This window comes from Rhinolophus hipposideros (genome assembly GCF_964194185.1).
Source record: "Rhinolophus hipposideros genome assembly, chromosome: 20".
Taxonomy (NCBI): Eukaryota; Metazoa; Chordata; class Mammalia; order Chiroptera; family Rhinolophidae; genus Rhinolophus; species Rhinolophus hipposideros.
The window spans coordinates 28222641-28366819 of NC_138066.1; the positions used below are offsets into that span (position 1 = coordinate 28222641).

General features: G+C 43.2%; 1 protein-coding gene across 6 annotated transcripts; it reads right to left on the reverse strand.

The window, feature by feature from the left end:
- Positions 1-14946: 14946 nt before the first annotated feature.
- HLF (HLF transcription factor, PAR bZIP family member) lies at positions 14947-77115 on the reverse strand. Of its 6 annotated transcripts, XM_081027853.1 has the most exons (5): positions 76487-76591; positions 75192-75300; positions 74055-74387; positions 24277-24497; positions 14947-19429 (listed from the first exon to the last, which is right to left on the reverse strand). In XM_081027853.1, the coding sequence occupies exons 3-5, from the start codon at positions 74245-74247 to the stop codon at positions 19211-19213; spliced, it is 633 nt and encodes a 210-aa protein (XP_080883979.1). In that variant the 5' UTR covers positions 74248-74387; positions 75192-75300; positions 76487-76591; the 3' UTR covers positions 14947-19210. The 6 variants fall into 6 exon arrangements, with proteins under 6 accessions (XP_080883979.1, XP_080883978.1, XP_080883977.1 ...); XM_081027852.1 differs by lacking the exon at positions 75192-75300 and having other exon boundaries at positions 14947-19426; positions 76487-77115; XM_081027851.1 differs by lacking the exon at positions 75192-75300 and having other exon boundaries at positions 76487-76999.
- Positions 77116-144179: the final 67064 nt, after the last annotated feature.

Sequence of the window (144179 nt, forward strand, 5' to 3'; positions counted from 1 at the left end):
TTTGGCAGTGTTCTCATTGCTTTTATGGATGAGTGGATTTTTCAGAAGCCTCAACGCTGCCATTGTGGGAATTGGAGTCCTGGGTCGCAGAGGGAGAGAATCCAATATTCATTCCCTGTTCCCTAGGAGAGGGGGCCATGAGAATAATATGGGACAAAAAAGCCCAGCTAAGCTGACAGAAAGTCAGAGCTGGAACCTCAGACACAGTCTCCAGGGCAAGAGTCACCCTTCTGTGAACCGGGCCAGCTGTGTGGGCACCGGGGACGACAGCCCTGTTAGCACACTGCTGACATGTTTTCTGCCTATCTCGGGAATGGCTGAAGATGGAGTAGGGCACATCCGTGATTCCAGCTGTGAGGAGGCAGGAGCTACAGAGCAACACCGCCTTTGAGAGTTTGCACAGTACAGTGGAAATAAAGGCTCGGGGCGGCTCAACAGACTGGTCAAATCTCCTGGCAAGTTATTGAATACTTCGAGTTCCTCACTTATAAAATAAAGATAATGATATCTCTCTTGGAGGACGGGCATGAAAGAAAGAGATGTGCATTAAGCACTGAACACACATGGGACCCAATAAACTGTACTTTGGGGAACGTCACTGTGTGTCCGTTTCTCCCTCAGAGCAATTTTCCACCTTGACTGGCAGATGGCGTCAGTGAGCAGCGCGGCCCTTTCCAAAGGCTTTTCTTTCCACCCTTGGAGCACTAGGTAATTATCTCCTCTGTCAATGCTCAGGCTGGCATTTAAATCCAGTACTGCACACGCACTTTGTGGTTTTGATCCATCTGCTCCATGAAGAACTGTGAAACTCAGAAATACCTACTTCTGGCCAGACACCCATTTCTCCAACAGGATCTGTCAGTTGATAAGCCTTTGTGATGTACCAGGCACTTGGGCCCTCAAAGGAAGGCAAACATTTAATTAGGAATTTTTTTTTCTATGCTTATACGTTAGAGAAACTGGGAAGTGTGCAGAGATTCAAAGTTCAGACCGCGTGGGTAAAGGATTGGATCCTTCTGAACCTCCCTTTCTTCCTCTGCAAAATGGTTGCAGTAATAGTAGCTGCTTTATAAGATCGTTGGAGGAAACATGGCTGTAGGACACTCAGCATAAAACCAGGTACCTAGTAAGCTCCGGCTAAGTAGAAGCAATTACGATCCTCAGGGGCATGAGCTTTGAAGTCAGAAAGACATAGATTTGACTCCTAGGTCAAACGCTGCCTGACCTTGATTAAGTCATGGAAACTCTGAGCTCCCTTTGCCTTGAAAGTTCCAAGATGATTATGAAAATTACAGAGGTGTTTACATAATACCTTTTACTTTTTATTTGTATCATGACTCACTTCAGATAGGATTGGCGTTTACCCACTCACAACAACAATGAGTCCGATGACTTTCTTTTTAAAGCAGGTCATAAAATCAGGGTGAAGGAAAAGCGAGGATGGGGGGCGGAAATGAGGCAAAATAAGAGCTACAGTTAGGACCTTAGGTGATCACATCACAAGAGTCTGTGTAATTGCTAGTGATCGGTCATACATTTGGCTTCGAGCTTCTTAGCATCCAAGGCAATGAAGAAGGGAAATGTGTTAGTGAAATGATTCGGAGTGCCAGTGAAAATGCAGAGGAGTTCTGAAGAAGAAACCCAGCTGTTCCTAGATCTGAGACTGTATGCAGCACATGCTGAATCCACAATAGATGATAAATGTCAGTGTCCTCGTCTCCAAGCACAGAGGAGAGTCTAGGAGTAAATGCAACATGAAGAGGTAAGTTCTGAGCTGAATAAAAGTGGGTAGGCATGTACCAGGTGGCTGGGGGGCTGGAGCAGGGAAGGAGTCCGTCCAGAGGGAGAGCGTGTGACCGTGTCTGGGTCAGACCCACCCATGGGCAGCATGGCAGCTTTAAAGCCAGGGCCTGATGTCGTTTGCATGGAGTGGAGATGAAGCTCCTCTCTGTCCAAAAGGCACAGGGACGTGTAGTATGAGGAGAGGAAGGAGAGGTGGCTTGGGGACTTTGTCCACACATCTGCTTTGGTTTAGAGTCTTCTTCCTCCTGCACATCTGGTGTTTAATGACGATCCTCAGAGGGAAGTGAGTTGTCTTTTTTTGAGTGTGTTTTCTTTTGTTCTGTTTTCCTGAGGACTCAACCCTACGGCTCTTGAAGGAAGACAATGGCCAGAATGGATGGCTACAGGGAATGTTACTTTTTTCTCCAGGTCTTCTCAGCCATCACAGCCAGTGCTGGAGGAGTTTTTGACATCACGGATTGAGGAAGTGTGCGTAGGATGGAAAGACCCAATCGGTAGCATTGTTCAGGCACTGTGTTCTCATTCCTTTCTTTTCTCACACCACTGGACTCTCTGACCTTTCTCCTTCTTCATTTTTCCAACACATTCTCTCTCTCTCTCTCTCTCTCTCTCTCTCTCTCTCTCTCTCTCTCTCTCTTTCTCTCTCTCTCTTTCTCTCTCTCTTTTTCCCTCCACCCCCACCCCCATCCCCTTGGGACTTTGTCCTAAATACACTTATGTGCAAAGATAGCACTTTGTTGGCTTTGCTGCTTCGAGGTGTATGTGCCCAGGAGGTTGAAAACGAGCTAATTGGGGATTACAATTAGGTGTGGATTCCTGAACGCACACTTGGATTCTTGCTTTGCTCTGGTAACAATTGAGTCCTCACTTCTTTTCAGGCCTTAAATACCTTCTGGGCTGTTTGATCACTGCAGCCCAGCGTAGGAGCAATAGCTATCATCTCTGCAACCATCTGTTTTCTACGATTGCTGTCCAGGACCAGTTCTTGGTATGGTTCTGATCGTTATCCTTGCACCCTCTGTGTGACGTTTGTGACAGGGTCCACATTTCAGCCAGTTCTGTCCAGGCCTGGTGGCAGGGGCACAGGATGGGAGCATCAGCACATCAGGGTTCCCCGAGTGATTGCCACAGACAAATTTGGTGGTTTGGGATAAGTCACTTCTGTTTTCTGGTCCTTGATTTTCCCATCTGTAAAAAAAAAAGAAAAAGAAAAAAGAAAGAAATTGTATTTTAAAAATAATTTTTTATATGTGCATTTTTCTACGGAAAGCATCCGTGGCTGTCTCATTATTGTCTTCAAAGGGTTTGTGACCAACAAAGGTTAAGACTCCCTGGACTTGCTGAGTTATGAATTCTTGTACTCCACCTTAGAGCAATTCTGTTTTTGTTCTTGGAACGTCATACATCAGCTGTTCAAGTAAGTTCTTACTGCCTGCCTCCTGTGTATCAGGTCCTTTGATGTGGTCCAAGGATGTACAAGTAAATAAGACAGTTTCCAAGGAGACCCCTCTCCCCTGGGGGAGACAGCCCCACAAACAAAGGATGATGATAAGATGTCTGAAGTATAATGATGGAGATATACACAGGGCATTTGAGGAACAGGGAACGCCTGCAATTGTTGCCAACTTTTGCTCCTCACCTCCAGAGGGGACATGAACTGGGTGGGGGGGGGGGAGGGGGAGGCTTTTAAGGGCTCTCTTTCAGGTTTGCAAAGTGGAGGACATGTTCCCATCCAGTAATTCTGAAGGCCGCAGGCTCCCACTGACCCTGTCCCTCCCAACACCCGCCACACAGAGCCTCTCTCTTTGTGCTGCCAGCAAGCATGGTGATCTTAAGTGGAAATGGGCCTCTTTCTTTCTGGATGTAACCCTACTGTGTGTTCCTCAGACCTCTTCGTTCTGCACAGGAAGCCTCATACCCTGCGGGAGCCCCAGGATCCCACCAGCCCCTCTTCTCCTGCCCTTACTGGGCTCTCTTGCACCCCTTTCATGCCCAGCACTCCAGGAGCATGACCCTTAGAAATGTTGATGAATGCGTTACCACACGGGCATGTTATTCTTGCTCAGGTGTAGACCTGAGCAGGGACCAGTGATCTCCTGGCTCTGCAAGAAACCCTATGAAATGGGAGATCTATTTTTAAATAAAAGAAGTACAGGGATATTTATAGTAGCACATGGCAAGCCTGAGGGGCAGATGCTGCAGGAGGCCTGGGTTCCAGGCCCCATTCCCTTACTTACCAGCTGGATCCAAGCCTTTCCACCTTGTTGGTACCCCTAGTGCCAGCTACCATCACCTCTGCCCTCATCCATTCCACTTAACTTTCACATATGCCTCATTATAATTCATTCTCCATATGGCAGCCCAAGGGATCTTTTAAAAATGTAAATCAGAACATGCCACTTCTCTCCTAAAACTTTCCATATATTTTCATTTGTAATAAAATCCAAACTCCTCACCAAGTCCTGTAATACCTTCTGTGATCCGGCATCTGCCTACTCTCTAGGTCTACCCTGGACCCCTCTCCTCCTCAATAAGCTCACTGACCTTCTGTCTCTGTATTGCAGTAATGTCAGTGCTGCCTCAGGGCCTTTGCACTTGCTGTGTGTGTGTCTGTGTGTGTGTGTGTAGTCTTCCTGGAAGATCTCATCTAAAGTTTTCCCACCCTACCCTCATCACAGCCTTTTTACTCTGCTTTCTTTTACTCTCCTCTGGTGTTTATTAGTTTATTATAATCTGAAATTACCTTGTTTGTTTGTTGTCATCTCCGCTGCCGCACTAATGAGGCTTGTCTGTCCCGTTCACTGTTGTACTCCCTGCGTCTAGAATAGGGAATGATCCACAACAGATAATCAAATATTTGTTGACTGACTGAATGAGTAATGATGGTAGAGCCATGTCATATATTTCAGCCCGCAATCCCCGGCTACAAGTCTGATGACCCTTAGAAAACTCTCTGAGGTTACAATTAGAGCCACTTTATAGGCGAGGAAATGAAAAGTCAGATGAGTTCAATAATTTGCCTAAAATCAAAACTGTGGCCTGGAAGTGTGTCCCCTTTGAGATACCAATAAAGATTTGAGGGAGAGAGGCAAGGGAAAGAAGTTCTCTCCATTCCTCCAAATTTTAAATTCTGCAAAAAGTTACCCATCCACTGGAGAATGAAACAAGATGCTACCTACCTGGTCCAGCCCAAAGCAAAGTCTGTGGCTAGGACTCAGTCCAGTGGGTGATGGATAGACTCGTATTCTCATATGTAACCTTTCCGTGTCTGATTCATTCTGAGCGCACCCACTGCATTCATTATTCATTTATTTATACATCGATTCACCACGCATGTACTCTTAACAGCCAGGCGCTATCACAGGTACAAGGCAGCTCCAGGCAAGAACCCCTGATTTATGCCAACAGTCCATTCCTGGTCTCCCCTAGATGTGATGTGCATGGACCCTAATCCGGTCTGTTTGTCAAATTCTAATTCTTTTGACTAAATAATATAATGCGTGTCAAGTGCTCATTAGCCAGCGTTCTGGCATGGAGATGGCACGCCAGCAATGTTAGTGATGATGGTGATGGTGATGGTGATGGTGATGATGATGTTAGATCCTAGACCTTCTTTCTCAGCAAGGTTGCCTAGAAGGGGAGAAAGATTAACTATTAGTGCCCTTGACATTCTTCCCCCTTCCAGAGCCATCCTATTAAAATATTCAGCACATATGACTCCCATTGCCTTCTCCTAGGTCCACAGCCTGTACAAGCAACTGAAAGTAATAAGCATAATTTAAATGCTGTGTCTTTCCTAATTAAAATCTATCCAGAAGGGGATGGCAGAGTTACTTTAGTCCATGTGGTAGAGGAAGTTCCATTATATTAATTCAGGCTTCTAAACAGAGTCCAGGTGTGTGTGTGTGTGTGTGTGTGTGTGTGTGTGTGTGTGTGCATGTAATGTAAGTTTGGGGGGTGCCCCCAAAAATGCACAGTTGGCCCTGAACAGGTTGTAGGATATGAATTTTCAAAGGGAGCTGTTGATGGAGCCATTGAAAATTGCTTCCTGAGGTGCCTCAGGCTGGCGAATAACCCTGGAGTCTGCCTTGGCCCTTTTAGGTGGTTCCGAAGAAACCCACTGGAATGGCTTTTCCATGAGGGGATGCTGTCCCAGCCCCCTCCGCAGAGGCTCCACATGCTTGGCGGCTCTTTTTGGAAACACTGGTTGCCAGAGCAGCTGTGTCAGCCCGGCTTCCCCAGGAAAGATGGGAAAGCAAGCAGGGAGCCCTCTATTCACCCAGGGGCCTCTTTCCAGGGGACCACTCCCCAAGAAAACCACACAGGAAACCAAGTCCAGATAGAGAAAAGACAGTGGAAAAACAAGGAGGAAGGGAAGAGAAGGCAGGAAAACTAAGACGCACAAGTTGGTTTAAAAGGTTTCAGACACATTCTCTCTGAGGGTAGGTTTGGTTTTCAAGGGCCGGAGTTTGTCTCTGTGTGGGCGGACAGTTGGCTGAACTAGGAAGACAGTTTAGGACACGCTTTTCATTTTCAGAGGATCACCTGGCCCTGAGCCCTCACTGTAACTGCTAATATTTTTGAAACACATCTGACTGTATTTTCTCTTACTAATAAATCCGTTTCTTTCCCAGCAGCCTGTCAGCCACTGGGAAGGCGAAGAGGAAAGTCATGGAGTAGTGAGAAGGAAGATAGGATCTTAAGGGAACTTGACTCACACTCAGAAGGAAACAGGAGGAAAAGCATTTACAGGTCAGAGAAGGGGGCTCAGAAGAAAGAAGACAGGGCAAGTGGTGTGAGATGTGGGTGTTTCTGTTCCCCAAATCAAGGTCCATCCCAGGGTGGTTGGGGTGGGAGAGGACGAAAGATGTCTAACAGGGGTTTAGGAACACCCAGATAGGGAACTAGGGTAACTTACCCCTGGGAAATGCAAATGTTTTAGACAGCCGTTGAGGGGGCCAGTACATATCCAGGAAGGCTCCAGGGCATCAAGCGCTAAGGAAGGGGGCTGGAGGTCTGACTGGCAGAGACTTGCAGACTCCAGCCTGAGGTAGTGAACTCATTTGAGAGTTCCTGGGCCCCCAGGGCGGTACAGAGGCTAAAAGAAATGAAGGACCAAAATAGATCCAGGTGGTAGGGATTGGGGACTCACCTCTGGAGGCCAAGTTGGGGACCACACACAAACTCCAAAGGACGAAGTAGAATTTCCTTTCCAGGCAGATACCCAGGAACTAGAGCAAACTGTCAGCTCGTGGAAACAAGACGACCCCCACTCCCACAGGACTTGTGAGTTGCTCCTCTACACAGATACAATCTGGAGAAAGAGAAGAAGATGGAGAGATATCTTGGGCAAAACTGCCCTGGACAATTGTATTTTGAACTGATTGAATTCTTCACCCAAAAGAAATCAAGGTGAATGAAAGAGCCTGTTTTAAATTGGAAAAGAAGAAATTAAGTTTTCTGGGGACTCAAAATGAAATCAATTATGGACACCTTTAAGAGCTACATTTTTTTTTTCCCACAAAGTGAATTGCAGTGTAAAAATTTTGACCTCTATATTATAATGACCTGAGACATCTGCAAGTAGATTTAGAGCATATAAGTCATTTTTCTACACATTATCTCTTTCGAACGCCACATCAAAATAAAGTAGATGTTCTTGTTCCAACTTTACAGATGCAGACAGCAGAGGGCTAGGGATGGTCGGAGGACTTGTTCAAGTTCAATAATTTAGAAAAGGGCCTCTTCCAAGTCCATTTTAATACAAGCTGCTGAGTTTCAGTCTAACACAGTAGTTCTTATCTGGGCTATTTCTGGAGACAAGTTTAGTTGTCCCCACTGGGGGTGGTATGGGGGTGCTGCTGGCATCTGCTGGGTAGAGGCCAGGGATGTTGTTAAACGTTCTACAATGCATAGGAGGTCTGACAATGAAGTTCGCGAACTTGTTGCAATAATGTAGCTAGCCTTTTTTGATATCAGAGGGATTATTCATTATGATCTTGTACCAATTGGACAAACACTTAACCATGTTTACTATTTGGAAGTGCTGAAAAAGCTGCATGAAAAAGTTAGATAAAAACGACCTGAACTTTTCACCAACAATTCATGGCTCTTGCATCACGGCAATGCACCAGCTCACACGGCACTGTCTGTGAGGGAGTTTTTAGCCAGTAAACAAATAACTGTATTGGAACACCCTCCCTACTCACCTGGTCTGGCCCCCAACGACTACTTTCTTTACCTGAAGGTAAAGGAAATATTGAAAGGAAGACTTTTTGATGACATTCAGCACATCAAGGGTAATAATGACGACAGCTCTGATGACCAGTCCAGAAAAAAGTTCCAAAATTGCTTTGAAGGGTGGACTAGGTGCTGGTGTCAGTGCATAGCTTCCCAAGGGGAGTGCTTCAAAGGTGACCATAGTGATATTCAGCAATGAGGTGTGGAGCACTTTTTGTAGTTTGAGTTCATGAACTTAGTTGTCTGACTTCATAGGACAGCCTTTACAGCAAAGAATTATACAGCCCAATATGTTGTAGTAGTGCGGTGGAAAAACCTTTTGACAAATTATAGGAAATTCCTGCGGAGGAAATTATAGCTCTTCTTCCACACTTGTAAAAATAGACAAGGACCCAGAACCAAGCTGATTACAATTTAATAAGGAAGACAACCTTAATTTGGTCAACCTTAACTTGCCAAAGAGATAGCCTTATAAGAGCCTTGTTTCAAAAATGCTGTGGGGGATGAGTGAGTCCAAGGTCGTGCCCAAGGTGTGAGAGGAAACTGTGCTCACCTTGGGCAGCGGGGCACCCAGGGGCATACTCAGAGCGGATAGTTTTTAACCTCCTTTCCTCTGTACTACACAATTATTTTCATTGACAATCATAAATTAAAACAAATAGTTAACAGCCAGAAAGCCATGAAGTTTTTCTCCTATTGAACACTATATACAAAATCTTGTTAGTAACGAAAATTAAAGAGTGAAAAGGGGAAAAAATAATAGAGTAGTACTTTTTAATTACATTAATGTATTTTCTTTAAAAAAAAAAAAACAATGAACATTTGCATGTTGGTCTGTTGGGATAATAAGCAATAGTACAGATTCTATGTTCGTGCCTTAACTTCTGTAAATCTGCCAACGACCTTGTCCAGTTTGGTGTCCTTCGCCTATTTATGTTGTTGACAATGTAGCCAGACTTGTCAAGCTTTTTTCACTCATCGTTGATCGAAGAATTTGTTTCTTAATTTTAATTTTGTAATTTTCACGCAAAGCCACAGGTTTACAAATAGGAATTTTAATATCTACGGAGGGCAAGTTTGGCAGAGATGCATAAAATATTCCATTTCTCAATAAATTCCAGAAATTGCAATACTGCCCATGTCTGTTTCTCTTCAGGATCTATTGTAACTGCTTTCCAAAGTCTTCACTTGAAAACGTCTATTGAAATGCTTGCAGCAGAAAATCCATCGTATTTCTATTGCATTGGCAAAAACTTTATAAATTTATCTTCCTCTGCAAAAACAGAGAAAACGGCTGAATAACGGAGAACATTGATAATGCCATTTTGGAAATTCCTTCAGAGTGTGTTCCCATCTTGCCTAAACCCAGGGCTCATCCATCCTGCTGCCAGGCCCTTGGAATGTGTCTGTCCATGGGTGCTTCCTGGAGGAGGTGTCATTGTTGAGGGGAAGGATCTATGTGGGAAGGCAGGTTGCATTGCATCAGCCTTCCAAGATTAGGTCCTCTCTTTATTTTTTTAATCCTTGCAAAAAGAACATGAAAATACAAAAACACATTAAAGAATACAGACCACATTGTTAGGATTAGTTTCGGTTACCATCCAAAACGTGCCTCCAAGATGTTGACATCTTTGTGGAGGGCATACGTTGTAGACATATGTGTCTAAACCACACTGTGGGAAGTTAGCCATTACAGGGAGGAACAGATGGAGAGCTTGTGTTGGAAATGGGGTGAGGTTAGGAGGAGGGAGTGACTGCTTCCAAACAGCGGACTAGAGAAGATTTCATGGGAAAAGTAACATTTCAATGTGTCTTGAAGAATGGGTAGGATTGAGGTCCTTAAAGACTATGCTTACGCCTAGAAGACCATGGACTGGGGATGAGGCTCTTTCGGCCTCCGTTTCTCCATTCGCAAAACAAAAATCAGAGCAACTTTCCACTTTGGGTCCACATGGAAAATAGCAAAAGAGGAGATAGGGTGCTCTACGAAACAGCATGGTAGGGGGGTGCTGGAATTGTATTTAGCTGTGTGGGACATTCAGCGAATCATTTTCCTTCTCTAGACCACAGTGTTCTCATCTGAAAAATCAAAGGATTTTCCAGCTAAAATATCTTCACGGCGTCCTCTGATGCAAACGTTATTGTGGTATCCTAAAAGTGTCTTGGGGTGGGTTTCTGAGAATGGGAATTGGGCTTCCTGCTCTCACAGACGCTTCAGTGAATGCATATCAAGTCAACTGTGGTGTTTACAAGGTCAGAGTCTCATCCGCGTGCCTGGGGCCTTGAATCTCCATCGCCTATAGTCCTTCCTCTCTCCCCCTCCTCACCACCACCACATACAAGAGAGGAAAGAAGGAAGGGAGAAAGGGAGGGAGCGGGAGAGAAGCAGTGAGAGAGACACAGAGAGAGAGAGACCGAGAGAGAGAGATCAATGAGCATGACCATCTCAGTGCACAAATAGCTCAGATCCAAGCTTCCTACTGAGAACTGTGAGACCAAGGGGGAAGTCTCATCTCCTTTCTGCTTACCAACCCCCTCATCTCCTCGTTAAAATGACTTTTCCTCTATTTCTGAGATTCATCATCATTCAAAAGCAAGAAAGGCCCTTTGGTCTTTGAAGGGCACCTTTTCATGAAGCTTTTGTATGTATCTGCTTCTCTGTGTAGTTCTGGGGAGGTGGTGGTGGGGGGAGGGAAGAAGGGTGAAGGGGTTTGCAATGCTCCCCAGGTAGGAGGTGGCATGGGTTGGCGACAGGGAAGGGAATTTCCGGCTGTCTCAGGAACCTTGCCCAAGGACATTCATTTTCTGGTCTTCTAAGCTATGAATAGAAAAGTCAGGAAGAGGAGAAAAAGGGTATAGGTGGGGAAGATTCATTTTAGGAAAGGCAGTACTATCTTTGATGAAATCAGTTAGGCCCTGGCTTCTCCCTCACAAATCACAATCTTCGATCTCTGAGGTGGTGGGTAGAGAAGCACTTGGGTGCAGGCTGGGGAGTTGGCACCCTGTCAGAGGCATTTATTGCTTCAAATTTATTTAGAACTCATGAAGAATAGCTGAGGAAGTTGGGGTATGTCCACAGGGCATTGAGGAGACACAGGGGACGGCTGGGGTCAGCAAATATCCCTTAGGGAATGTAGGGCTGTCAAAAAGACTCCGCAGCACAGCCCCCACCTCTTCCTCCCTGAACTTGGACAAGGCTTGCCTCAGTTTCCTTATTTATTCTACCCTGAGCACCTCACAGGGTTGTTAAGAGGGCTCACATGAGAAACAGATGAGGAATGTTCAGCGGTGCCACAGCATTCAGACATGTCATGGAAGGGAATCATTTTTCTCCTGTGAGGGCATCCTCCTCATGTGAGAAGCTCATAAGGAGACCCACCGTTTTCTTTCCTTCCTTTCACCCTCTTCTCAAGTCCCAGGAGGCTGCCAAGAGAAAGGACAGAATTGACTACTGTCGTCGGACCTTGTGACTCATGCTGGAAGCCCATTATACCTACTCCCCAAGAAAACCGCACCATTCCCAGTTGGCTGGGGACTGCAGGTTCATGCCGAAGGTCATAGCTCCAACTCCTTACCTCCTGATACAGAGTTTTCAGTAGTGGCTTCAGAATTTCTAGATAGAAGTGGCATAGGGGCTACACTCTATTTGGGGAGTTGGAGTGCAGCTAGAAGACATTGAAGCCATGTTAGTAAAACAAACATTCCATCCAGAAGGAAAAGGAATGGGGTTTGGAAAGCTGCTGACACATTTCTTACCCTTGTCATCGATGGCATGAGCCTGTGCCTGGGTCTACAGGTGGTTAGCAGGCGCAGATATTTCACTGGGGAGACTGAGGCAGGCCTGAAGGCAGAAGCCATAGGAGGACCCAGAACTTTTCATCTCTGTGGGAACAGGGGCTTTTCTCACGCTGCAAGTGTCTGCTTTTCAGTACCATTCAGTACATTCTTAAAATAAAGGTCTCCAAAATCCCAGCATCAGAGGCAACGTAGTTGGCTTACAATTGATAATGCCTCATGAATTCTAGGTTTATAAAAATCAATCTCAGAAACACATTTGGCTCATGAAGTGCGTCATGCTCTCCCCCCGGTTACTCATCCATTAAGACTGATGTTGTCACCAAAACATAGCAGTGTTTCTTGAATCAAAGTATTTGCAGAATAAAAACGCATCCACTGAAATACACTACACATGGTCTGACTCTGGTAAAACAGCACTGGTGAAATCAGATCAAGTAATATTAATATTTATTAATAGTTACTATTATTTTAAGAAAATATTTGTTGAATTCCTCTTATACTCTGGGCATCGATTTAAGTGTTTTTAGATGCGTGTTCTTACTTAATTCTAATGACAACACTATAAGGAGAGTATTGTTGTGCTCATTTTACAGATAAAACCCAGGACGATTTGGTGATATTTCTCTGGTCACACAGATGGTGAATAATAGAGCTGGGATCCAAGTCTAGGTTTGCTTGTGCCAGGCTCTCCCTTCTCACCACACGAATTGCCTTTTGCTTTTGCTAAGCACCTAATTTATATAGGAAGCCATGGAGTGGAGTGGTTTAACACCAACTCTGGAATCAGGCTTTCTGCCTACGTTTAAATTCTGCTTCATTTCCATGTTTCTTCATCTGCAAAACAGGGATACTAATAGTATTTATTTCATAGCATTAAGAATTAAATGAGATATGGCAGGTACAGGGTTTAGGACTCAGTAACTGTTAGCTTTTCCTTTTATTTCCAGGCATTGTGCCAGGCTTTGCAGGATGAAAAGAAATCAGAGAGATGAGGCTTTGGACTTAAGTCCTCACTGACTCAAAGCCCAGAGAGGCAGAGGAAACACACTACCTTCTTCACTCAGGTCTTTTTCCTCCAAAATGTTCTTTTGATTTATTACCAAGAAGCCATCTTCCGACCACAAAGACAAAATTTCAATAATTCTCACCCAGTTCCTGACTAAAGATACCCAAAGAAGACTTCTCAGCCAATGATTCTCAATGAGAGAATTGAATTCATATGCTTTGAAGAAAGGAGCTTGATGGTTGGGCTCGTTTTTTGTTTTAAATATACTGTGTTTCCCTGAAAATAAGACCTAGCTGGCCCATCAGCTCTAATGCGTCTTTTGGAGCAAAAATTAATAAGACGACCCAGACTTATATATTATAGTAAATATATTACTTATATTATGGTAAAATAAGACCTGGTCTTATATTAATTTTTGCTCCAAAAGGCACATTAGAGCTGGTGGTCCGGCTAGGTCTTATTTTCGGGGAAACACGGTACACGGAAGAATCATCACACATGGACTGCCTGTGATGGGCTCTGGGGATTGATGGCTTGTGAGTGACTGGGTGTCTACAGTTTGGCTTCCTATCAGTTCCTGCCATCTTAAGAGTCCAAACTATCTCCAGGCAGCCATTTCCTTGAAGAGACTGGAAGACACCAAATATAAAATCAGTTGCCCAAAGTGGAGCTTAAGTTAGTCATTATACCTGTTCTGAGAGAGGAGAAAGGTGTTTGATGATGACAATGGAGCTGAAGCCTAGCTTGTAAGTGCTCAGTCTAAATTGGAAGGTGCCATCAAGTGGATGGATGCCCAGTGCTCTGTGTATGAAGCTGTGCCCTATGAGGGATGCCAGAGTGAGAAACCACCTCTGTGTTAGAGCATCGCTCATTCCCATACCACCCGCCACCTGCTCCTTCTTTGGAGAAGGACTGTGGGCTGTCGTCTTCGAAGGAACAAATGGTCTGGAATATTGAACTGGAAAAAGAGCTCCAGGCTCACATTCGCCTTCCTGGGCTCCCGTGATAGTTATTTATTGAGGGCCTGTGATGGGCCACAGCCTATGCATGGCCCATGGTCATTCGTCTTCCCCATATCCCTCAAAGGTGGAGATGATACCTTCATTTCACAGATAAGGAGATTTAGGTTTTTAAAAAAAAATGCTTAGTAGCTGCTCAAGGTCACGTACCTGCTACGTGACAGATTTGAATCATCGAGCTGCTCACCACAGAGCCCCCTTCTCTCATGCCAGAGATGCTGAGTTCCTTGGCTGGAGCTGGGGCCCATGAAGTGCCAGTGTTTCAAGCTCCCCAGGTGACTCTACTGGGCTGTCTGGGCTGGGAACCACCACACTACATCAGACTTCTTAGAAATCAGGGTTTTTGTTTATTCCATCTTGCATCACCGATTCCTTTAGGGGGTGGGGTGGGAAAGCTACGGGTTGCCTCTACAAAAAAATAAATATGGTTATACACAAAAATTGCATACAATGTCAAGTAATTATGGATATTTTGAAGCTTTTGTGTGGGCCTTCTCACCTCCCCCGCCCCCAAGGGTCATGAATTCAAATTAAGGCTGAGTCTATAAATCCTTGGCTCTAAATACTTGGCCACACATGGGAGTTAGCTGGGAGCCTTTAAACAATTCAGATTTCTGGGCCTGACCCCATATTGACTGATTCAGGATCACCGGATCCGTGGTCCTGTAATACGTTCCTGGATGATTCTTACACATCCACCCAGAAAACAGCCTTTGGACCGGTTTTGGGGAACCGCCACTCTAAATGATGCCCTTCAGTGGATCTGAATTCACTTCTGTCACTTCTACCTATGCAATGGTAGGTAAGCTACTTCACTTCCCAACTTTCGATTTTCTCTTTTGTAAAATGGGGCTATCAATTGTTCCCATCTCATAGGGTTGGTGTGGAATTACATAAAACATTCCATGGAAGTGTTTAGCACAGTGTCTGGCACATAAACATTCATCAAACATTTGTTTATGACTAATTATAGAGTATTATTTTATCATCTAGGTAATTAATCTCTGTAAGTGGTCTCTTGGTGATAGAACTGGGAACAGAATCTAATTTCTAGCAGACTGTCAACAAAAATACATGAAAGAAAGGAAAAAAATTCAAAGTTTATTAAACATTAAGAATAACAGACAAAGGTTTGCACTTAACAGCATAAACACCACCAATATCGTGGTACACAATTAAACTGACCTCATGTGAACTGGTACCTTTTAACAGAAGCAATCTTTGTGGTGTTGCCAAAAGGATAATGGGAGGTTATTGTTATGTTCGTTAAGGTGCTCCAAAATGAAAGATTTTATGTCTTGACTTAAGTATTTATACGCACACACACACACACACACACACACACACACACACACACACACACCCTTACATACATTTGGTCCTCTGCAAAATATACTGACATCAGTTGCCAAATCCAATTCATCAAGATCTAGGCTAAGGCTTTTTTCATTATTTTAAACGATGCTATTAATTGTAGAGAAAACCTGGAGGAGACCTTGGCCCCCACTGCGGGGGTCAAGGAGCCCTGAGCAGGAAGCTGGGGGGTGAGAGCAGGTGTCTAGCACACAGAATGCCTAGTGTCCAATCACCTGCAGCTTGCTGACCCCGGGTTAAATCCGGGCCTCCACACCCCACACACAAGCAAGTAAGCAGGCCAACAGGCCTGCTCCTGGGATCACTCTGATTAACTCTGATAAAGTTTGAATTTTCCTAAAAGGAACATTAAGGGGCAATTAGATAAACTACTGGGAAAAGCGAAGCAAAACTTTGTATTTTACAGAACGTCTGTTGTTAAACCTTGAGGCTGTGGGGAAAGGATGTACTTAAAATTCTTCCTGACTCTTCCAAAAGTAGACCTGAGACTTTCAATGTATATTTAGGATTATTTTGAGTTCCCTCACAAAGCCAGTGAGTTAAAAGGAAGCTGCGGGGTGTCTAATGCAGCTTCCTACCCACCTAAGGCCAGATGCCCATCTGCTGTCTCCTGGAAAACACGGGCCTTCTGCTTGAAGGGATGGTCTTGCAGATGTCTGTCTCATTTGCCGATAAAAGGCCCAGCACCATCTTGCCCAATGTGCGGTTTCAATGGCCAAAAGGTGGCAACTTTCTCAAGAGAAGGAAGTGATCACTTACAGCTCTCCCGTTCCCTACCCACCTTCTCAAAGTAGCATGAGCAGGAAGATATAGGCTGATCAATTTTTGCCTTTCTTTGCAAGTCTAGTCAAAAGAAATGATGATGTGACCTTGTCAGGAAGTCCGGGTCGCTCATTCCAAAATCGTGTCTAAATGATGTTGGCATGATATGATTTGGATTCATTTTTAATGGCCAAGTAATTAATCTCTGAAAGATGCTTCTGATGAAAAGGTGAAAAATGACAACAGGACTCTTATAATAGCTGCAGTCTGCAGAACTCAGTTGACCCTGGTTGATCCAAGTCATTTCAAGTCGGGCCATGGCCTTCCACTCCACGTAGCAGAACTGCCTTATTCACTAGTTAACTGCCCTGGACAGAGGGCTGCGGGACCAGGAGTGAGTGCTCATGTGTGTGTGGTGACAATGACCTACATATAAGGCACCTGTACAGACACCAAAGGTTTTCCATATTTAAAACGAGGTAGGTTCCTGAAACCTCTCCTGGCACACAGAAGATACGTTTATTATGATCTTTGTATTTCTTCTGCAGAGAACATTTGTGATGCTCATTTGATACAAACAACCTAATTCAAAGAATGACCACTGCTTAAATACATATATATATATTTTTAGCTACCATTTTATACTTCAATGAATTTGGATGGTCCAGGATACAACAATCCCTTCAACACTTCTCCACTTCAATATATCATTTGTCTCTGCTTTAGTGGATTCTGTCATTTAACAATTCTGCTGCAATTAGTTTCTTTACTGATACAAAGGCCAATTCCGTGTCCACTTGTGTCTCTGACTGAATATTGCTCATTCAGTTCTGCTGGAAATTGCCAAAGGTCCTGTCTGTTTATGAGATATTTACCTGAACAATGAACTTCAACTCCCTCTCCCACTGTAACCTGTAGCTTGGGACAAAATGGATACCTAGTAGGAATATCCTACTAGTTGGATCTCCTAAGACTATAACACTATGAAAGAATAACTGCTGATGGGTTGACAAAGGGACCACCAGGCTATTAAAGAACTGGGTACTCTGGAGGCAGGAAACTAGAAAGTCCCATTGATGAAAAGGTATTTTTATCTGGCACAAAATGTTTCTTTGCAATAAATGCAGAATCTTTTGACATTATGCAACTTAGTGAAACAAAATAACAATCTTTAAAGTCCAAACACCCATCAAATTATAAACCATACACATAGCACCGGTATTAATTGTATACTGCCTAAGATGCACGTGCCCACAGAGGAGAACAGAATTGTTTGGGGCGTTTGCAGTGATATTCCATTCCAGGAACTCACAATTTTGAAGTGAACATTTTTGTGGCAGATGCTTTTCCTAAAAAACACTGTATCATCCAATAAATATTTGACTAACATCCATTTTGTGCTTTTGGGTGATAACTGACTTCTTTCTGAGACCTAATAGGAAACAACAAAGCTCCTTATACATTTTAGAGCGGGATTCATCACAGCAAGCCTCGATACTGTCATAAAATTTTAAAGCAGAAAACATGCTGATGTGTCAGTGATGGGCTTAAAATATTAAAGACTTCAAAACCCCCAAGCACTTCTCTGTACAACATTGATGAATATATATCTTTGCTATATAATTTTAAAACATGGAATAGTTTTCCTTTTCTCTTTGCTATATATAATATATGTCTTCCAAAATACATTGTCAGTATTTATATCCAAAAAATACTGTACAAAAAAGAACTTCCTATAATTACGCTGTATAAACATTAAACACTTTAATAATCTCTCCTTTTGGTCTATAGTAAACATTTAAATGGATTGGATTAACCACAGTTTGTGACAACACCATCCCCTTTTGAGATACACCAGTGTCTTTTACATTCATTTTTTTTCAGAAGTCCACTTTATAAAAGCACATCCGTTCAAAAGCAAACAGAGAATAAGAAACATAAGCTCCAGAATCGTTAATTTATGAAGCATTCAAAAATGACACCACTAGGAAAACAGGTCTTACAAAACATCAACTCATTAAACTGAACTCACTGATTTTTAAAAACAGCAAGGTGTAATTCACAAAAATATATATATTACAAAAAACGGGGAAAACTGAATCTTAAGTAATTGAATTGCTTTGAATATCGAGAAGGATATGGAAAAAGTTAACTAGAAAAGTGGGGGGTGGGGTACGGGAGAGGGGGAAGAACAAAGCTAAACATGTCCATGTCAAAAGCTGTTCTAAGCTGCATTTTTTTTTTTTGGCTCACACACGAATAAATTAACCCCTCTTTCTTAGACCTAGCTTTTCCCTCTGCTTCCCTGTCCTGGGGATGTTCCGGGCATGCTCAAATGCATTACTGTAATTTTTGTGGGTTTTTTTTTTTTCCAAAGAGGGTGAAATTCTTAGGTAGGGAAAATATCCTACGTCCACTAGTAATACTCAGGCAGCATGCTCTAGCGTACAATAGGATTATTGCTTTAGGTACGACAGTGCAAAAACACACTCTGTGTTCTATAATAGTACTCTTACTTATCTGGGGTCAGTAGAATTAAAAGGAAACTTAGTAGATAGCGGTAGGTAAATATGGGATCTAATCAATCTAAACAGCACTTTAAATTTTAAAACGATTACCACCAGAACTGAAAATATGAGGAAAGCAACCTATAACTGAAGAGAGCTGCAAGTGTAGTGCTCAGTGACTTTGTGCACCGTATTAGCCTGGTAACTTACAGGTTAAACAGAAACAAAGAGCCTGTCGTTTGGAAAACTGAGACCTACTGTTTCACCAGGGCCTTTCTCCGGGAATCCGAGCAGAGGGTCCTGGAAGAGTAGGCGAGAGCGCACACGAAGCCACGCTGACCGGGCAGCAGTGGGGAAGGAGGGAGGGACAGGAAAACCCACGCGGGGGCTTCCCAGTCCAGTAAAAACGTGGCACCATTCTTTTGTGGAACTGAACGAGGATGAGAGGGCCGTCTGAAAATGGCAAGTGCAAAGGGGCGCGCGGGCACGCACACCAGGGACCACACACGTGCACGCACGAACACGGATGGGCGCGCACACAGACACACACACACACACACACACCCCGAAACGTGAGTCAGGTGTGTGGATGCCTCTGGGAAAGTGCTGATGTCAGGGAGGTTGGTTCGGGTGTGGTGCGGCTACGAGACAGGAAACCAGCTGTCCATCCAGTGCAAGGCCAGCCCCCCCCCAATGCCGTCCTACAGGGGTCCGTGCCTGGCCTCGTACTTGGCCAGTATGTTCTTGCACTTGCCCAGCTCCTTCCGCAAGTCAGCCACCTCCTGGCGGAGGGCCGAGTTCTCCTTCTCCAGGAAGGACGCCCGGATGGCGATCTGATTCTCCTTCAGCCGCCGGGCGTCGCGCGAGCGCTTGGCTGCCATGTTGTTCTTTCTGCGCCGGGCCCAGTACTTGTCATCCTGCTCATTAGTTACACAAGGAAAAAGAAACAAGGTATTAGATTTCAGCAGCGCGGAGTGTCAGCCAGGGCGCTGGCAGGCCTCAGGGTTGTGCCGAGGCACCGGCCCAGGTGGCTTAACGTGCGTCTCCTTACTTGGCAGTCCCTGCACATCGGAGAGAAGGGTCCGTGGGCCCTGGCTTCCTTCCTGGAGCAGGGACCAGCTTGTCACAACACGCCCCTGCGCTCTTTGCCCAGCAGAGTTATGTGCCCCAGGAGGAGAGATCAGAGGCTGAAGGAAAGCAAGGGTCTCACCGCACACCCTCAGTTATATTCCAAATCTTTCTCCTCTGTTTGCTGAACATTTTATTTGATGAACCTTTTTCTTCCATGAGCACTCAGATGCCTTTTGGTGTAAGTGGACACAATACTGCTGGAAGGCAACCTGGCCGTATCTATCCACTGTTTAAATGCACATACTATGGATCTAGCAACTCCACTTCTAGGATCTCATCCTACAGCAATCTTCATGTGTGTGCACACAATGTTTACTGCAGCATTGTTTGCAACAGGAAAAATAATGGGGGGGGGACTAATTATGGGTAGGGGATTTAATAACTACATTATGATGGAGAGAATATGTTGCAGCTGTTAAAAATAATGATCCAGCTGAACCGTGATAGGCCGTGATGGGGGTGGAAACAATGGCAGTCTGCAGATAAGCATGTATGGCCTCATCCCACTTTGGTTTAAAAATCCTAATATCATGCATTCATAGAAAGAGGCCCAGAAGGATTTATATCACGCTATTAAAAGTGGAGCCTTTATAAGGGGGATTAGAGGATGGAGGCTAAGGAAAGAGGTAGGATCTTTCACCTTTTATTTTATATCCTTCTTAGCCATTAGAATGTTATGCAATGGGCATGTAAATCTTGGTAATTAAAAACAGATTTAAAAAAAATAAATGTCCACCTGCCACTGATCACTATATACATATTGATGCCTAGCATTTAAATAATTTACTGTAATTCCCTGTTTAACTGTTCTCTAGGCCTTAATTAGACTAATGTTTAACTATGGTCAACGAGAAAGCAGTCGTTTCTTTCCCCCATCACTGCTCCGCCTTCCTAGGAAGACTAAGAAATACAAACCATCTAGACCTTCCTAACTGGTTTATGGTGCCACCTGGTAAATTTTGCCACCCCCCTTTTTATTTCAACAACTTGCAAATCCCTCGATCTTAACAAGCCTCATACCTGCAGTTACATGCCACCCAGAATGAGTGGGTGAGGCCAGTTCTTACCCTCCCACAGGATTCCAAGGGGTAGTTGGCACTGGAGGAAGTCACATGGGTTGGGGCCAAGGCTGCAAGCCAGGTCCAAGGTCAGTGGTTTGCCCCTGTACCTGCCCATTACCCTCGGCAGACATCTGCCCTGCACAAAGAAAGTGTGAGACAGAAAATGTGTGCAGGCACCTTCTGTCTGCCGTCCACAAGCTGGGATTGCTATCTTATTTATAAAGCACTTTCAGCTTTCTATACATTTCATAATAATATGTAACAAAGTGAAAAGAAATGGTCTTCATAATAGCTGGTACCAGAATTATTTTTAGAGAGGAGTAAGCCTGGGGCAAGTGTACAACGGCTGCTGGTAGGGTTTGTTGTTTGTGCTTCCAGAAGGGAGCAGGGTTGCTGGAGGAAGGGAAGAGAGGCTAGGCCAGATGGATGAGAGAAGCTGGGAGGAGCTGGGGGAGTGAAAGACTTCACAGGAGTGAGTGGGCCCAAAGGCATATGAACAACAGTGAAGGCGGCCTCTGGTTCTCATGAGAGTTGTTTATGTCGCCCCAATTTTACCCCCTTGGTAGTGTCAGTAAATCTGCCGTACTCATCAGTGTTCCTGGGAGTATGGTTTCCAAGATCATTCAAAAGAGGAGCTGACTTAGGGTGCATCAGAACCTGCACCCAGGAGACTAGGGGCCTGGAAGGTGAAGGAGTGCATGAGAACAAGCCCCTGGGAACCTGTAGAAGCTGCAGGTAGCAGGGGAATGGATGGGAGCTACCACCACAGGCCACGGACTTGGTGGTTTGTGACCAGGGAGTCAGCAGCTGGCCTCAGGGTAACAACAAACTTCTCTGTCTTTTAGAGCTCTTCTCACTTGTAAGGTGTTTTTCATTTCCCAGCCTCACCTGTCCTCAAATACAGATGAGTTAGGAAAGGTGTGGACTGGGGACCGACTGTTTCAGGTGAGAGAGGAGCTGGGAAGAGGAATGGAGCAAAAGACAGGAGGCAGGGAAGACGGAAAGACTGCCCTGGCTAGAAACACCAGCCTGCTGTCCTTTGTTATCACCAAATGGCTGGGGGGAGGGGAAAGCAGGATACTGAGTGGGGCTGATAAATTTGGCACTGTGTCCCCTTCTCCTCTACCTCCCAGGGGCAGATGCCATCTGGCTGCCCAGTTACCCTCACCCAGCAAGGATCCCCTCAGTCCAGTCCCATCATCTTCCCAAGGGTCTCATGTTTGAAGCCTCCTTCCCCCACCAGTCCTCTCCTGACAGGTCAACATTCCTTTCTCTCACCAGACTAGAAGTTCCCTGATGGTAGGAACAATGTCAGAACTGGCTCACTTTGGAAATCCCAGCTCCTGCTACACGGCCTGCCATACACTAGCGTTTGAAAAATATTTGTCAAGTGAATGATTGCACATGGAGAACTATTAAGACATCAAAGTCATTAAACTGATTCTTGGCTAGGAATCCAGTATGCCACCCCTTAATCCTGCCTGAGGTTACAAGTTAACACGAATGGAAGGCTCAAGGGAGGAAGTTCAGGCAATTGTGGGGAAGTGCATTTATGGGTGGGGGCCATTTCACGTAATTGGTTTGCTCATCCAGTACTGGGGCCACAAACAGCTCTCCCGCCCACCCAGCTCAGGCCCCTCTGCAGGAAGGAGAAATATGCTACAGCTCTGTTTCTGGCTTCACGCAAGTTCATGGTTGGTGGCCTGACACTTCAGACACGACTGAAGAAATCCAAGGACACATGGCAGGAGAATATTCCTGCCTGCTCCTCACCGGCCGTGTGAAAAGATCAGGCCAGACCATGACAATAGTAATACGCATAATTCCAGCACAGACGGATTTCTTCTGGCCTCTTTAGTGCCAAGGTTACCTGAGTTATTAAATAAGCTTGCTCTTTGTTTTGAACTTGTAAATTTGGAGACCCTGTGAAGGTCTGGCTAGAAGTCATCCTTTCAAGCTACCCTCCATTCAAAAGAAAATCCACACTGCACGAACTCCCAGGTTTAGTGTAAGAGATGAGCTCAGACCACACAGAACTGGATGGTGAAGAACACAAGTGAGGAAAACCGTCCAGTTGAAAGAAGATACCTAATTGCCCAGGACCTAATCCCATAGTGCCCCCTTCCCACCCCACCTTAGGCTGACCATCAATTCCCTGACTGGTTTGGACTTTCTGGTGTTTCACTATGCACTTTCCTCTTTTGATCCTCAGGGTGACAGCTACTGGTTTGTCCCCCAAGAGCCCCGGTGTAGCCCTTTGTCAGGGCCAACATGATGCAGAGACCCTTTTGTAAGCTAAAAGACTCGGGGACCAGGCTAGGCCTTGCTCTACCTAGCAGTGTTCACCTTAGTTCACCTTTCTTGCTTTTCCATTTCTTCAACTGCAAAATGATAACTTGGTCTAATGAGTCTCTGAGGTCCCTTTCAGCTCTGACACTTGACAATTCTGCATCACTCAAGATAATCACAGGTATGTAGATGACAGCAGTGATTTAAATCTGCCAGGTATGTTTTCCTCCAGTGTTCTTTCTAGATATGAAAAGCAGAGGTAACTGGTCTTAATCAGTTCTGGGACAATGTCCCAAACTCCCATTTTCCCAGCCTAGGAGTGACTTTCTGCCTGAACCATATTTAGGTTTGAGAAATACAAGTCAGAAATTTAAAAACGGCGAGTGATGCCTGGTTCCAGTGCCTTGAATGTATATAATCCTATCTCCATTATCCACATGATTGGAAAGAAGCATAAACACAGAAAATTCTAGGCAACAGCTAGTCACAAGTGGTTCTAATTCGGTATTGGTGGGCATGGCATCACTTTGGAAAGAATTTCCTTTCTAACGTATCATTAAACGTGTCAGAATAATTTTCTTTTAAGTTGTATCTGACTTCCTAAGGTAAATCCATTTTCCTTCATAAATAATGGGTCCCTTCAACATAACAGGGGACAAAAAGCAACCCGGAACTAACCTTTTGTTGAGATAGTCAAGTGATCATTGCTTGAGATACAGAGTGAACACTAAACATACATAACGAGTGTCAGGGAATCCACCAGCATCTTTGAAAAAAAAATCCCACTCTGGTCATTCAAGGTTGGCAATGGGGAGAGAGGTCTTGTTTCCAGCTGTTATTCCCTGAGGCCCTCAGGGAAATGGCAGCAATTAATTGTTAATAAATCCCCAAAGGGAAGGTAACCTTGGAACCCTATGAGGTCGAGATGCCCTTCCCAAGTAATTTTCTTTCTTTCCAACCTTGAAAGATTGGTTAGGTTTTTATTAGATTTTCGTGGGTTTCCCTGCAGATAGTAGGGTGTTTGCTTCCTTCCTGGGCTGCAAATCACTCCAACATTTTATTGCTTCTCCTTATTTCTGTGCATTATCAAGCTATGACAGGTGTGTTTCAGAAGACAGCCATAGAGGAAGCAACTTGCCTAGAATCACATGCCAAGGAATGGGATCAGAAATCATGAGTCCTTTGTTCACTAGCATGTGCCATCTTCCTGGGGTCACCCTTTTAATTTGCCTCTCGATCCTCCCACTCTCTATTTGCCCAAAGCCTGATTACCAGCTCCAATTTACCTTCAGATCATCAGGGATGAAGACTTTGCGAGCCTTCTTAATCATGGGCTGCGGCTTCAGTTCTTCCTCAGAGAACTTGCGTTTGCGAGGGTCAAACATTTCCTGACCAGGGATGCTGGAGAGGGCAAGGTCTGCCGGGTCTGGCTCATAACCCACCGGGACCTGGATGGTGTCAGGATCAATGGGACTCGGTGTATTGCGGTTTGCTGGCAACAGCTGACCTGGAACAACACAGGGGTTTTAATTCACGAACACCCTCGGGAGACCCAGTAGACACTACTTGATGATGGTCCAGGATGAGTGGCAAGAGTCTTCAAGTTGACTTAGGAGGTCTGACAATGAAGTTCGTGAACTTGTTGCAATGATGTTGCTAACCTTTTTTGATATCACAGGGATTATTCATTATGAATTTGTACCAACTGGACAGTTAACCAGGTTTACTATTTGGAAGTGCTGAAAAGGCTGTGTGAAAAAGTTAGACCGCCTGAACTTTTTGCCAACAACTCATGGCTCTTGCATCACGACAATGCACCCGCTCACACGGCACTGTCTCTGAGGGAGTCTTTAGCCAGTAAACAAATAACTGTATTGGAACACCCTCCCGACTCATCTGATCTGGCCCCCAATGACTTCTTTCTTTACCCGAAGATAAAGGAAATATTGAAAGGAAGACATCTGATGACATTCAGGACATCAAGCGTAATACGACAACTCTGATGGCCATTCCAGAAAAAGGAGTTCCCAAATAGCTTTGAAGGGTGGACTAGGCACTGGCATCGGTGCATAGCTTCCCAAGGGGAGGACTTCGAAGGTGACTGTAGTGACATTCAGCAATGAGGTATGGAGCCCTTTTGCTAGGATGAGTCCGTGAACTTCATTGGCAGAGCTCAGGTGTCTGACCCTAACGTTGTTTACCTTCTTCATCCACATCATGATCCTGAGAGCACAGCAGGCTGCGTACGACTGTGCTTGTGTCAGATCAGGCACTACAAGGACCCACATACATTGGTTCGCAGACTAAATTTACAACTTCCTGCATTCATCGTTTTCCACAACACATTCATGGAGCACCATCTATGTGTCAGGCACTCTGCAAGGTGCAATAGATAGAAATACATGGTTTTTACCTTGAAGGTGTTTTCCAGGTGAGTCAGGGAATCAGACCAATAACTAGCCACCGAGGAGATAGTGCAGGTGCTGGGATGGAAGTCAACCTGCTTCTAGAGTGTGGGGGAACAGTGCATAACACAGAGGCGGGCAGGGGACATTTCCTAGAGATGACACTTGGCGTGGCTGCATCTTGACACAAATGGTAATTAGCCAAAAAAAGGTAATGTTGGCACAAATGCAACACAGTGGGTTGCAGTTCTGAGGAACTACAAGTAGTCTTGGGTGGCTGTAGCATTGAATCCGAGCACACGACGGAGCGGGAGAGGTGCAAGTGCAAGAGGTGTGGTCAGTGGGGATATAAAAGGCCTGTAGCATCAGGAAGAATTCTACACGGAAGTTGTCATGCGGGGTCTCCTGCAGGGTCTCTGCTCCCACTCCCCACATAAGAAAGCAGCATATGGCGAGGCCAAAAAGGAACACCCACGGAGCCATAAGTAGGGGAGTCATATCACTATAGTCTCACTGGCGGCATCCACCTCTCTGCAATCCGCTCTTGCTAGCCCCCATTTTCTGCTAGCGTAGCCACGGCAGTTATATTAGTGGCCAATGGCTCACTGGTTACAGCTGACGGCCAACTAGCCACAGCTGATGGCCATCCAATCACAGTTGATGGCCATTTACTACCTGAGCCAGTACCTTTCCACGTGAGGCCGAGAGCCTGGAAACTGCTCTCTGGGGCTCTGTCCCCACAGAAATACTAAGCAGAGCTGAAGTTTTGAAAGAGGACCCAGGCACTGTGAGGAATGGCCAGAAGGGGGCACAACTGGACGTGGGAGGTCAGCTCCCAGGCTGGTGTGATGACCCATGTGTCCACGGAGATTGGCAGTGGGGACAGTGAGAAGGGGATAGGTTCAAGAAATATTTAAGGAATGAGAAAGGATATAATGGAGATGATCTAACTTCCAGTTGAGGGTTCTACAGGCTAAACCACTGAAATGCAAACATCCACAGAACAACAGGTTTACTGCGTTTGGTAATATATCTCACAGGTGAACATGAACTTAATAACAAATCACGATGTTTATGTGGAGAGCTCTTAACTTCCAGTTTCATCTGAATTTTACAATCAGTCTTTTCACACCCAGAGAATAAATGAGCGGATATGGCTTAGCTCTGTTTGGCCCACCTCCCCCTCTGCCAGGAGCTGGACAATGTGTGGATCCTGTAGGTTTCATTAAAACCTACCCCAGACTGAAGCGTGAAGCCACTGGCTCACATTTTAGCTAAACTGTGAAACTAGGCTCATCTGTTTTCTGGAAAGCCCTGGTGGGGAGCTTGCAAAATGAATGTTCTAGGTGACCTTTCAGGTCCCCTCTCTGCTTGGAGCTCTGTCTCTGGCTTGCCAAAGAGGAAGAGATGGGCCCCTGAGGCATTGGCAGAGGACAGACATGTCTCATTAGCCAAGCTGCAGCTCGGCTCCAGCTTCTGGACACTGCTGAGTTCTGTATTGGAGGGTGCCAAGCTAGATTTGATCTTATGCCTCTTGACATGGCCTCAGAAAATGAAACGTATCTGAGCCCAATGGGGATTTTATTTTCCCTTTAGAAACTTTCTTTGAATTTAATAACAAAGCTACCCAATGACCCATTGCTACAACCACTGCCGTCCACCTCACCTCCCCCAACACATACACTCACACAGACGTATGCAACCTTCTCCTACCCTCTGGAAGCATCTCAATATTTCCCAAATCTAATGGCTCTAAGTTACTTCAAGTTCCACAGTAATACTTCAGCATTCTGTTTATTATGCTGTATTAAAATGTTCTCCTTTATTGCTTTACAAATGTTAAGCTTTATACAATACACACACACACACACACACACACACACACCCTCTACCAGACCTCATGGTCTTTCATGTTTTATCTATTTTATCCCCAGCCCTCTCCTCACTGTGGTGTCTACTTCAGAATTCAGCTTTTATAAAGAATATTCCTCATTTAATGGTGGCCCTCTGGGACACTGGGCTCTGACATTTATTCATGGACATTCTAACAATAACACTTTTAGTACTTCATATTTAGGCAGAACCCTCCTTGGCATTCTTTCTCTCCAGCCCTTTCTTCCAGTGGAAGTAGGTCAGTCCTGCCTGAAGAGTGGAGAAAACCGAACTGGACTCCAGGTGAGGTCAATGGCTTCCCCAGTGTCAAAGAGCAAATGGCCAAGGACCTGAGAAACACAGCCAGGGCCCCGTTCTTCCCAAAACTACCCTCATGCCATCCTGTTTACCTACATTTCCTACTAAATTAACTCTGCTGGACTCATTTTTCCCCCTTTATCCCAAAATGTCAAGTGTCACTGAGTAATGGGGAGGACGATCTTTACTGTTTTGTCCTACCTCTTGTGGATTTACAAAATTTTAATGTAAGAATTTTCAATTTAAGAATGCATCATTACATACATCTTTTTAGTTACTAAAGATGCTCATTGCAAACTTTTAACAAACACGGAAATGTGTCAAGAAGTGATCCTCTCCCCTGCCCCATCTTGCTGCTCTCCCCAGAGGTGAGCAACCTTAACTGCCGTGTGAACCTTTCAAACCTTGGTTGTTACACATATGTAATTTAACTTCCCATATATCTTAAATAACTTTTTCAACATCCCATAGACAACTTCCCATGTTAGTAAAAATAGAACTACTTTGTTCTTTTTAAAGAGTGAGTAGTATTTACCTAATCATTCTCCAACGGATAGATTTTTAGGTATGTGAGTATTTTTGTAGAAGAGATCCCTAAAAGTAGGACTGTTCATGCAACATACATGTACATTTTATATTTCTAAAGGTACTGCTGAACTGTCATATTTACTTACACTTGCACCAGCATTAATGAGAATGCGTTTTCTCACAATTAAATGTTAATTTTTAAAATGTTGCCAATCTGATATACACAAATAGTACTACTGTTTTAATTGGCATTCCCTTGTCCCTAGTGAGACTGAACATCTCACATGTTTATTGGGTATTTATTTCTGTTCCTGTGTGCCACCCTCTTCATATCTTTTGCCTCCTTTTAAAATAGATTTTGTTGCTTATTCATTTCTAAGAACGCGTTAGAGACATCTATCTTATCTACAGGAAATATTTGCTTCATGCTGTTGTTTGTTTTTTAACTTATAAAAGTTTGCTCTATTGGCGAGCGCTTACATTGTAATGTAGTTGTATCTTGAAATCTTCTCATTATGGCTTCTAACTTTCATACCTTCTCTACCCCCAAAATATATTACATACACACACATGTATACATGCAGGTTTATATACATATGTATGTCCATATATATGTATATTACTCTATACTTTTCTCTAATACAACTGAAATTGACTCACATTTTTAGAATTTTGAGTCACCTAGAATTTATTTGTGTGTGCATATAAGCAAGGAATTTACCTAATGCTTTCCAAATGTCTGAACATAATCACAACAGTAAGGTTTGATATTTTTCCTTTTTAGAAAATTTTCTTTGGTTTTCTTATACTCTGCTAGATGCATTTCAGAATACATTTACTAAGTTGTATTTAAAATTATTATTGGGATTGTTGAATGAAGATTGCATGAAAGCCATAGGTTAATTTGGAGACAACTGATATCTTAAAAATATTGAATATACCCATAGCATACTCTCCATTTCTATTTTTTTTTTAAATTTCCCTCTTTTTTGCTAAATTTCCCTCTTAAATGTTTTTTTTTTTTTAATGTAGATGACTGTAGTGGCGCTTTCTTTTTTGTTGTTGTTGTTTTTTATTTTATTGGGGCAGGGGAACAGGACTTTATTGGGGAACAGTGTGGACTTCCAGGCCTTTTTTCCAAGTCAAGTTGTTGTCCTTTCAGTCTTAGTTGTGGAGGGCACAGCTCAGCTCCAGGTCCAGTTGCTGTTTTCTAGTTGCAGGGGGCACAGCCCACCATCCCTTGTGGGAGTTGAACTGGCAACCTTGTGGTTGAGAGGACGCATTCCTACCAACTGAGCCATCCGGGAGCTCAGCTGCAGCTCAGCTCAAGGTGCTGTGTTCAATCTTACTTGCAGGGGGCGCTGCCCACCATCCCTTGTGGGACTCGAGGAGTTGAACTGGCAACCTTGTGGTTGAGAGCCCACTGGCCCATGTGGGAATCGAACCAGCAGCCTTCAGAGTTAGGAGCATGGAGCTTTAACCGCCTGAGCCACGGGGCCGGCTCCCCCTCTCAAATGTTTTATACTAGTTGTCCCCAGTGTAAATTTCCTCTGTTATATTTCCTAATTGGTTGTATTGCTGGCATATAGGAAGCTACTGGTTTTAAAATGCTGAGTTTTTATCTAGCCACTTCACTCTCATTAGTTTTAACAGGTCTAACATTTCTAACTTCTCTTAGTTTTCTATGGAAATAATCTTACCTTCTGCCTCTAGGGACAGCTGTTGTTTCCTTTCAGTGTTTATAAATCCTACTTTTTAAAAAACTTCACTCCATTAGCTAGGCTTTGCAAAATAATGAGGAGTAAAAGGGGTGAGACTAGAAACCTCTGCTTGTCCCGGCCTTGAATGGATAAAGCTTTTAACACTTCATACCTTTAAGTATAAAGATTTGTTCTAGAATCCTAGTACATACAGTTTGACAAACTAAGGCAGTTTCAACCCTCCCAGCCCTATTGTACTGAATTCTTCTTTTCTTTTTTAATCAGAAATAAAGTATTAAATTTCCTCAAATGCCTTTTTAAAGACCGTTGAGATAATCATGTGATTTTCTCCTGTATCACTTAATCTAAGCTTGGTATTTCTCTAAGGCTTTCTTTAAAAGATCCGGGTTGGACACGTTCAGTACCATGATGCAGACTCTCAAATAAAGTTTACTGGCCTCTAAACACATCTTGACGAAAGCCACTTCCAGGAGGGCCAAGGAGGATTTCTGGAGGAAAGGGTGGAACAAAGGATTTAAATCTGGAAAGAGATTAGAAGTTACCTTCAAGTTGGCCTCCACTTTTGTCACAGGTTAGGCAAAACTAAATCTCCCAAACTAATATACTGTATAATTGAAGATAGGATGTTTCTTATCCTCATATATTTAATAAGAATTTAGCATCCCATGTTCAATTAGCTGATTAGCTAAACGTCATCAATGAATGAGAACAGCAGCAATCTGTGTCCTGTGTCCTTATCTCCTCTCACGTCCTTGGTGTATTTCATTTATGGCTGCATCGAGACTAATGCAGCACCTCCAACCTTTCTGATGTGCTCCTCAGGCAGTTAAATAAACACAGCATTAGATCTGCAGCAGTAATATCAGGACAGACACCGTTAGCTACCTGGTGAACATTATTCTCTATAAAGGAAGGCTGAGAAGAACAGAAGTGAACTGGTTTTGGCCAGAGAGTCTTAGAAGTGATGGGTGAAATTCCTTCTGATTCAAAAGTCGGTCCCAGATCTTTGTCCAAGACCTCTCTTTTCTCCTCAAAACCAGTTTGCTTGACATGACCTCCTGGATTCCAGATGGTCATAATTTGAGTTTGAAATGCACCATTTACCCTCTTTGCACCCACTGCTTTTAGAAGAAAACCTGTCTTCAGGGGCCACAGATGACTTCACTACAAAACACCCGTTTGTAAGAATCCTTTACGTTACAGGGAGTCGATTAACTTAGAAGATAGTAGGTACATTACAGGGTCAATAAAGAGTGCTCACCATGTGTACAGAGATTAAATAAAAATCTTACAAGTACATCCTAAAGATACATATGGGCTTTCTGGACTCTGAGGCTGATTAGCTAACTCTGTTCCTATGTCAGGAACCCATTATCCTGTCCAACAAACACTCTGCAAAGGCAGCATGGCCGACACTCTCATCCATACGGATCCTGTTCCAGGTGGCTTTGCAGTTCCAGACAGTCTATTTGCCCGCCCCTTGAATCTGGGCTGGCCTTGTGACTTGTATTGGCATGTGGCAGATATAAGTGTCTGCACTGAGGATGGGCCCACAGGGGTTTGGCACATTCCCGCTGCTTCTCCCTAGCACTTCTGTTGTCCTCACAAAGATGCTCAGTGTAGCCTACCAGTGGGCTGAAGGGCACGTGGACTGGCCCGTCTGGGTCAGCTTAAATCACCTGCTCCCGAGAAGTGTGAGCCCAGCCAAGATCAGCAGAGCCACTTGATGGACCCATAGCAACTTCAGATGAGTTAACAACAAACCCTTACTCATGTGTTTGTGATTGTTTGATAAACTTCACAGCAATGGATGACTGATCTGCAAGCTGAGCTACTGTGTATAAGGAGGGGCTCATGCAATAACTCACACCACTGGAAGATTTTTAAATGTACAGGGTAATCAATGGTTAAGCTGTGAAGTGCGTCAGACTTGGGTTTGAATTCTGATTCTGTCCCCTGTATTTTATGAACGTGGGTGTTTGTGAATAGAGGAGAAGAAAAAAATACCTCCCATTTCTTAATAAGGTGTGTTTTAGAGGAACAGGGACTGTCGGTGATTTCTTTTTTTTTTTTTTATCTACCTCTCTGAGTTTCAGTTTCTTCAGCTACAAATGGGACTACTAAGCCTGCCTCACAGGATTGCGTGAGAAAGGAATGAGATAATGTACGTAAAAATAAAGTGCTTAGCATAACACACAGTACTTGGAAAGTGCTCAATAAATGGTCTATAGATAGCCACAAACACAAAATACAGATACTAGGATCACAGACACTTAAAAAAAATGAACTAGACGATGCCCCTTTATCCAAGCCAGCAGATCCTTCCCGTGACCTACTGCCACGTCCTCCTCACTGCTTTCCCTCCTTCCATTTGTGTCCCTGCAATGCACTCTTCCCACAGTCACCAAAAGGGATTCTAAGCCTGCAAGCCTATGCAGGACACTCCCCCATATAAAACCCTCGAAAGGTTTACCGTTGCCATATATGATAATACTCAAGGCTCCTCTTACTCAAAAAGCCTTCTTTCTGCTCCTCACATACCCCACCCAGCACGACCCCACCCAGGCCTGTGTACTTTTTAGTCCCTCTACCTGAAACTGTCTTCCCCTGCTCTCCACCTGCCCGGTCGGTTTCATCACCCAGACACCAGCTCAAATGCCATCTCCTCTACTCCTCTGATTTTCCTCTACCCCAACTCCCTGCCTACCAGAACACCCCGTTTCATTTCTTTTACCATATTTATTTCCACCCAAAATTATCTTTCGTTTTTGTTGGATGTTTGTGGTCCACCTCCCTCCACTCACACGTAAGCTCCACGGGACAGGGAACTTGTCTGATTGGCTGTGGCCTCTCCAGCTTCTAGATGGAGCGTGAATGGAGGGGACGCTCAGTACAAACTATTGAGTAATCGGAAATAAACACTCCTAGATCCTAACAAGGACTGTTTGGGGGAACAGGGACTATTGTTCTTTTTATTTATCCTGTTTTGCAAATTGTATATAACGAGTATCTTTTACTTTCAAAATCAAAAGAAAAAAACATTATTTAAAAAAAATGGACATTGTTTCATTTTGCACATAATACTCTCAAGGGGCTCCGTTAAATGCGGCTGAGAGAAGACACAGAAAGGAAGAAGAGGAGAAAAAGGAGAGGAGAGAGAGAAATGGGGTGGAGGAAGAAAAGGAAGTAGAAGAGGGACTAAGAAACTAAAGAAGGCCTGAGATCCAAGACGGCGCATTAGGGAAATGCTAAGCCTACTGTTACCCGGGATCCCACCAAAATTACAAATAGGTTGTAGAACAATCAACCTCAAGATTCACCTGAACAGTAGTAGCCAAACAGAACTATAACTAAGGATGTAAAGAAGAGGCCACACTGAGACTGGTAGGAGGGGCGGAGATGCAAAACGGGCTGACTCCAAACCCACAGAGAGAGGTTGAATGCTGGGAGGGTCACCGTGGTGGCAGAGGTCCGCCCTGAAGATGCAGGGACCGCCAGACCCACGCTGGGCTCCCCAGCCCGGGGGTCCTGTCTAGGAAGAGGAGTTCCCATGGCATCTGACAGTGGAAATCAGTGAAGACTCTGTCTGCCCTCCCCCGTGGGGTGGACGGTGGCCAGAAACCCAGATGTCCTCTTGGAGAACCAACACATGGCCTTCCTTGCTGGCTGGCACTCACCTCGTCTCTAGGGGAAGGAGTGGCAGCTCGGGAGGCCCACGGATGTGTGGGAAAAGACTGAACTGAGTGCCTTTTGTACAAGAACTGGAGGGATCGGAGCCATTGTTGTCCTCGTGTGGAGCCTGCACATGTGCAGCTTGGGGGGGGGAGCATATTTTCAGGGTTGAACCCTCCCCCAAAGGGCCAAGTCTGGGACTGCATTGGTCTGCTGGAATCTGCATGTGCACATTGCCTTGTGATGCCCTGGGTTCCCGCCCTCTGCACAGCTGCTGCCACAGGCTGCAGATTCAAGTGGGCAGAGTGCTAGTGGTGGCCCAGGAAACATTTGCTGGAGGGCAGTAACTCAAGCCCTGTGCCGAAGCAGTGACGGGCAGTGGTGTGGCAGGCCTGAGACAGACGGTAGCTGGCTGTAGTGTTCTCGGGGCATTTTTGTGGGTTGGTCCTGGGCCCAGCACCAGTGCGGGAGCTGAGTCTGCACTGAATTTGTAGAAATCACCAACCACACCCCTTAGCTCCCTGGAACCCCTCCTCTCCCACCTAAAGCTGCATTGCCAGGGGCACTCTGGGCGCCTGGGCAGCTGGCCCTGCCCCCAGAAGGCATGGAAGAGGTTTTTTTTACAGCAGTGGACACTCTGCAACAGCCTGGGAAGACTGCGGTGGTGGATAGTGAACCAAAAACTGCACTGCAGTCCCTTGGGGGCAGCTCTCGAGACTCTGTGAGCCTGAGGTGGTGGCGGGCTGCAGTGTTCTCAGGGCACTGGGCATAGTGATCAGAGGCTGGGCACTGGCGTAAGAACTGAATCTACATTAACGTTGTAAAAACCGCAGGTCACCGTCTCATGAGTCCCTTGAACTCAACCCTGCTCAGCTAGTGCTGCGTCACACTAGTGCTGACTCAACACCGGGTCGACCAGCCTGGCAGGGGCACCTCAGGAGGCTCTTTCAATGGCTGGGCCTTATGGGCAGCTGGCGAGTTGCAATAGACCTAGGGGACCCTGGGCCTTCTGTCAAGCTGCCTCAGCTCCACTATGGGTGGCAGCCACCTCAGTTCACAGCAAAGCCACCCCTACATGTCTCTGGGTTCAGCACAGGCAGCAGCCAACCACATACAGCTTTGAGGTTCCTACCAGGGAGCTGCAGGTCGGTAACAGGCAAGGCTGAAACTGCCCTGTAAGGGAACCCCGCCCAAGAGACACCAGAAACAAACCACCCAGCGTCAGACCACACCAGAGCACTACCTGGTTAGCCCCACAGCGGCACATGCAAAGGGGGGGATCTCAACAGGCACAAGAGCCCGCAGGGGCAAAGCCTCCACTGAGGGGTCAGCCCCCACACAGCAGCTCATGCACTGTGCGCATAGCAAATGCTCACAGTCAGCCTGGGAATCAATCCCACCCACTGACATGCCAAAAGCAATCAAGGCTCAACTACAACAGGACACACACAACACACCAGGGACACTCCTGGAACACATGCACAGGAGATGGGAGACTGCACAATTTGACTACACAGGGCAACTACTACATAAGGCCACCCAGCAAAGACCAAGAGACACAGGAGATCTACCTAATATGAGGTCTGACAATTAAGTTCGTGAACTCATCCTAGAAAAAGTGCTCCATACGTCATTGCTGAATATCACTATGGTCACTTTCTAAGTACTCCCCCTGGGAAGCTATGCACCGATGCCAGTGCCTAGTCCACCCTTCAAAGCAATTTTGTAACTCTTTTTCTGGAATGTCCATCAGAGCTGTTGTCGTATATTACCCTTGATGTCCTGAATGTCATCAAAATGTCTTCCTTTCAATATTTCCTTTATCTTCAGGTAAAGAAAGAAGTAATTGGGGGCCAGATCAGGTGAATAAGGAGGATGTTCAATACAGTCATTTGTTTGCTGGCTAAAATCGCCCTCACAGACAGTGCTGTGTGAGCTGGTGCATTGTCGTGATGCAAGAGCCATGAATTGTTTGGAGAAAAGTTCAGGTCATCATGCAGACTTTTCATGCAGCCTTTTCAGAACGTGAAATAGTAAACTTGGTTAACTGTTTGTCTAGTTGGTACAAATTTATAATGAATAATCTCTCTAACATCAAAAAAAGGTTAGCAACATTGCTGCAAGAAGTTCGCGAACTTAATTGTCTGACCTGGTATACAGAAGCAAACACAGAGCAGCAGCTGGAATGAGGAAACGAATAAAAAATGTCCCAAATAAAAGAACAGGAGAAACCTCCAGAAATGGAACTAAATGAAATAGAGGCAACTAACCTATCAGAGACAGAGTTTAAAATGCTGATTATAAGAATGCTTAAGGAACTAGTGAGAATTTCAACAGAGATAGGAAGCATAAAGAAGGACATAGAAAGCATAAAAAAGAACCAGTCAGAAATAAACAATACAATAACTGAAACGAAGAATACACTATAAGGAATCACTAGCACATTAGATGAAAGAGAAGATCAAATCAGCGATTTAGAAAACCAGGTAGCAGAATACACCTAATCGGAACAACAGAAAGAAAATAGAATATAAAACAATGAAGACAGTTTAAGGGACCTGTGGGACAACATCAAGTGCAACAACATTTGCATCATAGGAGTACCAGAAGAAGAGACGGGACAAGGTGCTGAGAACTTATTTGAAGAAATAATGATGGAAAATTTCCCTAACATTGTGAAGGAAATAGATATACAAGTCCAGGAAGCACAGAGAGTCCCAAAAAGGATGAACCCAAGCAGGCCCACACAAAGACACATCATAGTAAAAAATGGCAAAGGTTAAAGACAAAGAGAGAATCGTAACAGCAGCTAGAGAAAGGCAACTAGTTACTTACAGGGAACGCCAATAAGACTGACAGCTGATTTTTCTACAAAAAACTTGGCAAGTCAGAAGGGAGTTGCAGGAAATATTCAATGTGATGAAAAATAAGGGCCTACAACCAACACTGCTGTACCCAGCCAGGCTATCATTTAAAATTGAAGGAGCGATAAAGAGCTTCCCAGATAAGCAAAAGCTGAAGGAATTCATTACCACCAAGCCAGTATTACAAGAAACGTTAAAAAGACTTCTTTAAGCAGAAGAAAGGAGAAAACAAACTAACTGAAGACCAAAATAACGAATAATAAAATGGCAATAACTATGTACCTATCAATAATCACTTTAAATGTACATGGATTAAATGCTCCAGTCAAAAGCCACAGGGTAGTTGAGTGGATAAGAAAACAAAATCCATGTATCTGCTGTCTACAAGAGACCCACCTCAGATTGAAAGACACACACAGACTGAAAGCAAAGGGATGGAAAAAGATATTTCATGCAAATGGAAATGAGAAAAAAAATCAGGAATACAATGCTTATATCAGACAAAATAGACTTTAAAACGAAGAGTATAATAAAAGATAAAGAAAGACATTACATAATAATAAAGGGATCAATCCAACAAGAGGACATAACCCTAGTAAACATCTATGCACCCAACACAGGAGCACCTAAATATATAAAACAAATATTGATAGACATAAAGGCAGAGATTGACAGTAACACAATCATAGTAGGGGACTTTAATACCCCACTGATACCAATGGACAGATCCTCAAGACAGAAAATCAATACTAAAAAGGCAGCCTTAAATGACACATGAGACCAGATTGATTTAATTGATATTTTTAGAGCATTTCACCCTAAAGTAGAAGAATATACATTCTTTTCAAGTGCATATAGAATATGTTCCAAGACAGGCCACATGCTAGGCCACAAAACAAGTCTCAATACATTTAAGACTAAAATTATATCAATCTTCTGAGAAAGAAATTATATGTCTTCAGAGAAGACAGAGAAGTGTTTTCTCTGACCACAGTGCTGTGAAATTAGAAATCAATTACAAGAAAAATCTGAAAACACACAAACATATGGAGACTGAATAACATGCTACTAAATAATGAAGGGGTCAACAATGAAATCAAGGAAGAAATCAAAAGATACGCTGAGACAAACGAAAATAAAAACACAACAACCCAAAATCTATGGGACACAGTGATAGCAGTCCTAAGAGGAATGCTCACAGCGATGCATGCCTACCTAAAGAAACAAGAAAAATCTCAAATCAACAGTCTATCTTTCTACCTAAGAGAACTGGAAAAAGAACAGCAAAATAAGCCCAAAGTAAGTACAAGGAAGGAAATAATAAAGATCAGAGCCCAAAAAGCAATATAAACGATAAATGAAACCAAGAGCTTTTTTTTAAAAAAGATAAAGAAAATTGACAAAGCTTTAACCAGATTCAGCAAGAAAAAAAGAGTCAGGACCCAAATAAATAAAATCAAAAATGAAAGAGAAGTGACCACAGACACAATAGAAATACAAAACAAAAATTTTTAAAAAATACTGTGAACAACTGTACGCCAGTAAATTAGACAATCTGGAAGAAAAAGATAAATTCCTAGAAGCATACAATCTTCCAAGGCTGAATCAAGAAAAAGCAGAAAATCTGAACAGACCAGTTACTACCAATGAAATTGAATCAGTAATTAACAAGCTCCCAACAAACAAAAGTCCTTGATCAGATGGCTTCACAGGTGAATTTTTCCAAACATTCAAAAAAGAATTAACAACTATTCTCCTCAAACTATTCCAAAAAATCCAGAAGGGAACTCTCCCAAGCTCTTTTTATGAGGCAACCATTACCCTGATCCCTAAACCAGACAAAGACATCACAAAAAAAGAAAACTATAGGTCAACATCTCTAATGAGCACAGATGCAAAAGTCCTCAACAAAATATTAGCAAACTGAATTCAGCACTACATTCAGAAGATCACACACCACGATCAAGTGGGATTCATTCCTGGGATGCAAGGCTGGCTCAACAACTACAAATAAATTAACGTGATACATCACATAAACAAAATGAAAAATAAAAATCATATGGTCATATCAATAGATGCAGAAAAAGCATTTGACAAAATCCAGCATCCATTTATGATACAAACTCTCAGCAAAGTGAGAATAGAGGGAACATATCTCAACATAATATATGGCCATATATGGCCATATAATAATAGGCCATATATCACAAACCCACAGCTAACATCATAATCAATGAGGAAAAGCTAAAAGCATTCCCCTTAAGATCAGAAACAAGACAAATGCCCACTTTCACCATATTTATTCAACATAGTTCTGAAAGTTCTAGCCACAGCAGACAAGAAAAAGAAATAAAAGCCATCCAAATTGGAAAGGAGGAAGTAAAATTGTCATAATTTGCAGATGACACGATACTGTATAGAGAACCCCAAAGATTCCACCAATAAGCTATCAGATCTGGTAAATGAATTTAGTAAAGTAGCAATTAATATTCAGAAACTGGTTGCATTTTTATATACCAATGACAAACTATCAGAAAGAGAAATTAAGAAAACAATCCCATTTACAATTGCATCAAAAAATAGAATACTTAAGAATAAATTTAACCAAGGAAGTAAAAGATCTGTACTCAGAAAATTATAAGACATTGAAGAGGGAAACTAAAGAAGATACAAATAAACAGAAATATATACTATATACTATGCTCATGGATAGAAAGAATTAATATAGTTAAAATGTCCATACTACCCAAAGCAATATAAATTCAACACAATCCCTATCAAAATACCAATGGCATTTTTTTTCACAAAACTACAATAATCCTAAAATTTATATGGAACTATAAGAGACCTTGAATAGCCACATCAATCCTGAGAAGAACAAAGTGGGAGGTATAATGCTACCTGATATCAAATTATAATACAAATCTACTGTAATCAAAACAGCATGGTACTGGCATAAAAACATACACCTAGATCAATGGCTCAGAATAGAGAGCCCAGAAATAAATCCATGCCTATCTGGTCATTTAATCTATGACAAAGGAAGCAAGAATTTCCATTGGGGTAAAGACAGTCTATTTAATAATTGTGCTGGGGGTGGCTGGTTAGCTCAGTTGGTTAGAGCATGGTGCTGATAACAAACACCAAGGTTGCTAATTTGATCCCCGCACGGGCCACTGTGAGCTGCGCCCTCCTTAAAAAAAAAAAAAAAAAGTGCTGGGCAAACTGGACAGATACATACAGAAAAAAAAAAAAAAAAAGATACTGGATCACCTTTTTACCCCATATAGAATAAACTCAAAATGGATTAAATACTTAAATGTAAGACCTGAAACCATAGAACTCCTAGAAAGAAAATATAGGAAGTAAATTAATAGACATTACCCTTAGTAATATTTTTACTGATATATCCCCTGGGGCAAGGGAAACAAAAGAAAAAAACATGGGACTACATGAAACTAAAAAAAATTTTCACAGCTAAGGAAACCATCAACAAAATGAAAAGATGGGCCGGCCTGGGGTGGCTTAGGTGGTTGGAATGCAGTGCTTGTAACACCGAGGTCGCTGGTTCGATTTCCACATGGGCCAGTGAGCTGCACTCTCTACAGCTAAGATTGTGAACAAGGGCTCTCCCTGGAGCTGGGATGACGTGAGCTGCTGGGTGCTGTCGTGAGTGTGAGTGGCCGGCAGCCTCAGCGAGAGCTGCCATGAGCTGCTGTGAGTAGCTGACCGATGACTGGAGACCGACTGCCTCAGCCGGTCGGAGCGCAAGGCTCATAATTCCATCATGGGCCAGGGAGCTGTGTCCTACACAACTAGACGGAGAAACAACGGCTTGAACCAGAGTGGGAAGGGGGAGGCAGAAGAAGGGGGGAAAAGATATCCTACTGAATGGGAGAAGATATTTGCTAATGACTTATGTGATAAGGGGTTAATATCTGAAATTTATATTAAAAAAAAAACCTCATACAACTCAACACCAAAAAAACAAACCCAATTAAAAAATAGGCAGAAGACATGAAGAGACATTTCTCCAAAGAGGGGATATACAGATTGCCAATAGACATATGAAAAGATGCTAAATATCACTAATCATTAGAGAAGTCAAAATAGAAACCACAATGAGATACCACCCCACTCCAGTCAGAATGGCTATCATCAATAAATCAACAAACAGCAAATGCTGGTGTGGAGGTGGAGAAAAGGGAACCCTTGTGCACTGTTGGGGGGATTGCAGATTGGTGCAGCCACTATGGAAATCAGTGTGGAGGTATCTGAAAAAATTAAAAATAGAACTACCTTATGACCGAACAATTCCACTCCAGAGTATTTATCCAAAGAAATCTAAGATACTACTTCTAAAAAAAATATATGTACCCCTATGCGCACTGCAGTGCTAATCACAATAGCCAAGATATGGAAACAACCGAAATGCCCATTAACAGGCGACTGGATAAAGAAACTGTGGTACATTTATACAATGGAGTATTACTTGGCCGTGAAAAAGAATGAAATCTTACCATTTGCAACAATATGGATGGACCTAAAGAATATTATGCTAAGTGAAATAAGTCAGACAGAGAAAGACAAATGACACATGATCTCACTTATATGTGGAATCTAAAGAACAGAATAAATGAACAAACAGAACCGTAATAGACACAGAGATACAGAGAAAAAAAACTGATGGCTGCTGGATTGGCAGGGGATTGGGGGATGGGGGAGAAGGTGAAGGGATTGGAAAGTGCAAATTGGTAGTCACAAGATAGTCACAGGGATATGAATATAATCAATAATGTTGTATAGATTATAGAGGGTGCCAACTGGACTTATTGGGGGATCACTTCATAGATTTGTGCAGATGCCCAACACTGCACTGTACACCTGAAGCTGATGCAAAATATGAATGTCAACTATAATTACATATATATGTGTATGTATATATGTATGTACATATATGGTCACAGGATGTAAAGTACAGCACAGGGAATGTAGTCAATGGTATTGTAACAGCTGTATATGACGTCAGATGGGTAGTAGACTGACTACTAATAGGGCGGTTATCTCTTTGTGAGGGGTGCAAATGTCTAATCATTATGTTGTTTCGTACACCTGAAACTAATAAAAAAAAACAACTGATGCTCAAAAAAAGAAAAAGAAGCTAAAGAAGGACAGCCAGGAATCTCCTCCCTCCTAAAGAGGCCGAGTCTCAGACTAGAAGCTCTTTAAAGATGCTGTGAGTGAGATGTCGTGTTGACAGCAGCCCTGGCCCTGTGGTCAGCACTGGCATTGTCAGATGCACATGTGCCCTTGGCACTGCCCGCCATTCAGGAGGACTGAGGTCATGGAGGAGGGGAGGGAGGGGAAATAAGGGAGAGAGGAAAAGGAAATGGGGTGGCTGGTTGCCCATAACTAACTACCTGGGGGTGCTTATCTATGACAAGAGGCTATTTCTGCCTCTTTGGGGGACCTTCTGCTGCCAGGAACACGTTGGTGTAGAGAGGAGGGACCTGCGGAATTCTCCCTTTCCTTTCTCTCCCGCCCCTTTGAGGGAAAAGAGACGTGGATAGAAAGAGCATGGGCTGTGGATTACGTGGACTTAAGACTGAACTCCACCCGGCTTTCTTCTCAGCGTTCTGGCTGCGTGACTTTATGGGGTGGTTTCACCTTTCTGACCTCCTCCATCAAATGAGGGACAGAGCATCCCCCTTGTACGTTGGGCGGATGTGTCGGTGGAATGGCGCACATTAGGCTCCTAGCCCAGGTCTCCATGCGGGGCTCTTGCTCGGGCGGCACCAAGCCCACTGCTTTCCCTTGGAGTGTCTGCATGACCCAGCACTTGGCTCTTACTGTCACAAGGCCTGCGAGTCGCTATTGCATCTACTAGCTGGGCAACCTGGGGCAAATTATTTGTCCTTTCCCAGTTTGTCTGAAACGACTTGTATTCCTTTATGTGGAAAAAGGAGAGTGCTAATGCGACCTGCATACAGCTATGGTGAGGACTAAATGAGGTCATACATCGGCAGGGCCTGGTGGACAGCAAGGGCCCCACGCAGTCATCCATCAATACCCACTAGAAGTGGTTGTTCAGTGGGCTGGGGAGACTTTACTTCATTCCCCCTCTCGGGAAAAGGTAACAGACAGAACCCCCTCCCAATGTTTACACATAATGAATTGAGCTGGCTTTATGCTTTACCCATGTTTCTGTTGACAGCCTATTACTGTGGAGAGAGTGGTTGGAAAAAAAGCTGCTTAGATCAAAGTGATCTCTACGGTGGACCTTTCATTATATTTGTTCTGCAAAAATGGACAGCACTCACTGGGTACCTTGTCTGAATCTGGCACAATGTGGGGGAGAGGGGAGAGAGAGGGAGCAGGAGTTAGAGGGAGAGTGAGAGGGAGGAAGAGGGAGAGAGAGGGAGGGAGAGAGGGAGGGAGGGAGAGGGAGCAAGAGGGAGGGAGAGGGAGGGAGACGAGGGAGTGAGAGGGAGAGGGAGAGGAAGGGAGAGAGAGGGAGACGGACGGAGAGGGAGGGAAAGTGAGGGAGAGAGAAAGAGAGGGAGGGAGAGGGAGGGAGAGAGAGGGAGAGGGAGAGGAAGGGAGAGAGACGGAGAGGAAGGGAGAGGGAGGGATAGAAAGGGAGAGGGAGGGAGAGGGAGGGAGATTGATGTGTTTTGGCCTTAAAGTCAGCATATGAGCCTTCTAAGACTGGGACATTTGAAAAGTATCAGGGTCATGACAGATTCCCAGCTGCTGGGTTCCAGAAGGACACTTCCTAACTTAATCTTTGGCTAAAGCTTTTCTTTCTCGTCCGTTCTTTCTCCTTCCTTCCCTCCTTCCCTCCTTCCCTCCTTCCCTCCTTCCCTCCTTCCCTCCTTCCCTCCTTCCTTCCTTCCTTCCTTCCTTCCTTCCTTCCTTCCTTCCTTCCTTCCTCATTGCTTCCTTCATTTCTTCTTTCTTCCATTCTTCTTGTCCTTCTTTAGTTTCTTAATTCCTCGTTCTCTCTCTTCCGTTTCTTCCTCCATCCCATTTTTCTCTCTCTGCTTGCCTCTTTCTCATCTTCTGCCTCATCTTCCTTTCTAGGTCTTTTCTCAGCAATATTTAATGAGAGTATTATGCACAAAAGTGAAGCAAAGTCCTTTTTTGTAAACAATGGTTCTTTTTTTTCCTAACATGTTCTGTTACGTGGGTATGAAGTTAGCTGCAAAGGACATTTCATGGAAGAGGCATGTTTTCTATCTATACCCTTAAATTACCAGTAAGCCAGTCGATGCTGGGTCTGGTGTGGGTAAAGAAAGGCAGTTGGAACTCTGTTCTGAGGCCCTGCTCCGGCCTTCGCCTTTGCCCTCTGCTTTGACCGGTCCTGTGAGACAGCACGGTTCATCTGAAAGTGCAGATGTGGACTCCTCATGGCTTTGCTCCTAACTAGCTCTGTGACCCAGGGCCTGTCACTCCACCACTCTGTCTTGTTTCGTTCTCGTCAAGTGGGGGAAATCAGGCTCACCTCATGGGGCTGGATGGGATGGGCAGTAGGTGGGAGGGACCACCGATGGGTGTGGGATTGGCACTTCCCTCTTGCCTGCTCCCCCAGCTCCCCCTGTCCTCTAGCTGCAGCCCAAGCAAAACCCGTGTGACCCCGTGTCCAGGACAAGCCCTTTGCCCTGGGATTGCACACTAGTACCCAAAATGGCCCAGACTTGACTCGGCAGCTCCTGACTTGGCAGGAGCTGGGACTGGATTAACAAGGCCTCTCATTCCTACGGTGTTTATCATCACGCTTCTTGCCAAGCGTGTCAGCAAGAAACCTACCTCCTTGAACTGACTGAGTGGTGAGACCAGAGGAGTTCACAAGCACAGACTGTTAGAGTCAGTTAAGTGTGGGTAGAACAGAAGTTCCAGCAGGCGGTCAGGGCACGTGCAGGCCCACTGGCCTTCTCACCACTGCCCCTGACACGCAGCACCCTCTCCCGCTATCCCCTGGGCTGCAAGCCTCTCCCCATCGCCATCTCTGCACCTTCGGCTGCAGAGAAGCAACGGACTGGCCAGAAAAGAAGTCACAGTGCCCAAGACTACGGCCGGCATGAGGTATATTTCAGATCTTGCAACACTGGTCCCCTGAGCTGGGTACAGAGAATCATGAGTGGGGAAAAAGAGGCACTGTCCTTCACACACACACACACACACACACACACACACACACACACACGTCTCTGCTCCCACTCCATCCCAAGGTGATGGAAAGACAGAGGGAGAGGAGCAGGCCTCCTGGTTTCCTCTGTGTGCAGGGAATTCATAGTGGGGTGAAGACCTGGAAAATGGAAGGTTATGTCCCACTCAACTGCCCAAAGCAAAGTCTTCAAATTGCTTTGTGCTTCGTCTGTTCTTCTGAAAGACTGGGGGCCTAATTCCTCCTGAGGCTGCCATGGTGACGGTGGGTGAAATAACAGATGGCCATTTCAAGCCTCCCTGACACTCCACATACTGGGTGACAAGCACTGAGGGACATTTGGAGAGGAAAAAGTGGAGACTAAAGTCCAGTGTGTGTTCGCCTCAGCCCCTCCTCAGAGCCCCCTATTACGTGCATGATGGTGACACAGTCACTGCCACAGAGGAGCAGCGACAGAGAGGCGTCTGCTTTCGTTCCACGCTGCATCTGGACCTAGGCCGACGATATGCTGTGCTTCTACCGCCTCACTCTGCCCTCCGACAACCCTGAGAAGTAGGTAGGGCCAATGGGCACCTTTTCCCGCTGGAGCAATTGAGCCACTATGCAATTGACCTGGGTACCCCTCGGATGGGGCTTCCTTCTTATCGAGCAGAGAAACAAGCTCCCCTCGTACCTCGAGTCTATTTTCAGAAGCTCTTTCCATTTTTAATGACAACGGCATCACTTGCATCAGCACCACACAGGCCCCTGGGGTCTCTTTAATTGTCTGACTTGGTGAAAATGTGCAGGCCTAGCCATTTGAAAGCTGCAGTTTTCAAAGTGCTGCTATGGCGAGTTATTAAACTGCCTATTCTCCTCTGGGCCATGTTCCTTTTTCTGCTTGGATTTAGAGGAGAGGGTAAAACAGGGGACTAGATAAGTGACACGCTCCCTCCCAATGTCCGTCGTGAACCCAGGACCCAACCGCAAACAAACAGCCCCCACTCTCCCTGAACAACACCCTTCCTCCTCTGCCCAACCTCCCAAACCAAGCCAAACAAACATAGGAAGAAAAACAGGATTGTTTTAAAGCCCGGGCTTCCGGATGAACATGAGTAGGATTCAGGTGTGTCAGTGGTTCTGCGGCTTCTCAAGGAGATCCACAAAAATCCTTCCCTGTGAGCGTCTCCAAGCTGCGCACCCGTAAGTAAACACGCTTTCCAAAGCCGACTTGCCTTGGCTCCTGGCGCGTGTTCTGTCATCCTCGCACGCAGTTCAGAGACTCAGTCCTCCCTGGCTCCGGATGCTGCTGCTGGTCACCGCCTCCAGTCTCGCTGTCCTCTCTGTGCCACTGTGTTTAAGCCAAACTCATCCTCCAACCTCCCAAGGACCATCAGCCTCTCCTCCAGGTCACCCCATGCCTGGGAATTATTTCTCTAGTCTGTCAGGCTTGAAGCATTAACAACACACCTCTCGTGCAGGAGGGAGAAATGAGCCATGGATCAGAATCCAAACACCCCATCAGCTATGGGAACCCTGGGGACATTCCCTGGAGTCAGTCTGACCACCAATTACATAATGGGATGAAAACCTGGGGTGGTAGCAAAGGCTCATGCTAGCTCTAGCAGTACATTTTTCTGCAAGTTCAGCGGACGTTTTCCGTTGTGGTTCAGATTCCTGCATAGGACAAGTGCAGGCCATTGCACGCAGGACTTGGACAATCGCAGTAGCTTTCTAACTGGTCTCTCTGCCCACCTACAATCCCGTCGGCCAACACAGCCACCAGATTACTCTGACTAGAACATCTCTACTGTGATCAAAGGTAGCCGATGGCTTACCATCGCCTCCTAGTCCAAACACTTTAGCAGTCAAGAACCTCCATTCTCACGCATGTTGCTCCCATCCTGTATTCTCCGCTCAAACCACGCTGGTCTTGTTTCCTGGACATTCTTACTTCACCTCCTCTCCACCTCTACCAGTCCTCCCATCCAACAAGGTCTGAGGCAAGCCATCTTCCTCCTGACTGTCCCCGTGTTGGTGACAACTGCTAACGTCCCTGGCATTTACTATCTCTAGCATACTGCACACAGCATATGCCCGCCTAGACCTTCTATCAGATTACTCGTCTCTTACAACCTTTAAGCAATTATTGAGTCTCAAACTGGACCAGAAGTCTTTTTCAGGCAAAGGTCTTACGCATGCCTCCCACAGAATATGGTTAACAAAAGTTATTAATTAAAACATTTATTTCCTTAGCATTTATGGAGTACATACTATCAACTAGGCTTTAAAAATATATAAAATAAAACCCAACTACTGGGAGCGTACAGCCTGGAGATGGAAACAGGTAAGCAACTGGATAACTAGAATACAGGAGCTAAGCGCTAAGAGGGAGCTTTGCCCAGAGATCCAAAGGATGGAATTCATAGGTTGATCACTAATCCAGATCCTCGGAGGGTGCTCAGGGTCACCAAGAAACGTTTCTCAGAGGAAATGGGCATCTTGGTGGATTCTTGAAATTGGCCAGGCAGGTCAAGGGGAAGTGGTAATCAAGGTAGAGAGAAGGCATGTGAAGGCATGCAGATGGGAGAGAATTCATGGACCAGTCAAGGAATTGAAAATAGTTGGCAGAGTTAAAGCTCAGGGAACAAGAAGAGGGGTTGTAAGAGTTGAAAGCAGACAAAGAGGGGCCTTAGACATTCAGATCTTATCATCAAGGGAATGATGATAAGGAAGCAACGGATGACACGGTACGGTGGTAACCAACCAAGCAGAGGAAGGAGCAGAGGGGAGACTGGAAATGGTGAGCGTTTACTCCCCATCGCTGGCAGAGGACTGGGTAGACTCAAGAGTTATTAAGGAGGTGGGTTCAGCATGAGTGTTGGCCAACTTGGTACGGGGGAAAGAGAAGGAGAGAGTAAGATAAACTTACAGGTTTCTATCTTGGACAGCTAGAAAAGAGGTAGGAAAATTCGCTAAAATAGGGACTACAGTGGAGTGAGCACATTTGGAGGAAAAGGCAGTGTCTGAGTATGAATCCATCGAGTCTGAGGTACCTCTGGACTCCAGATGAAGAGGCTGGAGTGTGTAGATCTCAGCTTTATACATGCATCTAGGCGTCAGAAGAGCAATGCTAACTAGGGCTACAGATTTAATAACCTTGAGATTCCCCCAGGAGAGAATACAGAGCAAGAAGAAACCCAGAGAAAAGGCCCTGGGAGACACTGACGTTTTAGGGAGAGGGAGAAGAACACTCCATGAAGGAACATTTCAGAGAGACCTGAATGGTAGGAGGCAAACTAGTTCTTGGACAAGCTGGTGACATAGGATTGACCAAAGAAATGGTTCTAATTATACTGTTAATCCCTCATGGGTAGTCACTGCGCTTCCTCATTAAGGAGCTGTATTATTACCTCCATTAAACAAATGAGAAACAATATGACGAGACAGATTAAGTAACTTGCTCAAAGTCAAATAGTTGGAAGAGGACACTCCAATTAGGGCTCACTCCAAAGCTCTAACTTTCTTCCTACTCGTCCACCGGCCCCCATACTTGTCCACCAACAAAACTAATGCCAACGGCCAGTGTCCAACAACTTCCTGCAAGCACCACTCACCTGGACCCCACACGTGGGGGGAGTCTGGGCTTCTTACATGCTTCTTGGGATGTCAGGTATATACATTCCATTCTCTGTGGGAGAATTTTGTGAGGGGTGTTTGCAAGGGCACCTTGATATATTGAGCAACCCAGCCTAATAGAGGTATTTTCCTCTTCTGTTTATTCCACCAATACCTGAGGTTCCCATGATATCATTTCCTTCCTTTCTTTTTTAATTCTTGGTTTGGCGAGTGTATGTTTTGGGGGGCATGGGCTACAGAGGTGGGGAGGACAGCGGGGTGAAATGCCTATAGAAAGACCCTCGGTCGCTTGCAATCCGAGATGTCTATACCATAAGCTGTGTGGATAACATCAAATAGGGACGTTCCTTATTATTATAGTTAATGATCATTCTGAACGGTTACTAAATAAGTGTTGCTAGGCAATTGGAGCTGCCTGGGAGGGTTTATACTAAGTCAGGGATATGGATCCTGGGGGGGAAAAAATCAACTTAATTCCATGAAGTCAGCTGGTAACTAAACAAAATAGATTTTGTGCCCCCAGTGTCTCATTTGGGGTGAGGTGAGCAAGACTGCAGCCTCGGCAGCCGCTGCTGGGTACTTGAGTTCCATGTAATTATTCATTTTACGAGGCTAGTTATTGCCCAACTGGCATATACCTCTGATGAGGTATCACGGGAAGAATCACATTATAAAGAAGTGACAGTTCGGTCATCAGTCATTTAGGCAGAGAGAAAGGAAAGGCTATAGAGCAACACACGTAGTGTACAGCAATCTATAACCTGAATTAATATTCAGTGAGCACCATCTGATTTTTACAGTCAGATACATGCAAGCCAAGGCTTGGGAAAAGGCCTAGATGGTAAATTTAAGTCCTGTATAGGTGAAAAATTGCCAAATAGCCACTGATTTAGACAAAGAATAAAAATGGAGAGGTTTCTTAAAGCTAGATCTTATGCCACCACATTGGTGGGGGGAAAGTGTATGTGGGGGACATGCAGGTAAATTTTCACACATATTTATAAGCCTGCAGTAAGTCACCCTACACTCACTCATACAGTTCCCTAACCTACACTAGAATAATATTCTAGACCAGACAATTTCTTAGAAATGTGTCGTTTTGGAAAAATTGAAATGTTCCAGCTTGCACTAAGATTAGCCAAGCTACACCCATCTGGCTCCTGCCTAAAGTCATATACGGAGAAATCTGCCTGGGACAAAAATCTGCTTTTCTATTTCCCAGGCACGAGGTGAGGTCTGTGTGCCTCTTGGGTAAACAGAAGCCAGACACGAAGTCCCTGTCAAACACTAGTGCAGGTTCTCAGCTTTGCAGCACGCTTTGTCCTTTGGCTTCTCAAGCCAGGGCCCACCAGGACACTGCATGAGAAGGGAAATCCCTCCACGGTCGCAACCTTGTTGGGGGACCAAGAATATCCCAACACCTCAGAAATCCTTTGCCATTCCAATGTATTCACCAATGCCCTGTCCCAATCAGCTCGGATTTCCTAACACAAAACTCCTTAACGGAAGGCAGTTCTTACTTAATCGGGGGAGCGAGTTCTTTGGTTGGTAAGGAGACCAACTGTAAAGATATGCCAGGCAAATGATAGCTGGGAGGGGGCAGGAGTCAGTTTCCTCAAAAGGGAAAAGAAAGATAATGTATTAGATGAAGACAAATGGTCTTCAGGTTGGTGGGGGGTTACGGGGATGAAGGCATCACCTGGCTTGCTGATGCCACGGAGTTAGGGACTCTGTACTTGGCAGCAGCTCGGTAGACAGAGACATAAATAAGAGGATGGCAAGGTAAGGCCTCAAAGTAAAGGATGAAAGAACTGAAGGTCGGTGAATTGTTTCTGAAACAGTCTGTGAAGGTCGACTACCAGAATAACTCCTTAAGACGGATAATTCTTAGAACAGGTTTTCTGGAGAAGAAATGCCCATTTTTTTCCTTTCTCTCTCAAACTGTTGAGGCTAAGTAAGCAAGGGAAAGGAGACACTTTTAATTCCCAAAGCTGGCAAGCTGTGTACCAGCCTGGGGACTTTTCATACTGAAATAAGAGAAAGCAGTATTGACTTTCAACATCCACAAACTCTACCGGCTTTTATGGAGTCTGAGGCCACACCAAGAGGAATTAAATAATTCTTAAATGCCTATAAAAAAGAAATGGATTATGACTCAGTAATTCCAGAAAAGTGAGAAAGGTACCAAACCATACCTACGTGTTCCCTCTCTGGCTCTTGTAGCTTTAACTGGCACCATTTTAATAAATACAGATTCATTCAATGTGTACGTCAGTCTAAATAAAGGTCTCCAGTTGAACAGGAACTGCAGAGGAAATGGGCGGTTCTATTTCTCCCAAAAGGGCACATGAAGGGAAGTCTTGCTGTTCGCATCTGAAAGGACTCGGCCAAAGCAACATCCTTCAGGAGTGCCATCTCCTAAGTTCAGCCCTCTTTCTCTGCACCCTGGTTAGGGACCTGTGGTGCTTGAAGACACAGGTGCTCCGCTCCCCTTCCATGTCAGTCAGAAGCTCTGAAAAATGGGATCCAGGCTCCGTATTTTTGTCTTGCTTTGTTTCTGCTTGGGTTTTTGTTTGTTTAATGAAAGAGGAAATAGCCTTCTGACACCCTTCTAGTGCGGGTGTGAACTATTACAATTCTTTTAGAGCCTATACACTTTGATCCAGCAATTCCATATCGAGGAATTTAAACTGTAGTTATGCCATACAAATATACAAAGAATGGCATCCAGGGATGGAAGACAAGGTAAAGGTAGTTGTTAATTAAATTATGGTGTATTCAAACAAGCTGGTAGATACATACGTACTAATATGGAAAGATATCCAAAAGATATGAAGTAACAAAGGCAAGTTGCATAATGCCGTGTGGAGTATATATTCATATATTTCCATATTCCCATACACACTACATATACTAGATGACCATTGTAAAATAAAAGTCAGAACTATACAGTTTTATAAATTTATTTACAAACGCAAAGAAACTGTCTGGAAGAGTATCCAAGAAACTGTTGATAGTGAAATCTGGGAGTGGAATATAGGAACACAAGCTGTACACTTGTACAATTCTGATTTTATTTTACAGTGATCATATTTTATGATTGTGATTAGTTTTAGATATTTTTTTTCAAAAAAAAAAAATCCACTGGTGATTCTCCCGTGAGGCCAAGGCTGAGCTTGTAAGGAAACCCACCACCCACACAGGAGGGGAGTCTTCACGTCATGCTATACCTGTAAGTTGCCAGAAGGTGGCATATCCGAGGAAATCACCCAGCTTTGCAGCCCAAATTTGTCACAAACAATTTTTCATTGTTTTGCTACTGTAAGGCCTATTTTACTTATGCCCAAAGCATTCTTTGCTGCTGACTCCATAAAGGAATTACATACATTCATTCCACATGCATTTTTTTTCATAGAAATCCATGGGTCATTCAATATGTTCAGATACAACACTGGGGAGATGTTTTCCTCCAAGGAGTTGGCAGTGCTTGCTCAGACCTTCCCCTCCTCCTTCCGCAGTTTCCCTGATGTCCTTGCTCAGGTTTCCTCATCTCCTTATCTCGTTCCAGAGTTAATTCCACAATGGCAGGTGGCTATCAGCCATGTGGGGCATTTGTCCTTTTGAATCTGTCCACACCTTTGGCCCAGAACAGGCCGTGTGACGAGTGCCATGAGTTTTCCTGCCCTCCCACTAACACTGATTTTCTGCATGTGGGTGTGTTGCCACAGCAACTGTCAAATCAAATCAACTATGCTGCCTCTAACCTCCCAACATCTTCTTTCAACATACCAGGCTCCAGACACATGCCTTAGCTGCCCCAGGCCCCACCGTGCAGGTAGGAGGGAGTTAGCCACTTTGTGGATTAACCACCATACACATTCTTTTTAGTCTCACTTTTTTTCCTATTGTTAAATTCCAGTCCCATGTCCCTTAACACTGTAATCTGAATTATTTCCTGTGCATATTTAATGGAAATGAATTCCTAATCAGTCAAGAAAAACTCAATGAGTCATTTAAAGGTATCCTTCCTATTGATAATTTTTGCTCATTCGTCAGACACAATTCACAGGACTTCTCTGATCTTCCCTCTACACCTCATTCAGAGCTGCCCATCCTTGCCTTACTGGTTCTGCCCTGTACATACCCTATAACACACCATTCGCAATGATTTGTCTATCTCTTTGTGATTTGTAAACTTCTCAAGTTCAAGGGATGACCTCTTCCTTATTTCTGAATTCCCAACACCTACGTAGTTCAGTGCCTGGTAAAGAGTTGGCTCTCAGTTAATGTCTGGTAAGAAAAGGGATAAATACACTCCAAAACAAATGTCTGCTTGCTTGTGGTTCCCCATTAATTTCTATTACGTTATTAAACAACAAGGATAACGATGAGATGGCTGGGTATCAGCCTTGAACGATCCAAGTTACACATATACAAATCCTTTCTAAAGGGAGACCACAGGAGGTCTGTTCCCTGAGTCTTTCATACCACCCTCTTTTTTTGTTCTTGTTTTCAGATCCAAGAAGTACATCGACAGGGAAGCTTCTCCATCTGGGGAGACGCAATGAAGCCCCGAAGAAGGAAGCCGTAACATTCCTTGAGTCCTCACCAGGCATCCTGACATCTGGTCCACACTCAAGGAAAAGAGGCCACATCTTCACATGGAGATCTATTTTTTGCATTCCGAACTGCTGATGCTTCACTCCTACAACTTGCCTCACACACAGGAAGGGGGAGGGAACTAATATTTACCAAGTGCCGGCTGCACGCCCTGGGCTGCTTCACATCCAGAACTCTCAAGAAGGTATTTTTCCCATGTTTTGAATCTGCAAGGAGCTCTCACCAAGCACATCTCTGCAAAGCACCTGGAGGTGAAAGCTGACTCGCCTCAATCATCCAACTGATGGCCGAATGCAGAGCTGAGGCCCAGCCTACTCATGTTATCACCGTGCTTCTTTAGTGGGGCTTCTCGGGATGGCTGACGAGGGAAATCTGTGCGTGAAAGGCCGAGATTCTCTTGGCTGTGTAGGTCTCCCTATGGCGCTGGGGCACATGGGCAAAGTGTGGGCATTTGGAGAATGAATTCTGTTGTCTTTGACTTACATGGACTGTGCTATGGGCTTAGCGCCGCGGCACTAAGACCCCTCTAGACTGTCCCTAAACCTTCCCGGACTGTGGTGTTTATTATTTCACGGTGTCTCACTTTGAAGATCATGTCGGAAGGCACTGTGGATTTGAGAGTCACACAAAACCACAGAATTCATTTTTAAATTAAATCCTTCGTGAGTTAAAAGAGTAAAGCCTGTGTTTTGAAAACCAGCCTCTCTGTCCTTTGAAAATCTGACTCCCCAGGAGCTGGCTGAGGATATCTTCGGGCCATAGGGCTCAGGCGCGCAATTTGGATCGGCCTGATTTTAGCTACTCACTGTTGTTCCCACACCTAGGTTCCCGGTACACACACATCACTGTGCTGAACCATCGGCTCCGGTGTCCTGAGGTTCCAGGTTCTACCACCTTCCCCAAGGCAGAGGGTACGGGCTCAGCCCACGGATTCTGGTGCCAGACTGCGAGGCTACTCGGTCCAGCCCGGGTGCCTCCTCACTGTTCTCCTCGGCATGTTACCCAGTTCTCTGGCCTCATTGGTAAAAGGACAATAACACTGGTACCCCCCTAGTACTATCACTAGTAGCCAGAAGTTGTTTTAGAGTTTGCATGAGATAATATATGCAAACGACTTAGCCTAGAGCCCAGAATATAGGAATCACTAAGGAAGGATTAGCTAGTATTATTGTGCCATTTCTTTTCCACCCATCCCATTTGATGGAAGCTCTGTATTCAGGAGGAAAGTGGGTTCACACTGTTGATTGCCCGCTTCTCAGGATTTTACCCGTGAGCAGAGAAAGTGCACAGTGGTAATCGGCCATTGCTCAGTCCACTGCCACACGGAACGGTCACTGCACTGGCACCCCCATCCCCCGCAGTCCTTGGGGTAAGCCAGTGTCATAGCACACTCCTGAGGTCTTCCGGTGGCACCACGCCCTTCTTTGAATGTCAGCTTTGTATATTTGTCTGTTTTCCTTTGGCATGGAGGAGAGATAATTCTGGAGCTGCGGCTCTAGGGTTAAGGACTACTCCTTTTACATTCCAAGGAAAACATCCAGAAAATTGGTGCCAAAGAGCTGCCTGCCCGCCTTCTGACAAAGTACAACCGAAGGGAATTCAACACTCTAATGAATGAGGCTGGCCTTGTTTTCTAACGAGACTAAAAACAGGCTAATTTATTAATACAATGGACGCAAGATGCTAGGAATTCAGACCTGAGAAAACAGACTTGGAAGTATTTCCGTTCAGCCTTATGAGTTAACTCATTTCTCTCTCTTAACAGATCTCCCAAGACCCCCAACGTGATCTATAATGTTTCAATTCATAGATGGATGGATAGATAAATTTATATAGGAATATATATGGTAAACATGTCAAATTGTTGATGGTGCGTGATAGAAAGAAGGGTGCTTCCTAGGTATTATTTTTTTAAAAATTTATTGGGGTGACAATGGTTAGTAAAATCACATAGATTTCAGGTGTACAATTCTGTATTACATCATCTATACATCCCATTGTGTGTTCACCACCCAGAGTCAGTTCTCCTTCCATCACCATACATTTGATCCCCTTTACCCTCATCTCCCTTCCCCCTTATTTTTGTTTTACACTTTAAATCTTCTCCAAATAATTTTTCAAATGTCTCCGTTATTTGAATATATTTCTGCACTGTTCTATCCAGAGACCTTTGCTCTCTCACCCTGGGAGAAGGGAATGTTCTTTTCCCCCAAAAGAATCCTTAATTAAGACACAGGAAACTGAACAGCAGCAGCACGTGTACGAGGGTCAAGCACCTTTGGGTGTTGCCACAAGGCTCACAGTGTATTCACTGGTGGGTACAGAGTGTGGAGGGGGCTTAGAATGAATGCTGCCCATGGAGTATTGAGGACATCACAAATCCAGGAAGCAGCCTGTTCAACTCTTGTCCTGCTGCTGTGGGGGCAGCGAGCAAAAGGGCAGCTTCCGCCAGCAGCACACGCCTCAGTGCTGGGCTGCAACGGCTCATGGGGTGGGCCCTGCAAGCCCCTCTCCTCTCTAGCAGGGCCGTGTCTGTGTTAGGCAACCACTGGCCAGTATGGGCCGAAGCGCCGTTCCACAAACCAATCCAATCCTACACTCAGGGAAGTCACACCCTAACATGCCACACAGACCAGCATCCTCCTGACTTTCACCAGAGAAAGAAAAGTTGGTGTTTCTTAAAAATCTACATACCTCTGCATTCCTCCTGTCCCCCGACCCAACATGGAACTTTTCTACTCTCTCAGTTAAAGTCCCGTTTAAGACTATGTTAGATGAGTTTTAAGAACTCTTCCGGGTGCTCTTGGAACATGCAGACTGCAGCTACTGACTTACAATCGTCTCTGTCATTGAGGCATGGAAAACCGGCGGGTGAATGTCAATATCTACCTGTATTTCTAAGCAACTAAATCTTGTCTGAAAACACTCTTCCTCCTTGACGATTAAGTAACACATCAGAAAACGGAAACATGTTCACCTAGAAGAGCAGCTCAGTGAAGCCTCAGAGGAGCCGTGGACCTGTCACCACATCAGCGGGGGGGTGTCTGCCCTTGGCCTCCTCTAAGGCCATCCTGCCCCCAAGGAGCTCATCCTATCTTCATGACCCTTCGCAAAGACTTGCCAGGTTGAACGAAGTTCTGCCAGCACCACTGAAGATATGAAAGTGGGCACAAGTACTCTTGTAAAACCATGTATAATGAAAGTAATGTCTTTGTTATTTCATTCACTCAACAAATGTCAGTACTGAGTACGAACTCTGGTGTGAAGCACGTGTGTGGCGCTGGATATTGAAACCTAGACTCTGCCTCTGAGAACCATCCAAGTCAAGTGCAGAGAGTCAACGGGCACCTACCATGAGGACACAGAAGTGCTCTGGGAGTCGGGAAGATGGGTTTCCCAGACCTTCACCAGTTTTGATGCAAGATGAAAAAACCCTGCGGGATTAAAGCACTCACACTGGCATGAGGATAGGCCAAACTCAGGTCCAACCACTTAACCTACTGTTTTCAAAGTAGGTCAGATAACAGTCAATTTGGAGTGACAACTGTCCTGTCATTAGAAGACACTGAGAAATGCAGTGTGCATTGCTTCAGTTAATTATGAACTGAAATTACATTCCCTGACCTCTTCCCCAAGTAAACGCAGGGGCACAAGCCTTGAGGTGTTGCCCTGCTGGCAAATGGCCACTAGCCAGGGCTTACACATTTACCATGGCGAAGACACCACATAGATAATCCACAATGGAGAGCTGATACCTGATGCTGACAATCATCTGCCAGAGCTTCTGTCCATCAAAAAAGAAAATGCGACTAAAATGTACTGATCTCGCTTATAAGGGGGAGGGGAAGAAAGTTTCAAATAAATTGCTGAACTTCAACCCTTTCTCAATACTTTCAAGAGACCTCTTTGAAATAGCAGGGCCACTTTCATCCCTCCAATAACCTTATGTAACCTCACCTGGAATGACTAATATGATTGCAACAGTATTAGTCTGTGAAGTAGCACTCCTTCCAGCTCCCCACTGAGCTTATGTCTCTACCAGCCATAGAAGAACTTGGCATTATTTTTAAAGCTAATTATCAGCAGGTTTTTGAGACAGGTGGAATGGGTTTCTGTCACCTTCCTTCTGTAGAGTAAGCAAAAGCTTCACCAGGTGACCAGCAGGAGACTGCATCCTGGTCCCTGAGGTTCTGGGCAAACTCTACAATGTGTGTGTGTCGAGGGCGGGGGCGGGGAGGGGGCGCTGTGAGGGAAGCCTTCCCATTGGTGGCATGTCCTAAGAAACAGCAGCCTGGCACATGCACGTTGCTGGAAATGTTTCTTTAAATCTTGATTAGTTGCTGCTTGGCTGGATGGTACTGACAGCAAAAGCAACTTTCCAAAGCAGTAAATACTGGATTCAGAATAAGGCTTGGCACTTGGAAAAATCCCCTCTGGAATTTATGCATGGGTATGATGGGGAAGGAAGAGTTTATTTTGTCGTTTGTTACAAGAGGGGCCTATTTCATTGAGAAAAGAGAAGTCAGTGTTATTCCAATAAATCTTTGTTTTCTAACCATTCTGACCTTTCCTAAGGAGGATTTAAAATTCCAAAAGTCAACTTTATTTCTAAACCCAAGTCAGGCTTCAGGCAGCCGCCTATAAGAACAGAGTATGAGGGGATGGTCAAAGAAGTAAATCATACCCTCTTTTTTCTCCCAATCCTCTTTTTGCAAATAGATACTTGTTTTACTGAAGGCAAAATGACCAGCTTAGTCCCTGAGTAAAGTGAGATGGAACTGGGAGGAGAGGTGGAGAAGGGAGGGTACTACGAAATTGTAAAAGAAATAAAAATAGACCAGTAAGGGAAAACTGAATGGAAGAGGTCCATTTGTTTATTTTAACAGTGTTTGCCATTCCAGGAGGCTTGCTGAAGTTCCTTCCTTCAATGGCTGGCCTTGGACCAACATTTGAAAAGTCTTAGATCTTTGGAAAGAAAGATTTGGACAACAAAGTTGTTTTATCTGGGAGGGTAACTAGTTGACTCAAGAGTTCCAGGACTTCGGTTTTGATGTTATTACCTTGGCCTAAGTTTCTCTTGTCCCAGGCGGTCCTGGCTATGTTTACTGATTTAGCAAGGGAAACGGGAGAACCTGAGAGGGAGGAGGCCGCCCTCCAGAGGAGGCTGCCACATTTTGCTGGATCGCCTTATTACCTGGGCACCGTGAAGACGACAGAGATGGGGAAAAGTCAAACATATTTGAAAGGTCCTATCTCAACACTCACAAGAGAGAAACAACACTTCTCTAACTTACTCCCCAAATAGACACCGCCGTGGATGTTCTGCCAAGGAGGGATGTGAAAGTGTGTTCCAAAGTGAAATGTAAGCTTGGCCCAGTGCCCAGCTCTCGGCTGTATTTTGCACAGAGAGCTGCAGGCTGGCGTACCGAAGGAGCACATTTTTCTCCACGTGACTGCGCGAGCCAGGCAGCCCAAGCAGATTTCTTTGTGTTAATAAAATGTGATCTCTAGACTGTACACACCAGCAGCCCTGGGAAAATGCGAGCCAGAGAGAAGGACCCAAGGAAACCCACGGCTCTGGCTGGAAAGGGACCTCATTTGCCTGCAACCTCAGCTGTATCGAGGCGAGTCATACCAGGCCTGGCAAATACAAAATGACAACAGAGTCGGAGATGAAAAGACATGTCAAGGGCTTGGGCGAATGCTGCCTAAAACATAAATATGATCCACGGAATCTCGTCAAATGTGATCCTGTACAAATGTTCGTTCTTCCATGGTATGCCGTAGACCGGAGTCCCTCACATATACTTTCTCCTCGAGAGCTGCAGTAAACCTGGGATCCAAGGTACAGTCTCTGCAAAAACTGAGATCACTCCAAATAAAGCAGGAGTTTGACTCCTAGGTTAACCTGTGTGTATTCCGGTCTGGTGTACAGAGTGGCAAGTATACATATTTGTACTCCCTCACCCCACAGGGGCCTGGCAAATGCAGTCAACTTTCTATGAACCCATGCAACCATGGGGAAGGACTCATAAGCAACCCTAACAATCACTGTGGGAAGGCCTGGACCATGAAGAGCTTGCTTTTCCCAGCAACTCCTGCGACTCTGCCACTGTGGCCTTGGCCTCAGGAGGGATCCATTGCTCAGTATCTCAAGCCTGTCAGTGTACATTTTTGGTGGTGGTGGTGGTGGGGGGGGGTGATTCCACAAGCTGGGGAGGAAAGGGGATTGGCCACTCCTGCTCATTGGGCCTCCTTTCAACATATTAAATCCCTAATTTCTGGGACTTTCGAATTCACTATGGTGTCCACCCAACTTGGTCTTCCAAATTCGGAGTGTGTTGGACTGAAAAGCGGCAGGGGCATAATCCTAGGACCCCAGGGAGCTTCCAAACCTCTCAGGGACTATTCTGGGGATTGCAGGATTTTATGGGCCAATGCGTTCCTCTGGTTGAAGGGAGTGGAAGGTCCTAGAAGACAGTGCTCCTTGGTTCCTGTCCAGCAGCCCAGCCCCCACGCTTCCTGGCCATAGGCAGGCGATCAGCCACAACCAGCTAATTATGGAGCAGCTGAGTTGAAGAACACTTCCTGGGCCCAGGTAAGCCCTCATCTTGATTAATCTGCAAACCGGTTAATCGGCCTCAGGATAATTGAAAGTTAATCTTATGCAGAGCTCAAGTGCAGTCATGGGAAACAGTAGGAAACCACAGTAGCAGAGGAAGTCAGGTCTATTATCAGTGAACTCTAGTTGATTCTTCACAACGTTTAACCCCGAAGCCCACATCACCCCACTGCCCCACACACTCCTTGTCACACAGTGACCTTGATGCCGAGGTCACACAGCAAGTGCTCAATAAATGCAATGACCATTATTCTATTGGTGAAGTTCATAGATTTAAAGTTAGGAGACAGAGATCTCTGAGACATTTGGCTCGCTATGGGAGGCATATAGGGGGAGCTGTGAAAAGCACTGCACTCCCCCTCCAGCGTTCTTTGCAGAAAGAAAAATGTGAAGAGCTCACACACACATCACCAGGAAAGCAGATCAACACCACAACAACATAAAGCACTTTCCAAAGGTGAAGAAAAATAAACTTCAGAATGTCGATTCTATTAGCATGGATGACGGAAGGTCATTCCCAATGCAAAGTAGACCGGTAAATTCTCCAGTGCCTTCTTAAAGAAGGTGGCAGCACTTCCACTTTAAATATCAAGCAGCACAGCAGAGTATGGAGTACTGGGGGCCCAGACTCCTGGCCCTTCCAAGGGCTGGGTTTCCAGATCTCCAGCCACAGACTGCCACATTCTGTGGTTGGTGGTTGGAGTTGTGAGGACCCAAGCCTGTGCTCCATGGGAATCTGATGGGAACTGTTGGAATTACAGCTTTTGTCCACCTTGCAATTTCTGTCCTGTGACCAGGGAGCAGAATCAATAGACTTCCCTTCCTCCATTCTCTCTGTTAAGCGAACCAGAATAAGCCTCACTCAGAGAGCAAAACAGTACATGCCAGGACACTGGAAGCAGCACTGCCCTGATTCCTTGATCTTCTGCCGAATGGAGGGACAAGAACGAAAGGATCTTCCCAACCTTCTCTTGTCAGGACAGGAAATACCTGGCACGAATACTGTCCCACCTAAGCTCACGGCACACATCCTAATTAATCACAGAACTCTTTTCACTGAGCCCCTAGATCAAGCCTCAGTCTTTCAAGATGACATTCCGGGCACCTAGGGCCAATTGAAGCCAGCTATCTGATGAAGCCTGCTGCCAAGAGAGGTCCTACAAACCTGAATTCAGCCACACAGAGGAGCAGCCAAAAGCACAGCTGGCCACTGCCCTTTTAGAAAAGTTGCCATCAAAACACTGAGCTGTAGGCCTTTTCTTCTTTTTTTAAAAAATTATTTTGTCTGGCTAAAACCACTGATAAAAAAAAATCCAACCCTTGGAGCAATGATTCCAGCCAGATAACTTGCTTTCAGGGTAACTCTGGAATGTTGAACACCAGACAGAAGCCAGTGGTTCCCCTTCAGAATGAAGGCCATTTTTAAAGAAATAACTAGCCTTGATGCTGTGGCATTGTTTTCCCCCAAAGGTGTCAAATGTCTTGCTTTGCAGATTTAGGTTTTAAACTCTGTTATCCTTCTTGAGTGGCAGAACACGAGTCTTAGCCCATCTACTTGCTTATGAGCAGTATCATGGCCCCAAGAGGCTTGATATATTTTTGCACCCAAATATGCACCAATGTTAGTCTTCCAGTTCATAGTAATCTTAGAACACAGAGTACGGAGCTAAAAAATAGCAGCCACGTTTTACAGGTAAGAAAACTGAGGCCTTGAGAGGTTCTGTGACGCGTCCAGAGACACACAACCCAGCGCTGGCAAACCACTCTGAAACCTAGAGCTCTTTGTAAATGGCCTACCTTGAAATTGTTTCTCCTGTTTTCCCCACTTGCCACCTAAAACCCAATGGAAAGAATAATACTAGCCCAATTTATACTTTGATTTGAATTTCATTTGGCAAATTTTCTAACTGGCTACCTTATTTTACATTGAGACATACTTATAAGTTAGAAGGCCATTGATTGTTCCCATCTTACAGAGGAAGAAGTTAAAACCCAGACAGGGTGATGCTTGCTTAAAGTCATACTTCTAATTAACAGCATAGCTGGGACTATAAATGAGACCTCTTGGTGCACCTAAGGAAGTGTCGTGGGGCTTGCAAAGACTCAGCACAGCAACTCAGCAATCTGGAAGGGAGACTCCAAAGATTGAAGACGCAGTACATTTTAGAAAAGGATCTTTAAATACAAGCTTTTCACTCTGAATGAAAACTTACTGAGTGACAACTCTGAGCAGCCACAGTCCCAGGTCCATTCACTGATTAGCTCATTTACTGTTCTTTAACCCTCATGACCATCCCATGAAATAGGCTGCCATTGTCCAGGTGAGGCTACGAGGGGCTCAGAATTTAAGTGACGTGCCCTAGGTATCGTGGCTTCTCAGGAGACCTCCACCTCCAAATCCAATTTGCTGTAGTGACCAAAGGGTCCGAGAGTCATGTGCTGATGCTGTCAGGACTGTTTCTCTGACTATCTTCATGAAAGCTTGTTATTTCGGCCTTGAAAATGATTTCATCCTGATCTCCATGGTTTCTAGCCACTGAGATATGCCCAGATGTATTTTAATCAGAATGGAAGGGCTGAGGAAGGAGCGAGAAAACATATTTTGGTGATGTATCCACAACATTCAATCCTCTTGGGGGCAGACTAAATTCTGGGAACCAGTACCATTTCTAATATGAGTCGATGTCCTAAAACCTGTTACATTAAGTGTTTAACACCATCCTGGCTTTAACACATAATGGGTATTGCTATGATTTCATATACATTTTAGCTGATTTAAACTTAGGAGCATTGTACCCAGTCTTTTATAAAACTCAGAGATATATGACTGGATGTAAACACGCTGAGGGAGCTTTAGCTTGAATCAATCGTCCCTCTCAAGATGAGAAACATCTTACCTCGTTTGATGCCGATGTGCTCTGTTATCCTTAAGACAGGACTGGTGGACCTTGAAAAGCTTATTCTGCCCCACCCATACTATAGTATACAGTGTACTATATGAAGACCCATGCCAAGAACTCCACATCGCTAATCTGGCTGAAAAACAAAGTCATATCAGGCTAATCCTAATTTGTAAATTAATCATCTTTTAAATAGTTGTCGCCTTTGTATGAAAACTATTTTCACACTTTTCTTCCAAATAATTTACTTTTGTTTTCTCAATTTCCTCATGTTTCCACTCCATTTCAACAGAAGCGTCCATTTTTCCTATCTGGAGACCTCCCTGCTGTGTTTCCATCTTGTAGGGAGAGTTCAGAAGAAAGTGTTTGAGAGAGTCACACTAGGGGATGAGGGCGGGGGCAGAAGGCTACTATTGGAGACCCACGGTCCTGTCTCTCCCCACTCAGCAACAACTAGGAGAAATGCCAGTTCTCCACCTGGTGCAAAGGTTTTTTCTTCACCATGAAGAAAAAAGAAGAAATTCCCATCACAAATCTGACAGCCTGTTGGAAAGTCTTGAGAGCACTAAAGGCAGCATATGTAAGTTTCATTTCACCTTTACCCACTCAAGGTCAGAGGATGGTGGGGCAGGGGGTGGAGATGAAAGACACTGCCCTGCCCCATGGAGCATGCATCTCTTAGTGGAGCTATCCAAGTGGGCAGGCCATTGCACTGTTACAGGACCACAAACGAGGTTTCGCGGTGGAGTATATCTTTTCATAGACATCAACACACAGGATGCCTTGTCATTCATTACCCTCTCTTCCTTACAATGACTCGGAAGGTGGGGAGCAGTCCTGGGCCGTCGCTGCTATAGCACAAGATGCGCTCCTACTTAAGGGTCCATGAGATGATGATGGAGGCAGAGGAAGAGAAGGAATAGTAATTGTAGAATACAAACAAAAGAGATGAAAGCTACCGTTCATATACTGAGCACGTTCTATATGCTTTACATGTATCATCCCATTGAACCCTCCAGGAATCCTTTGGAAGAGGTATGATCATCTCCACTTACAGAGGAGAAAATCAAGGCAGAAGAGCTACAGCCGGTAAATGGCAGAGCTGAGATCTAAGCTGAGGCCGGGAGTTTAACCACCACTGCATCATGCTGCCCATCCATGAGGAGAAGGGACGAATGAGAGGAGGTTGCTCTAACAGGTGATTAGTTCTTTAATAAAATTCCACAGAGAACCGCCATCTTTGGGGATTGGTCTATGACATCCTCTGTGATGGTAGGTAAATAAACAAAAATGCTCTTTTTTTTAATTCCATTTGATGATGTGAACATTTAAGTTTTAAAATGTAAATTTAGTGGTGTGGGACAAATGGGAGATAGGGCGGACAGAGATAAATTGCTACAATTTGGTGGAAATACTAACCCAAATTACTGAAATCAAATTACTGAAATGTCAAATGACAGAAATTCTCTTGCTAGTCACTAATATATACTGTGATCATGTTTATATACACCCAGTTAAGGTCTTTAAAGCCTATTTTGAACTCAGATGACTTACATATGCCTCCTAAATTGTTTGTATAATTAATGTGTTTGGTAACATCTTTCTTCATAAAGAAGACAAAGGTATTAATTCAATTGAATCAATTCAAGATCAAATGATCACAAAGTCTGAATCCATGCAATGTTAGTACTAGGCAAGCTTGCAGGTAAAAAAAAAAAAAAGAAAAGAAACAGACTATAAGTACACTGAAATGGCTTCTTTACACCTAGTTTTTGTGATACTGAAACTTCCTGTCATTCATCTTCACACTTCGAAGGAATCCAGTAACTAAATACCACTAAATGGCTTGTTATGGTTGTATAAATTTCACTTATAATGCTAAAAAAAAAAACCCACCACACACACAAAAAACTTACTTTTTTGACATGAATGTAAATATTTCAAAAATCATTCAGATGTTACTGGTCATTTGAAATATACATACTTTACACTCTACCAGGAAAAAAGATACCCACCTCCCCTGGGAAAGCATATTAATGTAAAGAAATTGAATCCAATGAAATGAATTCTATGAATTTCTTACAAAGTTACCTTTTCTTATTCTCAGAAAGTCTACCAAGGCTTTATTTCTACCTTTATGTTTTATATTATCTATTATTTCCTCTATAAATCTTTCAGTGGCCTTTGGTCTTTTAAAAGCAATATTATTTTGGCTGGATCTGAGATCTCCATCCTATTTTTTTTTTTTTTAAGTTTTCCCTACTAAAAGCCTCCATAATCTCCCTCAGCGATTCTAAGCCCACAGCATAATGAATCCATTCTAAGGTGAATTAAATCTTCCATTCAATCCGTAGGGCAGATGGAGTCTACCTGCTTGCCACTCTTCCTAGAACTCTTCATATCTGGGGTATTGAGATCTCCATTCTGGGTAATCTGATTACTGCGTATGTGGATGATCTTGTTCATCTGGTTTACAGCATGGATTCCCATTGGTCAGGGCCTGGTGGCATCCTTCCTCAGACAAACCTTTGCTTTTCCCATTCAATTCAATTCAAGAGGCATTTATTGTGCATGAGTGGACAGCCTCGCTTAACTCTTTCCATTAAGTGCAGAAGCACTTACAGAGCAGTGGTGAGACTTCCCTTCTCTGCAGGACTGTCCATGCCTGGGTCCCACAGCAAATACATCGGTGCACACTGTTACCCAGAAGTAATTAGAAAAGAAAGCATTGCTCTTCCCCATTGAAGGAGTTTCTGCCAAAGCACGCACTTCTGCTGATCCATTTATGCAATCCCACTTTCTAAGAGAACATTTTGTCACAGATGATTTAGTGTTGTGGCTCCCGCAAGCATCTTTCTGGAGCATGCACTCATTGTTTTTAGCAATCTAGGGTCTCTCAGGCAAGATTTGAGAGGGAAAGGGGTTTAATTAGCCACAGGCCATCTGATTGTAAGACCCCCAACTTCCAAAGCATTCGTCTAAAATCATTCACGAAAAAAACCTAAAAAACAAAAAAACCCCTCCTAGATTAAACTTCGAAAAACAAGTTTTAGGAACATTGTATGACAGTGGAACTGTGTAACTTTTAGGGACAGAAAATGAGACTGGATTCCCATTATGAGTTGGATGGGTAGGAAGTTCAGACAGTAACGGTATTTGTTAAAGTCAGAAAAGAAGGAAAACATTTTAGGAATTTTCACATTAAGTCATGGAGTGTATATCCACCAGAAGCCAATTTAACAGAAACAATACTGTATAGTTTTTCCCCAACATACACTCGATCCTGCCAACACTCTAATTGTCTACTATACATAGCTGGAGGTGAAATTGCACACACTGACTGTTATTTTTTTTATTTAAGTGAACCGGTTCGGGTTATGACAACTTCTCCAGCTCTCTGTATTCTTGGCTTGAGGTTAGAGCACATTTCAAGGGTACTTGAACAAGTCACTTCACGCATGTGCCATTCAGCAGCCCCTGTGCCCCCCCCACCAGCCTGTCTCCTTTCACAAAGTCCCCTTCCTCTAGCAGCCCTCCCCATACAACCCCTCCCCCCCATATCCACCATATCTAAGCACGATGAGCAATTAATCCAAATTTCGGGGAAGAAGGAAGCTACAAATACAAGGTCAGGACTCAAGAATGCAAAACTGTAATAATGATTCCTTTGTCTCTCAGGGGTAAAATTAATAAGCTGTTCAGAAACTTAGCTAAGTATTTTTAGCTTGATATTACTGCTGCAGGTAATCCTAATAAGCAAGTAGACAATTTGCATCACTGAGGCATTAACGTCTTCTCTTTCATCCTCTCTCTTACACACACCAAAAAAACCCCACAAAACATAAAAAAACAAAAACCCACACATTCATAGAAATTGGTTCAATATACTTGTTTGCAAACCTCGTAAGCTTTATAAAATAGAAGCATTTAAAAGTGATGAATGTTAATGGGTTGGGTTTATTAAAATCTATTTTTCTACTCCTATGAGACCAGACCTGCTTTTAGACCTTTAAATTCTGAACCATTCAAATCCCTCAAATTATTTCCCTGCCAAAGCGTGTTTCCCCCAATCACCAAAATTATGGGCTTTATAAGTGAAACCTAAACCCTGTGTTTTTGAATTACTTTCTCTAGATCATTAGAACATTGTGTTTTGAAAAGCTGTTTGATGTTCAAGGGAGAGTATTTATTTTCAAAACAATAATAATAAGGAAGTCCCGGTTTGCCAGAGGAAACTATTGTGAAGTATCTAAAAATGTTTCAGATCTAACCTTGAACCCAAGTGGAAATTTCCACATGCCACTTCCCTACTCAAAAACCTTCCATGGCTCCCCACTGCCTGCTGGATAAAGTTCAAGCTCTGTAGCTTGGCGTTGATGAAGCTGCCAGCCTGGCTGGCACCTACCTCTCCAGACTCATCTCCCGGACTCCTTCACATGAATTTTCTGCATCAGCCAAATTGGATCTACACCTTGTTCCTTAAACACCCTGTGGGCATTCCTGCCTGTATAACTCTGTCACACCACTGCCCACTCACCACTCTGGCTCCTCCACCTCTCATTCCAGGCCCAACAGAAGGTCCAACTCTTCTTCCAAGAAGTCTCGTCCCAGGCACTCTTGCCCTGGGCAGTGGCTGCTTCCTGTGAGGTCTGGCAGATCTTGCCTGAGCCGCTCCCTTATTTATTTATTTTTACATTTTTTACTCACTTTCACGCTGCTTTTTTCAATAGGTATGGGAGGCGTCCATGTGCCCACCGTTTGGCACTGAGAACATGCTTGTCGGTCCTGTCACTCATCCTTTTACCTAAAAAGTCTGTCTTCCCGACTAAACTGACATCTCCTCGAGACCAGTAGCCAGAACTCACCCTTGTCTGTCTTCCCCAGGATTTAGCACAAAGCAAATGCTGGTGCTATTTCTGGGGACCGTCCACAGGGCTCCTCGCTCTGACAACTTCCTCTGTTGCTTTCTAACCTTCCTATCATTTATTAGAGAAAAGTAACTGAACTGACTTGTGGTAGAGCTCGGCCGCCCGCGCGCCAGGTGCCACGCTGGAACCTTCATACACGTTAGCTTTAGAAAGCTGACATAAACCCAACAAAGATGTGGCTGTGCAGATGAGAAAATGAAGGTTCTGAAAGATTAAGGGTTTACCCATGAAAGGACCATTTAGAGGGAGACGGAGTTATTATTCTGGAATGCTTACGTCAAGTTGTACTTGTAAGCAGGAACATGGACTGGACCAGACCTTTCTCCTCTCCCAGCACCACAGTGTCCCTTTCCGGTTTCTTTACCCCGAGGTCATCACATTGCCTACAAGTATAATGATTACTATTAAGCTTATTTTTTAAAATTGCAATAGTAACATTGATTGAATGATTTCCTAGCAAACATGTCATGGAGAAACCTTCTAATCAAGAACTTCTTGGAACTGCATTTTGTTTGTTTGATTTTTTTTTTTTCAATCTCATGACCCAGGAGGAATGAATAACGGTTACAGTTAGAGATCCAAGGTTACCTAAAAGTCAGAGGCTAAGAGGAGCAGTCCAAGACCAGGCGGAGAAGCGGAGGACACATTCAAATTCCTTGATCAGAGGACTTACTGGGCTAGAAGAGTAAAAGTATGGAGGTCCTCCTGTGAGAAATGAGATCAGATGGTAGTGAGCATGCTTCTCACAGCAGCTAACTGTTACTGAAGCTCGCTGTGTGCCAGGTGCCGTGTCAAATACTCTCCATGTGCACTGGCTCATATGACCTTCAACACTCCAAGGCTGCAAATGGGAAATCAGAAGCTCAGCTCATTTAAATAACCTGCCTGAGATCTCGAGCAAGCAGAGTGGAGTCAGGATATCCAGGTAGGCTGGTTTGTTTGTCGGATCTTATGCTCTAAAACATTGCTATATTGCCCACATAGAGCTGTGTCTCCAACATAGGACATTCTGATGAACGTTGTGAAAGGTGAGCCAGCAGGCATCTGTCTTAAGGAAATTTAAGTTTCTGCCAAAACAATGGTTTAGTGGCTACAGGTCAAGACATTTGCTGGGAGTGGGGGAGGGTACGAAATATGATAATAAATGAAAAATATTCTCAACTATTTCCATTATAGCATCAAATACAGACCCCATACCTCCTCCTCCCTATCCTTCACTCATATATTCTTTTCCAATGTTTTTTTAATCTTATTACTTCTACTACTACCTTCCCTCTTCCCTCTATTTTTCACTGCTGAGACATTAAAATGATTTCTGGGTAAAAATGATTAGTGCTGGTTAAAAGAGAGGTTTCTGAGAAACCTAATAAATCACTGCTGTCTTTTCATCCCCTGGCTCTCTACATTAGGACGTTATCAAGGCTTTTTCCTTCCCATCTCCCCCACCCCTTCCCTTCTGCTCTACCTAGTCCTGTCTTTATACTGCTATTTTTCTAGTCTGGTAAGCACAGTGCTGAGCTGGAAAAACTCTGCCAAGCTCCTTGGCAGGAGCTGGCCTACAGGAACCCTGCCCACCACAGTGGTGCGGAGAAGACAAGGCCTCTGGGCAGACAGGCAAGAGAGAGGGCTGGTTTGGGGTCTGGCTAGAATGCTGGCGAGAGCAGGTTTCCCTGGCATATGAATTGCCCGACAGAGCTCAGCTTTCTTATGCCAGGGTCAGGGTTACAATCTCTCCCTGGCACATGCTTCAGTTCGCCTGGGAAGAAAAGCGGGAGGGGGGGGGCGGAAGCAAGCCAGCACACCACCCAGAGTTGGGTGAGCTCCATAGGGCACAGCCACGTGCCTGAAGCATACGGTCACGCAGGCAGACAGCCAGGGCTGCCAGGGCTCGCACGAGAGCTGGGGCGGCGGGGGGGGGGGGGTGTTAGGCATCGAGCGAGTGGTGCAAGGGGCTGTTTCCACACTGGCAGAACAGGAGGTGCAAACCCAGAAGAGGTACTCTGGGTTCACATCAGGGAAGAGACTTGTCCTAACTCAGAACAAAGCAGGAAAGTCAAGCTGGCTACACAGAATAAGTACTGGACATGCTGGGAGGGAAAAAAGAATGCATGTGCTATTTTTGCAGAGGGATGGGGACTGGATGAAGCAAATCCCAAATGAAGAACAGGGGTTAGGAATACAGTCATGCTCTTCCCTACTCCCATGCCACTGACATAACAACAGCTCCAGGCACTGCGTAGCCATGTGCCACCCACCGTGCCTTATTTAACCCTGCTAAAAGTCTGTCTTATTTAACCCTGCTAAAAATCCACGGGAGGGGGACTATTTATAGTCTCCATTCTATTGATGGGTAAACTGAGGCTTAAAGAGGTTGAAAAATTGACACAAAGTTATACAGCCAGCCAGTGTGGGTCCAGGATGTGAACCCAAGTCCCCGGGTCTGGAGGCCACGCTCTTAGCCACCAAGTTGCCTTGCTTTCCACACCTATCTCAAGGCCAGGAACTACTGTCCTGGGAATGTTACAACACGACAAAGCCAAGAGAACAGGGCACGCCTGTCCTCTATGGGGTGTGGTGGAGAAGATAAACTCTTACAAGGAACAGAAAAAAACCAAACCAAACCAAAGCTGACTCTCTCACCTTCACGCTCTCCTTTATCCTGAAGCACTTCCCAGACACGTGAGGCCGGGTGTACAGTAACTGTCAATCATGGCGCTCCCAACTTGCAGACATGTCAGTACGATGGGTGGGGAAATATAGGAACTGCCAGCCCTTAAGGCGAGGGAGAAACTGAAGCTTCATCTCATGAGGTCGGGGAAAAGCAAGAGAACGCTGCTGCCTCAGCAGGACCTCCCTTAATTCCAGACCCACGAGTACAGAACTTCCCACTGTTATTACTGAGTCTCCACTGCCCGGTTTTCCTTCCACAACAAAACCTTATCACAAAGGAAGGTCAGCAGATGCAGAACACCACTTCTGCCTTGCAAAGGTACAACGGGTTCTCCCCCACCTCTCATTCTCCTGCACCGCTGATGCTCCCCTGTCCCCACACCACATGGAAGGCTTTCGCTTCACTCTGTAACCAGCCTTCATCCTAACCCGGTCTCAGTTCTCCACTGAGTGCAGGTCTAACAGTGGTAGGACACCCCCAAGCTATTCAAAGAAAAACCACCAGAGGAGATGATTCCAACCCTGGTTTTACAAGCATGTGATTTAAAAATAACTCTGCCTTTGCTATACATGACTTTCCCTAAAGGCACTGCTGTCCTGAAAGTCACTGTTCAATTCTCAGGGCAAACAGATTCTTCTTTTCCCAGGACCCAGTGCGTGCTTCCAGGAGAGCGCTCGCAAAAAGCCCCTCGGATAGCTCTGAAATGCAAACACTGAAACTGTCAGGAGGGCTCCTGCCGTCTGTGTTGGCCTGGGACGTCCGGGATACTGCCCCTCAGATGATTACGAAGCCCGAGCATGTGGCTGTAGCACCCAGGAACTGCCCCTCTTCTTCCTTCTTTAAGATGTCAGTCCAGAAAGCCTAGTGATTACCCCATAGTCACACGAGGGTTCCACGGATCCCTCGGTTATTTCTTCAAGGAAAAGTGTATTTCTTCAGATATTAGATTCATTTTTTGATTACATAGCTAGAAAGAGGAATAGGATGGGTGCACAAAACCGCAAAAAGGTTGGTGGCAGTTATGGCCCATAGTATGAGAATTGACAAGAACCTTGTCGTTCTACGACGTATTTCGGGCATAGCTAGGAATGCATACTGTGTCACATTATGGCTTCACGTCCTTTCAACCAGACAGATAGCACTAATGACACAATGCCTGGGACCATAACTCAAAAGCTGCAAATAGCAGAAAACAAATGTTTAACAAAATGATTTTGCAATTATCTCCTGAATAACCTCATGCCACCGTCTTACCAACTGAAAAAGTATACAACTATGCTGTTACTAACATTATATTTCATCTTGGCAAACTAATGTCTCCTGACATTCTCGAAAGTTTGGCCACAGAGCATTCCAGGAGGTAGAAAGCATCCAAGCGTGTGATGGGATCCTGAATGAGGCCCCGAGTTGGCTGTCCATGTTGAAAGTCTACAACAGTAGTTCTCAATAGGGGTGATTTTAACCCCCAGCAGACATCTGGCAGCGACCAGATTCATTTTTACTTGTCACAGCTAAAGTGCGTGTGTTAATGCTGTTCAGCTTCCTACAGAGCACAGCACAGTCCCCACAACAAAGCCTTACCTGAAACAACAATTGTGCCAAGGTGATGAAATCCTGATCTAGACTGAAATGATACAATTCCCAGAATACTCAAGGCTAAATCTGTGCTCATTCCTTCTGAGGACTTATTGCCCTCAAGATACACTTGGTATTTCTAGTCTGGTCACCACTGTGATGATAGAGAACAGTCAAAATTTTTCTCCTTTTTCAGGTTTGCTTGTGACATACCGTCCGTCAAATCCATATCCCCTTGAATTGTATTTTGTATTATAATCTTCATGATGGTCAACAGTGTATAAACAGCAGAGAGTTATTTTACCTGCATTTGGTATTTGAAGACGAGCTTGAACTTTCTTTCTATTTTTGTTAGGAGTAGCATTGAGTTTATAATTCAGAGAAGACTGTTTTGAAGTGTGCTTCCATTATCGAAAAAGACATTTACATGAAGAGTTTATTTCTGGATCCCAGAGTCCCTCCCCCAACTTTGGTCCTAGGGCCTTTCTTTCCTCCACTACCTAACAAGTGACATCCACGGTAACTCAGGAGTCCCCTGCTACAGACTGCAAATCTGACTTGGGGCATCTCAAATTCCCAAGACCCACTGATGAATACTGATGCTAATGAGTTCTAACAGATGACTTTTAAGGAATCCTCAGGTCCCCAAAGCCCAATTCTCAATTCTCAGTAGAAACCAAGGTGTGGGGACCCAATATTTGCACGCCTCTTGGGAAAAAATACAGTATTTCTATTATAGTGTGTGCCTCTATTTGGCGGAGGATTGAGAAATACGTGTCATTAGATTGTGCTAGGGTTAAAACACCCCAATCCAATAACTAGTGGTCCCAAGCTCCTGATAGTTCTCTCAAGAAGGAGAAGTTATACGCTGTACCTAATTCTGAAGGTATTTCAGAAGACAGGGATTGAAATAAATGATAAAAGTTGACACAGATACAGCAATGATCGTCACTGCGCTCGTTAATAGAACATTAGTGCTAGTCATTTCAGCCTTTCTACATATTAGCTCTAATTTTCACAATAACCCCATCAAATAGAAATTGTACCATTTTACACAAAGGGAAACTGAGGCTCCCAGAGACTGTCACTTTGTGAAGTCACACAGCTACCAAGTGGCACATCAGAATGACTGAGGCATAAATGTCCCTTCTCACTGGGGCACTGTCCCCTTCTCCTGGTTATTTTCCATTTTGAATGTTTATTTATTTTGTTGGTTGTTTGTTCCTGGGAAGAAACTGAAGACAATAGCACTATATGTTCTAAGTAGCGGGGTCTTAGGCTCACATAAAGGAGTGATTTCCCATGTTTCTGCAGCCTTCTAGAGGTGAGCAGAGGTTAAGATTTAATTCCATTCCAGTCAGTGGCCTTGAGTTATCATTCAAAGCAGGTTTTGGAAAAGGGGCCGGCCCAGAGCGATCTGCATGGAAGAACTTTAACTCCAATATTAATAGTTCAAGGCAGGGCTGTTCTTTCCTCCTTTCATCATTTCCTTCCATGTTAATCTCCCTCTGTGTGTCACAGAAATTCTACCCAAGCCGAGGACACCGAGTTCAGGAATGATCTCTAACACAAGTGTCCCATTGTCCTGCTTCTGGTTCCCCTGCAGCAGAGGCCCTCGGCTCGGCGACCTTCCTGACAATGTATCTGGCTGAATCTTTGTTCCTGGTTACCTGGGCACATAAAATGGCCTTTCTTCCCGTTCGTTTTGTACTGCAGGGTGCTAAAAGCATGAAGCCAGAGCTGCCTCAACTTGTGTTTATATCTGAGCATTTAGCAGTGGGTTTTGAAGTACCGGTCACTTCAGGTGACGTTTCTGGACAATACTTCAACACCATTTACAGCTAACCTTGTGGTCTTTGAGGGCTTTGATAAAAATGGATTAAGTATGATGGACAGATGAAAACGAAAGAAAGAGATGTAAGAACAATCTGGTTTGTAGGGATACTGAAGAGAGAGATACGGGGTCTGGTGCTGAAAAAGGCTAAGCCATGCTTGATATGAGAGCTGCTTTAAGATTCAGTTTCTCAATCAGTGACACTGCAAGATGAAAAGATGAAAAAGCTATCGGCCCCATACCCCTAACTCACTTTTTTCATTCTTCTAAGAAAGAGAAACATGAACGTCGGTAAACCACAGTCTTATAGAGAAAACATTCAGCAAGATCCTATCATCTGTGTATTTGGGGAATGTGGAAAACAGATGGATGGGATGGATGCTGGGATTATCCAAATCATTAATTATAGGTTGGTATGTCTTAAACTGATATCCTTGGATCAGCTGTATCCTGAGTCTCATCAGAATCCTTCAAATTGCTGGTTAAAACGGCCTATTCCTGGGCCCTCACCCTAGACCTGAAAAAAAATCAGAATTTCTAGGGTAGGTCCATAAAACCTGCGTTGAGCTGACTCTCCAGGTGATAGAGACACTCAATGAACTGGGCCAACCGCTGCTGTGGGTGAAATACAAGACTCCTCGTCTAGAGGGAGCTGAAGTCCCCCTGATTAAGATGTTTATGCCACCCCCACCCTGCCCCTGCCTTTTGCCCTCCTCCCCATCTGGAGGGAGAAACTTCTGAGAGTTTACCTGGTCTGACGGGGCTCTGCATACAGTTCGGGGACTGGAGGCCAGGGTGAATGGGTGCAGAGGCCCGACTGCTGAGGTCCATGACGGAGGGGGCTGCTGCGGAAGCCGGCTGCAGCCCCGGAGGGTGAGGGCTGTGGTCATGGTGAGGGCTGGGGGGGATGCCATTTTCCGACAAAAACTCTTCCAGGTCCATGTATTCCAACTGGAAAGTATCTCCATCATAGGGAAGGGTTTTGTCCCATAAGGTGGGTCCCAAGAATGCTGACTGGGGGCCCGTCGGGCTATTACTCTCATCATCCAGCTTCTTTTCCTTGTCTTTATCTTTATTAAATGCTGCAGGAAAGGGGGAAAGTAGGAGTTTTAAAAAAAAAAAAGGATTGCGCTTTCCCCCCCCACTCCTCCCAGTCACAAACACCAGGGTTCTTCTCTGGCTGCTGGCTTTGTGGATCTGGAGTTAAAAGTTCAGGCAGGACGTGGATCCCGCCTGTTTTTTAACATCTTCCTATTTACTTTGGAAAGAAAGCACTAGTCCTCGGGACGGGGCTACCGACTGATCTAGGGTATAAACAAGAAAGCAGTCTTCAGGGCATTATTTGAGGAGACAAATCATTTAAATTGACAGTGGGAAAATATACCTGCAACTGCATACAACTGCTGTGATTTTTAAGAACAGAGGCAATACCCAGGCACGATTTGGCATCCAGGAAATTCATTACAGTAACAATACGAAGTCATTCAGACTTGGAACGCCAGTGGGTTGGTGATTCTAATTTTGGTAAATCAGGGACTCTCCACCCTTCTTTGAGACCATGTATTGAGCATCTCCTACATATCTGGTTCTTTCCATGAGATCATATTCTCGAAAAATATCACAATCAGCTTTACAATGAAGAAATGGAGGCTCGGAGCCTTGAAGGATGTTGACCAATGTCTGTCATTGGCAGAGAAGAAAACAGAACTTCCCGAGCCCACATGTGTTTGCTTGTAAGCCACACTCTTATTTTACAAAAGTTCTTTTTTCCCCCAAAATATGAAGTGTTTTCTTCCTCCTCTTTCCCCAACCCAATTCACAAAAATTACACAAGTATGCAACCTGTCAAAAGCACAGCTAATGGGAAAGGTGGTTCGTCTACATACCTATGATGGAGGTATGGAGCCGTTTTTACCTGAAGTACTGCTCAGCCCATGAGGTCTTTAACCAGAGCTCTGAATTTTGCCAAGTCTAGTCCTCAAGCACCAGTGGAATCTGGGATTAAGGAATTTGGTTTCTGAGTTTCTTCTTCAGAGAAACACAGTCTCCACCACCCTCCATTCTAATCCTCTGCAGTCTCATCGCCAGAGAAATCTGACTTAAAACACCCACATGCAGAAGACTGCAGGCAGCACCTTCCTCCCAAGTGTTACTCCTTAAAGGAGAGTGAAGAGGGAAGCTGTGCTTTGCAGACCTGGAATCAAATCCCTCAACTCTCGCAATGCAACAGGTTGTCTGTTCCCTGCTAGAAAAGAAGGTGCGAGGAGTCCCACGCTATCTGCAGCCAAATGATCTCCCAAGCCTTACACGCGGAGCCGCACCGTCTGCCTTTGCTACTGTGACATAGAAAGCACGAAACCGCATTGGCCCCAATGACAAATCCCTGGAGGCACCAGCTCGACTGAGCGCCTCCTCACACGACCCCTCCTCTGCCTGTCCGGCCAAGGTTGCCTGGGGAAGGTTTGGGACTTACCAAGAAAGGGCTCAAGCCAGAGGCGGCTCCTGCGCTGTTACACGTGAGCCTGCTCCACTCTCCCCTCCCACCAGAAAAGTGCACGGGGAAAGTGTCAGCGCTGGAGGCGTGCACGGCTTGCCGCCCAGAGACCACTCCCCCCGCCAGCCCCAGCCCGCATCCCCCTTTCTGAATTACCCTTCCCTGGAGAACTAGTATCTCCATACACACTTCGTGAGTGCCAAATACTAATAACAGAAACAACAGTGTGATCCCAATACCCGGCCTGGGCAGTGAGACCCCCCCCCCCCGACTCGAGCCACCCACCCGTATGGAAGCAAGCCCTCTGGCGTCTCCTCCCCAGTCCGCGAAGCTGTCCTCGTGCAGGAGGTTTCAACCTGAGGGCGGATAAGCCTCAGTCTAGGAAAACACTGACCTGTCAAGTCACATCTCCCACCTGCGCCGCGGGAGCGGGACCTAGGGAGGCTGGGCCGGGTCCCCAGCACTATTTTAAATGTTGCTCAGTAAGGGGGCCCCCCCTTTTTGAGGAGGAGGGGTACGGTGATGGGTGAGCTCCTCTATTTCATCAAAGCAGGGTCAGGATGCCGGGGAACAGGGACAGAGGGAGATGGCTTCTCCAGCCGGCCAGCGGGGGTGCCCGGACAAGGAAGGGGACCCCAGGAGCGTCGTCCCTTCCCAGAGCGGGGCAGCCAGGAGGGCAGCGCTCACCGTCTTCGTGATGAAGGGGGAGCTTCAGCGGGTTCTCCAGCAAGGACCTGAGCACGCCGTAGGGAGGCGGGATAAAGGTGGGATTCAGGGGGAGCGGTCGGGACATTTTCTCCGTCGCGATGCACTCAAATCTTTTTCTTAAAAAAAAAAAAAAAAAAAAACCGCCCCCCAAAAGGTTGCTGAGCTTTTTCCTTCGTCCTTTGCCAAAAGTACTCTCTTTCAAGGCGGTGGAGACACAGGAAAAAAATTACTTGTATCTTTATAAATACATCTGCATAAGAAAATAAAAACAAAAAAACTTTCGGGTTTCCAGTGCAGACGGTCTCCGGGGAGCGCGCCAGGTGCCCGCGGGCTCCTCCGCGACCAGCAGGATGCTCTCACCTGCCTCGAACCCTCGTCTTGTAGAATGTTCCAAATTGCAAAAAAGAAAGAAAAATTGTGCAGACCGCTGCAGAACCACGGAAGACAACGCGCCACCACGGCCCCGTCCCGCCACCACCCGAGGCCGCGCGCCGTCCCACCCCACCCCCCGCCCCGCGCCAGCGGCCGCTGCTCCCCGGCGCTTGGCGGCCCCGCAGCGCCGGGCTCAGCGCATCCGGCCGCCCGTGTGCCGCGGCCCTGACAAGAGTGACGTCAGGGCCCGCACCGCGCGCCGATAGGCGTGCAGGGGGCGGGGCCGCACGCGGCCCCACCCGGCCGCCCCGCCCATCCCGTCCTTCCTGCTGCCGCGTGTTTAGCATCGTCGCGCGCGCGGATTTTCCGGGACCAGGCAGAGCTGGCGGGCTGCAAAAGGACGAGTTGTCCTACCCCCTGGGCCACCGACCTGGGCTGAGAATCTGACTTGTTAAGGGTGGGAAAAGAAATGAGGACTTTATCTCAGCTGTTTCCCACCTGGGAATAACCTGAGGAGCTTTAAGACTCCAGATGCCCAGACCGCATCCCAGATCAATGAAGTCAGACCTCTGCGCTGACACCCAGGCATCATTAGTGTTGAAAGCTCCCGGGCGGTTGAAGGAACAGCCAAGTTAGAGAACGACAGCTCTAGATCGAATTGAAGGTAAATACTCTTCTAAGTATGTCTCCTGGCCCCAGCCAAGCTTGGCACCCCCTCCCCAGACCGGCTCCCACAACCAACGAAAGAAAGCTACTTGGTGGAAGTTCTCACGAGATACAAAAAGTAGAGTGGAAAAGGGAGCGCGGGACAGAGCGCTGTGAGCTGTTTCCCACGCTGTCATGGGGGTATTGATAGGGATACACAGTTGCCTGAAATTGAATGTGGGCAGGCAAGAGACACTCACACATTAAATGGGATTTTAGGAATATCTGCTCTCGGAGAGGACGGATGACCTCCCTGTGTCAGGTTGCAAGGTCTGCACGGTCATTAAAATAATTGTGTAACGTATTCCATGAGGAGGTCCCGGCATTCGTTGCCAGAGCAGGAGCAGCACTCTGGCAGTTTGACCCTACCCCCACCCGCCACAGCGCTGGTGGTCCCCCGAGAGCCTGCGGGCAACCCTGCCCCCGGTGTGGGTGGAACCCCTTCCTCGCCTGGGGTGCGGGAGGTGGGGGGAGCGATGGCATCAGGTCTGGAGAGCTTTAGGCAAGCAGGTTCTTCCCTTTCCTCCCCACTTCTCCTTGCTAAGATTCAGGTAGGTAGCGCGATCTGGGAAAGGGGCTGCCGGAAGCAGTGGACACAAAGGAAATGTTCTTTCAGTGAGACAAAGGCTAAGTTTCTGGGGTGGGATATGTTGACATCTGGTGGGTTCTGCTTCCCTGGAGCCTCCCAGGAGCGAAGTGTAAGAGAGAAGGCACCTGGAGGGCCACCTGGGTGCAGGGTGCCCCAGGCAGAGAAACTTCTCCAAAGTGCCTTTACCTCTCTCAGCTGCAGTTTCCTCATAAAAGGAAATTGACTATGATCAAATGACCTCTCCATTTTTTCCTCACTTGAAAATTATGACAAAAAGGTAAGGTAAAATTCTAAGTGAGGTGGTGTTATAATGTTTCAGATTTCAGCCAAATTCCAAAAACATCAGACTTAGCTAATGCCACATACATTTACTGAATATCAACTATATGCTAGCGACTATGTTGGGACTGGGGAGAAAAAGGTGAATAAGACCATTCTAACCCTTAGAGTCAGGCATATATGTAAACATTCTGCTATAGTCTTAGAAGAGCAAAAATGGATAGATGGAGGTGACACAAGCACTTATATTAAGGGAGGGAGTCCACAGAAAGTGTCTGAGCTGGGCAAGGAGCTAGTGGTCTTTCACAAACTTTCCAAATCCCTCGATCCTATTATACTGTTCATCACAAAAGAAGGGACTCCCTCTCCACCATCCTTTTGAAGAGGCAGAGGCTATTTCTCTACCTTCGTTCCCCCCCACCACCTGTAAACCCAAAAATCTAGTGTCTTAAAACAACAGCCATTTTATGATTTCTAATCTGCAATCTGGACTAGGCTCCACTGGGATGTTGAGATGGCTGGCCTCTTTTTCTCCATGTTGTGGCAAAGTCTCTATATTATCACGTGGTCTCTCCAGCAGAGTCGTAAGACTTCTTACATGGCAGCTCAGGGATGCCATGAGCCAGCAATCCAAGCGAAGTGCCCCCTGCCCAATCCCAGTGTGAGGTGCTCATCAACATTTTGCTTTAATGTTCCACTGGTCAAAGCAAGACACTTGGCCAAGCTTTGAGTCAACGCGGGAGGGGACTACACAGAGCATGGAAGCTGGGTGACACAGTTCATTAGAGGTACCCATAATAACAGTTATCCACAGTCATTCAGTTATTTCATCTTCAAATAGATGCAAATAAGATCAGAGCATTTATCCAACATCATTTGGCAGAGCCAAGACTTGGACCAAGATCTTCTGACCTTAAGTCCAGCGTGTCATAAGATGAATATATCGTATGTCCACTTGGTCATTCATTCAATACTAGTTCAAAACAACTTGTGTAAAACTCTGAGATGCAAAGATAAATCAGACACAGAGATATCATGTCAGATGGGAGCTTACAGACTAGGTGGGAATGTGCCACATGTGCCACCATAATACAATTTTGAAAGTGGTGTTCTAAGAGAAACATAGAAAGAGTACTGAAGAGGAATGGAGAATAAAGCAATTCATTTAGGGAAGGGAGCCAGCAAGGTTCCTCAAGCCGGGATATACATGCAGCTATCAGAGATGGAGACAGGAAAAAGGAACTCCAGAAGGGAATGACACAGGTAAAGATATGGAAGAAAGAAATTGGAAGATATAATTTGTGAGCATGTTTTCATCTTCCTTGGGTAAACAAATAGGAGTGGAATTGCTGTATCATTGGGTAGATGAATGCTTTCTTTATAAGAAACTGACAATTTTCTGAAGTAGCTGAATTACCCTACATTTCCAGTGGTAATTGAGAGTTCTGGTTGCTGTGGATTCTCACCAACATTTGTTGGTGTTAATTTGTTTTACATTTAGCCATTCTAGTGGATAGTGACGTCTCATTGTTCTTTTAATTTGAACTTTCCTGATGACAGATGATATTTAGCACTTTTTCATGTGCTCATTAGTCTTTCGTATGTCTTCCTTTACAAAGTATATGTTCAAGTCCCTTGCCCATTTTAAAATTGGGTTAATTTTCTTTTTATTATTGAATTTTAGGAGTTCTTTATATATTTTGGATATAGGTTCTTTGTGGATGTCTGTGTTGTGAATATTCCAATCTGTGGCTTCCCCGTTTATTTTCTTAACATTGTCTTTCCATGAGCAGAAGTTTTTAATTTGGCGAATATCAATTTACCAATTTATTTTTCATGGTTATTACTTTCTGTGAACTAAGAAACCTTTGACGATCCCGAGTCTTGGAGATATTTTCCTCTAAAACTTTCATAGTTTAAGCTTTTCCATTTAGGTCTCTGACCCATCTCAAATTAATTTTGCGTATAACGTTGAGGTAGGGGTTGAGGTTTTTGTTTTCTTTTTCTCATGGGGATATCAGATTGTTCTAACAATTGTTGAAAAGACTTTCATTTCCCCCTAGAATTGCTTTGGTGCATTTATTGAAAATTATTTGACTGTATGTTTGTGGGTGACAAAAACCTTTGAACTCCTGAGAAAATGGGTGCTTTATCTCCAAGGACAGAATAATGCGAAGTTGAAGTTTCCTGGGATCGAATTCATATGAAGCAACAGAACACAGTTCATCAAAGTTCATGGCTAAAATGTATGGTTCCCTTTCAATGGCTTGTATGTTTTGTTACAAGACTTTCTACAAAGTTGTCCACATTAACTTAAATAAGAGCCTAGAGGCAGTGGTAAGTTTGCTTTTTATGTATCTGAGCAAATAAACAAGTCTACTGGATGCTTTTGATTATACCTATCAATGTTTCAGTGCTCTTGTCTTAAACTGTATGTGCTTCAAAAAAACAAAAAGCCCAAAACTAAATCGCCTTGTTGGAAAAACCCAAACAAACAAATATGATAAGAACATTTGACAAGTCAGTGGAAAACCCTTCAAGTGTCTGTTCGAGGAGGGAAGGATATAGTAGAGGCATTGGAACTGTTCTAAAAATAGGAATGACCATAGACCAAAGGCGTCTTAGATTCACCTTCTTAAAAGATGCCAGCACAGCCCTACTCTGCCCTGAAGCTCTCTAGCCGTCAGCCTTCTGCCCAGCCAGTGGTTTCCACCTGTCCTGTCATTTCAGGAGTCTGAATAGGGAGGTTGGGTAAAGAGGCCTTTACCGCTGCCCAGTGGGGCAGATGTGAGGCAGCCATCTTGGCACCGGCCCTGCAGGTCTGCAGAAAGATCTCTGCAGTGTAAGCAGTGTCTGTGTTTCGGATTTCCAATGGGTGTGGAATCTTGTTGAGCACACAATGCCTGCCACTGTACCCTACCAGGGCTGGGAGCCTGGGGTGGATGGAGGTGAGCACTGTGGTTACGAAGGGTTTTATACGCCAGCCGGCCAAACATCTAGATGAACCTGTTTATGTTGTTGCCAGAAAGGGCACTTTATCCAAGGAATTAATTCAGAAGTGAAAGGCTTCACATGGAAGTTCAGGTGGATACAGCTAACCAGTTTGTCCCTTCTCTCCTTCCTGAAACCTCCAACTCACCTAAACTCTGACAAGGAAAATTACACTTAACGAGCTGAACTTCTGGAGACCGTCCAATCTGTTTGCTTGGTGTAGAAACATGTAAACCCCAAACGATAAAACATGTGCTGGGAATACTAAGCTGTCCTCTAGAGGGTTACTCATGTAAAGGAGCATGGTTAGGCTTTCCTATCCCTTCTGTGAGTCCCATGGTGCTCTACTAAATTTCAGTGGGAAAGACTAGGACAGATAGATGTAAAATGTAGTCAGTCAGACATGTGTGTGTTTGAAAGTCAGAGGCTTTATGTATGTACGGTAAGAAGGAAGGTGAAGGAAATTGTGTAGAAGAGAAAGAAAGAAAAGAAGAATATGTGTGGCCTAGGGAGAGAAAAAAAAATCAATGCAGTGTGTTGCAATAGAATGAGCACTGGGTCTGTGGCTAGACATAACTTGGTATTTAATACTACTCCTACTAAAATAATAACAACACGAAGAAGAACAAGGCACATTTATTGTGTGCTTAACTGTGTTATGGCACAGCATTAAACATTCTTACTATATTGTCTCATGTACTACTTGAAACAATTTTGGGGTATGTAGCATTTTTATCCCCATTTGACAGATGAGGACAGTGAGGCCCAGAGAAATTAATGACTTGCCATGGTCTTAGGGCTAGCCAATACATGGAGAAGCTAAGAGTTAAAAATGGCTCTGTTTGACTTCAAAGCTTATGTTCTTAACCTCCGCACAGTATAGACAAACATCCATCCAATAAACTCACTGGGCTTCCAACTGGTTCAAATTCTGCCTCTGTCCTGTGACCTTGGATGACCTCTCTGATCCCAGTTTTCTTTGTGTGGATACAAACTATTGTCTGTTTCCCAGCTGGCAGAGTCGCCAGGAGGACTAAATGAGACAACTCATCTGGAGGTGGTTGGGAAATTGTGAAGGGCTGAACGAATACGAGGGCTGGTTAATTGGCGCATTTTTGCATTTTCAGGTTTCTCTGCTCCTTTGTAGAGATCCTCCTACTTGTGAGCCTGCATGTGTTTATTTAGTCTGTGGTATTAGAGGCTACTTTCCATCCAACACACATGTCCTTTTATCTTCTCACCCTTCTTTCCCTCTCTCCAGGGCAGCCACCATCTATTGCTCCCAGTCTCCAAAAGAAATACAAGTTTGAAGTTCAATGAAAAATCAAATACAGCAGATTCCAAATGGCCCCTCAGCCAGAGTAGGGTAGGGATTGCCATTTCCTGTATCTCACTAAGAAGCGAGGAAGAGAAATTTGTGGGTTAATTATCACTTTAAATTTATTTCAAATCTAGTGAATAGAGCTGAATTAGAGACGGTTGAGCAATAAGGCAAGGAATCATCATGACTCAGAATCTAATCTTCAATTTGCTCAGGATCCAGGGTTGATCAGACTTAGCCAGATCAACGTACATCAATCACACCTTCATAATTTCCAGGCTGTGTGTTAGGCTCTTAAGTGCAAAGAAAATGTAAGACCAGATGTCCTGAGGTAATGAGCGTTCATTGTTAGACTAAACGGACAGAGAGGAAGACCACGTGGAGCTAAGGGAATAAGTGCCATCATGGATCAGGTTCTTCACGACCACTGCATCCTGCAGACCTGGGAGCATGAGAACAGTGGGCTGTCATCATGCAGGAGTGCAAGCCCAACTTCCCTCCTCTCATTGTGTCTTCATCCCTAGACAAAAGTTCTGATCCACGGACACTGTTATCCTACATGGCGTTCTTGCATTGGGTGGGGTTTCCTGTAAGCCATCTCATATGTGATTGGCCAACCTTATGCCAATAAATGCGTGTCTTTGTTGGGACACTGTTAACTGGTTCAATTACTAGAGGCCAAGGCATCTGATTTAATTCGGACATGTGGCACAAACCATGTGCAACCAGATTAGCTTGGCATGGCTTTCCTTTAGACCGGTGTGGCGCTCTGGGCATGCCAAGTATGGGTGAATTTCAAGCAATACTTAACACTTTTGGTCAGCTGGGCAGTGTGTTCCCTGCCCTGTAGGAATACTCTCCACGCGTGTTTTCTTGCTAAGTGTGGAATCAGAGTGAGGCAAGTGAGTTGGGTGGCTTTAATGACATCAGGCAGTGCCAGCTGGGTGCACACAGCCTCCTGCGACTTCTTTCCAACGGAGTAACTGTGTGGATGTGGACATTTCCATCACAGGGAGGTGGAACCAGGGTGAGAGAGGCAAGAGAAAGGGTCTTGCTTGGCCTGAGGTGGCTTTAGATCTTCTCACTCATGCTGACAGATGCATTCTAGGATGACTTTATTCCCACTCATCATGCCTCACAGGCATGCCTCACATCTGCTGGGCTTTGCATTCCTGACTCGTTGGAGTTGGCCTTAACTAGGCTCCAAGCATACTATTCCCCATCTGCTAATGCTTTTTTTTTTTTTGGTCAGGCTGCATGCATTAAGATTGATGAGCTTTCAGCAGGTCTGCCTTCCTGAGCTGACACCTCACTCCTCTTTTCCTCCATGCACAAAACACTGATGGAGGGTTCCTCTGAGCCAAGTACAGTGCCGGGCACTGAGGATTAGAGCAAAGAAGAGAAGTCTGGGGTTCCTTGCAGTCAGGTGGGGGGGACAGCCACTTAACCAGATACCTTCCTCAGGGTGATATGTATAACGGAGAGATAAAAAGGGAGTGTGAACAGGGAAGTGACTGACAGTCTCAAGGGCTCAGAGAAGTCTTCACAGGGAGCCTCGAGGAAGGTTTTGCAGATAGAGTAGGAGTGGATCAAGGAGGCTGGGAATGGGAGACAGACGCCAGGTGCAGGGTACACAGGCATAGAATAGCACAGTCGGAACTACAGACTGCTCTGTTTTCTGGAATGCAAACTTTACTGGAGGAAGAATAGTACTGAGATCATAACAATAACAATGCCGATTTGCAGAGCACTGACTGGACCAGGCCCTATGCAAAATGCTTGGCATGCGTCATCCAAGTCCATCCTCAAAATAACCCTCTGTGACAGGTATTAATACTTTTTATGGATGAAAATTCTTGGTTGTGTCATAAAGCAGTCACAGGCCCTGAGGCAAATGGGCGGGAGTTTTGGAAGCCTTTTCACTGCTCTTTCACAGTCTCTTGCTTCTCTCTTTGTGTTGTCTTCTTTCTCTCTGCCAACTGGCCTCTTCCATATACCGGGGCATATGACTCACAGTAGTTAAGGAGTCTCTCATCTTTGACTTTCCTCCACCGGAGAGGGACTAACGCTCTTTCTCAGTTTTTGTTTGAAAATAATACCAATACTAATAACAATCCCAGAGAAGGGCTCAGATGGGCCTACCTTAGGTCAGCTACCCATTTTTGGATTAATTAGCAATGACCTGCAGATGTGAAAAACGTGACCACCCCAACCGTGACCAAATGGTTGGAGTGGAAGAAAGAGCAATTCCCAAGAGGAGGGAATCCTTGGCAGACAAAATCACACATGCCCTCTGCATTCTTCATTTTATGGATGAGGACATTCCAGCTTTGAGGCTGAATAATGTGTGGAAGTCACACCGCTCGCTCAAAAGTAGCAGAAACTGGAATCCAATCTAAGTCTCTCTTAGTGGTTCTCAAACAGAGAGGATTTTGTCCCCTACCCTACAGGGGACATCTGACGATGTCTGAATATTGAACCACCACTACCCTACACTGCTCCCCTCTCCTAAGGGCCTTGACTGGCCTTTGGTGGATCCCAGGTCTCCCCCCCCCCCCCACCACCACATTTACAAACTGTTGGGTTATTTCAACCTCATTCTTTAGGTTCGCATTCATCCGGTTCCCATTCATGCAGTTTCCCCGTCAGAGAGTAGCTACCTTGTTTCCAGGTGCTGGGTTCAACCTTCACGAACTACATAGTATAAATGCTAAATAAAGGCGAACCAATGTCCAAAGTGAAGTCAAACCCTTTTGAGTTGAAGCGTTTTATCAAAACTAAAGCTGATGATCTAATAAAATGCTTCCAATATGTGAGGATTATATCCTGTGTGTACTAAGAACTTGTTTTTCCATGAGGAGAGATGGATTTGCAATGAGATAACCATCTTCTTTCATCTCTCCCCTTAGCTAGTTTGGCCAAGGATAACAGTGTTATCTATGGCCATGGAAAGGTTCTTTGGGGATGGAGTTGGTGAATTTGCCTGTGTTCTGTGTTCTTTTAGATGATGGTCAGTCAGGTGTGACTGCAAGAGGAGACAAAGGAGAGGCTCATAAAAACAAAGTTGATCATACCCACAGGTCCTAGAAACAGGATGGATGGCATGCCACACAGGGCCACATGGGAAAGCATCAGCATCAGTTAGGAGGCAGAAGGGGCAAGAGCGAGGGAACAGCCTAGGTTAAGGCCTCTATTAGAGTTTCCAAAGGAAAGGCAAGGCAGGACAGGGTAAATAGTTTAGGATTGGCTAGTGCGAAAAATGTTGATGGGCTCTTAGTTATAGGGGTGGTCTCTAGTTGCCTGTTACCTGGCCCTGGGATGATTACGGTAGAATATTGTCTTCTGGGGTATAAGGGCCAGAGGAGAAATGACCCTGGACTGGCTACTCTGCCTGTCAGGCATGCTCCCATCTGAGTCCTTTGCTATCTCTAAGAACTGCCTAGCCCTGAGAGGAACAGTCTCCCCTCTCCCCACCCCAGCCAGAAAGGTTTTTAAGATGTCAAACCATCATAATATACAGAAAATAAAAAATAATAAACCATGAGTCCTGGCTAGTACAATTTTCTAACTTAGCTGAGTAAGCTTAGATGTCGCAGCCCTACAGTAAATCCCAAATATCTGAGAATCTAATTCTCTTGGCAATATAAACTTAATATAATCCCTCTTTCCTCCTACCCTCAAACGACTCAAGTCTTCCTCTTTTTATATTTCCTCCCTCCCAGAATGGTATCAATTTACCCCATCATCAAGTTAAAAGCTGCAGATCTGACCCTCCTTTCTTCCTCCACTCCCAGTGTGGCTTTTTGAGAACTAAATGCAGTATTTAAAATCAAAGGGGGATCCTAACTATTTCTCAGAAATACCCTCTCGTTTCTACCCGTAATGCCACTGCCTCTGTAAAGACTTTATTTCAGCTCTCCCTTAGAGAATTGCAACAGCCTCCTAACTAACTGCTCTCTTTGCACTTTGCTCTGTTCATTCCCACCCCAAAATAATCATCCACCAAAATTATCTTTCAAAAGTACTGATTCAATTTTGTTATTATTTTTTTCTTGCTTATGAGCTTTCAGTGTCTCCACGCTACATCTAGAATGAAACACCACATTCTTACGCTGTGGATAACGCAACCCACTTGAGCACCAGTCTCCAGATTCATTTCCAGCTCCTGCTCAACCCTCCACCCTCCACCTGTACCCTGCCTCCACCAGCAGGAGGCAGCATTCACGGTTGAGGTGGAGAGCTCTGCAACAAGACCCCGAGAGCTCACATCTTGGTTCTACTTTGGGCAAGTCACTTAGCTTTCCGGTGCTTCAGTGTCCTCAACTATAAGATGAGAATAGTAATTGTATCGACCTCACCTTAATGAAGATTAGACGCATTAAGGCACATAAAGAACTTACAGCAATGCCTGACACCAAGTAGGAGCTGGGGAAATAGGAGTTTTCATGCTTTCACACCTCACCCTTCCTTCCTTTCCTCATCTATTCAATACTTGTCTTGACCCTTGGCGCTCAGCTCAGCTGCCACTCCTCAGTAAAGGCTTCCTGATGCTCTCAGAAAATGTCCTTGGCCCTTCTGTGTGTTCCTGAAACTCTTGCTTAGGTGACCATCTGTTTTGCTGGGCAGCCTGCGGGGGGCCTCTGGTCCCTCCCCACATAAGAATGCAGGATAAGGCGAGGCTAAAAAGGAACACCCACGGAGCCATAGATAGGGGAGTCATACCACTATATTGCCCCCTCTGGCGGGCAGGGCGAGACACACCCAGTAGTAGCCACACAATCCGCAGTCCATCATTCACTTCTCTGCCTACCAACCAACTAACCGATCAATGCAGCCCCGCAGTCACATTAGTAGCCAACTGGCTAACCAGTTACAGCTGATGGCCAACCAATCACAGTTGGTGGTTATTCACCACCAGAGCCAGCACCTCCCCATGCGAGGCCCAGAGCCTGGAAATTGCTCTCTGGGACTCTGTCCCCACACCCTCTCCCCCACTGCTCCTGGAGGGTATGGTTCTTTCCTCTTGGTATTTGTCACTAAACACTGTACCCACTACGAAAAAGACAGTCAATAACCATTTGAAGGTGTAACTATACAGATAGCCTGGGGGCAACACCAACATTTACAGTCATCTGCCTGGGTCATCTAAAGGTACTGAGCAGTTTGGCTACGCATTGTTTTCTCTCATTCTCTATTTTCATTCTCTAATTTAAATTCTCACATTTCAACTATTCTTACTTGCCTGCCTTTGAAGGAGTGAAAAATATCATTTACAGAGTTCAGTAGCCTGGTTCTTCCTCCTTTACCTGTTAGCTTTTATCCAAATCTGAATGTTGATCCTGTTTGTTATCAGTGCTTCCCAGATTCTCCATTACCTCTCCAGCTTGGATTTCAGTTTACCTGCCGAAGCAAAACCTTGACCATTCAGCAATCTTTCCTTATTAGTGTCTACACACGCGGAATCAGAAAGGTTTCCCCTCCAATGAGACCTGCCACCATGTTTTTAGCCTTGGGGCTCCAGTTGTGACATGGTCCGTGCTTAAATAATTACAAGTCTCTAATAACCAGTAATCTGGGTATCTCATACCATTGCCTAATATGCCTGGGTTCTTTGCTAAGAACATGGCAGGCAGCCTATGGGAGTTCTTTTTTTTATTATTCTTAAAAAAAATTCTTGAAATATTGGGCCATTTCAGTCTTGAAACACAGAAGCCACACTCGGTTGTTCTTTATCAGGAGCAGTCAAACTTTAGCAAAATTTAGGGGAGTTCCGTAAGACGTAGATTCCTGGGTCTGCTGCTCAGGATGCCCATTCTGTAGTCTGGGGTAGGGTCTACGAGTCTGCCTTCTTAACCGTTTGTGTAGTTCGCTAGGGCTGCCCTAACAAATCACCATAAATGTGGCGGCTTAAAACAGCAGAAACGTATTCCCTCACAGTTCTGGAGGACTGAAGACCAAGACCAAGGCATCACTGGCGTGGCCACAGAAGGCTCTCGGCAGACTCCTTTCCTCGCCCCTCCCCGTTTCCAGTGGCTCCAGGCTTTCCTGGGCCTGTGGCTGCATCACGTTAGTCTCTGCCTGTCCTTTTTTCTGTCTGTAGGTCTTAAATATCCCTCTTCTTTCTCTTAGAAGGACAGTAGTCGTTGGATGTAGAACCCATCCTAAACGCAGGATTTCATCTGGAGATGCTTAATTTCATCTGCCAAGATCCCATTTCCAAATGAGGTCACATTCACTGGCCCCGGGAATTAGGACTTGGATACATTTTGGGGGACAAACTTTAACCCACTAGAGAGGTTATTCTGATTTATGGGGTTCTGGGATCATCTGCCCTAGATTCTGGATTGGTTTTAGAACTTATCTTGACACTAGTTTTCGAGATATCTAGACAGTTCTACAGTAAGATACAATTAAGTAGAAAGAAAAAAAGAAAGGAAGGAAGGAAGGAAGGAAGGAAGGAAGGAAGGAAGGAAGGAAGGAAGGAAGGAAGGAGGAAAGAAAGAAAAAAGAGAATGATCTCCATCCCGGAAGAACACATCTTCCTTCCCACATTGCTATTAGAGGTGGGGGGCAGGGGTGGGAGCAGGACTGGCTTAATTCCTCTGCTGAGATTGTGCACCTCACGTCCCCTTACCCCCACCCTGCCTCTGAATGCCTAATCTTTTACCTTCCAGCCACCAAAATTAGACTCTAAAAGCTAAGTTCTAGGCTCACACATTGCCTCATTACCAAATGCAGAGCCTACTGCTTGAAACATAAATATTAAAGGCATGAATGAAGGAACACACAAAAGAGTGGAAGTATTTCCTTTTCTTCCAACTCATTCAGAGTTTGTATATTGAACCTTGGAAAAAAAATCAACTCTTCCTTGTGATAATCCTTTCCTGGGCTTCTCCTCCCTATAGCTTATCAGCATAATTTTACCATCCAGATAAGAGTGCTCCTCTTTCTCTTCCTGTGTGTTAGTCACCTTCCCCATCTGGCTGTTTTTGAAACCAAGGATGTACAAATAATATCTACTTTTTCTGCAAAAGCATGAGTGTCTTAGTTTCATGTCTGCAATCTGCCTTCTCTATAAGCCTTGTCTCCTTTACCATATGTTCATTTCCTGCACACCTAATCCTCCAACTATCAGTTACAAATCCTTTAGCTGGTGCCCCTTCCTTAGGCAAGACACATTTTACCTTTCATACATTCCTCAGTCCCTTCTCCTCTATAGTTCCAGGTCCTAGAACCTTTCCAGAAGCTGCGACCCTCTTTGACATTGGGTTCAGAGCCAATCACATTGGGTTCTATCCCAAAGCTCTGTCTTCCTCTTCTAACTCCATTCTCAGATATTATCCTGAGAGCAGAATCTGGCCCACCTCTTACTGGTGTCCACCTCTCCCATCCTTGTACCCCTGCTATTCATGCTCCCATCGGTGAGTCCACTCCACATGGCAACATGGATGACTCTCACCAATACAATGTAGATGGGGCCAAAGAGATCAGAACCCAAAGAGTCTGTACTGTATACAAAGCTTCTGTTGGTTTAGACGCTGTTACTCTGGGGTGGGGGAGGGAGGGCTGATAAATGTTCAACAGTTGGCTCTCCAAAAAAGAAACTCATGTTTTGTAGTACAGACAGTACTGGCTGATTTCCCTGGTGTAAATACTCGTTTCTTGGCTAATGTGATGTTAATTACTACGGAGTTGGGAAAAGCTGTGCTGTAGCAAAACGTCATGTGGAATTTCTGCTAGACAAATAACAATAGATGTAAATAACCTCAAGAGAATAAATAATAATAAAATTTAGTTGAATATTAGGAAGTGGTAAGTTTTGAATATTTATTACCTTTTTCTGTGTACCTAATGATCTTTCCAGCACGTTTCTCACTTACATATTTAAAAGCCCCAATGGCTAGTGTCACCTGAGAGTACAGGATTAAAATGACTGCCTATGTCCAAGTACACTCTTGATTTCCACCATCCCGAACTCTCCTATTCTAGTCTATATTTATTTAGCTTTCCAACAAATATTTAGCGAGCTATGTTCCAGGCACATTTTTGACAGTTCTATTGAGATATAACTGACATACAATCAGCTATACATGATTAAGAATACTATCTGATAAGATTTCACATCTGTATACACCCATAAAAGCATCACCACAACACAGCCAGCCCCCACATTTCCTCACATCCATTTGTGATCCCTCCCTCCTGCCCTTCCCTGCCCTCCTCCGTCTCAGGTCACACTGATCAGCTTTCTGTCACTACACTCTTGCTTGCATTTTCTAGAAGTGCTTACCTTTGCTTCTCACATAACTTTATTATTTATTATTTATTTATTTAACTGGAAGCTTACATAGATAGGTTTTTAATAGTGGCTCTGTTTAACGACCAGCTGGTAAATTCCTGAAAATTTGATCATCCTCCCTCACAAGCCTCTAGGAGCCAGCTTCAGTGTGAGAGGGGGTAGACAGTGAATGGAACGAGATGTGAGAGAGGAGGTCTGGGCTTGGAGTAACGCTTTGTTTCGTGATCTGGATGCTGGTTAAACAGCCATCTCCACGTTGTTAAAATATATTGAGTTGAATACTTACAATAGGTGGACTTTTAAAAATACATGTTATACTTCAATAAAATTCACCCCCCAAAGGCATTAGGATTAAGAAAAGGGAGGGGTTGGATCACTTTTCTTCCCTGTTTAAAATCTTTGTCTGGCGCTCTGTTGCGTATCAGTTAAAATCTAAGCTCCTTACCACAGCTTTGCAGCCCTGCCAGGCAGATTCTGGCCCCTGATTATATTTTCAGGTTCACTTACTTGAGTCTCCATTTCTCAATCCTGCTAAGTTCTTTCTCTCCCAGGGGCTTTACACATGCTGTTCCCTCTGCCTGGAGCCCTTCCCGCCACTTTCCCTGGAGCTCCTACCTCCTCCCCAGCCTGTACTGCTGAGCCTAAAGGTCACCTTTCCAATGATGCCTCCCCTGGCCGCCTTCTCTAAAGTCCAGCTACTCTTTATGTCAAATTAAAAAAAAAAATCTCTTGCCTTTTTTTTCTTTTTCTAAAAGTCTTATTTGTTTCTTTCTTAATACTTTTAAAAATGTGTAATTGCTTATTTGTTTGTTTATGGCCTGTGCCCCCCCTTGAAGTGTAAGTTACATGAGGCCAGCCATCACACGTATCTTGTTGATCAATGGGACGCAGGTATAATGTCAGGCACCCAGAAGGAGCTCGATAAATAGTGAGTGACCGAAGAAGCTAACCCTGGCTTCCTTGGGGAATGCAGGGGAGTTGTGGCCCAGGGGACGTGTGTGGATATGAGGAATGCAAGCAGGGAAGTCCGCCTAATATGCTGATTGTGAAGTACTTCGGGCCCTTCCTACACCGGCTGCAGGTTTCGCATCCTTCTTCCTACAAGAGTCTGAATGTTAACTTTAGAGATCGAGCTCAACTCCAGCACCCCACCACTTTCAGGGGAGGACACTGAGCCCAGAGGGCCCAAGGTCATGAGAACTGCCTTTCCTCACTCCCAGTCGAGAGCTCACAACTCTTTATCACATTGTCAGAAGCCTGGGGTAAGAGAGCGGGTGTGGGGGTGGAGAAGGAGCATGAGTTTTTAAAACACACAGATGTGGAAGAGAATCTTGCTTTATAACTGCCCTAGGATTAGTAGGTGGCCCTGCCGTCCTCAAGACAAGGCTTCCATTTCTGAACCCAAGATGGTGGCTCTCTCGGCTGCCGTGGTGTCACATTCTGGACAGCAAAGTCAGGAAAAGGCATGATCTAGAAGTACCACACACCATTTCTGCTCACATCCCTAAACGGGAATGATTTAAATAATAGAGAAGTTTAATTTCTTGATTATTAAGTAATAGAGAAAATTAAACTTCTCTATTATTTAATTATTAAAAAATGATTAAATTACTGTTATTATTTAATAATTAAATAATAGAGTTTTATTTCTCTCATGCAACAGTCTGGGGGTAAGCAGTCCAAGGGCCTCCACAGAGACAGGAAACATATTGTTATCTCACCATCCCCCAGAGTCTGCCATCTACTCTGTGGTAGAATGGAGCTCACCACCACATGGGTCCACGTGCCAGCCCACAGAACTAGGGGAAAAGGAGGAGGAAAGGGCAATCCTTTTCTTCCCAAGAGCACAACCTTCACATCACTTCTGCTCACACCCTATTGGCCAGATTTGGTCACATGGCCAAAACTGGCTGCAAGAGAAGCTAGGAAATGTGCCTAGTTAAAGCTGGGTAATTCTGTCAGAGGAAGAGGAAATAAACGGCCTTTGGTACTAAACAACCCTCTCTGTCATAAGAAACCATTGTAGGGATTTGCGTAAGGCAGTGACACAATTTGACTAATTTATCAGAATTGATTGTGGATGCTAGAGGAAAGTAGAGGTGGGAGGGTATGCACAAAAGTGGGTGCAGAGAGACCAGCTGAGAGATAGAGGGTGCTAAAGAAAATGTATACAAATTTTAAAAAAGAAATAAAAAAAACATATTAAAATTGTAATAGTCAGTATATACTGATAACAAAAGATGAATACAAGTCATGTGCATACAATTTTTTTGACACCCCGGTATTTTGAAATACACTTTCAAAAACCCTCAGCAGGATTTTCTGAAAGGTTGGATACGAAGTGTGACAAAGAAAGGGTATTTGAGGGTCTTTGAATGAATGGCTTCTTCAAATTACTCAGGAAGAAGTAATTCTGGGGTACTGAAGAAGTAATTTTCAGGTTAATTTTATAACCTGTTATAGTCAGCTCCAACACTGAAGCTTCAGCTCCAACACTGAAGCTATCTTTGATCCACTGTGTTGTGGCCATCATGCTGTCACGTTATCTTGGTTTTTCTTCCTAAAATATATCTCTATCTGAAATGATCCTGCTTAGTTTTCCATTTGCTTCATTATTATGTGCCTCCTCTCACTAAAACGTATGCTCCCTGCAGTGGAAACTTTGTCCATGCTGTGCATTACTCTACTGGCATCTAGAACAGTGCCTGGCACACAGTAATATTAAGAGTGGTAGCCAACACTTATTTAATATTTGTTGAATGGATGAATAAGTTAAGACAGACAGTTGGTGTCTCTGGAGATAACAGATTAAAAAGAAAAATTAAATGATATAATAAGAAAAGGTAATGATGGAAGCCAGAAATATACACACTGAAGGGTCTACACTGTTCTTAAAAAATTAATTACTGACCAATGCTGTCACATAATCTTTGTGGAATTGTTATTCTAAAGTCCCCTAGCAGAAGAGTCAGGTTACTTTAAAAGAGAAATAATCAGGCTGATCTCAAATCTCCCTTCAGCCCAATAATAAATAATAACAACAACCACAAAACAGTCCCCAGAGACTTAGGGGAAAAGGGCATGACTCAAGAATTCCCAAAACAATTAAGTTGTCATTCACCTTTGAAGAACTCTGGGACTATGACACCCATGTATCCCTTCTGGAATGAAAAGATATCCTCATGGCCCCTGAGCGTGATTAGAATAAATTGTTTATGCAATGGGTGATGCTGAAGAATACAAGGATCATTGGTGAGCCCTGAAATATATTAAACAGAAAATAAAAGGAATGTTAAAAAATAATTATGGCTATAAAACATAAAGCAAGTGTTATGATTCTTGAAAGAAAAGCTACACAACGTAAAATAATAATAGCATATTGACTCGGCAGCTTTAACAGATATGAAATCAACAGTGGTTTAAACAAGATAGAAGTTGACTGCTCCCTCTCACAGTGGTCTGATGGCCAATAGCCTAAGGCTGATGTAGGCTCAATAATATTAGGAACCCAGGTCTTCCCTCTTTTGTTACTCCCCATCCCCTACAGGGTGGCCCCGTTGTCTTGGTTGGAGATGGTTCACCACATGCCCACCGGGTCCATAGTCCAGCAGCCAGAAAGATTCAAAGAGGAGAAGGTGCACTCATCTCTTCTGCTCACCTTCAATTAGATGGCCACTGAGCAGCAAGGGAGGCTAGGAAATGTAATCTCTAGGTGGTAGTATATGTCCACCTAAAACTTCTCTTATTAGAGGAGAAGTGGAGAAAAGACGTGGGTAGGAAAGGGAGAAACCATCGGTCTTTTCCATACTACTTCAGGGGTTGTTGTGAGGATGAAATGAAATGTCAGGACACATGCTTAATACTTACACCCGCAATACAGTAAGTATCCAGTGATTATTAGATACTCTTTTTTAAATGAAAAAATAATTGCATTTTTCTTATAAAAATGATATACGTAGATTATAACATATTCAAACAGTATAAAAGAACACACAGAAAAGTAAAGGCCTACCTTCAGAGTAATCACTGCTAATCCTGTGCCCCTAACTGATCATTTACCACGTGTTTCTTTGAGTCTGAATATGGAGTTACTTTTATAAATGTTTCCACACTTATAAAAAGAATATGCATTCTCTATTTATAGGGTGATATGTAATTGTTGGTGTGTATACATGTTATTTCAACCATATTAGTTATGTTTTATATTTTCATGTTATTTTATTGGGTGCAAAAAGATGTATGATGGTAATACTTCATGGTAGTTATATTTCCACTTCAGTTTGAATGTCTGATGTTAACATCACAACCTTTCCTTCCTTTTTTCCTCCTTCCCTCCCTCCTTCCTTCCTTCCTTCTTCTACTTTTCTGGACACTCAGGTTGATACAAGAATTGAAGTTGCCCCAATCAAGTTCAAGACTATAACAGGTTAATTTTTATTTTTAAGGGCTCAGTTTTCTCCTTCCCCTCCTTCACAACAGCTAAGGAACAGTTTACAGTCACCTGCTTTGTACTCACTAATCTCAAGTTCTCTAAGAATATGAGATCTTGTAAATACTACATTTCACCTTTGAATCCACTTCCACTGTATTGAAAAAGATTGTGCCAAATTGTGGCAGCAACTTGACTCAAAAGGGTTTGAGGTTTCACTAGATTTTTAGTGAAGCTCTCCATTCACAGCTACTGTGTGGTTCTGAGGGAGCGTCAGGGCTTCTTTGGGCTCCCCCAGAGAATGGCACATATACCTTTGTATTCGTACACATTCTGTGTTTCATCTGTAGAGTCGCAGCCACTTCAGAGCTGATGTCCCTGTTGGCCAACAGGCAAATCAGAGCTTTCCAAATTTAGTCTAATTCCTTTTGAATTCCTCTAAGAGGAAACTGAAGAAAAAGTAAATTCTTGCTTATTGGCACCTATTTCCGCCCCAATAATAACGGTGATGCCAGGCCCACGTGAGGTGCCTATTATGTGCGGAGCACTTGACAAGGCATCAGCTTTCCTGTGACCCGCGCAGCAACCTGCCCTGTGGGCGTAACCTCCGTGGTAGTGCAGGTGAGAGTTCTAAAGCTCAGAAGGTGAAGTACACACATAGGCCCCTTGCGGCAGGAGGCAGCTGGGGGGTGAGCCAGCTCTGTTAGAATCCAAAATGCCTGCTTAGGTCTGGCTCCAAGCGCTGGACTTCTGGAGGAAACAGGAAATTCTTTGTTTTGCTATGTTTTGAGTAATGTTTTCTCTTTTTCTCTCTTGGATGGTCTTCACTGCAGTCCAAAATGAGAACAAATTCCACATGCAGCTACGGAGATGCAAGTCTGAAGGAGTGGAAGGCTGGAGCTTGTTTAATTTACAGTTCAGCAAACAAATACAATTTCCTTATATAAACCCTCCAGGAAGGTTGATGGTATCAAACCTCTTGTGTTTTAGTGCTGTAATTCTAGAATGTACCTACCCAGTGATTTAACAAAGACTGCTGATACCAAATATTGCTCTGCCTCTACTGCAAATGCCATACAAAGTTTTGTCGTTGTTTAGTACGTTAGCTCTGTAGAGAAACATAATACCTGGTCTCACAAATGATAGCTACATTTAGAACAGCAAAATAGGTCAAATTTTATGAATTACATAGATATTTGTTTTTTTACAACCAACTAAAACTCTTAACAGGTAACTTCGGAGAAAAAGAGTTGTGTCTCTTGGTGGCAGCTATAGTTCCATTAATGTGAGCTGTACTTGCAATACCAAGTGTTTTAGTGTTATTGACTAAAAGGACCTAGGAATGGTTTGATGGGAAGGAGAAAATGGTTTGGACCAAACACAAAGCTCAGAACTAGTGGTGGATGGCATATACTTGTAGAACTTTCCACAAATTCAAGCCCTTCCTCCAGATTCACTGATTCAAAACTTTGAGAAGTGGAGCCATAGGCATATGTATTTTACAAATTTCACAAGTGATTTTGATGTGTATCCCCGAAAAGAACCGCTAGCTAGAGTATGCCTTCCCTGGGATGGTATACTAAGTAGCAAACACAACATCTTTTCCCTTCCTTGTAGTGTTTCCACTTTCCTCACTCTAGGAAACAAAAAATAAAATAAAAGAACTGGACAATGAAATAAACACGTGCAGATGTTCAAAGATCTGGACCATCTCATTCTCAGAGAAATGTACCTTCGTTATCTGTTGTGAATGCAGGTGGGGTTTAATGGCAAGTTTTTGAGAAGAATAAATGCAGTTTTTACTAACAAAGCCTAACAAAGAAACAAGAATACTTTCTTTTCATCCAATCATATGATGAATGGATGGAAACATTAGAAAGCATGGAGTCCAGCTGCTTCATTTTACATTTGGAGAAAGAACCCTAAGTGGGGTAGGGACTTCTTTCACGTCACACAACTTTCCCCATGGTACAAACTATGCAATTCAATGGCCAACCTAGGAATGCAAACCAAACTCTCAATTATTTTTTTGGAAACTTGCCTTACTGAAATTAGAAAGACACAGAAACAGCTGTTCAACCGTGTCCAGAATTAAGGTTCTAGTCTTCAATAAAGACCCAATGATTCGGCCAAGAAGTGTTAAAGGAGAAGAGAGAGATAGAGATAGAGATAGAGATAGAGAGAGAGAGAGAGAGAGAGAGAGAGAGAGAGAGGCCTGAAACAGATTCTTTAGCAAAGTTGCTCATCTGTACAAAGAGTGAAATAAACCAAAGATACCTTTACATTTGCCTTCCTGTCATCAACCTAAATTGTTATTTGAGGACAGATGTTTAAGAGTAGACTTAGCCTGAGCTTCATGGCATGCTGTTTTTCTGGATTTATACTCAGGTGGGTACTCTTCCAACCTCAATCTCTCTCCCTTCCCCAGCCCCTACACACACACACACCTAAACAAAAACCGTGGAGAAGAGAATTAGAGTGAAGATCTGATTTTTATATAATCCTCCATATTATGAACGTCTTGTTGGGTATTATAGGCTGAACTGTGTCCCCCTCGACAATGTCATATTATGAATTCCTGGCCCCTGGTTCCTCAGAATGTGACTGTATTTGGAAACAGAGTCTGTAAAACGCTAATTTAGTTAAAACAAGGTCATTAGGGTGGTCCTTAATCCTACCTGAAAGATGTCCTTAGAAGAGGAAATTAAATACAGAAAACACAGAGAGGAAAGACCATGTGAAGACACAGAGAGCAGGTGGCCATCTGCAAGCCAGGGAGAGAGGCCTCAGAAGAAACCAACCCTGTCAACATCTTGATCTCAGACTTCCAGCCTCCAGAACTGTTAAGAAACAAATTTCTGTTGTTGGAGCCATCCAGTCTTACCATCCAGTGGTATTTTGTTATGGCAGTCCTAGAAAACAAATACATTGTATTGGATCATTTGCTTCCGCTGGCAAATAACAGAAAACCCAACTGCAGTGACAGAAGTAACAGATGGGATGTGTTTGGTTCAAACAACTGAAATGTCCAGGGGTAGGGCAGGCTGCAAGTGCAGTGTGAGCAGGGTGTGGCCTCCTCTGCTCCTCCTTGTTTATTAGGTGTGTGGTTGGATTGGCTGCCCTCAAGGTCAGAAAGATGGCATCAATAGTTACACATGCTTCTTCATCCCTATCCAAGGAGAAAGAATGGCATCACATAACCATTGAAACAAGTCCAGGTTTCCTCTGATTGAACTAGTCATTGTTACGCTAATAATAATAACAGGATTAACAACAGCTAGTATTCATTGAGCATTCTATATGTGCCAGACATTTTTAAGTGCTTTTGCTGAATTACCTTTTTTAATCCTCATAAACAGACAATGGAACTACCCTGATTTGTTAATTCAATTAAGGACAACCCCTAACGTTGAGGGGACGTAAGCCCCTCCCCGTCCCCCCGTCAAAGCATAAGGTCATCATACAACATGCATAATAGATACGAGAAAAACAGCCACAGTAGAAGCTATATCCATGTTTCTGCAAAATTATAACTGCACCACACTTCGGTTTTCCTTAATGATCTAGCTTAATACAGGCAAAAAGCAAGGTCATTCTGCTTTCCTTGTCCATATTACCTAAATTACCATTTTCCTAAATGTCCTTTTGAATGTCACAGTGTTGTTTTCTCCTTTCAGGTACAGATGCCAGCAGAAACCAAGTTGGGAAGCATATAAGTTTCTGGAATCTGCTCCCAAACACATGACCAGTCTTCCTCTTGGGCCAAACTCCGGGCCTCTTTGATTCTGTTGCTGTTCTGACATTTACAGAGAGGTATGGAAACCTCTTGGCTTGTTCTGGCTTGTGTGTAGTTGCCTTCTTTGTTGCCGCTGACTTATGGTTAAGAAAGGCACAATCAGAGACAGGCATTTGGTGCCACTTTAAGTTGTCTCACTCCTATCTTCCTACCCTCACCTTGTACATGCTCGGTGGTTCCCTGTAAGGATTAAATGCATCAATCTGATAGTTTCCATTTTTCAAACTTGAATTCAATTAGAATTTTATCATGAGTCACACAAAAACAGAAACGCTGTATTATGATTTATGGCATTCTAATAAATCAAGTGTTAATCTCATCTGGCTTCATTGAGCTGAAATAATGTGCTACTTACTGCCTGAATGCTAAATATTTAAATGCCACCTTGGTACATATTAATACATCTTTTTCGGAAAATAATTTACAATGTTTTATCAAAAGTTATACAGTATTTGCATCTTTTATATAGCAATCCCACTCCTGGGGTTTATTTAAAAGTGAAGGGGAAAAAGCATTATTCACAACTATGTTCATTAAAGACTGGCTTAGACTAACATAAATGGAAACAATACACATTCCAACTATATGCACTGCTGAGACAATTATAGTAAAGAACTCTTTTAGGGAAATATTATGTAACTGCTAGTAGTTGCCTTTGTTTGGAACACTTTCCCACCCCCTCGGCCTTACTTTTCTGCCAGCTGACTCCCACTTAGCCTTCCAGACTCAGGGTACCTACCCCTGCACTTGGCTGCCCCACGTCCTCTGCACTTATATAACACCTGGGCACACCTCTACTAAAGGGTTTGTAGCCCACTGCATTGCAAGCCATTGACTTTGCTTGCCTGTCTTCCCCACTGGATTGCAACTCATTGAGGAAGCGCCTGTCATTTGTGCCACAAGTTAAAACTCAGGAGGGGAGGGGCAAGAAATAAAATTATTCCTAATACATAAAAGTCGGGCTTCAGGTATTTCAGAGCTGCCTTCAGCTCCACGTACTGCCACACCCCCGCCCCATCAGCACCACCAGCATCTCAGAAGTCTTGCGGAAAGTGAGAAATCTGCTTCCAATCCTTCTAGGGGGAGTGTCTTTGCGGAAGAAGTCGGTGGAAGATTAGAAATGGGGCCGGTGGAAGATTCCTGCAAAATTCCATCAACCGTTAACCTTCTCGTGTATTTCCTTGCACAAGTTTGTCTTCAAGTCTGAGTTACCCTACATATAAGTGGGGACTGCGGTGATTGGTGTGGTTCGGTTCCCACTGGAACGGACCGCGCGTTCCCGTCTTTCAGGCGGCATTGCTTGAAAAAGCATGAGAGTGGATGGACTCTGCCCGGTGTCAGGGATTTGAGGTCCTTTCTCGCCCCCTTCATTTCCAGCCCGGCTCCTGATGCTCCTCGGTGCAGGGTTCCCTTTTGCCCGCCCGACTTCTGCGAGGAGCGCTTCGGAGGGAGGAGAACCGACAAATCCTCGCAGGCGCCAGGCGCTCGTGGACCGGGCCCGCCCTCACCCGCTCCCGGCACCGTCACGTTGGCGGCTGAGCGCATCCCGACTGCGCCCCAGCGAAGAGGCGCCCGGGGTAGCTGAGGGGAGCGGGTCACGTGAGAGGAGGAGTCTGACCTACTTTCCCCCGCGGCAGGCGCATGCGTAGTCTCCCTCTGAGCGCCGCCAGGGAGACTCACGTGGAGTCGCACGTGCGGGGTCCTCCAGTCCCCAGCACCTGGCGGGGCGCGCTCAGGTCCGCACTGCGCCGCGTGGCGGCCTGGGGCGGCGGGACCCGCGTGGGCGGCGGGACCCGCGTGGGCTGCGGGGGTGAGGGGGGCAGCCGCTGCTGCAGCCGCCCTTCTGAGCGGGACCCACGGCTCGCTCCGCGAGTCCCTCAGTCGTCACCGCACTGGCTGCTTTGGCGCCTCACACGACTTCCCACGAATCCATCGAATTTAACATTCGTGAATTCGAAAATTAAAACAAAGTTACTCTACATATGCCCTTTGAGTCAGCCGCTCCGCGGACTCCGGAATTTAGTCCACAGATGGGCTCCCCCCGCCGTGAAATGTCGCCCAAGAAGGCCAATCGTGACATCGCTGACATCGCAAACCATGGGACACACTCTAAATGCCCAACACTAGACCCAGTCCAATATACAGAACCATAGATTACGATAGGGCTCTATTTGGAATTTTCTGCAGTTGTTTGAAAAAAAAAATGGACAGCTCTGTAGTCACTGATGTGCAGACATCTCCAAGATACACCGTGATCTAAAATAAGTAAAATGGGACAGAGCAGTGCGCACGGCTGCTAACACGCAGCATATACAGGTATGTATCCATACACATACGTATTTGTCAGGGTATAGAGTGGTGCTGGAAACGTGCACAAGAAACGTCCAAGAAGGTATATTGGGTGACTGAGGGGTCAGAGGGAGTACACGCGAACACTTGGGTAACTTTTAAATTTTGTACCCTGTGTGATTATTTTTTAAAAAATTAAAAACAAAGAGTTACCGTGTTTCCCCCAAAATAAGACCTAGCTGGACCATCGACTCTAATGCGTCTTTTGGAGCAAAAAATAACATAAGATCTGGTCTTATTTTAATATAAGACCGGGTCTTATATAATATACTACCCGGTTTTACATAATATAATACAAGACCGGGTCTTATATTAATTTGTGCTCCAAAGGACACATTAGAGCTGATGGTCCAGCTAGGTCTTACTTTCGGGGAAACATGATATTTAGCACTTACTCTGTACTAGGCACCAGGTTTTATATAAATCATTTTCTTCTAAAAAGTTTGTCATGTACCGTATCTGCCACATTTCCTATTCTGTTCAGTTTGTATTTTACAATTTCAATTTTTCTGATAAACTCTGTTAAGAAAAAAAATTCACTCCCAAAGTAACAAGTCTTCTACATCTTTAAGATTGTCTCCAAGTTCTATCTCTTAAGGGAAGGACTCTCAGCAACAAACATTTGCGTGATAAAGCATACAAAGCAATTTTATCATGAGTCACAAACAACAGAAATGCTGTATTATGATTTATGGCATTCTAATAAATCAAGTGTTAATCTCATCTGTCTTCATCGATCTGTGATTAACCGTTACTCTCCCAATTACTCTGAATTGGTAATGCAGCGATTATTGTCATCCTGGTTCTTATATGCAAACCAGTTATAACACATTTGGTTGCAGGTAACAGGAAATCCAACTCTAAGTTGCTTGAACAGCAAGCTCTTTTAACAGAACCAGAATAGGACAGACTTCAGGGACAGTTTGACTCAGCAGTTAAACAACTTCACCAGGACCTGGTTTCGTTCCATTCTTCTGCTACGCCTTCCACGATGTCAGCTTCATCTAAAGCTCTGGGTAGGTCTCACTTAATGAAATAAACATTTTTTTCCCCCTAGGCAGCATGCAAACACCTTCCCCATACTCATTGGCCTGAGTTGGGGCCAGGGCCCACACCAAAGCAGGAGACGGGATTGTGCTGGTTCACTTGGGTTAATCCATTAGCCTGTGTGCTTTGAGGGGAACCAGAGAAAACAAATGGATGTTGAGGAAGCAATCATGGTGCCCCTTACATCACTTCTATTACTTCTATTGCTATTATTTCCCCCCTTTTCAGGTGAGGATTGGGTGATAGATCCTGGCTTGCCCCAAATTATGCAGACAGTGTATTTGCTTTTCCCTCTTCACTGTACACCTTCCCAGTGAGCGAGTAAGAGCATCAACATATCTGGAGGAAATAATCTGTCTCCACTACTAGAAAAACAACTTGAGTTATGATGAGAGATCAAGGGATGTCATTTTGCCAGAACCACATGAAGAAAGTATACAAACACCATATTCATGTGTTATTTCTTCCTGCACCCATCCAATAAGTATTAGACTCCTACTATATGTGGAAGCACAAAGGCTCTTAGAGAAAAATGGAAGACATTCATGACCAAGACCCTGAACTCAAAGGCAGTATAGTCAAGATAGGCAGACAAGACAGACACTTGGAAAACATTAAAATAATGATAGGAGCATGCAATTAAGAGCCTAAGTGGATGACAATGCAGCGTGGCAGATAGTCACAGCAGAGGGGGACCACATGGATGGAGATTGGTTGAAGAAGATAAATACAAGGGAGTCTTGAAGGATTGCTCAGAGTAGGTCAGATAAATAGGGGAGAAGGGGGGCTGTACAGATGGTCGGACACTATATAAGCAAAGAAGTGGACATAGAAATGCATCTAGTATTCTCGAGATTAAAGACCAGACTTATTGGCATGGTGGGGGGTGGGGGCTGTTGTGTTAGAGAGGAGTGAGAGGTGATGCTGGAAATGTAAGAAACAAGGTTCCCCAGATTTTTATCCCCTGTGGATATAGATGCATAGTAATTATTTAAATAGCACTGGCTCCTGTTCCCATCTGCACATCATTCTAAGTCTCATCTAGTTATATCAGAGAGTACCCAAAGGTCTTTCAATCTTTCACTTGTGCTCACAGGTCAGCCAGTCAATTACAGTCACCCACAGTATCTACTATGCTCTTTCTGTCCTGCTCTGATCCTCCTCCTATCAACATTCTCTAGGATGCAGAATGAAAGATGTCCCACCACCACTTGACTGCTCATATGGGAAAAAGAGGGAGGAGTCAAGAATGATTCCAAATATAGGCGCCATGTTTGTGGCATGCTATGTCATCACGGTACTCGCTACACACAGAGTGTGCCTGAAATTGGCATGTTCACACAATAAGGGGAAGGATCTCCTCTAGCACATTGGGTGCCATATATTAAACAACTATCACTTCAAGATCAAGGTGTATACTCAAGGGCATGATCTGGACTAAAGTGAGGGAGATGAAGCTGCCAGGGTACAAAATTTAAGGAGGCACTCACTCTCAGGGGCTTGCAAGGTCAAGGTATGGTAGGCTTTTGTCTTTGTCTTGTGGGCTGGACAGGCCAAAACTAGAAACTTGAAAGTGTCCATCTGAGACTTTAATACTCACAGCATAGCAAAGAAGTCTTAATAGTTGCCAACGATAGATGTTGATTTTGACTCACACCCATACATTTATTTGTCTGTGTTTTTTTCTGTCTTTCTTATCCATAATTTTTTCCTTCAGCCCAAATCATACTCTAGACTTCAAATTGTTAACTAGGTGTGAGAATTTACCTGGATATATAAGCTGTCTATTCATCTGATAATAATTAAACAAACATTTATTAAGGGTAGACCAGGAGGCATTCGTTGTTAGGATGATGAAGAAAAAAAAAAATCAATGAAAAACTTGCTTTCCAGAAATCCCAGCCTATTAGGCGAGACAGTCTACAAGGAGGAAACAAGGGCAATTTTTGTAAACAAATAAGGGCAATGGGCAAGTGTAAGTTCATCAGGGTGGGGACACAAGACAATGAGTGGCTCTCTCTATCATTTGGCAGTAGGTGGGAGGTGGAAGAAGGTCGAGAGAGGGCTTCAAGCAGGATGTGACACCTGAGCTGGGTTGCCCAAGCTGAGGCCCCCCGCTATAAGCCAGGCATGCTGTTAAGCAGTTGGGATAGGGAAAGGAGGCGTATTTAAATCTCAGATATTAAAAAACTCACACTTCTTGCAAGGATAGGCCTGAAAACAGAAAATTGCCAACGTCCTACAAAGTGGTCAGCAGAGGTTTCCTACCTAGTGCTACGATGGGACAGGAGAAAGGGGCAGATGCCTGATGTGTGGGAATGGGGAGACAAGTTTAGCTATCATGACAAAGCTACCCATTCCCCTGGTATAGAGATCTTAAAGATTACTGGGTAGGACTGAGCATATTTGCAACAGCAGCTAAATTTTAAAAGGGCTGGAAACTCCCTTTTGCTTTCTGTTTTGATGTTCAATATTGTTTGAAAATTTCTGATGATTGAGATGGTATTGACTGAAATGAGTAGGCAGAAAAAAGATTCCAAAATGTCACAATGATGGAGAGGCAGTGTGGTTGTTGACCTTGATTGTCAAACTGAGGATGAAGCCTGTGTTTGAGGCTGGGCTGTCTTATCACCAAGTGAATGTTAGCAGGGAATGACCATAACATTGGGAGCTCATAGATGAGCATAACACTGGGAGAAGCAGCTTTATTTTCCCTTCCCCCATATTTTCCTTGGTAAAGAGTCTTTTGGGATTATTAATAAGTCACAGGCCTCCTTCTTTGGCAATGCACTTGCAATGCAATAGCTTGTTTTCTGATAATCAAGTTACTGGTGTGTACCAGTCAGGATAGGCTAGGGTGCGTCCCAACAACAAACAAACCCAATCCCAGTGGCTTGAGGGAGTCAAGATTTGTTTCTTGCTCATACTCCATATCCATGGCAGTTTGGCAGGGACTCTGTTCCATCTTGCCATTGTTCTTAGTTGGGGACCGAGCTAGAAGGAGGAGCCATTATCTGAAACATAGCTGGTCTTCTTGGCAGAGTGAAAATAGAGCTCTGGGGGGTCCTCCAGCAACAATTAAATGCTCCAGCCTGGAGGTGACACGCATTGCTTCCACTTACAACCTGGTGGCCAGAATTCATCATGTGGCCCCACACAACTGCAAGTGCTTGAGGGAGTTTAATTCTGCCCGGTGCCAGGAAGATAAGGGAGCTAGGATGTTCGTGAACAGCTTTTCACAACTACTGCCCACGTGGCATCCTTTTCCTCAAGCTGGCTCTCCACACTCAGACTCCAACGGGCAAACTGAAATACCAGGAATGATACTGAAGACAGGAGTAATAGTAACAAATAATATTTAGTGGGTGCTTGCTATTCTATTAGCATAGAACTGGACACCAGTCTAAGCACATTCCCTGTAATAACTTATTTAATTTTCCCAACAATCTAGAATCACAGTGAAGGTAATCTTAGGGGAAGGAGGAACAGTCTCTCAGCATGCGTGTAACTTTACAGTCATATGGATTTTATTATTAAGAGAAAAAAGAACTTATTTTATAAATCAGGCTCATGAAGTGGGACATATTGATTTCACATATCTATCCACTTTCACTTTGTAAAGGATGGATGCGGTGTAACAAAACCAGGGAAGTGTACATTCAAGTGCATGAATGAATGAACTAGAACATTGTTTCTTGTGCGCCATGGTCCACAATAATGATAGTTACTTTATCAGTTCATGCACAGGATTTTATTACAGGCCTTCCTCCCCCTAAACAACTACAGGCTTCCCAAGGGAAACAGGGACTAGAATGTCTTCCTCCATACTGGTTCAGGAATCACCCCCAGAAGGACAGTGGCAAGAGTGCTTACTGTAACATAGTGTTTGCAGGAGTCTCTCTGAGAGACACGTGGAAAAGGGGTGTGTGTGTGTGTGTGTGTGCGTGCGTGTGTGCGCGGCGGGCACGACAGAGAGAGAGAGACAGAGAGAGACAGAGAGAGACAGAGAGAGAAAGAGAGACAGAGAGAACCAGGCATCCCTAAATGTGCTTTTCTTTTCAGGTCTACACATCTTGCCTGCTATAGTCTGAATGTTTGTGTCCCTGCAAAATTCATATGTTGAAATCATACCCCCAAAGGTGGTGGTATTAGGAGGTGGGCCTTTGGGAGGTGTTCAGGTCATGAGGGTGGAATTTTTGTGAATAGGATTAATCCCCTTATGGAAAAGACTCCAGGGAGTCCCCTAGCTCCCTCCATCACGTTGAGGACATGTTGGACTGTGAACAGGAAGGGTGCCCTCACCAGAAGGTGACCATGCCGTCACCTTGATTTTGGCCTTTCTGGTCTCCAGAACTGTGAGCATTACTTTCTGTGGATTATAAGCTATCCACTCTGTAGTATTTTGTTATAGCAGCCCGAACAAACTAAGACATTGCCCAACTATAGCTATTTTCACAGCCCCCAAAGGGAGTGACGTGCCAAATATTTCAGAGAAATTGCCACTGATTTGGGACAATGTTTCAGGAATTGCACACAAAAGTAGTGAAATAGCTAACACGTGAGAGCTTACTGTGTGCCAGGCACAGGGCTAACTACTCTACATGCATTATGCTGTTCATCCTCAAAAGAACCCTATGAAGTGAGTAATATTATCCACTCAAGTTGACGAGGATAAATTGAGGCACAGAGAAGTTACACCGCTGGTTACCAGAACCAAGGTCTTTCTGCCACCAGAGCCCACGCTTAGGAGTGGGGCATCGTCCTTCTCTCTCCACCTTTCCTTTTGCCCGCCTGAGACCAGCACCGTGTTCTAGCCCTGACCCACTTTTGAAACTCATGGTCCTCTACACACTTACACTTCCTGCTGCTGGCTCTTTGGCTGTGTTCTGAACACCTCTATGTGGATTCCCCCAACTTTCCACTCGGGGCTCATTCTGTCCTCTGTGCCTGGTTGGGATGTAGAGATGAGCAAGATACTATTCGTGCCCTCAAGTATCTTGCAGCAGGGTAACAAGATAGACACTTGTACAGCTAATTTAGATGCAAAGCAGGGTAGAACTAAATGCTTTACAAGAGGAAGCATCGGCAGCAACTCAGACTTACTGAGAGCCATCAAAGGTGACAGAGAAATGACAGCTGTGATCCAGGCCCAGTGCTGAGTGCTGAGAATACAGGGATTAATAAAGGACAGTCCCTGCCCTTAAGCAGCCTCACAACTTGTAAGACCTGAGTTCTTGGTATGTGGTCTGTCTGCACACACAGCTGACCCTGTCCCTGGGCAGATGTCAGGAGCTTCTTGTTGGTGATGACCCTGTACTGCCCTCAACCTTTTTCAATTTGGGGCAGTCAGTGATGTCCACGTTATGGGACCAGAAATTCAGGTGGGGAGGACTTCTTAGTGACCGTCTTATTTTCAAACTTTGTCCTGTAAGGCCATTAAAGGTTCCAAGGGGCTTTCGCAGGGTCAGCTGGAGATGAAGAAACGGGGGAAAGAGAAACTAAACAAGAACAATTAAGCCATATTCCATTTAATTTCAACCAGGACAGCTCTGTTTTTATTTGTTTTCATTTTCATGTAAGATTTCACTTAAACAAAGGGTTATGTAGCTGGAAAATATTTGGAAGGCACTGATTTAAATTTACAGAGATGAAATCTGGAAGACAAATGGCTCTTCATGACACCAGTCAGAGAGAGCAGAGGGGAGAGCCTGGGTTTTCAACTCCTGGGCTGCTGCACTTTCCAGCATGCCTAACTGCCTCACTGTCAAGGGGGCACATCAACAGGGGGGCTCAAGGTTCTCCCTGAAGTGATAGGAGGTCCTGTGATGGGTTTACACTGGGGAGGGAGCGGAGGGGCATGGAAGAACAATTGTTTATGGCTATTGGAGCACCTCTCCCTGTCTGCAGGTCAAAGCAATGTTAGATGAACTTGTGGAAAGAACATGGGCATGTACTAGAAAAGAACCCAGAACTCTTTCCCTGATTCTGAGAAGCAGAGCTCAGTTGGGAGCTCCCGGGAGCCCGAGAGTCGAAAGGTGGCTGGCAGGAATTCAGTATGTTTTGAAAGACAGATGGCTTACGAAGTGTCCCAGAAGAAACAGAAGCCAGCAGCTTTTCCCTGGGCACCAGGAACTTGGTACCTTTTAGGAGAATGATGCATCCTTCATTCATTTGCTGAGAGTCTATAGGAGAAATAAAAGTCAATCACCATTGTCCATACCATAAAGAAGTCTACAGTCCAGTGGGGGATTTAAAGCATGTACATCTGTAAATACAATGGAGGGTGAAAGAGAGAGGGCCATAAGAGATAAGAGAATGGGTGCCAAGTGAGCTAGACTCGTGTGGAGGAAAAATCCCTGATACTTCCTGGTGCAGGGTTGCTTTGAGCTGGCACTTGTGGCAAGGGAAGCCGTCAAGAGATGGGAAAGTGTGCTCCATGCAGAGGCTATAATAGCAGGCGGCAAGACACGGAAGCAGGTCCTCATTAGGTCTGAATGCGGAGTGGGAGTACTTTAGTCTGAAAGGTTGTTTTGAACTCTATCAGTTTCTTTCCAGAACCTGAGGGGGTGTCCTCAGGTGGCCCTGTTCCCTCGAATACTAAGTACATCGTAATTGACATGGGTAACTTTGCGGAGGGCGGTTTTGCTGCCTCATGAGAGGAAGCCAGGATCAGATAGAGACAGTAGAAGGTTTCCAAATGATGTAACAACTACCTCTGCTTCCATTCCTTCCTAGAGAGAGAAGCTGAGAAGATGTGTGGGGTGCAGCAACGAGTCTGGAAAGGTGCTGTGCGGATGGTATTTACCAAGAATTCTGTCCCCCCTCCTAATGCCTCTAACAGCTTGGAAACCAGCCTGAAATCCCCAGGAATCACCAGCTTTCCTGAGCCAGTTTGAAAACAGTGTTTATTATTCCTTTGGCAACGTCCCAAACCAGCCACCTGACATAACTCAGAGAGAGGGCATGAAGCATGGCAAAAGGAGGGTACATTCTCGTCCCATAAAAAGAGGGGGGAAAAGAACCAAAGGTGGAGAGTAGGAAGGAGACATTAGAGCAGACCTTGAATGATGTAGCTGGATTCTAATGCATTTCTGTTCTTAGAAAATTAAGTCATTATCAAAGAAAACTTGAGGGTAGTGAAATGCTTTTCAAGATATCTGGTTGCCCTTGACAAAACATACATACAACAAAATAATTGCATGTCCCACTATGGATGTGTGACCAGGTGGACAAGGGTCACCAGTCAGAGAACCTCAAGCTAGAGGACCAACTGAGCAGACATCCCTTTGCATCAATTTTTATCATTATGTTTTCCTCTTAAAAAAAAAAAATCATCCAAGTTAGCATGGAGTTATGAACAATATTTTCTGAAAGTTTAAAAAACAAAAATCCCTTCTCTATGTTTCTGAAAAGTTCTAACATACATTCTTCAAGGAGCCTGCCACAGAATAATATTTATTATCAAAACATCTTAATATATTATAAAGTACAAAAAGGTAATAACAAAGCATGAATCAATTTTTATAAAAATATGTATGTACAGAATGAAAGAATGAGAAACAATGAAGACAGATGAACCTTTGTGCAGATTTGTCTTCTGCACTGACTAGATCTTGCAATTAGCTAAGTTTTCTTTGTGTGTTTTTTTCTTTTAAATAAAGAACTAAGGCAATCCCTTGCCCACCCGTCCACTGGGAACAAGGGGTAGGGGACATTCATTCATAGTTTATGGTTTCAAGTCCCTCACCTTTATTTCCTGAGATACACAAGCATGCGCAATGCACAGAAGCAGGTACTAGCTCATGACGCAGCCCGATGGTCACAGGATGAACAGAGACAGGCAACAACCTAGTTCGGGGCATCATAAATGCAACAATATGACTCACATCTACACTGGTGTTTTTGTTAGCCTGTCTCATGGTTAGATCGTTTGCACTGTACTTCCTGCAAGCTAAGGGCCTGCATTTTGTTCTTGTGTGCCAAGATTGGTCGGTACTTGAAGCATCTGTCCTGCCTGAAACTGTCTATGGTCAGAGGAGGTGCTAATATGGGTCCTGGAGACTGGGCTCAAAGGGGTTGGAGTGTGAACCAGAAGAGGTCAAAGCAGGGGAAATGAGATCATAGTGGCAAAGGGGAGCCCATGATCAGAAGCCAAGGGCAAGTGTTCAGCCAGCGACACGGAAAGAAGCAAGAGCTCAGGAGATGAGGTAACCGACTGCATCAAGAAATGAGTTAGCCATGACCTTGGGCAAGGGGGTGCCTGACTTGGGTCATATAAGTTGCTAGGGACTGTGTTTTCCAGGATATTGGCTGTGCATCTTGGGAATGGCTTGGTTGATTTAAAAGAACTCAGCTGGGTGAGATGTGTGATTGATTTGTTGAAGCCAAGTACATACCTTGATATTTATCTCTATTAAATTCAATCTTGCTATATTCAGTCCATTGTTACAGCTCAATAGATATTTACGGGATCTGATTTTGTCACCCCTCTATTAATTCTTATTCCTAGTTCTGTCTATGACCCACAGATTTGATCAGTGTATATTCCAGGTATTCACAGCAAATCCATGAAAATCCATCACCAAAGACCCTTCCTGCATCCTCCAGAGATGGTAACGCAATCATATGGCAATTCACCTACAATTTACCTTCTTGTCTGTGAGGATAAACTGAGAGACCCCCACAAAATTCTTTATTGCATGACATCCCCCCGATCGATCAGTTTAACTACCCTAACCCATACAGTCATGAGATGAATTTCATAAGACTAGTTTAGTGAGCAGATTATATATGTTGGCAGCATTTTCTCCTCTGGGCTGAGAAATCCCAAGGGCTCTAATCTTTTCCTGACACTAGGAATGGGAATAATGAATTATAATATAATAGAGTGACAATAAGCTAGGTTCATCTCCACAAAGGTGAAGTACACATTGCCACTCCCAAATGCTTTTATGGCTGTGTAGAGTGTCTTTGCCTAAAGAGAGCAGCTGACTGGATACCGAAACAGGTATCCACAAAGTAACCTGATCTTGGTACCAGATCTCGTCTGTGGCCTGGTAGCTATATATATGTTTTTGGTCTAGGAACTCTTTGATCACTCCTCCAGAATTGAAGAGATCTAGGAAAACCAACCTATGACAAACACCCATTCATTTAACAAATTCATTTATTTATTTGAAAAAAATACTTCTTTGTACTACTTTCTGACTGACACTATTCTGGATGCTGAGATGTAGCAACAAACGAGATAAAGTCTCTGTCTTCATAGAACTTACATTAGTGGGAAAAGGTAGATAATAAATAAGCAAGCAAATAAAAAATGGAATTTCAGATAGCTGCAAATGCCATGAAAAAAATAATGCAGGATTTGGGTAGAGAGTCTTTGGTGCATGGCTAATGAATAATTAATTATTTTTAATATATTCATTTATATATTCATTTATAATATGGGTTTCCTTTCTTGTGGCCAATGCCACAATACACACATTTAACATATTAATTTATAATATGGGCTTCCTTTCTTGTGGCCAATGCTTGTGTCCTCACTTCTGGGCTTTAGTTTTTAGTTACAGAGGGTAAGAAAGCTACACTGAAATACATGTTAGTTTGGAAAGGAAGGAAGTCCTACAAGAGGAGAAGGATGGTAGGATGTGGTAGGTTATAGCATTGAAACCTCCAGTAGACCCAATAATGGAATGGTAAGAAAGAAAATGCATAAGTAAGAACATTACATAAATGTGGTTCAGCAAGAAAAAATAAACCTAATTTCAGATGACATGTTAGACAAATGATCTGATGTGTCCCCTCCCTTCTCTTTACCTCCCAACTCGGAGTGAAAGGTATGAAGATAACAAGTGGGCAGTTCTGTCCTCTTTCGACGTGACCCTCACTCTGTGTGGGTTGCTGAGTCCACCCAATGTTGGGTATATTACTTGAGAAACAAAGAAGTATTGGACATATGCTCACTCATGTCAGCATATTTTCATCATTTCATTTATGTCCTGGGTAGTGCATATTGCTAATGTGGCAATTATAAAACAATAAATGAAATATTAGCTGAGTCTGACTTATCAATTTTGCTGTTTTCGAATCTGTACCAGCATCAAAAAAGTCTGGGCTAGCTTAGAAAAAATATAGTAGCTACAAATTTTAAGCCCATTGTCTGTGCCTGGCACTATCCTACAGACTCATCTCTTCTAATTCTCACAACAAAACAATTCCTAGTGTATGAGCTAAGATGGCTAACTGCTGTATCCAATAACTCCCCAAAGAAATAATGGTTTACCCAATAGAATTTAGTTTTTTTCTCACACAGATAGGCTAAGGTGATTCCAGGTTGATAAAAGGTCTGCTCCACAATCATTCAGGGAGTCAGGGTAGTGCAAGTTCTGCCACATCCAGCCAGTGGGAAAGTTAAGAGGACAGAAAAGTGCACATAGGAAGTTTTTATGGGTCAGGCCTCGAAGAGTGGCACACCACTGCTGCTTATGTTTCATTGGTTAGAAATTGGTCATATGGCCACTCCTAAAACTTCAGGAGAGGTTGAGAAATATGATCTTACTCTATACCCAGGAAGAAGGGGCAACAAGGAATTGTTATTTTCCTGATTTTACATTTGAAGAAATCAAGGCTCAGAGAATTGAAATATCTTGTTCAAGAAAGTAATTATGTAAGTAAATAAGTAAGAAAGTGAGTAGGCAGGTAAGCCAGGGTCCTGGTGTTTGAGCTCGGTTACCTGACTCTAAGGACATTCTTTTTTTCTTTTTTTTCTTTTCTTTTCTTTTCTTTTTTTTTTGTTTGTTGTGTTCTTTTGTCTTTTTCTAAGGACGTTCAACCAATACACTACATGGCCTCTTGAAGGAAATGCAGACTATGGCCAACCTTCCAGATTTACAATCTGTCTCCCCTGGGTGGTACCCAGTACACAGTGCCAAATTCTGTCTTTCTCATCCCATTTTTCTATACTTTTTTGGCTAACCAACCCTCTACTGTTGCCATAATCTTCCTTTAGGTAGGTTAATATCTATTAGGCTGGGATCAGCTTGCCTTTTCCTTTGCCCAGGAAAAACTTCCATATTATATTTCTGCATTGATTTTGCTCACAAACTCAGAAATCTTGGGTGAATTTCATTGTTTCTTCCATTTAGATGATTCTGCCTTGAGTCAATAAAATCACTGCAGAGAATCAGGATACTTTCTATGGATTGTTTTTATACCTGTGCCTTCAAGACAGTCAACGCTTTTTTGTGGTCATTACCAAGATACCCTATTTGCAGCTGTTATTCCTCTGAGGTCCCTGGATACCATGGGTCTGTCTGTCAATCTTTTATCAATGTTACTGACCTCACAAGCACACTCTCATCATGGGAGGAAGCCAGTCAATGATGGCTCAGATTATAATTGTTTAATATAACATAATAGAGGTTTATCATTGTACAGACCTTGCCCTGTCCATATTATAACATGTTTCTCAATTTCTTCCCAGTTGTGTACACACACTCCCCCCACCATCAGAACCACAGCCCATGTTATATAGAACGGGTACTTTCAACATAGAAAGGGTAGGTGAGCCTGACTTTTGACCCCACTTCAGAGGTGTTTGTCATCAGGGTCTCATTTGGTGTAGGGTGGTAGTGAGTGATACGGACTGGTTAATCAGTGATTGGAACCCTGCTCCCTCATGAACATGAGACCAAGTGTTCCAGCCTCCTCACCCCAGAGAATGTTACTCAGAACCACAAATGTCTTTTCCAGCATGAACAGAGTATGCAATTATGGACAAGGTAAAATTATAGCTTTGATTATCAAACTGCATTTTTACCAGAAACCTCCTTAAAAAGAGTGGGAGGGGGGATGCTGGTTGTTCCTGCAGTATAGGATTTTAAGGAATGATAAAGCACTATCCTGAAAAGGATAAAGAAATGATTTGGGTACTTTTTAGCTTTAAGCCTGAGACCCATTATAGTTCACCCCAATTCTGTGTAAGTGTTCCCATTTTCAAAGCTCCCTAAATAGTAAATAAATCGTGTTGGATAGGAAGTACAAAAATGGTTTTGTTCCTCTTATCTAAAATTGCTAATAGGTTCCTTACTATTCAGCTATGAGGAAAAGTATGCGAAATATACAAAATGCATCCTCTATTCAGCTCTTAAGGCTGAATGTTCTTTCATATCCGCTCACATATAATCAATATCACTCTGGCCCACTAGGGCTGATGACATTCCACTTTCATCATGACCCTCTACCCTTCTTGGGAAACATCATGAGAAACAGAATGGAGAGTTGGTTTCTATGACATGGTGATTCAAACGTTTTTAAAAGGTAAGTAGAAAAAGGCACTTGGGAGAAAAGACCTGGGTGAGCAGAAAAGTCATTCCAAGGTGAAGAGAAAACGGCTCTTTGATGCCGGGGAGCCACTGGTAGAAGTGAATGCTTGTGAGCACCGGCCTAGAAAGTGCCAGTCAGATGCTTCTCTGGACTTGAGGAGATTATCTGAAGTTTATTGGGAAAGGAAGAAAATGACAACACTAGATTATGTGCTCTACAAAGTCCGTGCCCATCACTGTCTGGTTCCCCACTGTGCCCCCCAGTCCCAACCCGAGAGTCTGGCATGTGGCAGCTGCTAATTAAGTATTTGTTGAATACATGTTAAATGAATGAATGAAAATGTCATGTACCAGGCTACACTTTGGGGTTGCTTGTGAAGAAGTTATAATATTTCTGGGGAGGGAACCTTCCCTTATTTCACTGGCAGTGGGGAGGACACGCTAGGGCAACGACAGCCCTGGAGTTAAGAATATAGCAGAGGTGGCAAAGATGTGAAGGTTGAAGGCCGCTCTACGGCAAACTGAGGTCACAACGTGACGGACTAGCAAGCCAGCGGCAAGAGGTCAATGAAGGAACCCATCCTTCCCAGGACCTTCCAGGGGAGGGCAGGAGACCAGAGAATTTAGGGCTCAATGACTTTACTGAGGATGTGAATTCAATTCAAGCCACTGTGGGCTGTTGCCTGTACCCTTAGCAGGGGTTTCACTTCTCTCCTCTTTCCCTCTCTCTCATTCCCTCCTTGCTCTTTTCATGCAGAAGTGATCTGGGAGAAATGAGGGTAAATTTATATTTAAAAAAAAAAGAAGAAGAAGAAATGAAAGAAATTCCCTTCCTAAAACTTAAGCCTAATTCTGCCTCGGGGAACAAGAACCCAAAATAATTATTTTTCCACATGTTAGTCCTTAAAACAGAGTATATATGATAGAAAAGAATTCTGTTTTCCTTCTATCTTGGAAAGATCCAGAGATTATTTCTCCCTACTTACGTTGTGGTTGTTGGAGAATTTTGTTCAAGTTATGTCTTAGAGTCTTACCTCATCTTCTTGAGGCTTGAAGGAAAATTTAATTAAGACACCTCAAATTGATTAATGAACAGAAGCGGGACCTTGTACTCCCCAATTCACTTTTCTGATAATTCCAAAGTCATTTCAGGTTGGAGGCACATTAATTTGGTTTTGTTTGTTACAAAGTTAAAATATATTCACTGCCCAATGTGTAGAACCCATGAGGATGAAATTCTTTCTTTGTCACTCATTTCACATTGTCAAATTTATACAATTAAAACTGCGTGTAAACAAATAATTTTCTGAATGCTTAAAGCTGGTCCTGATTCCACCAAAAATTCTCTTTGGGTAAGATTGCCTTTATTTCTACCCTTTGTTTCCAGAGATACTTCTGATGCAGGGGAGCACAGATCTGGAAGAAATCTCCCCTGGCTGACTTCCATCAGTTCACTAACTTTGAAATGCACTTTTCGGTAATTAATGGACTTGTATGTGTCTGTCTGCTGTAGAGTTTCGTTCCCCACCCTTAGGCTCGGAAACTATAGAACCACTGGCTTCCTTTTTGTTGGCTCAGAGTAGAGAGGAAGTGGGCGTGCATGTGGTGACTTTTGTTAGATAATTGGAGATTTGAAACACACATATTGCAGAGTGAAACTTAGAAATATTAAAGTTTGGTCCTTCACACTATGACCCAATCTCCACTCACTTAGCAGCATTAATTGCCTCAGAGAGCATTCATTGAAGGGAAGCACAAAGAACATAGAACAGAGGCAAATTCTTTTCTTTCTTTTTTTAAAAAATTCTAAATAGACTCTTGAAACTCAAAGCAGAGTCATTAGTCTTGAAATCGAAGGCCTGTCATTTTCATGGGGGAGGCAAGAGATGAGGTTGTTTGTTTTCTAAAGACTAAAATTCTGCAGGAAGCCAGGAATAGAGTTAATTTCCTTTATAGCTTTCTATGGGAGAAGACGATAGCCTGGGTGAAGAGGGGTTTCACGGAAGGATAACAGCTTAGCTGCCAGTCTGTCCCAGGGATGGGCCTGGCCCCTTCCCCCTGCTCCTGAATGAGCCCGAACGGGATGGACAACAGCAGAAAAGAACCTAGAGAGAGAGGGGAATATCCAAGAGTAGAGGGGATCTGGATCTTGCTCACCAGATAAAGCCTGAGGGGGTGGCAACATTTTAGAGAAGTCTTGTACAGCACTTTGGAAAGTGGCTGTGCGGCATAAATGGGGAGAGGGCTGGAGATAGCATCCCCCTTCCCAACAGTCTCTTATGACACCTCAGAGGAGGTACGGGATAATAGCCAGAAGTTCCACATGCTCCTTAGAAGGACACAGAGTGGCTTTCCCAAGAGGACCCTGGCGATCAGAATGAGGAGGAGGGCCTCTGTGGACCTGTCAGCTGAAGGTGAGGCAGGATGGATTATATGGCGGCAGACACAGAAGGGGCCCAAGGTACTGACCCGAGTTTATACGGGGTGCATTACATCTCAGCACATTCTACCAAATAAAGGAGGAAAGCTGCAGTCCAGACACCCCATCCCACCAAAGCTCCTCCCAAAGTTAGATGCCACTTTGGAGGTGAGGTGAGCAGAACCCTGATTAAGTTTTAGCCTGCAGAGCCTAGAAAGAAAATCCCTTAATTAATTGACGGCTTTCATCTGGATTAAATAGATTATGTTTTCTATGTCAGAGAGAATGAACGGTCTGGCTAAATATTAAATGAGTTGGAGAAAAATTTTTACAGTTACCAGTATATTCCTCATGTCCATGAATTGTAAAGGTCTGATAATTAATATCCACTATTTAAATTAGGGCTCCTGGTGGCGAAGGGCCTGTTCAGAAACTGTTTCATTCTATTTAATTTAGCCTTCTTTACAGGTTCCTGAACCGGGGGGGGGGGGGGTTGCATGTGACATAGATGGTTTCGTTGTAATTAGGCCTGCAGACAGAGCAATGGACCAGTGGACCTGGCGGGTCCACCCCTAGGGTTTACTGGTTTGACCTTTGGGCACTTAGAGAGTATCTGCTGCTATGTAAGCTTTCTAAGATTAATTAATTAAACTACCCTTTCCTAATTCACGGTTCTCCTCCACGATTTTTCTTATTATTATAGTAATATTAAAATGTGAACAAATGTAACTGTCACATAGAACATCAGAATTTGAAGATCCACCAGAAAACAACTTGATATTGTTCTTATTACTGCTCATGTTGGAGAGCTAATTGTTTCCCACTACCTTGGATAAAATCCAGGGCGGAATCCGTAAAGTTTCAGGTCTCTCTGAGGGAAATATATGTGGAATCTAAAGAACAAAATAAACAAACAAAACAGAAACAGACTCATAGATACAGAGAACAAACTGATGGTTGCCAGAGGGAAGGGGGGTTGGGGAGCTCGGTCAAAAGGAGAAGGGATTAAGAAGTACAAATTGGTATTTACAAAATAGTCATGGGGACACAAAGTACAGCATAAGGAATATAATCAATAATATGGTAATAACTATGTGTGGTGCCAGGTGGGTACTAGACTAATCGGGGATTCAATACATGAATTTAATGTAAACATCCAACCCCTATGCTGTACACCTAATATAAAATAATATTAATACAAAATAATATACACTAATATAAAATAATACTGAATGTCAATTGTAACTGAAGAAAAAATTTCTTTTTAAGTCTTCAGTCACTTTAGTCCTCAGAACATTCTCAGTCAAGTCCAAAGTCCAAACTCCATTAAAGTTAAAGCTTTTCCCACCTTCCAGCTTTGGATGTGTATTTCCATTCCTCTATCCTGCTGGCTAATACTATTTCTGACCCTTCCAGAGGCAAAACAGGTGGAGCACAAAGGCGGGGAGAAAGTGGGAAAGGCAAGAGGGCAGAAAATGTCTTATTTGGTTTATATTGTGCATTGTCACTCTCTGGGCTCAGAGGATGTTTAAAGGTGACTTTCTCTTGAAGTGCTTTGTGGGTCCTTTGCAAAGCCGCTACCACGGCTCCTTCTCCTACTGTGTACTGACATGGGGGGTGTCCTCCTGGACAGTCACCCACCTCGTCCCTAGGCTGCCCACTTTCAGCATCTCTCTGTTCAAGTCTTATTGTGCAGCCAACAGCCCACTGAGTCTACCTGGTTCCCAAGGAGAAACAGGGTCCTTAGACCTGCTTTTGGTGGAACGGTTTCTTTCCACCACAGCCCTCTGCTTTCTGCCTGAGGCTGCTTCAGACTCTTGTCCTTTCAACTCCTGAGGCATAAGTCAGATGCCTCACCACTGTGTCCCCAGCTCCAGGGCACTAACAACCAGTGCTCTGAGTGGTCCCAGGAAAGCCACTTTCACATGATTTGAGAAGAAAGCATCCTATGCCTTTTCCCCTGGGTGTACATGTGGCGTGTGGAGGAGAAACAGGGGGAGCTCAATGATGCAGCTTGTGGACTACTCTGTCTTTTAAAAAGTCTCTCATTTCCACACTCTCCTCACCTCTCCATTTTAACCCTTGTAGATGCTTGACAGGGTAAAGGGACAAGGATCATAATGATTTTCACTGCCTCCTCTGCTAGTCCTGGAAAATGAAGGCCCTCTCACTCTGGAATATAGATGTAATTGACACCTAGGGTTTTGGGTTTTCAGCCATTTTGACAGACAATTAGAAGACGCAATGGAAATGTCATTTAAAAAAAATAGCATACCAAATACTTAGGAATAAGCATAAGTAAAAATGTACGGCAGTGATCATAGAAATTTACTGAGAAACAAAACAAGGATTTCAATAAGTTGAGAGACATTTCAAAATTCTTAAATAAGAGGACTAAACATTATAAATATGACAATAATAGCCATGCAATGAATCCTAAGTATGCACCAGCCACTATGTTAGGAACATTTAATTTTTAGGTCTCATAATCTATAACCCACAAATTATTATCCTCATAATATTTCTGAATAGATTATAGATGGACTTCACCCAATCACTTAGTCATTCTTAACAGATATTTATTGAGTGCCCATTTTGTGTCACACTGGAGAGACACCATGAGTGAGGGTACCATGACCCTGTCTTCATGGAACTTACAGTCCGGAGAAGGAAACTGAAGCTAGGACGGGTCAAATAACTTTCCCAGGGTCACATAACTTGAATATAGCAAATAGCAGATTTGAACTCTTACATTAGAAACCCAGGCTCCCAAGTATCAGGGTATAGAAAATAAGCATTCCCCAAATAACTTGTAGGTTGAACATGATCTCAGTGGGATATTAAATTGGGGGGGGGGGAGGCTTGTCAAATTGATTCTGGATTTCATCTGAAAGAATAACCATGAAGACATAGTAAAAAAAATGTAGGGAAAAAAATAAAATGGTTGTGAACCATCACATATCAAAACAAATTACCCAACTAACTTAATTTTTAGCTAAGATGAAAAAAGCAAAAGGGGAATAAGTGAAACAGAATAGAGAGCTCTGGAAGAGTGAATACATTAAATGCCTCATGAAAGAAAATTCACAAACAGGGAAGGAAATACTAAAAAAGTAATATTGAGGTAATTGCGTTCTATTTGAAAAAATTCAAAGATTATTATTTTACACTTCCCAGCAGATGAATTTCATGTGGATTAAATGTTTTTTTTTTTTTTTTAATTTAGAAACAAGAAGAACGCATTGGCAGATAGTAAACTAAGCAATGACAGACAAGGGCTTAAAGCATAAAAGCAGCAAGAGAGGTTATCAAAAAGTAGATTGTTGTATTTGACTACATAAAAATGTAAGTAGCTTGTCACCAATGCCAAAAACAAAATTAAAAGTTGTATGACAAACTGGAAAACCCATTTGCAAACAGGCAAAATGAAGAGCTGATAGTCTTAACTTAAAATATATATATATCTAATTATATAGACACTAACACCGATATGCAAATGTGCAAAAGGAAACACCTAAATTGGCATGATTGAAATGAATGAAGCTCACGGCTGGGGGGGGGGGTGTGAGATTTTGGCCCATATCCCCTCTCATGAGAATCAAATAGTGACAAATTTCATGGGGGACATTTCACAAGAAGTATCCTAAAACCTTTAAAATGGGCACTTTTTTGAATATAGAAATTCTATTTCTAAGAATCTAAAGAGATATCTGATCACAAACTTATACTTAAAAGTGGTTACTTCTCACACATTACTTAAAATGGTGATCAACTGGAAAGAGTAGGGAACTTTCAAATAATGATGATGTATGCCTAATCTACGATAGACAGTATGTCGCCATTAAAAAAAAAAATCTTGGTTTAGAATAATATTCAATGTCAGGAGCAATGGTAATAATACTAGATTAAGTGGAAAAGAGCTGGATACAAATTGATGCATGATGTGTGATAGCAATTTTACTACATACACATGTGTTTATGGTTTGAGTGTATAGCTTCACAAAAAATACTAGAAGAAAACATACATAATGTATACGTCTATTTTAAGTGGAGGAAAATCTACCTATCCAGAATTAATCTTTTTCTTCTTTATCTTTCTAGTTTTATGATTTTGTAACCTTTTAAACAGGAAAAAAATCTACCTATCAAGAATTAATGTTTTTCTTCTTTATCTTTCTAATTTTAAGATTTTGTAATCTGATGAAAATATTATAAATTGGTACAAGTGAAATCATAATCTTATTTCCAGCATTTGTTATTTCTCTTTGAACCCTATCAAAGGAAGTAATACAGGCCTTTCGGATGGCAACTTGCCAACATCACAGATCAGGATTTTAATGAATTCCCTTCTTCTGAGGCGTAATTTAAGCCCAATTTAGAGTAAACAAAACATATTACTCTATAAAGGAGAATGAGCACTTCTTTGTTGTGTAGACTTTGAATTTGAATCTCTTTATGAAATGAAAAATAGAGCAAAAAATGAGCTTAATAAGCTAGACTTTTCCTCTGCTCATGCTTTTCTCATTAAGGTTTAATAACATAAAATGCCCTTAGAAAATTCAGATTCATTCAGTTTGTCAGTGATTCAGTTTTCTTCTCTCTAAAGGTTGAGAACAAGTGAATATTCTAAATGCAGGAGGTCAGCATGCTTGAGAGATAATCCGTGGTTCATCAATGACCTCAATCCTTTTCATCTTACTTCTTCTCTCCCACTAAACACACATGTGCACACACACATGAACACGCATGTGTGCACACACACACATGCATATACACCCTACCTTGTTTTTTGGAACTACCCACCACTGGGGGCACTAGACCTTTACATTCAGCCTGTCTGTTGATGATGCCCTGATTCCCACAGGATGAAAAGTCTACGAGTCACCCCAAGATGGGAATCCTCTCAGGAAAAGAGAATAACTGGTGGGATGGAAAGTGATGTCCTCGGCAAGCCAAAGCTGTTTTCCAACCCATGATGTGATGTGCAGGGCAACACTAATGTGATGTGTGTTGTCTGTCTCAGTCCATTTGGGCTGCTATAACAAAAATAACCATAAACAAAGTGGCTTATAAACTACACACATTTATGTCACAGTCTGGAGACTGAGAAGTCCAAGATGATGGCAAAGGCAGATTTAGCGTCTGGTGCAGACCTGCTTCCTCACAGACGGCTGTCACTTCACAGGGTGGAAGGAGCCAGGGAGCTCTGTGGAGAGTCTCTTTGATAAGAGCACAGATCCCTTCATGAGGGCTCCACCCTCATGACCTAAACACCTCCCAAAGGTCCCACCTCCCAATGCTATTACACTGGGAGTTAGGATTTCAACAAATGAATTTTGTGTGGGGACACAAATATTCAGTCTGCAGCACTGTCCGAAGCATCAGCAGCAGTTGTGACATAGTATGGAGTAGTTCCGTAGCATTGATTAGGTCCCAGGCTGCTCACTCTTTGCTCAAAACAAGAAATGTTGTGCCTTCTGTCCTCTTCTACTTCAGGCCCAGTGTTCTCAGTTTGTGGGCACCTTTCCACATCTCGTTCCACTCGTAAATAAACTCTGTGTGTGTGTGTGTGTGTGTGTGTGTCTGTGTGTGTGTGTGAGAGAGAGAGAGAGAGAGAGAGAGAGAGAGAGAGAGAGAGAGAGAGAGAGAGGACAGGATCCTAAACAGGATGTTTTCTATTGTTTTCGATGTGCAGCTAATGTACCAAAGCTGAGGAGAAGAGGTGATAAGCGACCCATATTCTAAAGAGAGGCCTGATACACACTCACACAGGATTTACTAAAACAAAGCAAAATGATACCAGTGATATCACCATTAACAGTCCATATAAAGCAGCGAGAAATCAATTTGAAATAAAATTATTTGTAAAGGAATTTGTAGGAGTAGAGAGTGAGGTCTTTTGCTTTTTCTACTCCTCCTCTACTTCAGGCCCAATAAAGGGGCTCCTACGTGCAAAGCTCACGCCTGTGAGAAAGGAAACAGAGGTGCTTGCTATTCCTTGGCTAAATGCCTGCTGAGGTGGACACTAGGTAAGGGCCCCGACATCGGGTGAGGCTAGAAGATTCTAAGGAGAACCTGAGGCGTGTCCACAGGCATTTGGGATGTACGTGCATGTAGTGATTGGTGACTACTTCCCTCCAGAAGAAGTCTGAGGAGAGGAGGCTGGGCTGCTGGGATGGCACTGCCTGAAGAGGGTCAGCAGCTTTCCCCACATGGAGGGGATAGAATGGGTGAGCTTCACACATGGAGAATCACTGGCCGTGATTCACGTTGAGGGAACCCTGCCCAAAAGGATGGCTTATTAGGATGCAGGGACCCCAGAAGGAAGACACTGTAGGGAAACTACTTTGGGAAATTGCAGGAGGAGAGGTGGAGAATGACTTCCGTGCATCATTTTGAAGCTTCTATAATATTATAGTAAGGATTTCTAAGGAACTCATAAACACACATCTAGGAGAGAGCTGGAATTTAGATGCCTGACATGACAGAGGTCATTGACAGGACACCAGGATAATCACAGCAGTGGTCAAATAAGACATTTGGTTCTTTTCCTGTACAACTTCCCTTTCCATGACATGACCGTGTTGAAGTTTACAGCAAGGTTGGGAGGAAAGGAAGAAAGAGTGAAAGAATCAACCTTTTCCCGCTACCCCACTGCTAGTCTCCAAACTACAATTAGGCCTCTACTAGGAAGAGGGAAGAAGTTTTAAGTGGGGTCTCAAATTGAAGTTCTGATCTAGACTGACTATATTTTTTAATACGTGCAAGTGATCAGAAGAGAGGCTATGGGGTCTGCCTGTTGCAGTATTGTACAACTGGGAAGGGGGAAGACGGAAACAAATGTACAGCCAATTTCTCTGAGTTACTAAGTTCAACTCACGTAAGAAGCCACTTACACACATATACACAGATACACACAAATAATTTGTATATGATAATCACAGCAGTGGAGTTTTTTTTTTTTAAGACATCGTAGTATAAAACTTTTACAACTTGTTTTTCTCACTAATCAACATATAGTCTATGATTGTATAGAACTGCCTTGTACTTTTTAATAGATTTATAGTATGCTATGTAATGTATGCGCCCATGTTTAATTAGCCATTCCTTGCCATTCCTTTACAGAGAGGACATTTGGTAGCTTCCAATTTTACACTGTTAGAAATAATGCTACAGTATATTTCTTTTTACCCAAGTGCCAATATTTCTGTACAAGACATTCATATAAGTGATATACATGTTTTAAAGTTTGATAAATATTGACAAGTTGTCCTCCATAAAATTTGCATCAATTTATCTTCCCACCAACAGTATAAGAGAGCTCTGGTCTCCTCACACCCTTTCCTAGAAAGTATACAAATACTTTTTAATTTGAAAGATTAAAAAACTTGCTCATTGTTATTTTGCTGTTAAGATTTTTTAATGTAGTGAGGTGGGCATCTTCAAATAAGTTTTTAAAATTTTCTTTTAACGTAAATTGTCTATTTGTCTTGCTCACTTTTCTATTGGATAATTTACCTTTTTATTGATCTGTGCTAGAGTTGTTTCTCTGTTTCTGTCTGTCTCTCTCTCTCTACACACACACAGACACACACACACACAGAGTGTCTGTCTGTCTACATACCTGGGGTGCCAAAAAAATGTATGCGTTTTATGAGATGGTATCTATGTATTACTTTCAAAGTTGAGTAGAATTACTGTAGCAATATGTAGTATGATGTTTGCTCAAAAGATGGCATTAATCAAATGAATGCTAGCGTCATTCCTTGTATTGCAATTTTAATACAGTTTTTTCCTTTCTTAAAATGGTATACGTATTTTTGGCACCCTCTGTATATGTCCCTCTCGATAAATGTCTGTCATTTAAACCTTTCCCAGTGTACTATTTACCTGTTTATTGTTACTTGTTTATGTTTTAACACTGCTTAGGGTATCTTTTGCTTTATAAAAGTTTTATTTAATGTAGATAATCTGTTAATTGGTTTTTTACTTTGTATGTCAATCTAGGAAGGACTTCTCTACTTGAATATTATGACTGAATCTTAAGATCTTTTATTCATCTGGAATTCATTTTATATGAGGTGAAGTGCTTTTTAGTATATAGCATATAAAAATATAGCACATAGTATAACCAACATTTCTTGATTTTTTTCTGTTTATTTTTCTATTCTTATCTCAGCACCATATGGTTTTATTATAGTATAAAGACAAATTCCTGTAATTAAAAATATTTCCTTGGCTATTTCTGGCATTTACTCTTCCAGATAAAGTTTAGGATTTATCCAGTCAAACTCAAATCTCCCATACAAATACTACAGTAGGATTTTTACTTCAGGCAATGATAGTCTAATTTGTTTCAAACAAATCCCCATGTTAAGAACTACTAGAGAAGCTGGACGATATTTTTCTAAAGTCTCTTTGAAAGTGTTAGAGAACTACTAAGACAGCAAGAAATATATATGTTGATGTAGATACATATCTTGGAATATTATACACATATGTGTATACATACATACATACATATATATCTTTGTTTGTGTGTGTGTGTGTGTGTATATAACTTTTTGAAGGTATTGAAGAGTTACCAAGGCAACAGGTACTTGAGGGGGCAAGAACTCAGAAAAAATGAAGTCCTTAGCGTTGAGCCCAATTGGTGTCAATTGGTAGCTGAGAGGCTGAAAACCTAATGAGAGCTTTCTCTTGATTCACATGGAGAAAGCATTTCCAAAAATTAAGTACAGGACCCATCAAGGAGGACTGGCCCTCGTAAATAAACATCCAAGAGTTTCCATTGAAATCCTCAAGAGGCTATATTTTAGGAGTAGAAATAGCCAGAGGTAAACTAACTCTAGCTCTCACAAAGACTGAAGCCCATCTATAAGGGATAAAGGTGATTCAGATGATCTACATTGATTATAACTACTGTCCCAAGCAAAATCAAACCTTTTCTGAGGAAGATAACATCTTTTATAGCTGTGAATCATCCCTGTAATTGTTCATACACGATATTTAGAATCCAATTAAAAAAATGAGTCAGGCAAAGAGATAATGACAAACAAAATCAAATTAAAAAACCAGAAAATAAAAATAGACTCACAGATGATCTGGATGTTGGTGCTATCAGGTGTGAACTTTTAATTAACTATGATTAATATTTTCAAGAAATTGGATGACAAAATGGAGAATTTTAGCAGAGAACTAGAGACTATTTGAAAAAAGCAAGTAAAAACTGTGGAAATGAACAATACAGTAACTGAAATTAAGAGCTAAATAGTTTAATATCACATTAGCCACAGCTGCAGAGAGAATTAGTGAAATGGAAGATAGGTAAGAAGAAAATATCCAGATAATACAAAAAGAGAACAGCATTAAAAATAGGAGGATAGAAGGACATGGTGAAAAGGTCTAGCATACATGTAGCTATAGTTTTAGAAATAAGTGAAAGAAAAAATGGGGCAAAAGCATATTTGAAGATATATTGACTGAGATTTTCTAAAAATGACCAAGAAATCAAATCACATTTTTGAGAAGTGCTGTCAACATCATAATAAGTAACAAAGAAAACTACATCTACACATAACATATTAAAATTGATTAAGAAAAAAAAACAAAGACAAAGAGAAAATATGAAAACCACGTGACTGGTGAAATACTTTTCCTATATTGGGCCAAAATACATCTGCTCATAATTTTCACTGGTTCTAGTTTTACCCGTAAGAATTTCAGAGAATTTGGAATTTCAGGAATTTTAGAGATAATTTTTCCTCTAGTTCTTTGTGGCGGATAATTCTCAACATCTTCTGGAGTTTGAGAAGCGGTTTTAAAACGGACCTAAGACCCCCCTATCGTCCATATTTTACAAACAATGAGAATCTCTACCAGTTAATATCCCAAATGACATGAATGCAATGATAAACATAACACACTCTCTATGAAGGACGCGTCACGTAGAGGGTGGGAAAGACAGTAGGCAGCAACTGCAATGCTGTGTGATACTTTTAATTACAGACATAAGTATACAAGACGCTATGAATACAGAGCACGGGCATCTAGCTCATGGGGAAAGAGGACACAGTTCCTAAAGGAACCGACACCTGAGATGAGATAGGAGTTAGCTGTATTTTTTCTCCTTTTTAGATGGAAAAGCAAAACAGGTGTTTTAGACGTAGAGAACCATAGTTGCAAAAGCAAAAAGAAGTAAAAGAACATGCCATCTGGTCTTTTTGCCTTATTCTCTACCAAAGCGGATGAGCTCCTTCCAGCAGCTCCAGAACAGTACAGCAAACTCCAGCTTAGCAAACTCAGAGGACAGAGGAAGCTTTATCTTCTAGTCCATTTATTATTTTCCAGAGATGAATGCTGATGGATCTTGCTTGGCTCTTATGCCCACCCCCTGGACCACTTAATTTGGTGAAGAAATGTAATACCAGGATTGGGTATTGAAGCATGTACCCAGCTTTTGGAGGAGGAGGAGGAGGCATGATTAGAGAAGAATCAATGATTTCCATCTCCAATGGAATCTCATGGAGTAGTGGAGGGGTAGGATCCCAAGGGATAAAATGTTGGTCAGAAATAAGCAATGCCTATTACATTCTCTCGACGTAAACAGCAGGTGCTATCTGCAACCCCATTCTCAAGCGTTTTTCTGTGTTGCCATGGAAAGCGCATGGAATTTTTTGAGTCTGGACTTCTGGCCAGTTTCACTACTTTCTATCTACCCTTCACTCTGAAAAAGTCATTTTTTTTTTAAACTTCACCTTCTGTGTTTATAAAAAGAAAATGTGCAATGTTAGACTGGCTAGACTCTTGAAAAATTGAAATGAGATCATCCATATATAAGCACCTCCCAAGAGTCCTGATACTAAATACCTATTTAGATTTCCTTGGACTCTCATGCACCTAAGAGATTAGGCCTGGGGGTGAGAACTGTATGTATATGGATTAGGTATTCCCGAGATTGAAGGACCACAGAAGCAGACTGTGGAAAGCGCTGACTTTGTGGGAGAGCAGCAGAGATTTGAGTCATGGTGAAGAGGATCTGGGTGGAGGGCATGATTTGTCCTGGCTTTTGAGTTGACTCTGTCGCCATTTGTGTGTGTGTGTGTGTGTGTGTGTGTGTGTGTGTGTGTGTGTCCATATCTATGTGTTTGGATTATACTGAACAAGTTAAAGGTAAATTATTGATACTATTACAAATGATCCTGAAGAATGAAGGACAAGAGAAAAAAATGAAGCATCTTGATTTGACAATGTAATGAAATCCACCCTTTGTGTGAATCGCTTACCATTTACGCTAACTACTCTGCAGCATAATAAGAACTCTGAACATTATGAACTATGCTTCAGATTACTATTTTTTTTTTGCAAATTGCATTTGGTGACATCAGTCAACTGTGTTCATGCACGCTGGGCCTTACAGCTTGGCTCTCCGCTCAGAATTTTGAGAGAGAAAGAAAAACTGCTGAGGAAGCAAATACAGAGAGAGCAGATATCCTGGTGAGGCTTATCTTTGCTTCCCTGTCTTTGCTGTGAAGAGGTCTTTCACTACGACCTTAGCAGTTACATCTTGATTGGACTTCTTCCCTGGAATATGTTCAAGTTTCCTAGACATGCTGAGAAGGGAATTGGAAGTTGATGGGAATGAGAAATGCTGCAATTACAAAGCATCTTAATATTGAAAAAGAAATTGAATCTTTAAATTTATTTTCAGTAATAACACAAGACACTGGCACCCTGGAACATAGCTTTCCCTTCTCCTCTCTTACCCAGCTTTCTCTCCCCAGCCCTTCCCTCTTTTACTTTCCTGTCGCTTTCTTAATTTTTATCTTTCTTGTTTGAACAAAACGTAAGAAATAATTTTAAAATGAGCATGTACTTAAATAAAAATAGTGCAATCATTATGGAAAAAAAATAAAACTTGGCTGACTTTAAATTTTACTCTTGTCGTTACTGCTTTAAATACCAGTGTGACTGTGGACGGGAGGCTTATTTCTGCAGCCACAGCTTACAAGGCTGCCATGGAAACATCTGGACTGCTGCATTAACAGTGAAGCTTGTCATAACAATCAGCTTTGGCATGGGGAAATGACAGTGAATGGAACAATTCTGACTATGGGGTACTTCCATTAAGCAAAGTGTGTGTACAACTCTCTCCAGAGAGAAAGAAGATATGGAAGACTCTCCTCCCGTGACTTCCCACTGGGTTAGAGAGAGTGGCCTCTGTTATTTCACTTCTCCCATTGTCTTGGGTTTTATTTCTTATGGTTTTGTTTTTGTTTCTAATGTATGCATTGTGTTTGGTAATTGTTGAAAATATATGCTGAAACTGCTCCTGGAAAATGGATTTTCTCCAGCATGTTAATTTAGCTGTATATCCAATCAAATTTCAAATCAAACTATATTTCTCCTTCAGGGTAAATTCCTCCAAAAATCATCTCCAGATTTTGGCAGGAGTAACTTGACTGCAAGACAGAATAAAGAAACTGGGTGGGGGCAGGGGAAGGAAAGACCAGTAAATTAAGTGCCTGTCGATCTGGGTTTGAATCCTATTTCTGTCCTTTATTTGTGGACCTGGGCAACTAAGAAAGTACAGAAACTCTGTACTTTTCCCTCCTATAATATAGGGAAGATAATGGGAAAAGTATAAGAATGTGTGTTGTGAGTGATAAAGTGTTATACAAATGGCAACTATTATTCTGGGATTTAAGTCTGTTTGACTTAAATTTCTCCTTTTCTTTACAAGAGAAAGCCTTTATGTAGGAAGACCTCCTCACATAATTTCATTAATAGTGATAGAGAAAAGAAAGATGTCTGTTTTCCATTGTAAAGTATGGTTAGATCACATTGTGAATTAAAATATTAATTTACATTCATTCATTCATTCTTATAGATGTCTGTATTTTATTGAGATGCTAGTAAGTAAAAGGCACTTTGCTAGGCAGTGGAGATATTATGACGAACAAGAATGACTTAAGCACTGCCTTTCTGGGGATTTCACTCCACTGGGAAATAAAGGCAAAAAAATCTACACAAATAAAAAAAATTACAAATTGATAAGTCGTACAAAGAAACAAAGAATGGAATTGAAAAGGCTTTACAACAGGAGGAAGGTGGGGCCAGATAGATAGGATCAAGGAAGGACTATCAGAGGAAGTAAAACTCTAGAAGATGCTAGAGTTTTGCTAGATGGTAGGGAAAGTATTCAGGAGAAGCAGCATGTGCAAAGTCCCTGGGGTAGAGAAGATATTGGCTTACTGAGAGAGAGAACTGAAATTAGGCCAGTGTGTCTGGGGCATATGGGTGAAAGGGAGAGAGGCACACGTTGAGAGTGGAGACACAGCTAAAGGCTAAATCATGCTGGGCCTTGGTAATTTGATTTTAGGTGAAATGGGAAACCATTGAAAAGGTTTTAAACAATGGAGGAACACAAATAGCTTCTTGGGCTACTGTGAGCCTTTAAGAGTTAGAATTCTAGTTATTTTGCTGAGAACCAGAGCATTCTTGAGCATGTAAGTACAAAATAAATTCTAGTTATCACCACTGAGGGAAATCTGAAGATTAGGCTGAGTTCATTTTCCTGTCATCTTAGAAGTTTAAATGGAAAACAAGACATGGTTTTATTAGTGGACCGTCACACCATCTTCCATTTGTAGTGGATGGCAAACTGATGAGGTTGATGGTCTTTGTGAATTGAAGAACAGGAAAGGACAGATCAGGCTTTTCATCAGGAGGGACAGCCTAGAATGAACTGAAATTCTTTGAACTTAAGTGCAGGTAGGAGAAAAACATGTTGTGAGAGGACTTTGTTAGTCCTATAGTTGTTTTTTTTCCCCCCTCTAAGACAGTCAAGAATTCACAGAGTACTGTTTTCAGCAAGAATATGAATAAAACTTTGTTCTGTCGTGATTTCTGTTTTAAAATTTTTGTGCTGGGCAGAATCCTGTCACTGAGCAAGAAATGCTAATTGGACATTTGATTCATCTGGACAGCTGTGAATGGAATTTTTGCTAACCAGCAGCAGACGCAGACCTAAAACAGCATGGCAAGTGGCCATTGGCATAGCTGTGACGTTAGCTGCGTGTGCCCACGCACCACTCCACTACCAGCTCAAAGTCTTACTTTCCTTGAAAGATTCTTATGACATATTTCTGTAAATTAATCTTAGTAATGGTAAAGGGCCAACCCAGTCAATTGGCACGGGAAGAGAGAATCTGTCACAGCATTTCTAATGCTCCCAAGAGTGGATCGGTGGAATGAGATGGGAAACACTTGCTGCTTTCCAGTTGAGAACACAGAACAGATGCTGGCATTATTAACACAACATTGCCTACTTGCAGTTCATGTCCTGGATGGAGCTGTATGCCACTCGGTCTCCAGGTAACACTCTTTATTTAGGAATAAATGCCTTTGGAAACGAACCAACCCAAAGCAGGAATTCAGTACACTCAGAAGAGGATACTGATCTTTCTGATTGGTTTTTAAGTTTGATGAATCGGTGCTGGTTCATTTAACCAGGAGTGAACCCCGAAAATCACTTATGGAATGGACAATAAACAAACAAACGAAAAACCAAAAAACATGGGTTCTATCTCCAGAGATTTTTTTTACTTCCAAATTCTTCTTGAATGATTTTGAAGTATACCCCACATTGAGAATCATTCATCAAAATAAGACTTTAAAAAAAATAAAGAGTCTAAGATCCCTGTTATGAACTCCATGTGGTGCATATGGATAGTCACAGCAGACAGTTCCCAGACTGAAGAAAGAGTTGGGAGGAAATCAAAGGGTTTGGCATTCCCAAATCCTCTGGCCTGGCATCCACCTACAATGATCCTCCTAGTCACAGAGTGAATTTCTAAAATAAATCAGGTCAAATTTTCTACGGTAAATTTCCTGGTGGAAGTGATGGGCTTGGTTCCCACTGTGTGAAAGAGTGCCCCATGCTCCTTCCCATTTTATGTAAAGTAGAAAGTTTTCCATTGGTCATGTGCATTTTGAGGGGAACCACATTTCCTCATGGCTACTTAAGTCTAGAGTATTTCCCTCAAGGCAGAGATGCTGAAGGTCTACAGAGCAGTTCTCTGCCGTGTCGGCACACTGGAATGACCTAGGGAGTTGCGTTTTGTTGTTGTTGTTGTTGTTTTGTTTAGTTTTTTTTTAAATCATGCCTTCCCTCCCCACCCCACCCCACCCCAATATGTTCTGATTTAATTATTTGCGCCTGAGGTGTCTCACTGTTTTAATAGCATTGCAGATGATTTTAATATGCAGCTAGATTTAAGAACCACTAGACCATAGCATCCCAGTTTGCCATCCACTGGGCTAAGGATCTGACTTGTTATATTAAGAATGGTTGACCAAGAGTACTGTTGGCTGAATATATTGTAAACATGTTGGCGGGTACACATATTCATCATAACCTTATTATGACATGCAATTATGTCAATCTGTAGATCCAACTGATTTGTCCAACATGAGCGCTTTTAGGCCTAAAACCTTAGAGAGGGCTATTCTAGCACTGGACATGGTTATTCTTAGAATGTCCATCCATCCATTATTGATTCAACTGATTATTGAGTACCTCCTACCTGCCAGGGATGGAGACAGATGCTGCGGATATATATACACATATGTATATATACATATCTATATGTGTATGTACATATGTATATGTATATCTTAAAGGAGCTCACAGTTTAGTTGGGAAGAACAGATGTGCAAACAGTCACAATATAATGCCATAAAAAAAATCTATATACGTAGGAGCAATAGACACAAGAGAAGAGCACAAAAGAATGCCTGATTAGTAAAAGTAAAATAGACAAGTTGACTAGGTGAATGGAGGCTCAATGAGTACATTCGGTATGGGATTGGACAGAAAATTGTAGGCAAAGGGAAGATGTTTGGCAAAGCCATGAGAGTTCTAACTAGCAGTCCATGTATTATAAACTGACTATAATTTGGTGGGGCTAGCTGGACCATGGGGTATGTGATGGGACGTGGTACATGGCAGGCAGCGATTGATCATGGAAGGCCTTGTCTGCCATCCTTCGGAGTATGCATTTTGATCTGTAGGCAATGGAGCACCATTGAAGGAGAGAAAGAAGCAGACAAATCAAGTACCATCTTACAAAATGCAGGCCAACTTTAGTGAACATCCATCCAGAGACAACCAATCACATCATCCCTCAGCCAGCCCAAACTGAGGGGATTCAGGCAAGCGACAAGCTGCAAACCATCCATTCATCCATTTATTCACTGAACCAACACTTATTGAACACCTACTACTGTGAAGAGTAAATGAGGTAATCCATATAAAATGTTTAGCAATTCCTGGAACACGGTTGTGATTTTTAAAAACTGGGAACAAATCACTCTTGGGAAGAGTGAGGCTTCCCCTTTTCAGGTATCTTTTTCCATGCAGAAGGAGCTCGGAGGTATAAGAGCTCTAGGGTCTTTCCTCCCTTTTATTTATTGCACCTTGAAGGGGTCAGGGGGAATGGATTCGATTGGAAAGTTCTAGAAAAACACATTGAACATGCTTGGCTCTATGGGTAAATTCTGGAAAAACACATTGATCACGCCTGGCTCAGTTCCTTCCTTTCTTCTTCTTGACAGTGAGTTGCCCACATGAAGATGACTTCTCTGCTTCTCTATGCCATACATGTTGTAGAGAACCGCCTCTCCATTAGGAGATCTGCTGTGGTCCAGGGATACCTGCATGAGTTTACTTCTGGGGTACAGTATTGGGAAATCCACTAATCTTAACATATATGCTCTATCAGTAATAAAGAAAATTTGTTTGGTACCTTTATCTTTTTCTCAGTTCATTCGGAATGCAGATAGGGAGACTATTCTTTATTGGACTCAACAGCACCCACTTGTTTTGGTTTGGGTGATAATGAAATCACCCAATCATAAAAGCATACAGCACAGCACCTAGCTAAATACAAGGTGTTTGTTTAAATTAGAATTCTTTGATTTAGACAACTCTCTCGCCAACTTAAATAGAACAAGAATCTATGGGAAGGCCATGGGATTACTCACATAATCTAAGGAAAAGGTGAAGAACTACTCAGAGGACAGGAGACAAAGAAGCTCTGGCAAGAAATGATGGAGAATTGTCTTGGGGTGCTGCTATCTAAGGAAGTAGCTCTAGCTACTTTCAGTCTTGTCTCTCTGCTCAAAATCCAAACTCCAGGGAAAGACTCTTTGATACATTTGGCTTAGGTCACATGTTTACCCTTAACAGATAAAGCCAAGACATCTTTGCTGGGAGCCTCATTAGACACTGGCCAATGGGGGACATGCTGCCCTCACCACCTCAGTCACAAAATGGAGCATGAATGCTAGACAGCAAAATTGAACAAACATACTAATAACTAATTTCTACCATCAATCAATATGAATTTAATTGTTCTCATCATCAAATTCCCAACAAGGTTTGAAGCATCCTAGAGGGAAATAACTGTCTTACATTTTTTTCCCATATGTCACAGCAGTGAATGTATTTTCTTTCCATTATTACTTCTAAGAACACACTTTGATTTACTCTAACTATCCTCTCATCTTATGATGAGATGCCGTGTGTTTTTTTTGTTTTTTTTTTTTTGTTTGTTTTGCCCCAAACCATCTTGTTTCTCATTGGAATGTTTAGTGAGTACGTATTCATTAATTATGAAGATGAACTATCATTTCCTGGTGGCATGGTAATTTGGTCTTTCTTCACAAGACAGAACAAAATATAGAGTGCAAAATAGGCACTGTCACTTATTGTAATTCAAGGACATGATTTGATGATCAAGTGTGAGAGAGAGGGTAATAGCATCAGAGAGTCAGGAACTGAGACCCAGAAGAAGACTGGAAAAGACCAAGACAAGAGAGGATGGAGACAGATGAATTGTAATAAGTCTTTCATGGCCCCAGAAACATCCAGGGGGAATAGGTATTGCTTAAGTAAAGCTGTTGACGGGACTACCACTTGGTATTTTGAAAAAGTAAGAAGGATCATCCACTGTCATAACCAACTGAAATAATTTCTTCTGGGAAATGCAGACTACGTATTGTAAGTACATTATGTGTATAAACTCAAGGGTACCCCTGAACCACGGACCTTTCACTGTGAAAAGTGCCCTTTCTCCAGCAGCCTGGGCACCACTGAGCCAGCTGGAAGTGCAGAATCTCAGGTCCCATCCCACACTTAGCCATTTGATTCTGCATTTTGACTCCCACGTGGCTCACATGCACATGATAGTTTGAGAAGTACTGCCCTTGGGTATTCAGAGATCTGTAGAGGGAAAATCAGAAGATTTAAGTTCTGATATTCCCTTCAACACTCTCCAGGCATGTGACTCTAGAAATGGCTTATTTCCTCAGAGTTTCAGCTTTCACATCTGTTTGGTGACATCTCTACACAACTCCTTATTTTGGGGACCTGGTGGGCAGAATCAACGAAATCTGAATGTGAAGGCTGAACATTGGAAAGGACCCTGGAAATGGAAGATCTTCAGTTACTTCATACGGGAAGCTGAAGAGGGGAAACTGACCTTTCCTCTGGCTATCATTTGTGAGTTTTTTTACTGTTGTATTCTTTCTTGCTTGCTCTGAGTAAACTTCATTGTGTGTGAACAAGTCAGCAGACGATGCCTTTATTTTTGAACACGTTAATTTCTTTATCAGGTCTATTTATTTTCCGAGGGCATCACTGTATTACATTAATGCTCAAGTTGTTAACAATACCAGCTGGCACTGCAGGCATCACTTATATTCACAGTGTAAAAGCTTGGGGGCGGGGGGTGTAGCATGGAAATTGCCATCCAAACCCCAATGCTGGATCTCCTCCTTGATGTGCTTTTTATCTCCCTTTGGGAGCAGATCCACCATTCCCTCCTCTATTTCCAAAGCCTTTTATTTATGATATAATTTGGCATCTCTGCAATTTATTTTGTTCTTCTCAAGTAGATTTTGAGGTCTTGGGGAGCAGAGACTCTTCATAGTTTTTATTTATTTATTTATTTATTTATTTATTTATTTATTTATTTATTATCTGTCTCAGTGCTTAGCAAATACTGTTTCCTCAAAAATAAGACCTAGCCAGACAATCAGCTCTAATGTGTGTTTAGGAGCAAAAATTAATATAAGACCCGGTACTATACTATATATTATATTATATTATATTATATTATATTATATTATATTATATTATATTATATTATATTATATAAGACCCGGTCTTATTTTATTATAAGACCGGGCCTTATATTAATTTTTGCTCTAAAAGATGCATTAGAGCTGATTGTCTGGCTAGGTCTTATTTTCGGGGAAACACGGTAGTTGGAATGCAAGAAATATCTGTAATTTGAGTGATGGAGGAAAATATAAAATGTACTATTTTATCCTTATTCATTTATTTTCTGTATCAGTGGAATTTTCAGATAAACTATCTTCATAGTATAGATTAGATCCTTATTCTTCCACAGCACCCTTCAAAATGCTCATCAAACAAGTAGGTCCATCTTTAACGAATCTTTTCTGACAGCTTGTGCTAGCAGATATGGCCTCTTACTGGTCCCCACATGTGCAGAGATCAGAACAGTGTCTGTCACATGGTAGGTGTTCAATAAATATATGTAGAATTAAAGTGAGTGATTGGACATAGATTCCAAATTTTTGAGGATTCCTACTGTATACATACATACATACACATACACATACACATACACATACACATACATATACATATACATATACATATAGTCTTCCAGTTCCTGCTTCATAGCTACTAAAACCTTTGGTATTTCCTAAGTGATGAGAGCCATAAAGCTGTTGTTAGTTATGTTAATGAGGTGACTTTTGGAAAGCACTATGGATGGGGGGCTGGCTGCCATGAGCCAACCTCGGAATCAGAAGGTTGGAACTTTCAGTCCTGGCCTCCAGGGAGGGAAGAGGGACTGGACGTTGGGTCAACCACCAATGGCCAATGAGTTAATCAATCATGCCTATGTAATGAAGCCTCCGTAAAAACCCCAAAGGACTGGGCTTAGATAGCTTCAGGGCTGGTGAACACGCGGAGATGTAGGGAGGGTGGCGTGCAGTAAATAAGCAAGGAAGCTCCGCATACTTTCCACATACATTGCCCTATGCATCTCTTCCCTTGGCTAGACTAAGTTATATATTTTTATAATAAACTGGTAATCTAGTAAGTAAAATGTTTCTCTGCATTCTGTGAGCCATTTTAGCAAATTAATCAAATATGAGAAGAGAGTCATAGGAACCCTAATTTATGGGAAGTACAGATGGACTTGGGACAGGTGTCTGAGGTCCAAGGATGGGGGGTCATTGGAACCTCCAATGTATAGCTGGTCCATCAAAGCACAGCTGAAAACCTGAGCTTGAGACTAGTGTTTAAAGTGGGGCAGGTGGTGGTCGTGGTGGTGTGGGAAATAGTCTTGTAGGACTGAGTCCTCACCCTGTGGAATCTGCTACTTACTCTGGGTAAATAGTGTTAGAATTGAGTTGACTTGTAGGGCACTCAGCTGGAGTCCAGAGAATTACTTGGCATTACGTGGGAAGCCCTGAGCCATACGTACATGCTCACTTTGGAATTGGGTCTGGAACCCTAATTTACCTACCTTTTTGTTCCTTTCTACAACCAATTTATTTCCAGAGTAAACCTTTCCCAGTTGGAAATCTGGCCAATTTCTTCCCAGTTTAGGAAGTTTTCCAATCAATTCTTTCCCCCAAGTGGCCTAATGCCTGGAGAGAAGGAAAGTAGCACGTATTGAATGCATACTTGAAAAAAAAAAGAAAAATACATGATAAGTGTTACTATCTCTACTCTTATAGTGATAAAAAAAATGATGCCCAGAGGGGTAAGTGGCATGACTAAGGTCACAGAGCTACTAAGAGGCAGTATTTCAACCCAGGACTGAATTTATAGTTACTCTTTCTACAGAATCACAATGGAAAAGTCTTATATTTTCTCTTTGGTTGTCATCTGTTCTTCAAGGCAGCTACTTTGTCTGAATACGGGCCACAGAACTGGTCAGGATTTGAGAAGAGTGATATTCTGAATTTAATTCCTCTATAGGTTTATTTTCAACAAGAATCACTTCATAACCCAAAGTTTACTTTTCCACACTAAGCTGACTCCTTCAACTGGGGCATGTAACTTGACCGTGGCCTCATTCCATCTTCCTCAGATCTAGGGCAGTGATGGTCAGCCTGTTTCTTGCAGATGCTTGTTGGTTGGTCCTTTCACCCAGTGGGAAGAACTGGGTTAAGGCTCAAAGCGAGCTCTGATGCAAAGGTATTTGGATTTTCAAGAAATGCATCTTCCTTTCTCTCAGATAAACTGTCATTGGCTTCTTCTTACACAAGGCCTGTTCAACTCACGTATTTCATAAAGTGCAAAGAGAAAAATTGGTCATCAGCATAATTATTGCCTGGCTGTAGATCTACTGATAAGCATCATTTCAAAATACACATTCTCATAATTTATACTTCCTTTAATCTATTACTTCATGTTTTAATTGACTTTTTGAAGCATCCTTTCAACATTCATTCACCAAATAGGTATTCATTGTCTCCCTGGCATCAGGTACTTTGCCGGGTACTGAGAAAGCTCCGGGGAAGAAATCCTGGGCCGTGGCCTCAAGCGTAATTCATTCCTACAAGAAGTGCCCAAGTCTGCCTGACAGAGGGCAGGAAGGCTTTCCAGAGAAGGAGGCTTTGATGGGGACTGGATAGAGGAGAATGAACAAGTCCGGGAGCAGTCAGGGCAAGTGAGAAAAAATATAAAAACAACCAATTCCATTGTCCAATAAGCTCTGCCCATGCACGATTATTTAGTATCTTTAAAGAAAAGAAAAACAATTTTTTTTAAAGGAAAGGAAAGGTATGTGTGAAAACATTTAAGGTCATAGTTTTGCTCTGAGTAGGTTCTAATAGGCTTTTCCTATCCTTATGTAGTCATTTTGGTGGAAAAGAACTCTGCATTTCAATTGCCAAGAAAGAGCCATCAGGCTGACAAAGAGAGAAGCCTTTCACGGAATCTTTTAAAATCAGGAGAGGCTGCAGTGCTCTTGACCGAGGCTAATGGGACAGTCTGGTCACTGAGACTGGAGTGGCTACTGTGAAAAAGGGCTCTTCTGTTAATGGCAGTGTCCTCTCCAACCAAGCCACATGAAGCCCTAGAGAGGTGTGTGTGTGTGTGTGTGTGTGTGTGTGTGTGTCCAGCCCTCACACATTTTTTTCTTTTCTCTTGGGAAAGAATCAATGAAATATACAGCTGAAGGGACTTGGGTTAAAGTTACATTGGGGGCTCTGGTTTAGACTTGACAGATAGCTTACTTTAAATGCTGGCTCACGATATGACTTATTCATCATATCATATAACCCCAAGAGCACCTAGTCTAAACTCTTTTTAGATAAGGAGAGGGCAACCCAGAGAAGTCAAGCAATTTACCCAAAGGCACACATGATGAGTGCCAGGTCTCTATTAAACCAGTGCTGACCTTATAATAAATGCTGACCTGCCTTATTCAACATTAACTTTTTCATTAATAATTATTAATGAATGTTTATGGTATGCTATGCCAAATACCTTGTTAGATTACGGATTATTTTCAATGGAGAGGCAATGTCCATGTATAAGTTCAATGCTCACTGTTGTTGGGTCTCGGGCTAGTTGCATAACCTTTCTAAGCCTCAGTTTTCCCATCTGTAAAATGGAGGGGATAATAGTGACAGGGACATCATGAAGATTCAATGAGATGCATGTGGAGCTCAACACAACATCTGGCACACTTAATACCAAGTTCATTATGGTTTAGTCTTTCTGGGCTCTTCTGTCAGACAGAGCAAAAGTCTTTACTCTTTAATTATGTCTGCCTGTCCTAAAGATGGTTATGAAAGGTCTATATCCTCTGAGTGCTTTCATTCCCTCTAAGTCCCTCTAAATGCCTGCCTGACGACTCTGGAGGGCTGGAGCTTATCTCCCTCACAGCTACCCCCTTCTCTAGATGTTCCTGTCCCTGTTCTCTAGGCTCTTGGCAGCCCTCTGTAGAGGGAATTTGGATGTGTTCCCATTACAGCCTCATCACCTTGGGAGGGAGCTTCATCAATGGTAGTCCCACATTTGCAGAATCCTTTCAGAGAGGAACAGGGGCCAGCTCCCACATGGCAGGCATGCCATCCACCTCTGAGCCCAGCCAGGTTTGGGTTGGCTTGCAAGATCTGGGACTTGTCATAATATGTCTAGCATTCTAAGAATGGGTTCCATAGAGCCCTGGAGTTTAAAACAAAACAAAACAAAACCCACAATGCACAACGCAGCACATCAGCCCTTTGGCAAGAACCAAGGGAGGAGCTCAGTTCAGCACATACTTGGCTGTGCATGTTCCTAGCAGCATAAAAGAATGTTCTTGGTTCCTTCTGAAGCTTGATCACCTCTAATGTAATAAGTCATCTTCTGGGCAAGGTTTTCGCACATGCATGGACATGCTGCTTCTCTGGTTTCCTTTTGCAAATCATTCTCTATGAGTGAGTGTGCAACCTACGCTTGTGCACAACTACCGTAGTTGGAGGGAAAGGTGGCCATTCACTGTGCAGTGATAATAGCGATACATTCCCTGAGGAAAGCAAAAGCTTCAGCAGAGGTGTGAAACAGATTTGGAAACTACTCTATCTGCTAAGGCAGCTCCAGCCATCAGTGAATTCTTCAGCTCCCCAGACTCTGAGGTTCATTTGAATGGTTACCTTTTGTGATTTCTCTGTCCCTTTTGAGAAATAAGCTCTTTTTATTTTGGGTCTCCTAAGGGAATTTTGAAGGATCTTATCTTGCTCTTTTTTTGTCATCTGTGAAAATGAGGATATAGCTTGAAGAGGGGGAATGGGGTGAGGAATGAATAGAGAAAAAGAGACTTTTTTTTTTTGTAGGGGGGCTTACAGGGTGGTACAGCAGTTCCCCCTTCTCTACGGTTTCACTTTCCCTTGTGTCAGTTACCCACGGTGAACCATGGTCCAAAAATACTAATTGGGTAATTCCAGAAATAAATAAACCATTCGTAAGTTTTAAATTGTATGTTGTTCTGAGTTGTGTGACGAAATCTTGAGTGGTGGTACATCATAGGATGTTTAACCCCTAAGCATGATTTTTGCTGTGGATTTATTTATAGGAACCCTTTAAGAGATTAAGAAAGTCCCTTTCTATTCTGAATTTGCTGAGATTTTTAAATTATAAAATGGAGATGACCTCTGTTAAATGCTTTTTCTGCACTGAGATGAGAATATGATATTTAGCCCTTATTTTGTTAATGCGGTGAGTTAATTGTTCAACTTTTATTATTTTTTTTTTTTGGTGTTTAAGGGTAGGCCAACTTTTTGAATATTAAACAAATCCAAATCTTGCTTTCTTGAAATAAACCTTTTTTGGTCATAATGTATTAACCTCTTAAAACATTGTTGGATTTGGTTTGCTAATATATTTGCATCTTCATGACTGAGACCATTCTGTAATTTTCACTTCTTGTAATGTTCTTATCAGAGTTTAGCATACAGATTTTGCTGGCTTCAAAATAAGTTTGGGAGTATTCCATTTTATGTTGGTCTCTGAAACAGTTTGTGTATAAGTGGCTATGTCTTCCTTAAATGTTTCGCAGCATACACTAGTGAAGCTATTTGGTATTGAGCTTTCTGTCTGTAAAGTTTACAATTATGTACTCAATTTCTTTGATGTCATAGAAAATGATTCAGATGTTTTATTTTTGTGTTAGTTCTAACAAATTGGATTTTTAATATAAAATTTTCTATTTTATCACTTTAAAATTTAATAACCTAAAATTGTTACAATATTCTCTTACTCTTTTTAGTATCTATAAGATCTATAATGATTTTCCTTTTCTTACCTAACATTGGTTCCTATTCTGTTTCTCTTTTTTTCTTGATTTATCTTACTAGACAGTTATAAATTTTATTACTCTTTCTGAAGAATCTAATTGGCCTTTGATAATTCTAAGTTTGTTCTCTCTTTCAGTACAGTGTAAGGATCTTATAATACTTTCACTCTAACTCATACACTAGAATTGCTGCATATCAGTAAGTTCACAGATATTTTAAACCCTAGGAGACATAATTATTATTGCTTTATACAGTCGATATTCATTGAGCTCTAATCATGTATTTACTCTTTTTATTGATGTTTATTCCTTCCTTCATTTCTAAGCTTCCATTTGGGATAATTTCTTTTTTCTCAAAAACCTTCCTTTAATATGGGTATACTGAATTTTCTCAATTTTTGTTTGTCTGAAAATATTTTTATTTCACCTTTATTTTTCAAGGCCATATTGCTGGGTATAGAACTCTAAGTTGGAAAGGGTTCCCCCCGCCCAACACTTAAACACTTTGTAGAAATAATTTTATTTTCTCTTTCAATATTTGTGATGAGACAGTTAGCAGTCTCTTTATTCTGTTTTTAATTTTTTTTTTGTCTTTGGTTATCAGTAGTTTTACTATGATGTACCTAGATTTGGGTTTCTCTGTATTTATTCTACTTGGGATAAGAATTCCTGGATTTATGACTTAATGTATTTCATCAGTTTAGAAAGAATCGCCAATGTATCTTCAAATCTTTCTTCTTCCCCATTCTTTCCTGCTCTGAGACTCTAATTACACATATATTAGCCATTTTCAGTGTATTGCATGGGCCCTCTCTCCTGTATTTTTACCCTTTTGTTCCTTCTTGCATGATTCTGGATATTTTTTTCTATCTTCCTTTTTAAAGTTGTGTTTAGATGCTGTTAAACACACCTATGAAGGTCTTAATCTTGGATACTGTATTTTTCAGTTTTAAAATTTCCATTTGAGTTTTTTGTACTTTCCAATTACCTGCCCAAATTCTGAATCTTGCCTTTTATCTCCTTCAAAAGCATTGTTATTCTAAAGGCTACAACTAATAAATAATTCTATTATTTATAACTTCTTGTATCCTTTTCTATTTTCTCTTGGTTTTTGTGTGTCCTGCCTTGTCTTCTCATTGTGCTTTGTTACTTTTGATTGTGTGCTAGACATTATATGATGAAAATCAAGAGAAAAAGGGCTTATGATGATGTTCTTTCTTCAAAGAGGATTTATGTTTGCCTATGGAGGACAGTTAGGGCACTAGCAATCCAGGGTCATGTTGATCCAACTTCAGGGAATGAAATGATTTGAATCTTGGCTCCAACTTCTTTAAGGTTTAAGGATTCCTTACTCATAGGATACCGAACCTTTAGAGTTCCAAAAGTTTTTCACTGCCCCTTTGGTAGACTCAGGACTCCAATTTTGTCTCTCTAACTCTAATTAATCTGTTAAAGTTCCTGTTCAGTAACAAACTGCCATCTACTTCTTCTGGAATCAGCAGATACTCTAACGGTAACAGAGGTCCAGTTATCGAACTTCCGTCTGTTGGTTTCCATCTTCTTTGTGATCTCAGTCTCCTAAGTTCTCTCTGCCTCTTTTTTTAAAAGCTCTCCAATGACTCCAAGCAGATTAAAATGTCCATATTTTCTAGTTGTGAGATTGTTGGGTGGACTACTTACTCCACCATTTCAGAAGCTTTTTAATTATCTTAAAATGAAATTGCCCCCTCCCCCCCGTGCTGCCTATGGGAACCAAGCTGAGGAATAAGTCCAAGCTTGGGCTGTGGGGTTTTAAAATGAATATAACATTCTCCAGGGGCTGGGCAAGTTAGTGGCAAGAAGAATTGGGAGAGC

What these genes read in the sequence shown, in the direction of transcription:
- HLF (XM_081027851.1), bottom strand. Translation starts at nt 76,592, where the DNA reads ATGTCCCGACCGCTCCCCCTGAATCCCACCTTTATCCCGCCTCCCTAC. An exon ending in GCAGAGCCCCGTCAGACCAG is followed by an intron (nt 24,498 to 74,054) that starts GTAAACTCTCAG and finishes GTGTTGTTCCAG; the next exon opens with GTCAGCTGTTGCCAGCAAAC. An exon ending in TCATCCCTGATGATCTGAAG is followed by an intron (nt 19,430 to 24,276) that starts GTAAATTGGAGC and finishes GTAACTAATGAG; the next exon opens with CAGGATGACAAGTACTGGGC.